The 140,089-nt window shown below is 36.5% G+C and overlaps 19 protein-coding genes and 1 pseudogene across 26 annotated transcripts in view; 12 read left to right on the forward strand and 8 right to left on the reverse strand.

The window, feature by feature from the left end:
* LOC124635046 (gamma-glutamyl hydrolase A-like) overlaps positions 1-2,291 on the reverse strand; it is a 4,636-nt gene extending 2,345 nt beyond the window's left edge. The window contains exons 1-4 of one of the 2 annotated variants that reach the window (XM_047170823.1): positions 2,269-2,291; positions 1,582-1,854; positions 1,236-1,286; positions 225-457 (exon numbers count right to left, since the gene is read on the reverse strand). In XM_047170823.1, coding sequence (XP_047026779.1) covers positions 225-457; positions 1,236-1,286; positions 1,582-1,854; positions 2,269-2,276 — 565 coding nt within the window. In that variant the 5' untranslated portion in view covers positions 2,277-2,291. Of the gene's footprint in view, positions 1-224; positions 458-1,235; positions 1,287-1,581; positions 1,855-2,065; positions 2,155-2,268 lie in introns of those variants that run through there. The other variant, XM_047170822.1, reaches the window with a different exon arrangement.
* A 4,026-nt stretch (positions 2,292-6,317) lies between these two features.
* Positions 6,318-8,659, forward strand: LOC124635045 (COP9 signalosome complex subunit 1). 2 transcript variants are annotated; one of them, XM_047170819.1, is made up of 4 exons: positions 6,318-6,460; positions 6,542-6,619; positions 6,708-8,054; positions 8,138-8,659. In XM_047170819.1, the coding sequence occupies exons 2-4, from the start codon at positions 6,608-6,610 to the stop codon at positions 8,228-8,230; spliced, it is 1,452 nt and encodes a 483-aa protein (XP_047026775.1). In that variant the 5' UTR covers positions 6,318-6,460; positions 6,542-6,607; the 3' UTR covers positions 8,231-8,659. The 2 variants fall into 2 exon arrangements, with proteins under 2 accessions (XP_047026775.1, XP_047026777.1); XM_047170821.1 differs by having other exon boundaries at positions 6,320-6,405.
* Positions 8,660-9,535: 876 nt separating this feature from the next.
* LOC124635385 (E3 ubiquitin-protein ligase FANCL) lies at positions 9,536-11,524 on the reverse strand. 2 transcript variants are annotated; one of them, XM_047171265.1, is made up of 4 exons: positions 10,809-11,511; positions 10,467-10,625; positions 10,197-10,384; positions 9,536-9,666 (listed from the first exon to the last, which is right to left on the reverse strand). In XM_047171265.1, the coding sequence occupies exons 1-4, from the start codon at positions 11,296-11,298 to the stop codon at positions 9,562-9,564; spliced, it is 942 nt and encodes a 313-aa protein (XP_047027221.1). In that variant the 5' UTR covers positions 11,299-11,511; the 3' UTR covers positions 9,536-9,561. The 2 variants fall into 2 exon arrangements, with proteins under 2 accessions (XP_047027221.1, XP_047027222.1); XM_047171266.1 differs by lacking the exon at positions 10,467-10,625 and having other exon boundaries at positions 10,809-11,524.
* A 4,739-nt stretch (positions 11,525-16,263) lies between these two features.
* LOC124635233 (DIS3-like exonuclease 2) lies at positions 16,264-20,071 on the reverse strand. Its single transcript, XM_047171088.1, has 3 exons — positions 17,403-20,071; positions 17,032-17,290; positions 16,264-16,917 (listed from the first exon to the last, which is right to left on the reverse strand). Exons 1-3 carry the CDS (start codon positions 19,922-19,924, stop codon positions 16,708-16,710), a joined length of 2,991 nt encoding a protein of 996 aa, XP_047027044.1. The 5' UTR covers positions 19,925-20,071; the 3' UTR covers positions 16,264-16,707.
* Positions 20,072-20,420: 349 nt separating this feature from the next.
* Positions 20,421-21,100, forward strand: LOC124635235 (multifunctional methyltransferase subunit TRM112-like protein). The gene has a single exon (XM_047171090.1). It carries the CDS (start codon positions 20,573-20,575, stop codon positions 20,948-20,950), a length of 378 nt encoding a protein of 125 aa, XP_047027046.1. The 5' UTR covers positions 20,421-20,572; the 3' UTR covers positions 20,951-21,100.
* Positions 21,101-22,554: 1,454 nt separating this feature from the next.
* LOC124635234 (cytochrome b-c1 complex subunit 2, mitochondrial-like) lies at positions 22,555-27,070 on the reverse strand. Its single transcript, XM_047171089.1, has 10 exons — positions 26,911-27,070; positions 26,609-26,742; positions 26,257-26,431; positions 25,660-25,791; positions 25,181-25,351; positions 24,846-24,937; positions 24,360-24,457; positions 23,584-23,747; positions 23,139-23,360; positions 22,555-22,786 (listed from the first exon to the last, which is right to left on the reverse strand). Exons 1-10 carry the CDS (start codon positions 27,007-27,009, stop codon positions 22,703-22,705), a joined length of 1,371 nt encoding a protein of 456 aa, XP_047027045.1. The 5' UTR covers positions 27,010-27,070; the 3' UTR covers positions 22,555-22,702.
* Positions 27,071-27,646: 576 nt separating this feature from the next.
* LOC124635232 (ATPase family AAA domain-containing protein 5) lies at positions 27,647-34,224 on the forward strand. 2 transcript variants are annotated; one of them, XM_047171083.1, is made up of 3 exons: positions 27,647-27,699; positions 27,921-31,565; positions 32,248-34,224. In XM_047171083.1, exons 2-3 carry the CDS (start codon positions 27,928-27,930, stop codon positions 32,531-32,533), a joined length of 3,924 nt encoding a protein of 1,307 aa, XP_047027039.1. In that variant the 5' UTR covers positions 27,647-27,699; positions 27,921-27,927; the 3' UTR covers positions 32,534-34,224. The 2 variants fall into 2 exon arrangements, with proteins under 2 accessions (XP_047027039.1, XP_047027040.1); XM_047171084.1 differs by having other exon boundaries at positions 27,686-27,811.
* Positions 34,225-47,534: 13,310 nt separating this feature from the next.
* Positions 47,535-53,777, reverse strand: LOC124634922 (equilibrative nucleoside transporter 4). The gene is made up of 10 exons (XM_047170607.1): positions 52,919-53,777; positions 51,968-52,122; positions 51,345-51,548; positions 50,709-50,947; positions 50,549-50,624; positions 50,121-50,333; positions 49,537-49,724; positions 49,024-49,152; positions 48,475-48,586; positions 47,535-48,007 (listed from the first exon to the last, which is right to left on the reverse strand). The coding sequence occupies exons 1-10, from the start codon at positions 53,086-53,088 to the stop codon at positions 47,823-47,825; spliced, it is 1,671 nt and encodes a 556-aa protein (XP_047026563.1). The 5' UTR covers positions 53,089-53,777; the 3' UTR covers positions 47,535-47,822.
* Positions 53,778-53,870: 93 nt separating this feature from the next.
* On the reverse strand, positions 53,871-67,674 carry LOC124634923 (farnesoate epoxidase-like). Of its 2 annotated transcripts, none has more exons than XM_047170609.1 (9): positions 67,398-67,674; positions 58,464-58,715; positions 58,107-58,332; positions 57,723-57,903; positions 56,796-56,895; positions 55,562-55,748; positions 55,081-55,198; positions 54,333-54,471; positions 53,871-54,158 (listed from the first exon to the last, which is right to left on the reverse strand). In XM_047170609.1, the coding sequence occupies exons 1-9, from the start codon at positions 67,399-67,401 to the stop codon at positions 53,977-53,979; spliced, it is 1,389 nt and encodes a 462-aa protein (XP_047026565.1). In that variant the 5' UTR covers positions 67,402-67,674; the 3' UTR covers positions 53,871-53,976. The 2 variants fall into 2 exon arrangements, with proteins under 2 accessions (XP_047026565.1, XP_047026564.1); XM_047170608.1 differs by lacking the exon at positions 67,398-67,674 and adding an exon at positions 58,781-58,894.
* LOC124634924 (purine nucleoside phosphorylase-like) lies at positions 63,527-71,655 on the forward strand. Of its 2 annotated transcripts, none has more exons than XM_047170610.1 (6): positions 63,527-63,743; positions 66,204-66,316; positions 66,820-66,998; positions 68,785-69,027; positions 70,432-70,575; positions 70,854-71,655. In XM_047170610.1, exons 1-6 carry the CDS (start codon positions 63,622-63,624, stop codon positions 71,052-71,054), a joined length of 1,002 nt encoding a protein of 333 aa, XP_047026566.1. In that variant the 5' UTR covers positions 63,527-63,621; the 3' UTR covers positions 71,055-71,655. The 2 variants fall into 2 exon arrangements, with proteins under 2 accessions (XP_047026566.1, XP_047026567.1); XM_047170611.1 differs by having other exon boundaries at positions 66,204-66,298.
* Positions 71,656-71,866: 211 nt separating this feature from the next.
* On the reverse strand, positions 71,867-74,262 carry LOC124634925 (epimerase family protein SDR39U1). The gene is made up of 5 exons (XM_047170612.1): positions 73,970-74,262; positions 73,381-73,582; positions 72,908-73,142; positions 72,498-72,731; positions 71,867-72,228 (listed from the first exon to the last, which is right to left on the reverse strand). Exons 1-5 carry the CDS (start codon positions 73,992-73,994, stop codon positions 72,007-72,009), a joined length of 918 nt encoding a protein of 305 aa, XP_047026568.1. The 5' UTR covers positions 73,995-74,262; the 3' UTR covers positions 71,867-72,006.
* A 201-nt stretch (positions 74,263-74,463) lies between these two features.
* On the forward strand, positions 74,464-76,222 carry LOC124634926 (tRNA-splicing endonuclease subunit Sen34). 2 transcript variants are annotated; one of them, XM_047170613.1, is made up of 7 exons: positions 74,472-74,803; positions 74,882-74,968; positions 75,046-75,181; positions 75,265-75,380; positions 75,455-75,565; positions 75,656-75,805; positions 76,006-76,222. In XM_047170613.1, the coding sequence occupies exons 1-7, from the start codon at positions 74,752-74,754 to the stop codon at positions 76,197-76,199; spliced, it is 846 nt and encodes a 281-aa protein (XP_047026569.1). In that variant the 5' UTR covers positions 74,472-74,751; the 3' UTR covers positions 76,200-76,222. The 2 variants fall into 2 exon arrangements, with proteins under 2 accessions (XP_047026570.1, XP_047026569.1); XM_047170614.1 differs by lacking the exon at positions 74,882-74,968 and having other exon boundaries at positions 74,464-74,803.
* Positions 76,223-76,607: 385 nt separating this feature from the next.
* On the forward strand, positions 76,608-77,439 carry LOC124634927 (programmed cell death protein 5). The gene is made up of 3 exons (XM_047170615.1): positions 76,608-76,781; positions 76,947-77,058; positions 77,143-77,439. Exons 1-3 carry the CDS (start codon positions 76,716-76,718, stop codon positions 77,355-77,357), a joined length of 393 nt encoding a protein of 130 aa, XP_047026571.1. The 5' UTR covers positions 76,608-76,715; the 3' UTR covers positions 77,358-77,439.
* Positions 77,440-78,338: 899 nt separating this feature from the next.
* Positions 78,339-80,556, forward strand: LOC124635368 (lipase 1-like). The gene is made up of 5 exons (XM_047171246.1): positions 78,339-78,529; positions 78,673-78,877; positions 79,039-79,409; positions 79,621-79,779; positions 80,085-80,556. Exons 1-5 carry the CDS (start codon positions 78,377-78,379, stop codon positions 80,520-80,522), a joined length of 1,326 nt encoding a protein of 441 aa, XP_047027202.1. The 5' UTR covers positions 78,339-78,376; the 3' UTR covers positions 80,523-80,556.
* A 1,322-nt stretch (positions 80,557-81,878) lies between these two features.
* On the forward strand, positions 81,879-84,299 carry LOC124635231 (annotated as a pseudogene).
* Positions 84,300-86,803: 2,504 nt separating this feature from the next.
* LOC124635113 (lipase 3-like) lies at positions 86,804-88,866 on the forward strand. The gene is made up of 5 exons (XM_047170906.1): positions 86,804-87,120; positions 87,197-87,401; positions 87,498-87,862; positions 87,939-88,097; positions 88,374-88,866. The coding sequence occupies exons 1-5, from the start codon at positions 86,968-86,970 to the stop codon at positions 88,776-88,778; spliced, it is 1,287 nt and encodes a 428-aa protein (XP_047026862.1). The 5' UTR covers positions 86,804-86,967; the 3' UTR covers positions 88,779-88,866.
* A 2,843-nt stretch (positions 88,867-91,709) lies between these two features.
* Positions 91,710-93,625, forward strand: LOC124635249 (lipase 3-like). The gene is made up of 5 exons (XM_047171107.1): positions 91,710-91,905; positions 91,986-92,190; positions 92,302-92,672; positions 92,752-92,910; positions 93,161-93,625. Exons 1-5 carry the CDS (start codon positions 91,753-91,755, stop codon positions 93,563-93,565), a joined length of 1,293 nt encoding a protein of 430 aa, XP_047027063.1. The 5' UTR covers positions 91,710-91,752; the 3' UTR covers positions 93,566-93,625.
* Positions 93,626-95,866: 2,241 nt separating this feature from the next.
* On the forward strand, positions 95,867-97,986 carry LOC124635061 (lipase 3-like). The gene is made up of 5 exons (XM_047170841.1): positions 95,867-96,054; positions 96,348-96,552; positions 96,769-97,139; positions 97,222-97,380; positions 97,520-97,986. The coding sequence occupies exons 1-5, from the start codon at positions 95,899-95,901 to the stop codon at positions 97,922-97,924; spliced, it is 1,296 nt and encodes a 431-aa protein (XP_047026797.1). The 5' UTR covers positions 95,867-95,898; the 3' UTR covers positions 97,925-97,986.
* A 4,001-nt stretch (positions 97,987-101,987) lies between these two features.
* LOC124635348 (ommochrome-binding protein-like) lies at positions 101,988-103,818 on the forward strand. The gene is made up of 2 exons (XM_047171227.1): positions 101,988-102,192; positions 103,187-103,818. Exons 1-2 carry the CDS (start codon positions 101,988-101,990, stop codon positions 103,816-103,818), a joined length of 837 nt encoding a protein of 278 aa, XP_047027183.1.
* Positions 103,819-111,552: 7,734 nt separating this feature from the next.
* LOC124635349 (BAI1-associated protein 3) overlaps positions 111,553-140,089 on the reverse strand; it is a 48,127-nt gene continuing 19,590 nt past the window's right edge. The window contains exons 7-23 of the mRNA XM_047171228.1: positions 133,160-133,323; positions 131,206-131,492; positions 130,683-130,895; positions 128,009-128,173; positions 127,284-127,335; positions 126,455-126,551; positions 124,642-124,789; positions 123,203-123,285; positions 121,712-121,775; positions 120,310-120,470; positions 119,977-120,067; positions 118,634-118,796; positions 118,067-118,292; positions 117,700-117,865; positions 116,393-116,552; positions 115,352-115,586; positions 111,553-114,109 (exon numbers count right to left, since the gene is read on the reverse strand). Of these exons, the coding sequence (XP_047027184.1) occupies positions 114,015-114,109; positions 115,352-115,586; positions 116,393-116,552; positions 117,700-117,865; positions 118,067-118,292; positions 118,634-118,796; positions 119,977-120,067; positions 120,310-120,470; positions 121,712-121,775; positions 123,203-123,285; positions 124,642-124,789; positions 126,455-126,551; positions 127,284-127,335; positions 128,009-128,173; positions 130,683-130,895; positions 131,206-131,492; positions 133,160-133,323 (2,570 nt within the window). The 3' untranslated portion in view covers positions 111,553-114,014. The remainder of the gene's footprint in view (positions 114,110-115,351; positions 115,587-116,392; positions 116,553-117,699; positions 117,866-118,066; positions 118,293-118,633; positions 118,797-119,976; positions 120,068-120,309; positions 120,471-121,711; positions 121,776-123,202; positions 123,286-124,641; positions 124,790-126,454; positions 126,552-127,283; positions 127,336-128,008; positions 128,174-130,682; positions 130,896-131,205; positions 131,493-133,159; positions 133,324-140,089) is intronic.

The raw sequence follows: 140,089 nt of genomic DNA on the forward strand, positions 1-140,089 counted from the left end.
GATTACTGAAGAGTTTTTTTTTTATTCATAGAATGATGGAAAATCTGTCAGAAATCGGATTAATATTAATGTAGTATTTTAATTACGCGTAAAAATATTGCTGACCACAAAACCACAGTGAATTCTATCCCGACCTTACTGGTCAGTTGTTACAAGATAAAAATCCTAATACTAATCTTGGTAATTATTTAGGTCATGCAAAAAAAATGAAGACCTTTACTCACCATCAGTAAAATCAAGAGGAATATTGCCATAAGAATAGCACCTGATCCTGTTCTCTGGGTATCCTCGGCCTGAAGCCAAGATGATGAGCAATTCGAAACCGAGACAGGTGCCAAATATGGGGAAATAGTCGCCAGCGTCGTTCATTTCTTGAGCAATTTCGTATATATGCTGACCAGCGTCGGCGTAGCCATCCGATTGGTTGAAGTACGTAGCTCCGCCGGGAATCAGAACGCTGCAATAATAAACGGCGGAATGTATGATAAATAAATTATACTCCTTTTCTAACAGGTTCAAACATAACTATTATACGATGTTCCATCATTAAATTCTTTCTAGTTCAAATCTACCGGCTCCATTATCATGTGATCATAGTTAGTTCGACAGTATCTTATATAGCTGCCAATTTTCATAACGCTACGATCCTTGGAAGATGGTTAAATTATAGAGTTACCTACCTTAGATGCCCCTACATGCCTAGTTACGTACTGGTCGACGTAGGTAATATAGGCGTGTGAAAAATGTATTATTAATTAAATTAATGTAATATGAAACAATCAAAAATAGGATACCTAATGTTTTTTGTATAAATTATTTGCACTTAGTAAATCTGTACCTATTTATTAATATCATCGTAATTGTATTTTCTGTATAATTCTTGTCGGACAGTCGGATAATTTCCTTGTCAACCGTACGTGACATAAATAATAATATCCGTTAGCGATAGACCATGTATTGTTTCCCGTTATGCTATCTAACCAACAATTACTCATACCTAGTTACATGACTAACTTCAGTAACAATATTCGGGATAGTTAGCAACAAGTTAATAAAACATGTGTTAATAAACTATAGAACTAACATGAGAACCAATTTAGAAAAAATATCTAGCGCTCGATTGTGATGAAACTATGGTACCACCTGTATTATTCTTCTTATCAATACTATATCTAAGTCCATGAAGGTTGATCTGGCTAAAATGTGTGTTTAGATAGGTTTATCGACGAACTTACCCGTTCAATTTGCCCATCAGTTCCTCATAGTAAGCACGATCTTTTCCAATTCTGTAACATTATTTCACATCAAATAAATGAAACGTATAAACAATTGAAAAATTCTTTTTCCGAATATTTATAACTAGCGACCCGCCCAGGCTTCGCACGGGTGCAATGCTGATACTAAACATTCTACACTATTTCATGGTTGTAATTATGCATATAAACCTTCCTCTTTAATCACTTAATCTATTTTAAAAACCGCATGAAAATCGGTTGCGTAGTTTTAAAGATTAAAGCTTACAAAGGGACAGAAAAAGCGACTTTGTTTTTTTGTATGCTATGTAGTGATTACGTTACTCACAGAATAGGAACAACTCTAGCTCCCGAAGCTTCCACGTCCTTGACATACGATGCGGCGATATAGCTGGTGTAATTCTCCTCCGGGTACTTGGTGTGCAGGTACATGGACTGTTCCTGCGACAACACGCCGATGATCGGACGGTCGTTCACCACGGGGAAGTCATCAGTCCTCACCACCGTGGCACCTTCGCAGTGCAACAAATACACGACCGTCAACAGCACAGCCCCCTTCATGATCAGCGTCACGCTCAAACTGTCTACTGCACTCATCCACCTAAAATTTATTTGAATTCACACATATCTGTTATCAGCCAAATCGCTGTTATAGTTTAGTGGTTCGTTCAATACGTAATATCAGATAAGAAATACTCAATCAAAGAAATCTTTGTAGTTGCCGACTTAATTTAAAGCAGCTTTCATTTTGCATTAATAAGTATACAAAAAACACTATGTTGATTTGTGTATAGTCTCAAATAATAACTAACCTCAACAACATAATATTGACACCATCGTTAACTAAGCAAACTATGATGTTTTGAAGCACTGTGCGCGCGCGCATCTGATTTATAATAAACTTGTGGTCTAAAAATAATGCTCTCCTACAATGTGTCTAATACACGTGATTGAGAGACAAAGATAAATATGTATATTGTTTCAAATTCTTCGCTAAAAAACAAATTTTAATTACCTATACATTTAATTGCCTCAAACAAATCCTGGTTAAGAAACAAATAACTAAACTGATAGCAACCGATTATTATCAGAATATAATTAACAAATTGGCTAAGTGCTCATTATCTTAACTACTTGTTAGTGTTCATATCGAACTCCTTAAAATGATAAATCAATATCGATCACCGGCTGTTAAAATGCAAGAAATAGTGTGCATTGTTTATCGATGCGGGGATCTTAGTATGTCATAAAAAAATATCTCGGTTGGTACTCCGTCCATCGAAAAAAAAAGCCCTTTGAGCCGTTTGTTACGACTGTCATTGCACCGTATATTTACGTTAGGCAGTCGTTAAGGTAATCAGAATAAAGAAAACGTTACAGGTGTTACAACCAGTCTTATGAAGTGTTTGTTACAGCCTTTTTATCGTCCCACTGCTGGGCACAGGCCTCTTCTCACACGGAGAAGGATTGAGCATTAATCACCACGCTTGCTCGATGCGGGTTGGTGATTTCAGACTAATAGTCCAGGTTTCCTCGAGATGTTTTCCTTCACCTTTTTATCAGCCATTGGTGTCTAAGATATACTTAGAAAGTACATACAAACTTAGAAAAGTTGCATTGGTACTTGCCTGACCTGGATTCGAACCCGCGCCCTCATACTCGGAGGTTGGTTCTTTGCCCACTAGGCCACCACGACCTTATGAAGTGTAGCTTTTTCGAATTTAACGCTAACAAAGGCGGAACGTGTAAGCAAAAAGAATCCTTTTCGGTTTGAAGTTCCAAGGATCCAGCGTTCCAAAATCAATGATAAGGGCTTGCGAACGGCGAGCAAGGGGTGACTCGTCGTAAAAATATAGGACTACTAGCATAACTGCGCCAGTTAAATAACGTCTAAGATTAATCTGGTAGATTAATTCATATTGGAACGTTTTCTGGATTCCGAAGAGGATGGGAAATAATGTGGTTAAGATAGAAACAAGCCATTTAGATCATTAACACCTTAATGACCTTATTTTATTTGGATTCGGCGCAGCATACCTGCTTCCGTAGTTCTCCAACCGACGAAATCTCATAGTTATAACATACCTTGCATTCTTTCAGTATTTTCGTTTTTTGGTTCTCCTGAGATCACGATCTCTGGTCGTCCTTCCCTTTACTCACCTATATATATCTACGCACTTATACAAAAAGATGAATTGCAATAACCTAAGTAAGTAGGTGCACTGCGTTTCTGGGTTTTGTTCACATTTATTACTTCATCCGTTAATGTTGTTCCAATAATGTTAACAGAGGACGAGCAGATGACCAATAGAAATACCAAGACATGACTGGCACTCACCTTTAATCGCTAAACGTATTGTTCTCTTTATGGATAAATAACGGGAAAACAATTTACATAACATCTCAGTGAACATGCTTGTAATTTTTGAAAAGATTAGACTAAAGTAGTACATTTCATACAATTTCTTAATTTTAAACCAAAGAATCTTGTGTTGTTTTGTGAGTTTGACAGGAATGTAACGCAGCCCTTTGGCAGCCCTCGACATTTTCCAATGGGTAGCGCATGCGTGGTCTCGCACTCTTTAATGAGCTCAGCAAAAAAGGTCTACAAAGGGTGAATTCGGTTCGCATAGTCATTTCATGATAAATAGGTATTATCAATTTGTGTCAAAACTCACAATATCACATCCAATATCATGATAATATTATGCAATACTTACCTAAACTGCGAAATTACGATAATATCGATGAAAAGTTACCTAAGTTTCTTTCGAAGCAATTATGAATATCATAATTAATTTCAAAATGAATACGGTGTGCAAATGTTTCTTCGGCTATAGATACCTAGATATTCGACTACGCTACCTATTCATACTAAGGCAAAATATTGGTTGGTATATAACCGACAGAAATCAGTCTTATCCAATACTAAGCAATCACGCAAATTAATCACTTTTATAAAATGCTTATGGTAGGTAGATCCTTCATATTTTTTTATGTAGATGACAAAAGATAAACGAACGGCTTGTACAATGATCATAGCTTACTTAAAAATTAAAATATTTTCGAAGAAGGTACGAATGCAGGGAACTTTATCCTAAACCTTTTCCTGTTTGACTAGGTAGGTACCTATGTCGCAATTTCCAACAAACATAAACGCATAGACGTCTGCGTTATCGGTGACCATATAAAAAAGACGAATAAAAATTTGCTTCTTTTTGAAGTTGGTTAAGTTCATTTTCCCAAACATATCACATTCAGTTTAATGTTTCGAAACGAAAACAATCATCATCCATTTCCCAAAAATGTTAGGGTCTTCCAGTCCCACGGAATGAAGGATGAAGCATTGCAGATTGATCGAGATCAATCGATCAAAAGGTTAAGCAAAGTTTGGCGCGGTCGGTCTGTGGTGAAAGTAGGTGACCATCTTGACAAAAAAAACGTCAGAACTAACGCCTATTGTTTGGAAGCCTAACTCGAAAATATTAATTTTGAAAATTATTTCGATACAACTATTTAGGTACTTTTCATCAGTAATATCACAAATAATATACTCATTTTGTGAATATTTCAAGCGCAATTATTAGTTTATGGTATGGGAGCCCCCTCAAATATTTATAATACCTATATGTTTTGTTATAGCGGTTAAAATAGTCAGAAGCCAGTAAATCTGACACCAGTCTAACCAAGGAGTATTGGGTCGCCCGGGTAACTGGGTTGAGGGGGTCAGATAGGAGGGCAAGCCACCATCGTGGCGGTAAGTCCCCTCTTTGAGGAGTGGCTCGGGAGGAGTCACGGCGCCCTCACGTACCGCATGACACAGGTCCTCACCGGACACGGTTGTTTCGGGAGGTACCTGCACCGAATCGGTCGTGAGGAGGCGCCCGGGTGTCACCATTGTGCGGACAGCCCCGAGGACACGGTGGACCACACAGTCCAGGTGTGCCCCGCATGGGAAGGGCACCGCCGGGTCCTCGTCGAGGCTTTGGGCGGCGGCGACCTCTCGCGTCCGGCCCTGGTTCAGGCCATGGTCCGGGGCGAGAGGGAATGGGATGCCGTCGCCTCCTTCTGCGAAGCGGTCATGCTCGAGAAGGAGGAGGCGGAACGCCAGAGAGTACGCACCTCTCATCCCGGCCGCCGCGCTGGACCAGTTAGACACCATGGGCGCCGGGTGTCGCGTGATGACTCCCGGCCACCGTAGGCGTGGGTCTGTGGGCGGTGAGTTCGGGTGGCTCATCGTCCCTCTGTCTGCTTAGACGACAGACCCGTGTCGACGGCGCGCGTTGTTCCACGCGCTCCTCAAAGAGATGTCAGCAACCCCAGCGGGGCCCAGCAGGGCCAAGGCCTGCCGGGGCTGCGGGTTGTTCGAAAGAAATACCGCGGCCCTGGTACATAAAAGGCCTATGACGGAACACGACGGTTTTTAGTCAGTAAGAGTCTGACACTCCCTCACCGCTGCTAACCCACAGCGGGAGGGGTCATTTGATGATTGTTGACGTCGTTAAAAAAAAAAAAAAGAGGGTCAGATAGGACGGTCGCTCCTTGTAAAGCACTGGTACTCAGCTACATCCAGTTAGACTGGAAGCCGACCTCAACATATGTAGTTGGGCTCGGAGGATGATGATATAGCGGCAAAATAAAATTTGGTACATACATACATCATATTTGAACCACTTACTATCACGGTTTTTATGATACAGCTTGGTGACCGAAAACGAAGTCTAAACCAATATGCAAACTAATTCTAGGTATGAATGAACATATGTACATGTATGGAGAATGTACATGAGCACGCTCAGGCACGGACGTTAGTTTCGAAAAGAGTTCGAAAATCTAGTTTTACGAAAACTGTAATGGAGTCTCGGGTTTCTCTTTGGGTTTAGCTAAAAATCATAATAGGTACCTATGTCACGAAACTTCGAGATGGCACAGTCGACTGAAGCGCCACTGCACTCACTTAAGTTTCCTCCATGAAACTCACTATGTTGATCCGCAAATAATCCATCTGACCACAACACAACCAACTAAATTACTTACAAAATGTATGGCAACATAGTATGAAAATAAAACATACTAAATGATAATTGGCAACACTAAAATATACCTCGTCAAAAGAAAAATGCCGCTGCCAAGAAGAAACGTAATGATAAAGGTATTTTGATAATAATTATTACTGTTACAATCATCATCTTGTGTACATATACTGAGTGAGTGTTTAATTTTGGTATTAACTTTTGTCCGTTTCAAATATTTTGAACAACTAATTTGTTGAAAACACTTTGTTTTAGGTTGGTTTTCTGCGTTGACAGTGGAATTCGCGTATTTTCTTTTACAAGTCAAGTACACAATAGAAAATGTTCGAAATGGTAAGTATATTTGCAATTATGAGTCCTTTGTAGACAGTGATTACATTAATACAGGTAACAAACATAACGATAATGTCTTTATTTTCAGAACACAGCTGAACCTATGCAGGTGGATGTTCCACCTGAAGATAACGAAAACAATGAAACCGAATGTTATGTGGTTGACAATCCTACTCTGGATCTGGAAACATACGCCGCTTCTTATACTGGATTTGCTAAACTGTATAGACTGATGTTTGTAGCCGACCATTGTCCTTCCCTCAGATTGGAAGCTCTGAAAATGGCTATTTCCTACGTCATGACAACATATAACGTAAGCCTTTACCAAACCCTTCACAAAAAACTGGCTGAGGCAGTTGCATCTGCAGGCTTGCCTGATGTTGCCGTACAAATGGGTTCACAAGATATCCCAGTCCTGGACACTATATGGATTGAATCAAAAACCAAGAAGGCTGCTATAAAGTTGGAAAAATTAGATACAGACCTCAAGAATTACAAAACAAATTCAATAAAAGAGAGTATTCGAAGAGGTCATGATGATCTTGGTGACCATTATCTTGATTGTGGTGACCTCACAAGTGCCCTCAAGTGTTACTCAAGAGCCAGAGATTACTGTACAAGTGGCAAACACATTATAATGATGTGCCTAAATGTTGTGAAAGTTTCAGTGTATCTGCAGAACTGGGCTCACGTTCTTAACTACGTATCTAAAGCAGAAGGCACTCCAGATTTCAATGAAGTCCCCGGTAAAGACTCTAACCAGTCAATACTGACCCGTTTAAAATGTGCTGCTGGTCTAGCGGAATTAGCCACCAAGAAGTACAAGTCTGCTGCTAAACACTTCCTAGCAGCCAGCATTGATCATTGTGACTACCCTGAACTTCTTAGCAGCAATAATGTTGCCATTTATGGTGGATTGTGTGCACTTGCTACATTTGATCGTTCTGAATTACAAAAGCAAGTCATAGTTAGCAGTTCTTTTAAATTATTTTTAGAGTTAGAACCGCAGTTACGTGACATAATTTTTAAATTCTATGAATCTAAGTATGCTTCCTGCTTAAGGCTATTGGATGAAATAAGAGATAATCTACTGTTAGACATGTATTTAGCTCCCCATCTAAACTCACTGTACATGCAAATAAGGAACAGAGCATTGATTCAATACTTCAGTCCATACCTGTCGGCTGACATGCGCTTGATGGCTGCAGCCTTCAATCGCACTGTTAATGCTCTGGAGGATGAGTTAATGCTTTTAATACTAGATGGCCAGATCCAAGCTCGTATTGATTCCCACAACAAAATATTGTATGCTAAAGATGTGGATCAAAGGAGTACTACTTTTGAAAGGAGCCTGGCCATGGGAAAAGAATACCAGCGAAGAACTTCTATGCTTATTTTACGTGCTGCAATGCTCAAAAATCAAATTCATGTGAAGGTGAGATTTGAAACTTAAAGTTGTTTTATGATTTGAAATAAAAATAGCTATGTGAAATTAAAAATAATAAAACATGTTTTCAGAATGTTGGCAGAGACACAGGCCCACAAAGTGGTGAAGCACCAGGATCCAGCACCAGCCTCACTCCACGTACATTTGACACAGTGCCGTTGTGATGAATTTACTCATAGTCTACTTAAAGTTTTGTCGTGACAATTTAAATGCCACTATCAACCAATTTAGAGCAAGCATTTCATACAGATGAACATTGTTGGACTTTTTTGTTACTGCTCCTCTCTAATTGGATTTATATTGTCACATGAAATCAGATCTTATTTTTAAAAAGAACTCTTTTTGTGTACTGAGTATCTGCTTATGATTTTTTGTTTAATGAGACTGCAGGAGTAGGTCCGCAAAGTTTCAACAGTTTTGCCATTGCAAACTACTGATAATTATTGTTTTAAGGAAAATGTTTTATCAGCAATCACAGAAACATGAACAGCTGGTGCAAGCATTCTTTCTCAACATTGTTTATACTGAATTATTCTATGTAACCACAAAATATTATGTCTACGTAATTTTTAATTAAAAAGTAAAAGCATCAATTGTTTCACTTATTCAATACTAGCCGTTTCTCTTGCTTTCACTTGCGTTCCGTGTAACCTGCTTTAGCGTACCTGGATTAAATATCGCCTATATCATCTGGGAATAATGTAACTACCCAACTAAAATATTTTTTTAATTTCAATTTCATTGTACTACAGTACTTTCAGAGCCTTTTTCGGATCCGGTGCAAACGAATGCGTTTTTCAAGTATAAGTGCTACACCTACCCACATTTCTATACAATGGGTCTTAAAGTAGTTAGGTACCTATAAAACGCTATTCGATTTCTTGTGTCAGGGGTATTTATGGCGTAGTTGTTTAAGGGTTACGGGGGCGATTATTTTTCGTTTCACACTAAGATTTTCCGCTATATCGTGCGTGCATAGGTACAGCATTCGGACCCCGAAAAAATTTGTGTCTCGTGCGAGAATAGAGTCCGGAGCACAGCATTTCTACCTATTCACAATAAATGTAACGGGTTGCAACCCAACATTTAACATGGCAACTTTTGAAGGACCATCTTAGGAAGTCAGTTTAGGTGTTTATTAAAACCAAAACTTCCGGTGTTGGGATAAAATATAGACTGTCGGCCGAGGATACAGACTACCAACATCAATACCTAATTTAAAGTCGCTTCAGTAGTTACGGTGCAAACATAAAACACGTGTCCTCTTTATGATAAAGTATAAACCAGCTTCGCCTGTGGTTTCACCCGCGCCCCGTGGGAACTAATTCGTTGATAACAAAAATAAATTCATCCAGTAGTTTTAGAAACAGTTATAATAGAGCCTCATTATTTGCACCTTTATGCCTACATTATTATTTAGATAGGTATGTAAACAACCACAGCATTGGGCATCAAATAAACATTAGACATTCAGGTACCATTTTAATTTATTTTATTAACTATCTTTTTCACTGCACGTAATTGGCTGAAGACAAGTTGGACAACTTCCATTCGCGACGCCAAAGGCAGGGGGCCGGCTACCAGCACATGCCACTAACCACTGAAAAAAAAAGATAAATAAATTTACAGGCTTTTAACAGCGCCCTAGACTCATTTCTCATATCAGGAAATGAGCATGCCACTTATGGGACGGACACGACTGGAGAGACCGATATTAGCATGCTCTTCGGTGCAGGGGTTATCAATCATTAACGTCCAGGCTGCCTTGTGAAAGTTTCGAAAACCCACAGTGATAACGGCACAAACTGGGAATCAAACCCGGGACCTCGTGACAGTGTGCTATGTGACAACTAGACCAACGGGATAAATATGATGTTACAAGACTTTAAATTGTCACAAAGATTTTGGAAAGAAAGAAATAAACCAAAAATTTTGGAATAAGAATATAATTATTAAATTGTGGAATCAGGCTGAAATCCATGACATCAAATGTTAAGAAAAATATTTTTAGTGTTAATTCTGTGAGACAAACCTTGGTACTTCAGAATTAACACTAAATATATTTTCCTAACATTTAAAGTACCTAAGTATATGATTATTGTGGGTAGGTACAGGTAATAGGTATTATACCTGATACAAACAGGTCCTATGGTAATAAACCCCACACAATGAATTTTGACAGAGGGGTAGTGGCAATCCAGGAACATCAGGTAGACTTGTGGATAAACATATTCCACATGCTGCAGAGTTATCATCTTCACTATCCATTTTTGGAACCTCAGATGTACTTGACGTGGGATGTGGAAATTGACTGAAATCTAAAAACAACATTTTTTTTAAACTAACTTATGTAGCAAATGTTTAACTAAGCGCTAAGTATCATAGTAAATTGGAAATTACCAAATATGGCCATAATATTATCGACAATATTTTTATCATGATCCCAATGGAGAAGCCCTGCCTGTAGCTTATTGTGCCAACACTCTGACTGACCAACAAGGTGAATATTAGTGGCAAAGCCTTCAGGAGTCACCTCCACATGCAGCCATGTCCTATCATCTGAAAGATATCTTATTTTTAATTCAAGCTTCTATCTAGCTTGTAACGTTTTAAGCCTCTCTGTAACTTTCACATTAGCTTAACAGGCTGTACAGTCAGCAGTATTAATACAATCATCAATTCTCTCTTAATAATAATAAAAATGAATGTTATATTCTTGTTACAATAGCACTCCAAACTGACCAAGGAATATTCTTCTGTAAGTATCCTTGAATGACTTTACAATTGGTTCCATAACAGTACAAAACTCATCAATATTTTCTAATTCATAAAAATATCTAGCCAGGTCTTTCACATTCTGATTGAATAACTCAGTAATCTCTGTGATACATCCAAATTCATGTTCATGTGTTGATGAGTTGGGCAAATTTATGTCTGATATAATCAAATGTTTAGGGCCTTTGTACTGCACTTTTATTTCGTGTTCTCTATCATCATCCTCTATTACAATTTTCAAGTCTCTCATAGTTTTACCAAAGTACAAGCGAAGTGTTCCAAGACTGACTATAGTTTTTATTTCATTTAAAATGTTTTCATCAAGCAGGTTCGATTTTACCAGTTGTATAAGTTGTGTATTCTGCTGCAAAGAATCGTCTAAACTTTCTAAAACTGATAGTAAATCCAGGTCTTCTTTAGTTTTAGTAGTAGAGCTATTCAGCCCCAGTTTATCCATTTTCTTTGGCAAAAATTATAAGTGATCTTAGTTCAAATCTTGATTTTCTGCTTCGAACAACGGCAATACCAGAACACCTTATCCTTACTGACTTACGACTTTTGAACCAATAATAGATTTGTTTGTTATTGTAGTGATTGACGTTGACGAGACAAGATGATTGCTTGCGCATTGCGCATGGCCATTGGCCGTTTGACAATTTGACATTGTCAAATTTATGCTGACAGATAATTAAAGAAAGTTATAAGCATAGACATAATATAGTAAACAGGACTGCGCGTTTTTACCCAAAAAACGAGCCGAGTGAAACAGTTAGTACGGAGGCCGTCTGTCCCTTTCTAATAGGGTGACTATGAGATTAAGCTATGTGAGACAAATCCGAAATTGCTAAGATTATTAAACACAGATTGGTATTGAAATTTTAACTTACGCAGTTTGTGACCTTAAAATACTAATATAGGCTTTTAATAATTAGCGGGAATTAGCAGTATAAAAGCAGGAAGATTCGAAGTGAAGACTGTTTTTTTTCTATTTTTGCTTCATATATAGACTGCTCAGCCGTTTATGTCGCCTTTCTTCATTTTTTGGGAAGCTATAACAATAGTACAACAGTTTTAAAATCCATCACCTATATTTTGACTCATCACAAGAATTCATGGGCACCCTAGTTGTTTGATTTACGAAAATGTTATTATTAGCTAACCTGTGGAACGATATATTGCAACCACAATAGGGTTCACTTTTACAAGTATAAACGAAACACTTTTTCACCATTTTAATAGTTTAAATTGATTTAATACAAAAAATATAAACAAAATTTTAAATGCTGATTACGCGCCAAGAATGTTCAGGGTTACCGCTAGAAAATAAAAAAAAGCTAAATCAAAATTTATGTTATTTATGTTTTAAGAATAAATACGAATAAATTAATGCGATTGTTATTAATTTGTTGACTTACAATTGTTAAAATAAGATAAAAATATAAGTGATTCAATTGTTTTTTTGGGAAGACAAAACTGTTCATCACAACATTTTTTTATGCTGGCAAGGTGTTAGAAAGAGACAAACGGCCTCCGTTCTAACTATCCCTCTCGGCTCGGATTTGCCTCTGTGTATTATGCAACCAATTTAGTACCTTATTGCGTTGGAATAGAGTTCATTTTCGTAAATATATATTTTGAGCGTGCGCAATCTAGTTTAGTATATTACATCTATGGTTATAAGTCATTGTAAAGCCCCCAGTACACGTTGGCCTGTGTTGGCCCAATCTTTGCAATGCACAAATGTTGGCCACAATCAAATGGTGTTTACACATTGGCGCATGGCTCATTGCTGCCTGGCAAACCACTTGCGATGGACGTCGAGGTAGTTACGGCTGCGGCTGTTTATTTGTATACTACACTACTATATTTATACTATACTGTACTACTATATTTATATTATACTACACTACTATATTTACTACTTTATTTATAGTAGTTATACGCAACACAAAAGTGTACTATCCTCAGCGGCCGGTGACGAACTAAACATTGGCCGAATGTGTATACACCACACGCCAAGCTGGGCCACGATTCCTTTGATGTGTGCCCAAAAAACCGACAACTCGCCGAATGCGCGCCAACCTTGACAAATGTCCGCCAACCTGCACCAATACCCCGTGTACACATTGGTGATGGCGTGTATTGGCCGCACTTGGGCCAACGTGTACTGGGGCCTTAACAACCCGAACACCCCACCCGAACGCAGTTTCCTTTTCTCCCCAAGTTTCTCAGTAAAAAAATAAACAATAATAATTAAAAAATCGTGCCAAGGTAAGGTTGATTGAAAGATATTAATGGAATTTCATTCTGGGTCGAACAAATAAAACTTTTTTATTTATTATGATGGTAGCTCCAGTCGTTCGTCGATCTCCCCAACGAGCGAAGGGACCGCCTATCTGACCTCCTCAACCCGGGCAATCCGATATCCCTTTTTTATGGGAAATCATTAAAACCCATCATTTTAATTCGTAGGCCTTTTATTTTACGATTCCTTTGATGTGTGCCCAAAAAACCGACAACTCGCCGAATGCGCGCCAACCTTGACAAATGTCCGCCAACCTGCACCAATACCCCGTGTACACATTGGTGATGGCGTGTATTGGCCGCACTTGGGCCAACGTGTACTGGGGCCTTAACAACCCGAACACCCCACCCGAACGCAGTTTCCTTTTCTCCCCAAGTTTCTCAGTAAAAAAATAAACAATAATAATTAAAAAATCGTGCCAAGGTAAGGTTGATTGAAAGATATTAATGGAATTTCATTCTGGGTCGAACAAATAAAACTTTTTTATTTATTATGATGGTAGCTCCAGTCGTTCGTCGATCTCCCCAACGAGCGAAGGGACCGCCTATCTGACCTCCTCAACCCGGGCAATCCGATATCCCTTTTTTATGGGAAATCATTAAAACCCATCATTTTAATTCGTAGGCCTTTTAGGTACGAGGGCCGCGCTAACTCTTTCGAACAATCCCGCAGCCCCCATCCGATATCCCTAGGTAGGAATGGTTGCCAGACTTTCTAGCTTTTGACTACCCATAACGACCAAGACCAAGTATCAAAGATGTTCAAATGATGGCTGGGAACCACCAATTTAACTTGCTTTCCGAAACTCGGCAGAACTCTTCATGACAAAATAGTGTCACCCATCCTGGGGCCCGATTCTCCTAATTTTACTTAAGTGACATACGATTCACGTTCGACTGAGATCCAATCCCGACTCAATTCTCATTGAAGCGTATGTGGCATTCCGCAATTTTTTCTTTGAAATAAACGTTTTTATCCTTTTCTGTCATTCAATACCTAATGAATCATTTTGTCTGCAAATGATTTACGATTGCAATATGTGCAGGGTATGCGAATAACCCGGGCGCCGCGGGCTCAGAGGCGCCGCAAGCGCCCATGCCAACGCCATACAGGCTTAGGGCTGGCAGATTTCAGAGGACGATCACTCGATTTGAGAGGATAAGAAGTCAAACAGGTTTTTCAATAACAATCGTTAAATCCACCAACCAAGCCAATTCCTAGCCTGCCTCGCCTTCATCAACTACGAGTTGAAAACATAAATGAGATTGCTTGCCTTGTATGGAAGTTTACCTTGTAGAATTACAAATAGACAAGCATTTCCTGCAGAAGTCGAAGTGTCCCAAAACTCAAAAATTTTCGCACTCGCCGCCGCCGAAAAGAAGCCGCTTTTTACGGTTAGCTACTTCATTATCCCAACGGCAACTTCACTTTACAGGGGCCCGATTCTCCTATGTTAATAATGTCAAAATCGAATCGCAATATGATCGCAAATTCGCAATAGCAGTTTTAACCATATCGGGCATTCTGCTACTAATAAAAGACCAATCGTATTCGATTGACATTTGATTGGTGTGCGATTGGTCTGCTATTTTGGTGATTTAGGTCCATACGGTAGTTTGCTGGGGCCCGATTCTCCTAATTTTACTTAAGCGTCATACGATTCACGTTCGACTCGATTCGACTGATATCCAATCCCAACTCGATTACGATTGAAGCGTATGTGGCATTCCGCTATTTTTTCTTTGAAATAAACGTTTTTATCCTTTTCTGTCATTCAAAATTAATCATTTTGTCTGCAAATGATTTACGATTGCAAAATGATTGTACAGCAAACTACCGTATAGACCAAAATCACCAAAATAGCAGACCAATCGCACACCAATCAAATGTCAATCGAATACGATTGGTCTTTTATTAGTAGCAGAATGCCCGATATGGTTAAAACTGCTATTACGATCATATTGCGATTCGATTTCTATTCGATTTTGACATTATTAAATTAGGAGAATCGGGCCCCTGTACAATCATTTTGCAATCGTAAATCATTTGCAGACAAAATGATTCATTATTGAATGACAGAAAAGGATAAAAACGTTTATTTCAAAGAAAAAATAGCGGAATGCCGCATACGCTTCAATCGTAATCGAGTCGGGATCGGATCTCAGTCGAATCGAGTCGAACGTGAATCGTATGACGCTTAAGTAAACTTAGGAGAATCGGGGCCCAGTTGTTTGTATTTTCTAACATTTTTTTGTCAACTATCAAAAAGGTAGCGCCGTTTTAAAGTCCTATTACTAACAAGAAGGTAACTCCTAGTTTCCATATGAGCTTTCTTATTTATGACCTTCGAAATACCTTAAGTCACAATCTTTCAATACTAGGTACTACATGAGCTAGAGACGGCCCTGATTTTTCATGTAAGGAAGCACCTCATTGAATTTAAGTAGCTATATGGTGACAGCCTTTTTATCGTCCCACTGCTGGGCACAGGCCTCCTCTCACACGGAGAAGGATTAAGCATTAATCACCACGCTTGCTCGATGCGGGTTGGTGATTTCAGACTAATAGTCCAGGTTTCCTCGAGATGTTTTCCTTCACCTTTTTATCAGCCATTGGTGTCTAAGATATACTTAGAAAGTACATACAAACTTAGAAAAGTTGCATTGGTACTTGCCTGACCTGGATTCGAACCCGCGCCCTCATACTCGGAGGTTGGTTCTTTGCCCACTAGGCCACCACGACTGTCCTATATCTATACTAATATTATAAAGCTGAAGAGTTTGTTTGTTTGTTTGAAAGCGCTAATCTCAGGAACTACTGGTCCGATTTGAACAATTCTTTCGGTGTTAGATAGCCCATTTATCGAGGAAGGCTATAGGCTACTTTTTATCCGGGTTCGTGCAGAGGTTCCCACGGGATGCGGGTGAAACCGCTGGCAGAAGCTAGTGTAGCTATATGGTAATATTAAAAATTAAGTCTTGTTTCATTTTTGTTTCCGGGTTTTTTAATGTTCGTCCGGGTTTGGCGAAATTCGAAATGGCAGCCCTACTTGGAAAGAGTTTAGCTTTCCAACAGTGAAAGAAATTTTCAATTAAAAACAAAAGAAAAAAAAGGCAATTTCTTACTAATATAGATTATTTAATTAGGGAAAATATAAACAATACATTATGTACAAATTTTATTAATTCCGCGATTAGCGGGTTTCAAATGTTGATTGAGCTTGTTGCCCTAAAACTAAAAAATATTTAACTATTTACTTGTACTAAGTAAAACGTCTACAGTAAACATGCAAGCTAAAACACACGTAAGAATATAAATACCTACTGACCACTGTAAATAAAATCACACATTATTTCATTATTCAAAAAGTTAAAAATTAACACAAATACCTACACAACAATCTTTAAAATGACTATTACAATTAAGAATTTCATATTTTATTATGAGTAGCTAATAATGATAAAATAGTATTATTTTGGTGTCATTTGATTTCATTTTTGTAAAATACTATCACATTAAGACACTATGTAGGTACATTTCGTTTTAGTATAAAAGTACTTATTACAGAGATGGCTCCTGAGTTGGCCTAACAAGTTTGGTTTCAACCTTCACCATGTCATCACCTCTATATAATTCAACTTGTAAAATAGAAAATACTTGAATAACTTGTTTGATTTCTGGTAAATCATTTGTAGCATTCCATGTTAATTCCATTTTAGAGAGCCTTGAGCATCCTTCCGTTTTAATACATTGGTATTTCCCTGGAAAATCCTGAAAATTTCAAGGTTTAACTTATTATATTGCTATCATATTAACAGCAGGATTACTTATTAGTTACAGTCAGCAGGATAATTATATTGAGTGAAAAAGGTATTAACAACTTACATTATTGAAAAATATTCTTCTATTTAAACCCATGGCTATTATAATAACATCAATATATTTTTCTCTCACTTCTACAACAGCAGCTTCAGTCAGTAATGGTGACTTCATTTCAATGTACTTCAGTGTATACATTTCTGTTGACAATTCACCAGCTTTTTTTGCATTGTATTTTTGCTTGTTACATTGGGCTGCGATCATACGAACTTTGTCTACATCCCATTTTGGGGTCTCTCTATATTTCAAACTTGCTGCCAGCAACCTGAAATTAGTATCACAAGGTATTGAAAAACTAGAAATTGGAGTTGGTTATTTATTGGATTCAAACCATAGTCATACTAACATTACTCATTAGTTTAAAAATATTTTCTCACCTGTGCACCATAATATCTGCATATCTTCGTATAGGGCTGGTGAAATGTGTATAGAGTGGAACATTTAAAGCATAGTGATGAAAGTCATCATCATGACACCCATCAGCACAGAAATATTTAGCCCTTGTCATAGGCTTTGCACACAGCATGTTTAAAACCATCACTTTGCCTTTGTCTGTACAGTCTGGACCAACATGTTCCAAAAGGGAACGATGCAACTCACCAGCAGAGTTGATATTTAATTCAATACCCATTGGTTTCAAGGATTTAGCAAGTTGTTTCAACATGTACCCACTGGGTTTTGGGTGACATCTCAGAAATGCTAATGATGGGTGATCCTCTCGAATTCTTTCAGCTACAGTCATATTAGCAAGTAACATAAATTCTTCAATAAGTTGATGGCTTTCTTTACTCTCGTATATCCAAAATGAGTCTGGCAAGCCATTAGCAGCATTCAAATGAAAGGAAACTTTGGCTTGATCAATTCTTAAAGCCCCACTTTCAAAACGATCCTTGCGGAATTTTGCAGCAACACTCCCAAGAATTTTTATTACTTTTGATATATCAGCATATTCAAAATTATTATATGTTTCAGGAAAGCTTGTTTCAGAATCCTCTTTATCTTCCAGTACTGATTGAGCATGTTCATATGCTAATTGACAACAAGAGTTAATTACTGTTTTTGCAAATCTATGACTTAGAACTTTTCCATCTTTAGTTATCTCCCAAAAAACTGAAAAGGCTAATTTGTCAACCCCGGGAAAAAGAGAACAGAGCATACAGAGATCATCAGGCAACATATGATAAGCTTTTTCCACCAAATAAATAGTTGTTGCTTTGTCTGCCACTTTTTCATCCAATATAGTGTCTTCTGTTAAGAAGTGAGCAACATCAGCTATGTGAACTCCAATTTCGTAATTCCCATTTTCCAGTTCTCTACAAGAGACAGCATCATCTATATCACGACAGTTAAATGGATCAATACTGAACACACACAATTTCCGACAGTCCTCTCTTAGTGATATCTCCTCTTCAGGAATTTTGTAATCTAATCTTGGATACAAATGTCTGACTTCGGGACCAAATGGCTTGACATCTAAATCGGTTTGAGCTAATATTGCTTTTGTTTCTGTTACCATATCTCCAGATTGGCCTATGTTACAAACGATTTTCCCCATAGCAAATCTGGTATCTGTCCATTCCAATATTTTGGCTAAAAACAATGTATTCTCATAAGTTTTGGCATCATTATAAAAGTTGTCAGGCCAACTTGTGAATGGTATGTTAAGCCTTGGAATTCTGAGATCACGTGGAATGAACAAGGCTCTCTGTCTATTTTTATCAGGCATCAACTTCAGAGAGCCTATGCAGGTTCTGTTGTGAACTACTTCCTTGATATAAACTACTTTTCCTTTTTTCTGTTTGTTGTCATCATTGCTGTCTTCATTATCACTGTCTGTAAACTGTACAACTACAACATCGCCTTCTAAAGCACGGTTACGATTTTTTATTCCATCAATAAGAATATCTTGTTCACTTCTGTCACTGCTAGAAACATATGCATGTTGGAATTGTTTAGGATTTATCCTCAATACTCCTTCAATAAAGACATTATCTTTTAGCCCAGCTTCCATTCTCTCTGCTGAGATGTAAGGGTCAAACTTAATATCACCATTTTCTTTAGCTTTCTTTTTGTTTTTCCTTTTATGTTTAGGGGTTGTGTTGACATCACTGTTATCTGCATTTTCTCCTGTTAAAAATTTGAAAGGTTCCGTACTTCTGACACTAAAAGATTTGCTAAGTAATGGATGTTGTAGAAAATTTTGTATGCATTTAGGAGTCATAGAGTCAACTAAAACTACTGGTGAGCTTGGTATACTAGCTGATGTAGGTCTTTGTGTTGCCTGAAAATTTGGAGTGTTGGGTAAACTTGCAGCATGTTGAGCATTAGTCAAATACTCTCTTGAGTCCTGCATATTTTGCGAAAGCTGAAACTGAGGATGATGACGAAGGTTTTCAAGGTACCGAGAATTAGTAGATGCATACAATGGACTTATTTGGTGTGCAAAAAACTCGTGCAATGATGCCTCATCGTTTTGGGCGCGATGCGACTCGGATGTCTGTGGTATATTCATAGCTTCTCTTGAAGGAATTTTTAAATTCTTTATTCTTTCTTTTTTCTTTGAATGTTTTCGTTTTGGATAGGCTGGGCTGTCTCCTTGGTCTACTTCATCGTTTTCACTGTTTATATTTATGTTTTGGCACTGAGTGGATATATCACTTATCGTCGAATTAGTATACGTCTGGGAATTTATTCCTGCAGCCTCACCTTGTGATTGTTTATGCCGTGAAAGCGAGGCATGCTTTTGAGCTTTTTTCGCTGGACAGTGATTCTGATGTTCTTGAATCCTATTGTTGACTGAACTTTTAGAACGAAAAGGTTGCGACGTGGAAAGTTGGGCACCCGATGGCCTGTTTACGTCAAAATTTCTTTCAGATACACAATCACACAGATGAGACATCGTTAAGAAATTATTAAAAAACTTGAACTTAATTTGATGAAACAACAAATTTCCATAAAAACAAATATAACGTGCAATTAAAATTTTATGGACTTTTTTATATCTACCAAAATTTAAGGTTGACAAATTAGACCAAGGTTACCAACCTAAAATTTAATATTACAATTTGTTATGAAACATTATGAAATTAATTGAAATAAGTTTAGTGTTGTACCTAAATGCGTAAAAGGTGTGCGTAATGCGGATAAAATAATGCCACCTCATGTGGCCCAAGGATCGCGAATATTATTGAAATAAAATTTTATTAAACTATAAACTGACATCGACTTGTTTTTTTGCGAATGTGGCCATGCGAGAGGGGAACTAATGCAACTATGATGCATCCATATGCCATAATTTAAATTAGTAACTTTCGGTTTACCTCTATATTGACATTTTAACGAGAGTCACTGTTACTGTCAAATTTAAATCCTTTGTCAATGTCTAGTCTTTTGTCTATCTTCGGTCTGTCTGTCAGTCAACCAAACCCAAACACAAACAGGAGCTAAGATAACCTATAATTTGGATGTGGTTTCAAAGTTAACAGAATACAAGGTTAAAAATTAAAACAATAATTACTAGCAGAGTTTTAAATCCAGTGATTTCAAAATGAAGCTTATTACGCATAACATGTTAACATCGAAGTGTTTAAAAGGTGTCATGACTGGATATCCTCTGGCTATAAATGCTACAGATGTAAAAGTAACAGAAATTGACTTTAATCCAGAATTTATAACGCGTGTTATTCCGAAATTGGATTGGGAAGTTCTCTGGGCAGCTGCCAATAGTATTGGCCATGGTGATGGTCTACCCAAAACTTTGGAACCAAAATACGAAGAAAATGAAGAGTTTTTGAAGAAAGTACACAAAGTCTTACTAGAAGTAGAGGTTGAAGAAGGAAATCTCACTTGCCCGGAATCCGGCAGACAGTTTCCCATATCCAAGGGAATTCCAAATATGTTGTTGACAGAAGCAGAAGTACAATAAACCTATTTATAATTTACGCTTTTAAGTTTTCTTTTAAATTACTAAGTAATTATTTTTTAACGTTAGCATTATAACTGTACAGAGAAATGAGTGTACATAATATTTAACTTTGATTGCAACAATAAATATTTTGTTCCAAACAGGAATTTATTTATTGTTTTTTATTTATATATTTTCCTATAATGTAATTATATTATTAACCATCATCAATTGCTTAGCCTGTTTCCCAACTATGTTGGGGTCGGCTTCCAGTCTAACCAGATGAAGCTGAGAAGAATTAGAGTATTCCGTCATTAGACTAATATTCCAGTCAATAAACCAAATAACACTGCTAAAGGATTTCTTTACAAGATCCCAAAAAATAAATACTTTAAGGTCTTATTTATGCTGTTTTTTTAAATAATTTCTAACTTTATGTCTATAAAGGCTGTTTTCCACAGTTTTACCTGTATCTTGGGGGAACTCCCTTAAAGTTCATATATAAATAAAACGTAGCTTCAAGCAGTGAATGAATTTTTAAAATTGATTTAGTAGTTCTGGAGCCTTATAAAAGGAATTTTATAAAAACCCCAGAAAATTACTTTGATTTTTTTTTTAATAAAAAAAAAATCGCTATTATTTCTACTAATATTATAATATAATAAAGCTGAAGAGTTTGTTGGTTTGTTTGAACGTCTTAATCTTCAGAAGGAACATGTTTGGATTTGGTCAGTAAGAGTCAGACACTCCCTCACGCTTTTAATCCACAGCGGGAGGAGTCACATTTGATGACTTCACATAAAAAAAAATTGTGTATAGGTAGTAGTTCATTTTTTACTAATCCTTGTGGTATAGTAGAATATTTTTGGTACAAATAAACAATTTATTTTTAGGTTTTTGGTCTTGCTCAACATGGAGTATGCTCCTATGTTGTTTGAACAGTTACGGCTGTCCTGGTACACAAGATGCTCCAGAAGCATAAATACTGTGACACATGAGTGTCACAGTATTTAACTACTACTACTACCTATGAAGGTATTTGTATTTAAAAGATTTACCTACCTCAGTATTTAAAAAAAAGTTGACAAAACTACTCCTGGATAAGTGTTACTACTCAATTAAAGATTTTTTTAGTGACAAAGATTTATTGTAATAATATAATATAATGTTTAAATTTTGCAATACTTATATATTTTCTTTTTGTTTGTAGTAATAGAATTCTTAATATGTATAATCTTGTTGACATTCGTATAGGATTTAATTTGTTTGATTTGTTGAAATATGTACCTATAGTCTAATTTTTGTTTTAATTATTTATTTATTTTTGTATTGTTTGAGCAATTTTGTGTATAGAATTGTACCTACTATGTAAACAAATTTGCACGCCGTAAGGCAAAATGTATCGGGACTGTTGTAAAATATTATTTCCAGCTAATTTGTATACCTACATTTGGCAAATAAATGATTCTTATTCTTATTCTTAGGTAGTAGTAGAATATCACTGACATCTCATCTAAAGACGACATGCTGAACTAGTATCACTAAATGAGATTATGTTGTTTCGGAAATATTTCTCTTTACCAGTTGGATGCATCTGCATTGGAAGGGTAAATAAAATAACCATAAATAAGTAATGATTTATTTATTTTGGTTGAACAATAAATTATAATCAATATAGTGACACATGACTCACATTATACTATACCGGTAATTTCTCACATCATGTTTCATACTATAAAATAAGTGATTTTAACAACTATTACAAGGTTTGATTTATAATTCATCTACGTAAGGTACAAATGCTAGATTTCCCGCAGCACCCATGGCGACTTTGTTTCCGGCAGCAGCTGACAAAACCTGTAAAAATCAAATACGATTTAGTTTCAGTTTTGAGACTGGTTTATGAGGACTTGTCAGTAAACCTTCTATTTAAGCATAAGTACATATTTACTTGGAGATGTGTTGATGTGGTGACATATCGTGATTGGCATGTATGATTTTATAGTACTATTATTAAAAGGTAGGTACTTAATATGCCTGTAGATGCTAGAATGTATCAAGCATATAAATAAGTTAGCTGCTATAATTAACTGCCTAATGAACCTAACTTATAAGGAACAAGTAAATTTAAGAATGGTGAATGGCGCAATACTCTCAAATGACCTTGATTTTGTATATGTATACTATTGTTTTGGTGAGACTAAGTTACCTTAGACACATCACTTGGCGAAACTGCATCAACTTCCTTGGCAAGGTCAGCAGGAGTCTTGATGGAGCCTGTGTACAGACCCTGTGCTGCAAGACACTCAGCAAGAGAAGTGCCAGCATCAGCTTCATTCAGGATCTCCAGTTTCAGTTGGTTCTTGCCAGCTTTAATGGCTGCGTCATTCAGTGTTGGCTTCTTCAAAAGACCACCAACTGCCTTCACAGCCTGTAAAATTAAAAATAACTTAAGAAATGTTTGTCACTGAAAATATACTCCTACATAAGTTTAACAATCTTGTAAGTCTGACAACATAACAACGCTTCAATTATGCGGTTTCACATTGTCTTAGAGAATTTTGTGTAGGAGGATTACATGTATAGAAGATGCTACATTTACACGTATAGATTACATGTATAGAAAAATAAAATAATAAAAAATGTATTCTCACAGCACTGGCTTCATCCTTTGGCACAGACAGGACAACACCAAAGAGACCGCTATCAGAGTAGGACACGCTGAATCCAGCCGCAGCGAATGGACCAACATTGCCAATGGCCTTGGCCAAGGGTGAGTTGTCCGTACCCCACTTGGTGACTGGACCATTGCCAAGAGCTGTAATCAAGGATCATTTTGTTATTGTTTCTGTTAAACAGGCTGGCAGCATATCTTACTTATATCTTACTTATATTATAAATGTGAAAGTTTGTGAGAATGTATGGATGTATGTTTGTTATTCAATCACGCAAAAACGGCTGGACCGATTTGATTGAAATTCGGTATGTAGATAGGTGATACCCTGGATTAACACATAGGCTACTTTTAATCAACAGACCACGCGGGCGAAGCCGCTGGCGGACGCTAGTAGGTTATAATTTTAGACTCGAAAAGACAACAGAAAATATTATAAATGTGAAAGTTTGTGAGAATGTATAGATGTATGTTTGTTATTCAATCACGCAAAAACGGCTGGACCGATTTGATTGAAATTCGGTATGTAGATAGGTGATACCCTGGATTAACACATAGGCTACTTTTTATCAACAGACCACGCGGGCGAAGCCGCTGGCGGACGCTAGTAGGTTATAATTTTAGACTCGAAAAGACAACAGAAAATAATTGAGATAGATTGGCACAATTTTGGGAGTTATCAGATAGAACAGCACTTGGAGTTTGGATGGGAATCAATAATAATTAAAGATATATGGAGTATTATTTGTGAATTACCTTTAGCAGCAACAGCCAGGGCCAGTGCTTGCGTAGAGCCAGCGGGTGCTCCGGGCACAGCCAGCGCGACGTGCGCCAAATCACCTCCCATTTCCTTCCTGATTACAAAACATGAGACAAATTAATAACTCATTAGATTCGTAAAATTCGATGTTGTTCCGAAACTAAATTCCGAGCAAAAGTCTGTGCATATGTCCATACTTCTTGCTGATACCTAAAATTGTTTTCTGGGAAAAGTTTGGCGCGAACTATACCATGTCTCAATAATTATGGTGCCTGAGTAGTGCATAATGTAAGATTATAATAATGATGATAAAATGCTTAACAACTAGGTATTCACAGCTTTCTAAAAACCATGGTCATAAAAAAAAATCTGCACCTTATTTGATTCCATTATATGTATAAGATCAAGTTCATGTATGAAAATATTGAATAAAATTTGTGTAATGTTTTTTTTTTATATCAATATGCACAAGAAGACCTTACCTCAGCTCCCCACCATGGAATTTGGAGGCCTCTCCCGTTTGGGTGTCACCAGCAGTCAGATTGAGGTTCTGGGCAATCATGTTGGCTCTCTCCTGTAAATTCAACACAAAATTAAAGAATTATGGAAAAGTTATTTTTTACAGCAATAATGAATAGTAGGAAGAGACACTAAGTAGGACTTAGTCTAAGTTGCTAGCTTACAAAGTTTGGTTTTTAATTCACTGAGACAAAGTATGATCCATCAAAATTGTTCTCTGTTTTGTTCCCTGTTTGTCTATTTTGTAGACATCATAGTTTAGCACCTATAGGCCATGTTTTTTTCAAATTTATCATACCTGAGAGTCTCCAACTACGGCAACAGCGCAACGGGGAGCAGCCAGTAAGTTGCATGAGTAGTGCTGCAAAGACTCAGATGAAATCTTGCCAATCCTCTTGGGAGAGATGAAAAGCGAGTTGCCCAGACCTCTGCGGTAGGCAGCCTTGTGCAGCAAGTCCACAGCACGGATCTATGAGTACATAGATAAAGTAGATACATAATACAGTTGTAAAATGTGTTCCAAGGTCATTATTACAGTAGAAAATGATAGCATCACCTTATTAGCAGTATAAACATTTGTTTCAGTTATTTTTACATATCAAAATCATGAATTATTATTGGCTATAGTTCTCAATTGGATTTCCATTCTTTATCCTGACCATAAATCATATTTTAAAGTCTGCAGCAGTAAGCCACTGCGAAACAAGTTGATTTTTTTATCTTTAATATGTCAGAACGTGTATATTTTCACTAAAAATCTAAAACTAATGTAAATACCTGAGGTGGAAGAGCAGCAATGTCAAACTTGAGGCGGGCGTTATTGTCCGAGAGCTCCCAAGGTCTGAACTCCTGGCAGCAGACCATGTTGGTGAGGATTTCCACTGCCTCATCAACATTGTCTTGGGTGGTCTGAAATGTATGTTTAGTTATGTAGTCTTCTATTGTTAATTGGGCTCATAAGAATAATTAAAAAAAAAAAATGGTTTTTGTGTAGAGCAATTAAAAGTTTTTTAAGTATGTACATAATATTTATATACTTATGTGTGGGACCACATCTTGCATAAATGTCTAATAAATGCGTATACTGTGGGTATCTTAAAATTATCTTTTAGATTACACAGTAAGCCAACAAATGTATTCTCTATCCTGTATAATAATGCGTCTTGCTGATATTTGTCTATTGAAAGTTACATGCACTAGGTGAACCAGTCATATATGTTGGTTTCATGTCACTTATTAAGCTTTGTTATGAAAATGTTTGGTTCATATTTCAATAACATATCTTTAGGCAACCTTATCACTGCACAAAAAAACTTAGTAATATGATTAAAATGTTATGGAGTGAACATAGAACAGCTAAGTAGCTAAGCTTACCTCAAGAGTGTAGTAAACAAACTCCCTGTCACCAGAGGCAGTAACAGATGCTCCAATCTGTGCCAGTTTACGTGCCATTATGAAGCTGTTGGCATTCCTGGTGCTGAGCCCGGCAGCAGACCGGAGAACATGGGCAATACCCAGCTCGGTTTGAGGCTCATATCGAGTCCCAGCCCTGGAAATTACAGCAGTCAGTGTATTAGTAAATTAGCTAGAGACAAACATCACCAGTACCTACTAAAAAAAAAAATTTGAAAATGTATGCTGGGAAGGGGTACGGTTTTACAATAAAGTGTAATAAGAAAGGCTGGCACACCTTACTCATTTGGACTGCTAAAATATAAGTACTTACTTGAAGGCTACGGTAACGCGAGTGACTGGGGACCCATTGTCCAATGCGGCTACAAAAGTTTTGTTCGGCAGGACCGCACAAGAGACCTTGGGCTCTCTCTTGACACCAGGCGCAGCCTGAGCGTAACCCCTGGTCTGTAAGCCAAGAAAAGGGCATGTTTCCGACTGATTTAACCAAGGAAAATGTCAAAAGGGTTTACATAACAGGGGTTTGACAGATCAGAACTTAATTTATTTTAAAATACCACTAATTTTGCTGTCCGATATTAAGTAAAGTTACTGAATGTTATTGACTATATTTACCGTAACATGACGAATAAGAGGGGTTACGAAAGTTTTCGATTTCGATGCCATTTCAAGGAAAAATCTGATTTTAGGCTGCACTGCAATCAGTAGCACCATAGAGTAGCACGTCGTTTTAGGGATGAGCTACAGAACTTCAGAATCGATATGACAGATTGTAAAAAGACAGTGACAGAGTGACAGATACTAAAATCGATCCACATTGGTTTCCCTGTTGAGTAGTTTGCAGTGAATACAAAATAAACTACGTGATAATGAACACTTCATTTTCTTTCTCCTATCAATTTTATGTGATAATGAACACGTAAATGGGAATATCGTAAATATAGTAGTAGCGCTTCTTCTCATAAATATGGTATTTGTATATTACTTAACAGAAGTTAATTTCATCTCTCTTTAATGGCTAATAAATGAAGTGAAAAGAAACTTACACTAAACAAAACGAATTAAATAATCAATATAACATCATATCGTTTAGCAATCATTTTGACGACCAATTTATTCTCGTAATGTTGCGCAATTATATTGACCGTCTAGGAGAGCGCTGAAATTGCGCTAACTTCAATATTATGTAAACACTACACATACGTTCAATTACGGTGCACATTTAATAACTTCGTCTAAGAAGCGCCTTATTTTTTTATTAATTTTAGTAGCATTTAAAAAAATAATTAATCTGTATTTTATGTGTCAACCTTTCTTGCCTGACAAATGCCTGACAACGACAACTGTACTTGAAATGTCAAAGTGACGTTCGTCGCTTACAATAATGCCGCCAAATTGATTTCGGTATGTATTCATAACATATTTAGTCATATTCCGTGAAATACTTTCAGTGTTTTGAAATATATACTCGTACAATAAAGTTATTGGTGGTATTTTATCCGTCAGAAGAAAAATAGTCAGTATATGTAACTCTGTTTGTTGTGGAAAAGCATGACCAATTTTTTCACTTTAAATGCTCATTACAATAAAAATATACAAATTAAGATGATTCCTTTATATTTCAGGGAAGGAATGACAACTTTGTTAGCGACTGAGCTCTTCACAGTGGACGACGAAACCAATCCTTTAATTTGTAGCAAGAATCGTAGACGTCGACATATTCTTAAGTCCAAGGAAAATACATACAATCACAAATGCACCAAAGTACTCAAAAGGAAGTTAAGGAAGTATAAACTTAGACAGGATGGAGAGGAGGATCAAGATGTGCTAGATGTCTCTAAAATCCTCATTTCATCGCTTGTTATTAAGTCTCCAAACAGTGGGAAGGAGCCTTTTATAATCGAAGGCGAATTTGAAGAATTGAAACCAAAAAACTATCTCTTTAAAATGGTAAGAAAAAAGGAAGCTGTTAAAATAAGTGACAACATTAAGAATTCCAATACAGAAGTGGATATTCAAGATGTGACTGTTAGTATTCCTTCAGCTGTCACAGGCCAAGAAAAAAAACAGACTAATGCATTCAAGCTGTTAATGGACTCTAGAAATAAAAGTCTTGGGACCAATTCTCCTGGTAAAGAAAAAAGCAGTGAAAATTCAGATAATGAAGAAGCACTTGAAAGAAAAAATATTAAAGCTAAAAGAAACTTGTTATTGCAAAAAATGGCTGAAGCCAAAGGGTCCATACGAAACAAAGAAATAGAAGAATATCAAGACAATATAATAAGAAAGCAATTGGAGAAGAGAGCAGAGAAATTGAAAAGTATGATTTTAAAGGACAATAAAGAAAAAGAAACTGAAAAGTCAAAGGCAACTGTTTCGAAGGATAGTATTGACCCAAAGAAACATAAAGACAAGGTAGAATTTACCAACAATAATAATAGAAAAAAACAAGCTAAGACATTAACAAATGTGGATATCTTTAACACAATTGAAGACCCTATTCATGTAAGTCCAGTAAAAAAGTTCATATCTAAAGAAGATCAAGAATTTCTGAAGAAATTGTCCCCATCTTTAAAGAAAAAGGAAAGTATGCTTTGTTATTTTAAAAAAGTGGACAGGGATTCTGATGTATCACCTACAAGTACTGAAAATGAAAATATTATAAAGGTAAAGTTACAAACAAGAAACAAAAAGAGAGGAAAGAAGAAAAAGCTGAGTTTGATAAAAGAGCCTTTGGATTCTGGTGATACAGTCAACATTATAGAAGAAAATAGTCCAGATAAAGCGAGCACCATAGTTCAGGAAGAGGAAATGAGCAAAGCAAATGGGCTTAGCTATGAAAATGAAGAGGTGGATGTAGAGAATATTCATATTCCCGAAGCAGTATTGGTTGAAGAGGTCACAACGTGTGATGATGTTCTGGTTGAAGCTAATTTGGGCAAGAAAGACCGACAAAAGCGGAAAAGAACTGTTAAACTTGATGCTAAACAAATGAATGAATCTGAAGATACTATACTTAATAATGACAGCAGACCCAAGAGGTCTGTGAAAAGACCAATAAAATATGTAGATGACATGTGTCTATCAAGTTCTGATGAAGATTTACATATTTTCACACCCAAAAAGAAGAAACACATTAATGGTACAATCAATGACAAAAAACCTCTGAATACAAAATCTAATCAAACTTCTGATGAACCTGTGAAAAGTAAGAGCCAGAAAAAAGAAGAGAAGGTTGTCAAGGAAACAGTTATATCTAAGAAACCTGCAAAACTAGCTCCCATATTTACACCTAAACAAACTGATCCTGCTGCTCTAGAAGCTAAGCAAAAATTCTTGCAAAGTGGAGTGCCAGAAAAATTAAAGAAAATCATTCAACAACAAAAAATTAACTCTATTCCAGATACAAGCTTTCCAGTAGTTGTTCATGTCCGCCAATACAACAATTTAGAAGAAAACAAAATTCCTGTCAATATTCCTTTAATAAATGTAACTGATGAAACCTGTTCATTGTCTTATGAAGAAAATGCTTTTCGAAAATTGTTATGTCTCAATCAGCCAGTTCATTCTTATTGCTTAGATGCTAATCAGAAGAGAAGTACACAAAAAACTTTACAGATAATAAAACAATTGCATCCAAAGTTTCCAGTTTACAGAACATATCGTTATTTGAGAGGAAAAGCAAGGGGAGAAATTAAAGACTGTATTCAGAATTTTGTAGATGTAGATAACAGTATTGAAATAATAGGTGATGTGGTTGACGTTACCAATGATAGCCCAGACAGACTAAACTGGACTGACAAATACAAGGCTATGTCAACAAGTCAAATCATAGGTAATTTTGAAACTGTAAAGGAATTAAGGAAATGGTTGATATTGTGGACTGAGAATAATGTTAAATTCAAGGCAAAATCAAAACCTGGGTCAGATTCTTCTGACTATTATCAATCTGACACCGACAGTCGAGAAAGTATGAAGTCAATGAACAACCTCCTAATATTGACTGGTCCTACAGGTTGTGGTAAAACTGCTAGTATCTATGCGGTTGCATCAGATTTATCTATGAAAGTCATTGAAGTTAATTCAAGTAGTAAAAGAACAGGCAAAATAATGTTGCAAGACTTGCAAGAAGCTACACAGTCACACAAAGTAAATAGAGGAACTGGAAACATGGAAAACAGTCAGAAGTCACAAGAAAAAAGTCAACCTGATTTTAAAATAAAAATTAAAAAAAGAGGAAGACCAAAAAAGTCCATAGAGGAGAAAACTAAAAAAGAATTAGGAAAAACCGAAGTCTTAAGCAGTACATCAAGTGGACAGTCATACAGCCAAGAGAGTAGTAGAACAGACTCATCTCTTATTCTGATTGATGACGCAGACATTGTGTTTGATCAGGATGATGGATTTTCCTCTGCTATTGTGCAGTTGGTCCAGTGTTCTAAACGGCCAGTCATATTAATCACATCATCTTTAGTGTGTCCTCATTTACAGAGATTTTTGCAAAATGGAAAAATATTGAAGATGTATCCACTTCTACCTCGGATGCTTGGTACTTGGCTGGATATAATGTGTCTGGCAGATAGTGGGACATGCTGGCCAGGTGCTGGAGCCAAATTCCTTAATTACTTTAAAGGAGACATTAGAAAAACTATTAATTATTTACAGTTCTATATTACTAGTTATTTAAACGGTGCAGCATCAGAAGACGAAACAGCATCCCAAAATGTAGATTTATACAAGGCCAATATAGATGAGGAAAATTCTTGCATGTCATGGGCAGATAATGATGATTCAGAAAGAAGAACTGGTACATTAGTAGACCCAACTGTGAATTTGGAAACAAATACAATTTGGAATGATTTTACAGAAAAACATACAAACTTTACTTATCCTGCACAGATATTTAGTATTTGGTGGAGTATGCCTCATCTTTTGGCTACAGAAAATAAATCTGAGGACTCTCCACCAAGTAGGAAGAATGTTAGTCTGGAACTTGAAGCAATGGCTAATGCAGCAGATGCTTTTTCTTTAGCAGATTACATCAGTCACATCAATCCAGATTCCGATACGAATATTGCATCAGATCCTTGGTGTTTCCCTGAAGGGCATAGTGTTTCAGAGAGAGAGAACTTAGACTCTTATCATAATGAATATGAAGTAACTAATGAGATTTGTCAAACAATGGTCACCAGTTCCATTGTGGCAGCTCAAGATGTTTTGGGGTGTGATAGGAACACAAACATACATTTCCCAGGAATGAATTTACACAGGTACTTATTATATTTTTCTATAATTTTCTTCGAATTCTGCTTTATCTTTTGAATATTGAAGGCTCGGCGCAACCGGGCGACGATTTAACATTTAATGACGCTCCCAAATCATTGTTCAAATTTTTAAGCTGCTGAGCCGGCGCATCTAGAGAAACTTTGTGCTTTACTATGTCACAAAGGTCTCACAGATGCGGCGCTGAGGTTTTCTTTTACACATGCAGCGGCAGCGATACATATACAACCTCCGCATGCGGCACGGCTACAGTAGTTCTAAATGGATTTTCTATGGGGCCTTACACATTATGAATGGACAGCGGCAGCAGCGCCGCAATTTCCAATAAAAAGGAAAAACGGTGTCATTGCGGCGAAATGTGTAAACGCCCTAATATTTATGCCATTGTCTCGTCACTGCTTATAGAAAAGTAATATCACAATTTACTACTTCTTTGTTACCTTCAAATTAAAAAATAATAATTTTTAAATGTATCTCTTAATTAGGTACATAGTTTTCAAGTTTTTTGAGTGATAAATCGCTTGTTACAAAATGATTCGAGTAAAATGGATTGGAGTTAGGTACGAAACAAAGGGTCAAGTTTTAATGTCATCTTGGGATTCTACGTATTAATGATATCTTGTAACATTGTTATGTAATTAGTTTAATTGTGTTTGTAATTTGTTTCAGACAACGAGACAGGGTCGTATCTCGGCACAGCAGTGTGACTATGTATTTGAATGCGTCAGCAGTGCTGGACAGGAGGGCTCTCGCGTTGGACTACTGGCCCTCTTGCCGAACTATATGTAGGCTAGAAAAGAACAAAAATGATACCAACATGAAGAGGAACAATCGCTTCTGCCACTATCTCAAATCGCTCAGTATTCTTTGTAAAAGTGATACTTTCGATAACCTCTGTGACAGTTTGTGTTCTAATGAGGGAACTAAATTGAACATTAATAATTTTAATGAATGATAGATGAATGATTTTATAATGTTTCTTGTACTGTAGGTAAATTGTATTTTAGAAAATATTTAATTTAAATGTTATTTTAAATATGGAAATAGTACGTAAATGGTATAGTTACATATTTTTTTAAATGTAAATAACTATGGCGAAATATGTCCTGTTGGTTACTTTCCAAAGTGTTAACTCTTTGTGGTATACTGTTGTTTTAGATACATACGTTTTTAGGGCCTTCAGATATGCTAGAAAGTTTTTTTTCAAAGTCCGCGAACTCTGACCATGGATCATTATTACCCGAGAACTCATAAACATGTAGATAATTACGCAACATTTGATAAAACAGTTATTTTTGATCATGTTGCTAAAATTAAAGTTATTTTTCAAAGAACACCAACTTGATACAATTTATCTGTTGGCAACTGGTACTTATTCCTGTTTAGTCTGTCTGTAAACAAAATGATTGTTTAATCACGTAAGTGTGAAGATAACAATATCTGTAAAATAACAAATTTGTCTTAAGTTTAATGTTTTTCAATGTAATTAATTACTTGGTAACAGGCAGTTTATATAAACACAATCTTTTGAATTCCTATTACAGTTCTTGACTTTGTAAATTTAGACTTGGCGCCATCTGCCGCTGTGACCCGACTGCGAAAATTTAGAACTATTGATAAGTCCATATCTTACATGTTAGATATATTTTAAGTTTCTTCCAAAACTTTCTGTGACAATAAAATAATTATTTGTGAACAGATTGTTCTTAACGTGTGTACACTCCGGGGTTCGACCAGTGAGTGCCAGCGTAAAAGTAAAATCATGTTGAAGATACAGTTATCTGCCATCAGCCGAAGTAGTAATGCTTGGAGTGAGAATTGGCATATCAATAGGCAATTGTTTTTTGTAAACCGTTTTTGCGTTTGATGGTTTTGTAGACAAATATGCATAATACATATTTAAACAGATCTCATTAAGGTTTTTACTATTGTTCAATTAAATTACAACGTGCCTTTAAGGGGAATTTAATTCTCTAAACTTTTCTCGCGCCTTCTATGCCGAAATACACTTTTTCATCATAGTTTTCCTTTCTATACAGTAAGCTATCAGGCGCCTGTGTTTTTCATTTTTGATTCAATATGCGATAACTTACCTAAGTTTATTTATTTCTTATAGCTAATTATATTTAAGTATTTGACATTTCCTATCTAATAGAACTTTAAAAACACACCACTGTTGCCTTCACGAATCGCGTCTTTATACGCACAGTATAAAAATTGTAGTCAATGACCTCTTATCATTACACATATTTTTTCTTAATTACACCTAATGAGGACTCAACGGAGACTTCTGTATCTGAAGATCCATCATCTTCAATTTAAAAGATAATCTTAATATAAATATGTAAATAGTTATTTTTTCAGTGTTTTTTTTTTCAAAGGAAAAACACTCGCTCTTAATGAAGAATATGATAATTCAGAAACATTTTGTAAAAGGAGATAAGATATGTCCGTGGCTACGCGGTCATCCAGATCGTGCTAATTAGTAATTACAGTAAGACAATAACAACAGAAAAATGCCTAATAATGATTCTTAAAAAATCTTTAATCAATAACTGAGTTTATCTTTAAGACATCACGTTTACATCAATCATAATTATTGTGTTGTTGATATTTAAATAAATAAAACAGGAGTTTACAAATGAATTCATGTGTTTAAATTAATCTAACTGTGTACAGACATGAAATTGCGTCATCAATAAAATAGTGCTTGCAATTTGGCCGACATAGTGCAAGAATTTTATCACTTTACTCAGGCAACCCCGAGCGTTGATTAGTGAATGAGAATAATCCGGCCGTAATAAGACACGACAGTTTCATCATCTCGAAGGGCGTGCTACCAATCAATGATTCAATTATTAGCTTTTTGTGCTCATTGTTTTAAACAAAAGTGTGTCCTGTTTATGTTTTTGCAATGTAGGTATTGGAGTTATTGTAAGCTCTCTCAGAAACTTCATTAAAATGTGATTAGAAAAAATTCACTGTAAGATAACCCATTTACTAGGGACTTATTTTTAGCCGGATGTGCAGAGTAGCTACTTCGAGACATTAGTAGCGTGAAGCTATTTTATAATAGGTTTCTGTTATTTAAGTAACCGGAAGATCCGTAAAGGATTGTATGACAGGTACCTACAGGGGCCCGATTCTCCTAATTATACTTAAGCGCCATACGATTCACGTTCGACTCGATTCGACTGAGATCCCAATCCCGACTCGATTACGATTGAAGCGTATGTGGCATTCCGCTATTTTTTCTTTGAAATAAACATTTTTATCCTTTTCTGTCATTCAATAATGAATCGTTTTGTCTGCAAATGATTTACGATTGCAAAATGATTGTACAGCAAACTACCGTATAGACCAAAATCACCAATATAGCAGACCAATCGCACACCAATCAAATGTCAATCGAATACGATTGGTCTTTTATTAGTAGCAGAATGCCCGATATGGTTAAAACTGCTATTGCGATCATATTGCGATTCGTTTTCTATTCAATTTTGACATTATTAACTTAGGAGAATCGGGCCCCAGGGCCGAACCTATTGTGAATTGGGCTGCGGGATATTACCGCGGCCCTGGTACATAAAAGCCCTATAAGAAGAAACACGACGGATTTTTAGTCAGAAAGGCTGACACTCCCTCATCGCTGCTAAACCACAGCGGCCATTTGATAATTTTTAACTTTGGAAAAAAAAGAAAGCCGTACCGACTCCCGACACAACACATATCCAGATCCTAGTCTCTAAAGTCCCGCTCTCGGTCTCTGAAAAATGACATTAAACATGGTTTCCACTGATCATAATCAATCATTTGGTGCAGTCTTCTGCACCCTTATGTATCTTAATTATCTTGAACTTTAAGAATACATAGGTACATTATGATGACTAGGTACTCTACCCTGGAAAAAGAGATTGGTACCCACCTACTAGCAACAAGAGAAGAAAATAAAAATATTTAAAACAAATAGGTAAAGGTTATCTTGCCTAGTTATTAATAGATATTGTAGTAACTTCTATCAATCAGCTTAGTTTAACGTTACTATCAATGTTGGTTGTGAATCATTGTGGGTGGCCCCACCGACCTCGAGTGAAGGCTTTGAAAAGTCCCGATACGATCGGTCACAAAGTGGTCAAGTTATTTGCAGGACTTTATAAATAGTCCACTTGTTTACACCGTGTTGCCGATAGATAACAGCCACAGCTACGTCCAGATTCCAGATGTTTCCAGAATGCATTTCTTCGGCTATTTGCATAGACGTCAAACAAAATTCAAAGTCGTTGTTCATATTTATAAAATGACTATTTTTTTTTACTCATAGGTATACACAACATTAAAATATGTACTTAATGAATATGTCCTGTTTGGCTTTAAATTCAAATAAGTATGATACGTCGCTTCGGCGTCGTCTAATTTATTTATTTGTTTGTAGAGATAAGTTATTTACATATCGCATCAATGCATTACGATCACTAACGAGTATCATTGACTGGTAATAACCGGTAGAGATGTGGAGCAACTAAGCTGCCTTTATCTAGAATATGCTATAACAATCGCACCTAATATTCTAGTCTAGTTGATTTGATTCAGCTCATTACACGCGAATGTCTTGTTTTTGCCATTCCAACTACTGAACATCTGTTCAAATACGTATACAGTTTTTTGAGGCCGAATAGGGTAAAAAAAACGTATTTTCACTTAATATTTTTCTTCAAGATACCTCTTTCCTAAAACGAGCATTGAAAACGTAACTCTTCTTTTAGTGCAGTCGGGTAATCCTAGTCAACAAACTACCGACCTAGGGCTTTTCGCAGTAGTAGCAGTGTAGGTACAAATGACGATTGAGCCTTTTTAGAAGCTTCGTGTCGTGTGCCTTCGAGAAAGTAGGACTGTAACTGTATTTATAAGGATTTATTCTGCATCTTGGATCCTTACTTTTCTTTTAATTGAGATAGCTAGTATTATCTTCAGTGTTTTACGACTTCGGCTTGTGATAGACACCGGAGCTCGGTGTTATCAAGGCGATTGTAACCATGTGCAGCAGTAAATCGTAAAATATTACTTACTACTACGACATTACTTGAAATATGATTGTGTATCTACTACTACTAGGTACTTATAAGTATTCGTGTAGGTACTATAAGATAATTTACTGCTAGTGTCACACACGCACAGTCGTACACGCGCGCTGTATCTACTCACCAGGGCAGCCTCGTGTACAATTCTTTTCAATTAACTTTGCCCATCTGAAATTACCATGTATTGTTATCTAAGTACTTTATATACTTATTACACCTTATTTGACGAGAATCGTCGCAATACCAAGTCACTTCAACTCGAAATTCCTGACTATATTCGTTTTGCTTAAGTAACTAGGTGCCTATTACACATGGAAACCTCCTTTCATAGAGATCTTCATCTCTGATTGATTAAAGCTTAGATTTGCTTAGATCCTGAAAAAAACTTTCAAACACAAGCATTTTACATCTGAGTACGTACGTAAATAAGATAGTAGTCTACATGTGAGCATTTCATGCAAATTCAGTCATCTTACAGAGGTCAGTTAAAAGTTTATTTACGAACAAACATCCAAAAACGCACGTTTATTACTCATACTATTTGGATATAACATAAGTAGTAGAGATACATGATAACTTGGCGATCATTAAAGTGGTTGATTAGGTTGATATAATAATAAATTATTAGGATTTTTTCTGGCACTGGCTCAGTTGGTGTTGCGCGGTCGGTAACACTGGCGCCGGAGCCGGGGTTATCGGCGAGGCGCGTGCGCGACGCCCGGCGTGCGCATAAATATCATCGCTCTCTGACAACCGGCTTCAGTCCTCAAAGTGCGTCACCATATTCACACATTACTCAAAATGGTTCGAAGTGCTCTTCGCGAAGACCGTTGTGGTTATTGCACAGCTTGCGTGCGTGCCCGTTTGTGTGCAGCCAGGGGCCGGAGTCCCGAACCTTTGGAGTGCGCCTACAAGCATATTCTGGAGTCGTACAGTCCTAATGCGAAACCAGGAAAAATACCAGAGATCCCGAAATCAGCGTGTGACTCGTGCCGGTGGACGTCGCACGCTCAGTTCCCGGAGACGCCGCCCTCGTCGAGTGATCTGAGCCTCGAGTGGAGCTCGCGCTCCTCGCAGCGCTCCCGGACGCGCCGCCGCAAGAGATAGGCCAGTGTGAAAGTGTTGAACACACCACTCGAGTTTTCATCTAGGGATACCATCCCTCAATAGCGTCGGTAGATGACACCAACGCTTGACGACCGACCACCCGGTGGCACTCCAGCCGCTCCTTCCAATTGTGATATCATAATGTATACTTGCTATTGTTAACGATATTAATTAAATTATTATTTACAATCGAATCTGTCTTTCATTAACCTTAGATCCAGATATTTTATGTGATTGCAATAATGTCTATGGTTGAGACTTTGAGTAGCTTGATGTAAGGTTTAGGTAGGTAGGTACTCATTAGGTAATGTAATATGATAGCTTTAGAGGTTGTTCTCACGAATAGAACATTTACAATGCTAGTATTAGTAAATCTTATCCTCTCTGTACCATTAGTAGGACCTCCATTTAATCTAAATTGTCATAAATGTTCATTTGAACAGGAAGCTGGGAATAATAAATTATGTGAGGTAGATACATAATGTATTATAGTTCGGCCATTCAGAGAATGCGTTCCTGACACGTCGCGATTGAACTGACGACGTAATAACATTCATTGATTATTGATATAATAATGTTGTTTTAATGCTCCTCAATTGTTAAAACGGTAAACAACCAGCAAAAATATTTTTATCGTAACTGCAACGCCATTGCAAAGTTACGTCGTCAGTTCAATCGCGACGTGTCAGGAACGCATTCTCTGAATGGCCGAACTATACTAACTGATACAATTAATGTGCTCATAAATCACAAACATCCAGAACGGATGCAAAACATTTGAAGTTCAGGTACAAAGGTCAATGTATGACCCTTCATATTGTATTAAACAAGGTCGAAATGATAGCGTGGAACTACATTGAATTGGAAGGGACGGGTTGCCCGCTGCCAAGGGATGGAACATAGGTAGTAATTTTGCCAGACCCTTTTAATTTGGTAAGTTACATTGTGGTTACATCATCAGTTTAGAAACAAAAGGAAAATTATATTATTGATACATATATGAATAACTAGTTAATTTAATTTATTCAGTAATCATTTTTCGAATAAGTTGTTGATAAAATTATGCGCCATGAAATAGATCCTGCTAGGTCACTTATAGGTATTATTAATGCGAAAGTTTGTGGGAATGTTCGTATGTATGGAGAGGATGTATGTTTGTTACTAAGGACTGTATATTAGCTAGGCCGTGCGGCTTCACCCGTTTTTAGAATCCCTCCATGTAAAACGTTTCGTTTTAGATACCTATTCATTCTTTGGTTACGTTCTAAGAGTTGTATCATGCACTGGGTAATCGAATACATTGTTGCGGAAATAATAGCAAATTACATAAGTAGTTTTTTAGGGGTTTTCAGAGGCTTTTCGGAGTCGTAAATGTGGCATGTGAACCTAGAGTAAGATGCTCAAAGCCACGATGCATTGAGGATGTATGAAAGTCGGTAGATGCCTAAAGAGAAATAGATTATGTTAAGGCTGGTCACGTCACATCCTCTCTCCTTAAACTTTGGACCATATACAGGCTAATGAAGATACCTACAGATTAACTAATGAATCTTACAACCTCTTTAACACTTTAACACTGATATAACACCAAAGTCATCTTAATTAACGCTATATTTTTACTAATTATCTTCTAGTCTAATCTTTAAGTCTTGTACAATGGTATTGTAATGAAGCACCGAGCGTGTACCTAAACGAGACCGATACTAACAGGTCATAAGTTCAATTAAATCTGGTGCTAATAAGTTGCGAACGTCACTACTTTTACGTCTTTACGTAAACGTGATTGGTGGCAGAGGTTGCCTGCTTTGGGTAGGGCTGCCATCTCGAATTTCGCCAAACCCGGACAAACATATAAAAAACCCGGACATTTGGCGTAAATCGCATTTTTTCTCCGAACGAGTACGATTTTTTTTAAACAAAATAATACCTAATTTGTAATCCATTTACTATTAACATATACTTAAATTCAATGAGGTGCTTCCTCACATGAAAAGTGTCCAGGTTTTCCCCGGACACTTCTTGAAACCCCGCCCGGACGCCCCCCGGACGGTCTCCAAACGAGGACAAATCCGGGGAAACCCGGACGGATGGCAGCCCTAGCTTTGGGTCTCGTGTTTCATCTTGAAAACATTATACTTACAGATTAACAAAAGTACCTACCTACTGTATTAAAAGTTACCTGCGCATTTCAGATCTAACGTTTGCATTTGAATCTTGGTAAATAAGTCAGGACGCTGTGACCGTTGCAAGGGTTGAAGGGATCTATTTTACAATATTAAAGCATTTTAATCGGTCTCTCAATTTTTTTTACCGTGGAGGAGTGACAAATAAATGAAGTCACATTCGCATACCTTTGGTTAGGATATTGTTATTTGCATATATATACTTATTTGGTTAAGAAGCGTTGACGAATGGACATTAAGTAACGAAAGAAATAGTACCTACGAGCGCGAGTCAGTGCAATAAAAAAAAACTGCTATGAAAAGCTGCCGAACTTATCACAATAATATGTAGTGCGTATTCACTACTGCGTAGTTAAGTTCACCTGAGTAGATAATTTGACAGATGCATTTTTGGGAAACACCCATTCAAAGACTACCTTATTATGCTCCCAATTAAGCTGGTGAAGCCGCAGTGAAACTACTCGTCTTGTATTTTTAGGAGTGTTAGACCCAAACTCACCGACAAATAAACGTCAGCTTTTCTTAAAACAAGCTTATTATAAAAAATATATATATATATGTTTAATTTTCAAAGAAAACAGTTGTTGTAAGAAGATTGAATGACGTAAATGTTGTTGGTGAACCAGGTGCGGATCCAGCCTTTAAAAAGGTTGTGGGCATACCATCACAAACATATGATGAAAACTCTTATGCATTTACATACAGAGACATGAAGAAGTCCGTAGGGGTAGTAGATACCTATATAGGGGAGTATATTCGGGGAGTACCTACATACATAAAAGAGCTAATAAAAGAGTAAGACGGTAGCACATACGGGGTTTTATAGGGGAACTAGTATGGGTATAGCACATAAGAGAGTACATAGGTCCCCTTATAGGTAGGTAAATGAGGGGTTACAAAAGGGAGTATATATGTACCTATATAAGGTGGGGAACGTAGGCTAGTACTTATACAGGGAAAATACCTATAAAATACTCCCTGAACGTAAGACAGAGTATAAGGATAAGAAATGTGAAAATTGCCCATAGTGTCCACTACGGTAGATCCGTCACTGCAGTGTACTTGAGCCTTAATATTTAGGTACTGTTGTTTAACAATATTTTGAAGCAACCAATGGATGAATTATTATGTCATGTTCAGACGAGACAAACTTCGGAAGGCACGGTCTATTGATAGAGCACAATACATAGAACTGAACGCTAGTCACTTATCTATATGCCTACTACTATTCTATAAAAATATAATTAATTGATAAACTACTTAGCAGCGAAACTATTCACTTACATTCATGAATGACAAAGAACATTATTCTAAAATGACATATATCGTGTGTAGGGACATTGCCCTCGGATCAAATGAACACTATTGATAAGCGTTCTGAAATAAGTCAGTAATGTGAAGTTGTGCAGAAAATTGCTCATAGATCATAGATCATAGTCTAATAATGCGCTCATTAAAATAAAGTAGTTACTAGAAACCGCCAGTAACAAGTTCTTTTGTCTGGCAGACCTCTTTAAAAATAGGACGACCTTTGCCATGATTTATCAATCGACTTTACGTTAATTAAACTTTTGACTTTATCATTAAGTCGAAGCAGATTTTGTTTACTCGTTGAAAGAAATGTTGCTTTTTTCAACGTCACATTCGTGTTTTTACTGATTTATAGTTACTTGAGTAGAGGAAAAAAAAGTCGTGGTGGCCTAGTGGGTAAAGGACCAACCTCTCGAGTATGAGGGCGAGGGTTCGATCCCAGGTCAGGCAAGTACCAATGCAACTTTTCTAAGTTTGTATGTACTTTCTAAGTATATCTTAGATTGGCTGTGTTTCGGATGGCACGTTAAACTGTAGGTCCCGGCTGTCCTTGAACATCCTTGGCAGTCGTTACGGGTAGTCAGAAGCCAGTAAGTCATGAGTAAGTCTGACACCAGTCTAACCAAGGGGTATCGGGTTGCTCGGGTAACTGGGTTGAGGAGGTTAGATAGGCAGTCGCTTCTTGTGTTAGACTGAAAGCCGACCCCAACATGATTGGGAAAAGGCTCGGAGGATGGATGGAGTAGAGGAAAACCCAAAGAAATGTTAATAATAAGGCAAAGATTTCTGGGGAAATAACCTCAGTATAGCGGGAGCCTAGGAACCGCGATATTCATATGTGCGTTTTCGTAAATTTATTAATGTCAATAAGACAGCATCGCCCACATAGCCTCATCTTGATTATTTCAGCATCTATTACTCCGAAGTCAATGGAAAAACCATAGGAAGTTAGGGAGATCCTTACTGCTGAACCTTTTTTTTACACCATTACGTCTAAAAATATTTTCCTAAATACTTACCTACTTGATTAGTAACTGATGTAAACTAAAACATAATGGATAAATAATTAATAATGTATACTTTTGTATAAAGAACAATATACTAGGTATGCTGCGATAAGTTCGACTAATATTACCCTCCTTCGTAAAGAGGCGACGCCAGGCGCCCCGGGTGGCGTCGCGCGTCGGCAACACGCATGCGTCCTATGTGTGATGTGCTCGTGTAAACAAATATTATTTTAGAAAAAATAACCAGGCTTGACGCTTTTGACACGTTTCTGAATTGGCTAAATCACCATATTATGTACTAAAATAATATATTTTAAAACATCATAAGTAAGAACAGGTAAGCTCCAGGTGTCACGTAGCTGGGAAGTAGTGGAAAGTCAGAATAGATAAATGTATCAGCCGCAGTAAGAGTGTCTGAGAGAACTTTAATTAAGATTTCTTTTCCTGTCCTCAAAACTTTGGTAAGTTAATAATTAATGACACAAAAAATATCCAGATATGTTTCTATTTAATTGATAATTATTTACACAGGTGCTATGTACAATCAAATATCTACATTGTAGAACAAATACATTTCGTAGAAAAGCAAGAGGTAGCCATTTCATTATTTTGATATTTTAGAATAATACATACAAGTCATAATACGTCACTTATCCATTCACAATAACATTTTGTGTTCAGTCTCACAAGGGTTCTTTAACATGTACAACCATTCCGTTTTACGCAAAACTGCAAAATATAGATTAACTAATGACAGCGATCGTCGTTATTTTTCTTGTACGGGTAATTAAATAATAACTATCATTAAAAAAATATCATTTTACTATCTATTTAACTACTATCGTAACAATCAAAGTGCCTATGTAAGTTTAATAGCAAAAAGTCGCTGTCACGAAATATTTTATCATACTTAATTGTAACGGCGGAATGTTTACTGATTAGTTGTATATTTTAGTGAGTATAGGCTGTACATTTTCAGCTCAATTACAATATAATATGGACCTACTTAAAATATTATATCTACTTATTTTGATAGGTGTCATATCTAACCTTTGCCAGTAAGAAATCCACTCGCTTCGTATTTAACCGACTTATTATCGAGTTAACTTATATTAGGGATAAAGGAATAAGGATCAACTGTTATTATTTTGACAGGTTACAAATTACAAAGTTATTTGTACACGCAACTTATGAATGAATAGCCTAGCCTATTCCTGATATCGTTATTTTAATCTACTCCATTTAAAATAACATTAGAAATTTAAGTAAACCTTTTTTACTGTTTGTTCAACCGATTTTGACTTCTATTGCGTTAGTAGTATGATTAATGGCGGCTGCAGTAAATACTTGGTATTGTAACCACTATTTTGCTTTCAATTCCGTTCTTTTGTCTACGGAATAGAAGTCAAAATCGGTTGAACAAACAGTAAAAAAGGTTTCCTTAAATTTCTAATGTTATTTTAAATGGAGTTATATGTATGTATCTGTTACGGGTAATGCTAGAAGGTGGAGTAAAGCTAGGTTTACCCGGGTTGACTTAGTATTACCCAAGCTTCTTGGGTAAAGTCCGAATAATAAGTAAAATAAATTTTAATTCGGGGTTTACCCATGCTCACCTAGGTCTACCCAACTCTGACTGGGTAATGTTAGTTGTTGCGTAATTTTCGAGCCCGTGGCGTAATTCTAGGATGAATGTGGTACTGTTGAGGAAATGTTCTCAAGGAATCAGTTTTCTGTGTGTCATGATAAACTGATTGATATTGAAAATATATAACCAGAAAAAAAAGCTAACGAGAGGTTGCAAATAAACAGTCGTTTTCAGGAGGCCAGGGTTATAAAAGGTGTAATTGCAAAACAAAATGTGCCACAAAGAAGTGTTCATGCAAAGCTGCAGGAAAATTATGAAATTCTAAATGTCACAGCTGTTTATCTTGCTCAAATAAATAATTTCAATTTGAACAACAACGACCGTTATTAGTTTTTTTTCTATTAAATCTATTAAGTTTATGCTCTTCAAGCGATTACGATCGCCTTTGTATGTTTTTTTAAATAATATATGTGTAAAATGACCTTGGATTTTCATTTCACTAATTAATTAGACAATTTTTTTACATTACCCAGTCAGAGTTGGGTAGACCTAGGTGAGCATGGGTACATCCCGAATTAATATTTATTTTACCTACTTATTATTCGGACTTTACCCAAGAAGCTTGGGTAATACTAAGTCAACCCGGGTAAACCTAGGTTTACTCCACCTTCTAGCATTACCCGTAACATATCTATCGTTAATGTTGACTTAGAATATATTAACATAGGTAAATATCTGCAAAAAAAATAAAACTCATTTCCCTTTTATAGTTTCACAAATAAAACTGTCCTATTTGTTAGTGTGTTTAGATACAAAAATGAAAAGTCGTTTCAGCTTTAAAATATTTCGTTCACATTTATTGATAAGTAATGTGACAGAAACAAGTTAAGGAGCTTTGAAAAAATAAAGATATTTTTTCAAAATATATCTACTGAACGAAAATAATACAAATCAGGTAACTTATTACTTTCATCAGGTAGGTAATGTGACAAAACATGATACATAATATATATTAAGTTCCTAAGGCTTATTGTTCAGTAAATCACAGGTCATGCGCACATTATGAGCTATGAAGATTGCTTGCATCTTGTGTTGAAATATAGAATAACGACAGGTGTACATGAGAACAGCGTGGACACAGGTTTGTTTCTTCACTAGATACGATCAATCGTCATAGGACGATAGCGTGCTCAGGACTAGCGGTACGTAAGTATTCAGATCTCACATATAGGGCCATGGAGAACCAAATGACTAGAAGAGATGTCATAACGCAAAATTTCCTAAAAAAGTAGCGTGTCAAATGCGGGTGTTCGGAGATCGAGGAAAGTTACTCGCTCCGCCCTCATACGAACTCAGAGACATTTAATGGTTACTAAAGCCATTCCTTAGTGAAGGATTTCCTTGACAATGCCACAGATTATATAATATTTACTACGTAACAGATAAATCACTCCATACAAAAAAGTCCATACCTACTGTTATAAGCACCTACAAGTTCCCCAACTACCTACAAATTCCTAGCTGCGTTATAAAATGCTCGAGCTTAAAAGCTCGAGCGCTTGATTGTTATTCCAATGCGATAGCGCACAGTTCAGTGACCGCAACCGTGCCGTGGCCGTGCTTAGGGTTGCTTCTTACAATTTATTAATATTTAAGTAGGAAAACAAAGTTACATTTATTTTAAGATAGCCTTTTTTAAAACTGAGTTTTTAAATAAAAAGTAATATCAAGAATATTTTTCTTTAGTTAACTATTGTATTGCCTACTAAAATGGAGTATGGGTACATACTACTAAATATTGCCTAATACGTAAGCATAGGTAAGTACTTAAGTAAAGCTTTCGTCAAAATCAAAGGCGGTTTCCAACTATTTTTCGAGCACAAGTGCCATAGCCCATATGGTACAACTCCGTCGAGTGTTGATACAAACCTAAAATTGACTTCTGCGTAGCGACACGCGTAATGTTCCGAGTCGTCATTAAGTTGGACCAGAACTATACCTACTTACACTCGAGATGTGTTTTGAGCTCCAAAACTCACAATACAGTTCATATAACTAAGTAGGTATCTAAAGTAAAATAAGTACCTAATGATCTCTGTCGTTAAAATCATAAAGTAGATTAGCATTAATTTATTTAAAAAAAAATTGAATTACTAGATAAGGTCATAAATATAAAATGTTTCTAAATCTTACAATAGTCGCATATAAACCAACACAACTCAAAATAATCCATCAGGGGCCTGATTCTCCTAATTTTACTTAAGCGCCATACGATTCACGTTCGACTCGATTCGACTGATATCCAATCCCGACTCGATTACGATTGAAGCGTTTGTGGCATTCCGCTATTTTTTCTTTGAAATAAACGTTTTTATCCTTTTCTGTCATTCAATAATGAATCGTTTTGTCTGCAAATGATTTACGATTGCAAAATGATTGTACAGCAAACTACCGTATAGACCAAAATCACCAAAATAGCAGACCAATCGCATACCAATCAAATGTCAATCGAATACGATTGGTCTTTTATTAGTAGCAGAATGCCCGATATGGTTAAAACTGCTATTGCGATCATATTGCGATTCGTTTTCTATTCGATTTTGACATTATTAACTTAGGAGAATCGGGCCCCAGTTTGTTAGGTAGTAAAAAACCAACAGCATAACATGCCACGAAATAAAAATAATAATATTGGAAATTGGAACGCGCGCGGCGCGTGTGACTATTGAAAGCCCTGAGCCGCGTGGGGTTACCGGTAACCCAGCGAGCGGTAGGCATTTATCGCGCGCAAGTACGTCGAGTGACAGAGGCCCATAGACATAATATAGTAAACAGGACTGCGCATATTTAACCAAAAAACGAGCCGAGTGAAACAGTTAGTACGGAGGCCGTCTGTCCCTTTCTAATAGGGTGACTATGAGATTAAGCTATGTGAGACCAATCCGAGTTTGCTAAGATTATTAAACACAGATTGGTATTGAAGTTTTAACTTACGCAGTTTGTGACCTTAAAATACTAATATAGGCTTTTAATAATTAGCGGGAATTAGCAGTAATAAAACGGGATGATTCGAAGTGCAGACTGATTTTTTTGTATTTTTGCTTCACACATAGACTGCTGAGCCATTTATATCGCCTTTCTACATTTTTTTGGGAAGCTATAACAATAGTACAACAGTTTTAAAATCCATCACCCATATTTTGACTCATTACAAGAATTCATGGACACCCTAGTTGTTTGATTTACGAAAATGTTATTATTAGCTTACCTGTGGAACGATATATTGCAACCACCATAGGAGTTACTTTCACAAGTATAAAAGCAACACTTTTTCACCATTTTAATAGTTTAAATTGATTTAATACAAAAAAATATAAACAAAATTTTAAATGCTGATTACGCGCCAAGAATGTTCAGGGTTACCACTAGAAAATAAAAAAAAGCGAAATAAAAATTTATGTTGTTTATGTTTTAAGAATAAATACGAATAAATTAATGCGATTGTTATTAATTTGTTGACTTACAATTGTTAAAATAAGATAAAAATATAAGTGATTCAATTGTTTTTTTGGGCAAAAAAAACTTGATCACAACATTTTTTTTTATGCTGGCAAGGTGTTAGAAAGAGACAAACGGCCTCCGTTCTAACTATCCCTCTCGGCTCGGATTTGCCTCTGTGTATTATGCAACCAATTTAGTACCTTATTGCGTTGGAATAGAGTTCATTTTCGTAAATATATATTTTGAGAGTGCGCAATCTTGTTTATAGTATATTACATCTATGCAGAGGCCTGACAATGCTTCACAAGGAGTTGCTCAAGTAATCATTAAATGTCTCTGAGTGCGGGGGTTGATTGTAGTAAATGATTTTGGTCACACCTACCATACTTTACTTTACCTACAAGAAGGCGCCTGACCTACCTGCCTTATGGCATCTCCATCATCATCTCGGTCATCTTTCCTTCTTAGTCTAGTGCGATGCGGTGACGGCATACGTGACGTTGGGTGGCGTGGCTGGCGGCAGCGTGGGCAGCGGCGGCGTGGGGTACACGCGGCACGGCGCGCCCGCCGGGGCTCCCAGCATGCCCAGTAATAAGTACGATACCAGCGAGCCCGATAGCAGCCCGCCGTTGTATGAAAGTGTCATCATGTTACCTGACAACGAGATACTTTTAGGTCAACATCGTCTCCCGAGCCTTTTCCCAACTACGTTGAAATCGGCTTCCAGTCTCACCAGATGCAGCTAAGTACCAGTGCTTTACAAGGAGCGATTGCCTATCTGACCTCCTCAATCCAGTTACCGGGCAACCCAGTGCGCCTTGTTAGGACTGGTAAACTTTTAGGTTTAGGAGGAAAATTTTATGACTTGGGTGTTTTAAAAACTTTGCCTGCTTCACTTACAGGTTTGTTCTACAATCTCATATGATCTATGAGCTGTGCACCAAATACAATCGATGAGTTTCTATTTATTGCACAGCTTTTTCTTTTTGGATGACTTATTTTATTTGTGCCACAAAGATAGTGCATTTATTTCAAACTTCATAAAGTAGGTAGGTAATGAAATATGTATATAGAGTAGATAGATTACTGAAAAAATATTTAAATAGGAACGGTATGCTTACCCGCGATCTCACGATGTTCCCGTCCAACGCGAGATGGCGCTAGTATCATAGGTACCGAGCCAAACAGGCCATTTGAGAAGCCAAGCACCACGGAAAATAATATAGGGTACACCTGAAATGAATTTTATTTACATTATTTACACGTGGACAAATACATCGCTCTAGAGGTCCGGGTTAGCTGTCTGTAGCTATTTCTGTATATTTCATTGACTCTCTTGGGTAGAACTCAAATGTAAGCTGAGATTATTTAGAAAACTAGCACAGTGCATTACATTCCTGCAAAATTCCCTTATTAAATTAGGGAAAGTTACTTCCGAGTGTTATAGATTGTTTTCACACGGTTTCACCAGCGTCCCGGGGGAACTTTTTCAAATACCCGGATAAAAATAGCCTATATTACTCGTGGATAGTGCAGCTTTCCAACAGTGAAAGTATTTATAAATCGGTTTGGTAGGTACTTAGTCGCGGAGCCTTTTTAGGACACACAAAAAATTTATCCTCCTTATTAGATTACCTAGGTACTATAGAAGACAATATATAGGTACGTACGTCTCCAACGATGTGAGGCGAATGTCTGGGCGCGGCGCACAGCAGCATGAGCGGCACTAACAGCAATCGCAGACCGCTCGCCATCAGCAGCTGACTGCGACTCCATTCATACGGCCATGCTGCCGCTATCTGATCAAGATATATAACTTTTTACTAAGAATTTTTGGATTTTCAGTGTTTTGGAGGGCAAAAATTATAATCCTGAGCAATAACGAGGAAATCAAAAGAGCACAAGGTGAAAATTCTTTGCACTCGAGTGCAACACGTAACTTTTTCTGCCACCTCATCGAGGAAATTACTAAATGCAAAAAAAAATATATATCCGTCCATTGTGCTATTGTTGTTAAATTAAATTATTAACATGATACTTATCCTTAAACCATAATATATTCTATGCCACCAAAGGGACCAAAATCTCGCCCTGTACAGTGAAAATCAGCACTCAAGGTCCGAGCCTGCATCTGTACCATATTAAAATTCTTAACCATGGCCAAAAGGCATTAAAAGACTTACTTTTCCAATAAAATCGAAAAGATTAAAGGCAGACATGAGTATGATCGGCATCCAGGTGCCGAGCCGGCAGGAGGGCACCTCGGAGGCGATGCCAGGATATAGACTCAACGTGGTGAAGTACACCAGTCCGATTGACACCATGTACGGGTAGATCGCTCGGGCCACTGCCCACCGAGCCAATACTCCTCCTGGAAGCACACGTAATAACATTGATGATAGTAAACAGTGCAATCAGATATGTATGTCACGCTATGTAGAACACTGGTACTCAGCTGCATTCGGTCACTTGGGAAAAGGCAGACAGATGATGATGATACAGCGCAATTGCTGCCCTAGAGACGAGCTGGATTTCGATCTATTCAGTTTCTTCCTAAGCCATAATCCTTAAACTAAGATGGACAAGGTTACAAAATGTTACCATCGACATCCGTCTTTAAAGAAAGTACTGTAGGTATTCGGTATTCCTGTTTGCTTGTTATATTCCATTAACCGATATTTTATAATTTCATCTTTCTAATAACAGCCTATGTAGAAGGTTGGTTATCATTTGTGATTCGATAAAAATAATCAAAATGGTTAGTTACGTTTGAAGGCTCTCCAGGAGGTGGGTCTTTCAGGCGACTCAAAGACCACGTCTTCTACTTTGTACGAAGGTCGTGGAGTGCGCAGAGTGGAGGAGGTCTCTGACGCCACGCTTTCAGGGAACTGCTCCACAGCGCCCTCTGCTGGCACTGGCGCGACAGCTGTCGGCGAGTACACCGGGTTGGCGAAGCTGAAGGCGTTGCTCTCGATTTCTCCTGAAAAAATAATAATCTATATAAATCAAAATGAATTGTTGTTCGTTAGTCTGATTAAAACTCGAGAACGGCTGAGCCAATTGAGCTGATTTTGGTTTTAAAATGTTTGTAGAGGTCCAGGGAAGGTTTGAACGATACGAAGTTCGCGGGAACAGCTAGTTATAAATACTTTTCATAGGTAATTATTATGTTTGTAAATCAAATATGATACATACCTTGTCCAGTTGTCGAGAGAACGGGACTTTGAAGTTTTAAAACGCCGTAACTAGCTTCACCAGCTTCACTCTCCATCTGAAATAAAATTTTAACCACTATGGTTTACTGCTCCCCGTTATTTATTTATTTCGATGTACGTAATTTCTCTATTAGTCTTACCAAGGTAGCATCTTCGTTAGGATTTAAGTGAAGCTGAATACGCCTCCTGTGGCGCGATTCATTAGTGAGGCGCAAGTAATGCTGCACGAGAGGATGCCGCATCATCACGTGATGCAACATGGAATGTCCCAGCAAGATCAGTATGGAGAACACGAAGAACATGAACGTGCTTCGCTGCGGCTGACGGAAACCGTACTTGGTGACGATTCGGTCTAAGGACACCCAAAATCCAGCAGCACCTAAAGAAATAAGAGCCTAAATACGATTTCCTTTTTTATGTTAAATTCTGCTTCTTATATCCTAAAGCTTTCCAAACATTATTACGTTGTTCAATAACAAACACAGAAAACCGAGAGGTACATTAAATGACAAAACAATAAGGTGTTTTAAGACTATTAATAGTAACTAAGTTTTAAAGTAATCTGTGCTATTACGGCCGACAGTTTGCCCGATAAGGGGGAAAAAAGGAAAATCTTGAATTCAATCAAACTATTAAGTCGGTCTGAACCGGCTAAATACCAGATCTTGCAATGTGTGTTCCACTCATTTTCGTATTATGAGCCCAAACAAACTATCGGCCGACTAAAAGTTAGTAGTGTCGATTTCCTCCTTGAGAAGATTTTTTTGTGGACTTACTCTCGCCCGCCATCACAGCCTGGGTGTACCTCGGCGGCAGGCAACCAGTGAAGCCGTAGTACGAGGCTTGCTGAACGGTACACCCGAAAGCAACCACTCCAATGGCGACCAGGTTGATGGTGTAGGACACCCGCGTCGAGAACCCGTCCCAGCCAATGTTGCACACAGCTACGAATAACATCGTCGCTAGGGAGACTAGGATGCCTGAAAGATTGAAACTTATTGGAGTATAAAGTTCTTTCAAAGACTAAAACGTAATCAGGACTGCAGTACAAAAGTAAAGATTTTGAACAGAGCGGAAAAAGATAGTAAACTCAAAACATCTTATTTCAAAAAACCTTTGCAGGCTATTATGAATTTAGATTAGATACAGATACATAGTTGCGCGATTCCAAATAGTAGATATCAGGGAAAAGATCCGACAAGAAACTCCACGGAAAACCACAATGGAAGAAATGTATGTTTCATGGCCAATTTCGAAGCTTGTGTTTTACAATGCGTTTCCGCGACAATTTAGAGGAACCGAAAAAAAGAAGATTCTCAATTCGGATGTTTGTTTCAATATTTACGCGCGTATTCAGACAAAGAGTTTTTGTAAATAAGTCTATTAATAAGTAACTAACCGAAAGTGATCCTAGTGTTGTACGTAAACAGATCGAGCAGGAGGTTGTTGAGACAGACGGCGACGCACGCCGACGCTATGTACACAGTCGACATGTCGAACATTATCGTCGTGTTCGGGTAGTGCATTTGGAAGTAGTCTACTGCCATGATGAAACTGAAATATGGAAACAAAGGTATTAACCTAATCATCACTACATAGTATAAAACAAAGTCGCTTTTTCTGTCCCTATGTCCCTTTGTACGCTTAAATCTTCAAAACTACACAACCAATTTTCATGTGGTTTTTCTAATAGATTGAGTGATTTAAGAGGAAGGCTAATATGTATAATATCATACACAAAATTGTGGGGAAATAGTGATATCCCGTGCGAAGTCGGAGCAGGTCGCTAGTATCCCATATACTTAGATTGACGTAGGCAGGTACATAAGTACCTCCTTGATGTGTACCTTAAAGTTTTCGACTTTTGACCTTAATGATTTTTTAATATAAAGACATAAATAAAGAAAGAAGCTATATTAATAGACATATTTAAAATGATTAAACCTTTTATAAGATTGAACTAAGTTTCACTGGCTAAAGCAATTTATCTTGACCAGATCACATTGTGCATGTTCAGAGGAAAAAGCTCATAGCAATTTGTTGCTTCACTTGGTTTCCCGGAAGAATTTCCGGCGCTAGGAGCAAACGGATATAAAACTATCGAAGGCATTCCATAGGTTTAAATATCCGGTGTCCGCAGGTAAAGAAACATGGATAAAAATTAATCAAGGGAAACAGTCCCTCCAGCCATCTAAACAACCCAAGTTCATAAACAGCGTAAACGTCCCTATTTCTCAAAACAATTGTTCTATTTTGAAGATCGTGAAAATATATAGCGTACAGTTATACCTACTTACTTCTATCTGTTGGTGGACTTGGGCCGTATATGTATTGCATGTTGAATAGTTACCTATTGAATGGCAGTAAGAATGCAGCTCCTGCCACGAACAGCGTGAGATACACAGAGTTGTACCGGTCCGGCGGCGGCGCCCCCGGGTCCGGCATCGATGACAAGGGCTCGCCGCGCGCCGCACGGATCGCCTCGATGCGGGCGTACCCCCGGCCTAGCGTCTCATTCATTTTGCCAAATGTATCACCACTCTCGCATTTACCTACATCCTTTATTTCTTCACAATCACACCTGTTATTTGTTTACAGTAAAAATCCTAAATCACAATTGATTTAATAAGTTCAAAACAAAATGTGCGCATGTTAGTTATTTTTAATTGATGATAGCTTTTGTTTTAAAATCTATAAGAGTCAATTTTTAATCACACCTACGTATATCCGTATTTTCTTTGTGCTTCTAAGTTTTACTTAATACTATATTCACATTTGATTAAGTTACTAATTTTGTATTAGTATAATTAAATTTGTGGTTTATTTTGAATGGTTTTGTTTGCAGAGTATTTAATATTCACTGTGTTATAAACAATATTCTTCGCCGGCGGTCTTGACAGGCAGCGAAAGAAAATCTTTTACGCATGCGCGATACACATTGATTTTCAGTGAGGGGGACAAGTTTGGGTGCGAGTCGCTACCCTTAGGCATCCCAAAGACTAAGAGCCAACAGGTTCCTTAGTAACATTTGTGGTAACTACTTACTTACAGGTAATAGTTACGAAATACTTAATACTTACCTATTAAAATAATTAGGTACAGCTAGCATTATGCATGAACATTTTATAGAGATCTAGGCTACACAGTTAAGACCACGTTAGTCGAATTCATAACTTTTCAAAGACGTTGTGTTGTGCCTGCCTACTAATTTACATTAGCTTTGAGAATCTGAATTTTTAAATCATGACGAGGAAGTCTTATTTCACAACAATTCTACTAGTGTCATCAATAAAACAAGTTGAGCAAGAACTAACGATATTTAATTATAAAACCGTCTTTCCATTCACAAGAACCAAATCAGTGTTATTCCATTCATCAAGTATAGGCCGTTAGAACAAATGACAAGAGCTAATTTCTTTTTTCAAAAATGACTCGGAATGGTTTGGCGGATAGCGAGAGTCCGTCGTTAGGTTCAATAGATGGCATCGTATCCCCTTCTGGTATCTTGATATGAAACGTTTGCAGAATATGCGTAAGGAACATAAACAGTTCCGATCTAGCTAACCCTTCCCCTATGCAACGTCTCTTTCCTGGAAAAAATATCAAAAGTCAGTCAGTCAACAGAAATAAGAACCTAACTTTAGTTTGTGAACGAGTTACGTACATACCATTTTTTATAACATATCGAGTTAAAATTAGAATGCCTGTTTGGTTTTTAGCAAAGGTAACATAAAACAGGTTTTAAAAGAGTAAAAAGAACTAACCTGTTCCAAAAGGCATAAGCGACTCGTCTTGAATAAGATTTCCTTCTTTAGTGATGAACCTCTCTGGTCGGAATGTGTCGGGGTCCTTCCAATGCGTACCATTATGCAGATCATACATAGACAACAGAATGAATGTCCCCTAGTGAACACAGAGTAATTAGGAAATCAAGGAACAAGCAATTAATTTTAACGCAATTTCTAAATAATACTTACTTATATTTTTAAATAGATACTAAGGTTAGGCAATACAAAATGGTTTGTTAAACCATTTGTAAAATTGATCAGACTATGATTGATGCTATTTACGTACCTAATGGTACGTAAATAGCTGTCTAAATGCTGGTTAAATATTATTATTTATTTATTTAGCACCGTAATCATCAACGTCATAAAAATAAATTAATGGGAAGCCACCTAAGAATATTGTAAAAATCGTAGATTTACCTCTAAATGCAAAGCCTTGATGAAAACAGAGAGACTCAGTATTGTGCTATTTAATTCTTAAAGGAGACCTATCCGCCGCTATCCGCATCTAGTCAGCCCCAAGTCCCCAACGTCTAGGCCGTTGAAAGGCACTGATCATTTCCTTATTAATTATGATTGTCTTTGAGTTTATCAGTATTCTCAATCTAACTTTGTTGTGGCCAATTAATCAATAGAAAACTCTAGTTACCCATGATTAAAATCAAATTAGAAGCAATTACAATTATAGGAACGAAACGGTAAAGGTTTCCAATAAGTGCAGTACCTTGGGTATAATGTAATTGCCGAGCCGCGCGTCTTCAAGGGCCATATGCGGGATGCCCATGGCTGCGACACTTGATATTCGTAAGGACTCCAGTAATACTGCTTCGGTGTACACCATCCTTTACAAATTACAGACATCGATTACATGAGTATTTTTTTTTCAGCACATGTGTATTTGCATCAAAATCTGGGGGTCTTTAAAAACAGGTAGAGACATTCTCCCTAAATTGACTGCAATCAGGGCAATCAGCAACGCTACCAACATTCAGCCAGATAAACACTCAAAAAGTGCACCTACAGTGCCTAGCCTCTATTGAATGCAAGGTTAAAAAAATGTATAATTAGATAGGTATTGAAAGATGTATTTTCTGTATTAATTAAATTCTATTTTACAAGCCAAAAACTATCTACTGGCCAGTTTACGGTTTCAGACGAAGCCCAAAGCGGCCTATTTATATTAAATTACACAGAAAATACAAAACCTGGCTCTATCGCTGAGTGCAGGTGGTCTGAGAGGACCGATGACGTCATCAATTTCGTCATGCAGCCGCCGCTGTACATCATCGTTCAAGACTATATGCAGCAGCATGAATACCGCGGTGTTGGAAACTGTCTCCATGCCAGCTTCTAGGAGATCTAGGCAGACAACTTGAAGTTCTTCGTCTGTAACTAAACGTGATGATGGATGAGGAAAGAGGACAATATCAAAATAGTTTTCATGTTGATTAATGATAGGTATATGAAAGTTTGTGAACTCTTTGCCATATTGTATGCGTACTAGTAAGTACAGAACAGATAGACAGAAGATAACGGTATTGATGTAAACCTTTAGTAAGATGACGAGCGGTCTTTCTATGAATCAATCATTTTCGTCATCAAATTATTAAGTAATTTAATAAGTAATTGCTTTGCGCATTAAAGTTTGTTTTTCTGCGGTCTTTGAAGGTGTTAGATTGTAATACAGTGGGAGTTTCTATGTACGTGGATTTTTAGTGTTGGTTTAGTTTTATCTGGGTTAATGGTATACAGCTAGTCCTATTCCTAGGTCAAGAAGTACCCACCGAGGCTTTTAAGTTTTTCATCAATGATGTTTGGGTGGATTTTGAACTGAAAACTTACTTTAACAAAACTGATAAAAAGTAGCACATTGGCCCTATGATATGAGTTCGAATAAAAACAAGTGAACTCATTATGACCGAACGAACTGTACCTAAATAAATTATTAAAACAAAAAACGGTACACGATTATGACGGTACACAATCCTAACAAATGAGTGTCTTTTCCATGTAATTAAGAAAACATCATGTTTGTTATTTGACAAGCTTTTTACGTCAGCGAAAAATAAGTTATTTTTCATTAACGAATGTAAGATAAGTTAATTACATTTTTACATTATCTTGCAAAAGTAAAGATATATTCATAAATTTACTTGTTCCACTATAGCACTGTATTATTTTAACCTGATTTTTTTGTCATACTTATACTCTTTCTTCTAACTCTACACTTAATCTTATTCATCACTCAATTTCCAACTCTCATGTTAGTTAATAAACTATTTATTTGTACGTGACTTTTACTAAAAGACTAAAACTACAGAACAGAGAAAACCGTATTATAACAAGCTTTCATGTTAAAAGTAGTTTTAGTACTTAGAAGGAAGTATGTTAGATACAGACAATAGACACAGATATAGAATAGTCTATATAGGTACGTACAGAATTGATCTTTGCATTCCATTTTTTCAATGAGAAAGGCGTCAATGACGTCACGAGGGTTGTTGACGTCGATGCTTTGTTCATGTTGTTGTATGGTTTCCTGTTGATTACGCATTAGAACAAAATTGCATTTAATTATGTAAGCACAATTATAGCAAATAGGAAGTGTGGGAGACCTCGAACTAGTGATAGCAATACATAGAGCAGTCTTAGGTATGTGTTTAGCCGTTCGGACAGGCTTGTTCTGACTAAATGTAATGTATATTATTATCAGTCGGTAGTCTGATATAATTCATGGTAATCATACGTAGATTTAAATTTATTCTGCACACAAATATGTACTTGAAAACACTAAACCAATTTAAATAAAGCTCCGCGATACGCAATGTCAAAGCATTGCAAGTTATTACCAGTCAACCGAGCTAATTGTCGCCTTTATTGAAAGCAGAAATAATTGGTTCAGAATAAAAACACTTGTTGAAAAGATAATAATAAAGCTGTCAACAGTATTCAGAGTTTCTTACGCACAACTCCAGTCCCTGAACTGAATAATAACTTTATCGTTGCTGAGATACTTATGTTGTTATTGTAAACTTGACCTCACCATATTATATTTTTTACGTGTTTCTGTCCCTCCATCACTTTAAGTCGAAATATATGTGGAAAATTCTGTTTTTGACGTTGTCTGTCTCAAACATTTAACTTCGTGTCCAATTTCACTTAAAATACATAATCAATATATTAAAAAAAATATACCCAAGCTCCGCAAACAGATAATGGTTAACATACAATTTTAAACGTACCCAACTGCAACGACTCACGTAGAAATAATGTTCGATTAAACTTTATAAAACACTTCTGCCAACTTCATCTAACCATGCAAATATCATACCTACCGATTATTTATCCATTAATACGTCACCTCACCTTCAAGAATTCATGAAGAGCTTTATGTATGCCGCTTAATTCTTTGTATCCCGATAGGCCTGGGAACACATGCCTCATAAACGGCATGAAGTTCAGAATGCCCCCACTCATGTCTACGGCACGAAACAGCCTCATTATCAGGTCACATAGAAATTTCAACTTTTTGTCTTCTAAATCGTATCTGGAATTCGTTGATTAATTTATTTATGCACTCAAAACAGCAAAAACTATAGGTACCTATGTCTTTTTTGCTCTTGTTTATTCTGGTCTGAAGATTCTAAATCGGTAAGACTTATTTTCTTGACTTTAGGTGTAGGTACGGCTATAAATAAGATTAAAGTTTTTATGATATGCAAGTATGTAAATAACAAACTCAGTACTGACCTTTTCCCAGCGACGAGCCTCCACAGTATATTGACAATCGTAATATTAAACATGTTATTCACTAGTATCGGCCTCCCGGCGTCGTTTGTTCTCAACTTGACAAGTTCTCTACACTCCTCACTTATGTAGTTTTCCATGAAACGTGTGTTGTAACCAAAGCTTTTTAAATATTTTAGAACAATGCGCCTTGTCTTGCTCCAAGAGGTTCCATCGTTGAAAACGATTCCTAAAATGTTTGTGGGTGCATTGATAAGCAAAGTGAGGGACTTTATACGATAATATGTTACAGTGATTAAAACTGCATTTCCTACCAAAGATTTGATTATTAACGTTATAAAAAAAATGGAAATCGCTTACCGAGCTTTTTACCGAACGATCTCATCATGAAGAAAAATCCATCGGGTCTCCCGTCAAAAACTTCACGAGTTGACACCTCCTTTATCAAATCCTTCCCCGAAACAATGACAACATTGATGAGACCCAGTCTCAAACCCAGCAGGTTCCCATACAGGTTTGCCCAGCGGCGCCATAGAGTATGATGTGGTATCTTTGACCTCAAGTTAAAAGCAACGGATAGCAAGTTTCCCAAAATCGGCAAAGGTGTCGGTCCTAAAAGTTTACAACTGATATAATATATTTCGCAACGAATATAAACGAAAACTCAAAAACGCAACCTGGAGGATATAGGCGTGGTCTTTTGAATTTATTTTTGAGGAAATAGAACGCTAAAAATACTGAGAATGCTATAAGGGGCCACATCGTTCTTACTAACTGCTTACAGGGAACTGAATGTGATGTCCTGATTACGTCCCTACTTATTGTATGCGCCGATGGGTCTTTCAAAGATCAAATCTATGTTTGAATAAGTTATTAGTTTCCTCATACTTGTTCGGGGTATTTATGTCCTTAGCTCAGTTAAACCTTATCCTTTTCTGTCAACGTCAGATAGTTTATTAGATAGTTAATTCACCATTTTCAGGCGTGAATTATACTTAAGTCTTTACGGCGATTTTTGCCATTAAATAGGTAACTTGAAAAACTTTTTGTGTTATGTAACTGACGCGATCGCTCTTTTCGCATGTTCATAATGAGAATACGTCATCAAGAATCAAGACAAAGTCCAATAGTAGATTGAGGCATATAATATACACACCCACATAATATTGACATTTAACGCATTTGACGCAATCCTGTCGACTATATTCCTATTTTAGACCTATTCCTAAAACTTTATTACATTTTCCGAGTTTCGTAATGGATGTAAAATAATTTACAAAAATACAGCAATTGAGCCTCTCAGTTTCAAAATCAGGGTGCGGCTGAGTACTGGTGTTTTACAAGGGGCGACTGCCTATTCGCCCTCTTAAACCCAATACCTCCAGGTAAGACTAGTCAGTCTTACTGGCTTCCGGCTACCCGTTACGACCGCTTCCCTATCAATATCTGAAACCCCTCAGATTCAGAAATTGATCCATAATTCAAAAACTAGTCATACAAAAAGTCAAAGTTAAGGAATACACTTAAAAACTACAAGCCTGGTGGCCGAAGAAGAAAACCATTTCAATATATGTAGATACATTGTAATTAAGTAGATTATGAAAGTCATTAAAACAGCATATATTTTTTAAATAAAAACTGTTGGTGATAATGATTATCGTAAATATAGCTGGAGTAATCTAAACGTGTAGCTGCATCCCCACCCAACAGTAATGATTGTCTTGGTGTCAATAGTTACATCATTTAAACAACAAATAAAACAAATAAGTTACTTAACACTGATATAGCGTCATCAAAATGATATGACGTGTTGTTAATTGACATTTAGTTTTAACGGTACGGAATAAATGTTTGTGACCTGGAGACATTCATGAAGCGATAATAGACAACATCGCTTCCGTGCCAGTGAAGTATGTCCAGAAGATTCTTTATTTATTACAGTTTGTCTTACGACCGATAACATGACCGACAAACTGCTGGCACTGACATCGGACATCGGACATCGGACATCGGACGAAAACATAATAGGTATCATATATTATCATGAAACTATTCTTTTTATACTCAGACTAGAAGAGAGTGAAGAAAAGCGTCAATAGTTATAAGGCAAACTTGTCGTTTGCTCGAATTTGGATAAGCTTATTTTGAACGCTTGACTTAGTCTAATCGCTGGTATCTGCAATGTCAATTCTTTTTGAAAAATCATGATGTGAAATAATTTATATCGTAACTAAAATATCTTGCTTCAATTCATTTTCACGACACAAACAATTTTTACCACATTTTTATTTTATATCTTAACAATGTTTTGGTAAGCTAATTCTATATCAATCAGTTTCTCGAATAAGAGCGCATAAAAATTTTACGCAGGAGCTTAGATAAAATTAAATACTGGGAAATGCTTGGAAGTAGAATGTATCATAAAACATGTTATCAATCAACATGCCTGACCGGGGGGCGTGGTATCGTCATAAATTCATGACACATCATTACTATTTTACTTATCATGAAGATTTATTTTTGTTTTTCAAATGTCACTAAGATTACAATCACATTCTTCGATTCGACGGTTTTTTGATAAAGTGCATTATGAATGATAACAATCCTTTTATTATAACATTTCAGACCAGCTATTCCGGATCTCACGATAATATCTCAGATTCTTGCCTGATTGGAATATTTTTATTAAATACGATCAAACCACGCGACATTTTGAAGAAAAGGTCAATTTTTACACTCGTGTTTTAAAATAGACCGCATATCTTTAGTAATAAAACAGGTCATTACTAAATTATTCATTAATTCTCTTATTTTACATAATCATTGTTATGGGTTTTAACGGAAGTGAATTTTTAAATTTATATAAACTGTGCAATATAAAATATTTCATACTAACTTCTGCCAGCTTTTTCACTTGCGGCCTTTCTCGCCACTAAACTATTTTTTTAAATCGGACACGTAGTTCATGAGATTAGCGCGTTCAAGCAAACAAACAAACTTTTCAGCTTTACAACATTCGTATACCTAGATATTAATACAATTTCTACGTATAGGATAAATAACAGCGTAAATAATTATATCATTTTCCTACTAAAGTATATCCTATTTACTTAATGGTTGTTCCGTATTTTCTACGTCAAGATAGTAAACTCACCCCGATAGTAAAGTTGACCATGGGGCATAGATATGAAGATACTCAGCTTACCTGAACTCGGTGCTATACGTAATTAGTGTTAATTAAGCTCTTTTTAACGAGATTCTTCCTTGGTAATGGTTTCATCACTGTAATCTCAAATGTGTTAATCTGTAGTAACAGCTTAGCATTGCTTTTGTTGATAATAGCCCCTAAGCTTTCCTGATCAATATCGAACATTCCTTCTAACCTGTCAGGAGTTGCTCAACAGTCTGCTCAACTGTGTTCAGTGCTAATTTTACTAGGAACTTCTATCACAGGTTGGTACCTAAGTATTTCTCTGTAAATTGTAGGGAATGTATAAGTAATACCGACCTGTAAGCGCATATATTATCAATTCTTCAAAAAGGGACCATCAGAGCTTTGGCTTCACTAAAGATACCTAATATAACTCTTATTTGAATAAATAATAAACTGGACACTGACGATCACTCAAGATCAACTGACTTGAACCACGTGTTTTTTAACAAAGTTCACAGTCTAATTTGCATTACCCCACAATAAATTCAAACGAGTTCATGTTGAACCAGTTTCCTTAACTTTTTTGACGTTCAAATTTGAACGCGTTTAAGAGAAGTCGGTGTCTTAGTCATGCTTAGTATCATATTTCTTACTTAGCGTGTTTCAGTCAAAGTAAGGTCCTCACTAATAATGCAAATTCGTAAATACTAAGTACCTGCTACGTTGACACTGCCCGTGATACAGGAAAACAACAAAAATATAAATTAATTTATCATCGGTAATGTTAGCTACATTTTAATATACTTAATTGATTGGCGAAATCAAGCTAAAACAGCTGATTTGTTTTTTTGGAAAATCCATCATTGAAGGCAGAATTAAAAGTTTTGTAAAATGATAACGATAACAAAGTGTCATAAAAGACAAAATATTAGCGTGCAGTCTAGAGCCTGAAAGGTTTTCACAGGATGCGGGTGAAGCCGTGGAGAACAGCTAGTTAAGGCTGTATGTAAGGGAAAGTTAAAGTGTTCCTAATACATGTCAGTTGTCAGTCAACGTGCCTACACGGCCATGATATTTGCAGGCCTACATCCTTGAACTAAGTTTAAAGTTTCTGTAGGAATTTGTGTCTAAACTAATAAGTACTGAACCTGTATCTAGTTAGCAAATTATTTTGCAACTTTATTGTATTCGGTACAGTAGTTAGGAGGCAATGCATATCAATTTACAACCATTCCACATATTAGGTTCCTATTCTACTGTTGCCTTATATTGCTTTTGAATCCAACAGCAGTAAACAGTATCGTATATTTGTAAATGTCCATAAAAATATGCTCCACGAATTGCTAGACTGTGAACAATCATTGCCTGTTGGTCATACTAAGATGAATTGTTTTGCGCTTTAATGGGACCCATGACCCGTGACGCAAATACTCAAGCATTCAATGACCACTAAGAGTGTTTGTCTCGAAATGTATTTGCATTTTTTTTTTTCAATAAATTGTATTCAAGTTTCTAATTACAGATCATTTCTGCAATTGCTAAAAGAAACTCAAAACTTTCGTGCAGGTTGCTCGCAGTTTCGCGTGCATAAGCAAAATGTTTACTTGGAAAAGTCGGTAAAGAGCAAATCCCACCGAGGGTTAATCTGTTCTTCGTAAAGAAATATTGATGATTACTTCGAAACCTACGAAGATGCATTGTTGTGTTTTTCCTATAATTTTTAGATCAATATTAATCAATCATGTTTTCTCTTGCTTTGCGACTTCGATTCAATCTTTCATAAACAACAAAGATAAGGTTGGAATGATAAGTATTTTTTACGCCTTTTCATCATAATGTGTAATGTATTTAATCTGATGATCATGAAAAAGACAAATCTTGTGACAATTACGCTATAACAAACTAAAAAGTTACTTTTATCATTCCAGTATTTTAAAATTACTGTCGTTAACGTATGTATGATGTACATTACTGGATTACTTAAGACAATATAAAAAACCAAAATTTTGAGTCTGGAAAATTTTGATAAGCACTGAGTCAAGCAGCTAAAATGATGCAACCTACCGCATGATTGTGCACTGATCTCAAAAACTCTACTTACACAATTTTCTTACGTGAACATAAAAACATAGATAAAATATTTATTTTTTATCAATAACCGAGGACGTACCCTTCCACTGATCACTGGCTGAAACTCCTACACCCAATGAACTTGTATCACGATAACTGTATCAATGCGAGAACTGACTCAATGTATAAAACTGACGAAGGCTATCGTCCGCCGCATTTCATTCTCGGACATCGACCAATAGAGACCTACGCTAACAATTTATTTATTAATTTACCAATTAATCAAGTGCAGTGATGGCACCTATTAACGCGAATGACTTAAATGACGCCAAGGCTTTCGTGCCGGCGAAGAAAGTTCTGCCTGAAGTTGAAACGGATGTTGCCAATGGAAACGGAAATGGGAACTCACCTAAAGGGTATGTATCGACGCTAAGATTATCGTGTTTACAAATACTCAATTGTCGTGTTAGAATAGCTGGTATATTATCTTCTAGTATTTATCAAAAGGCATATTGAATGATTCATCTATCTACTATTTTTGTTAAATATTTAATAATATATTTGCTTATTGGAGTGTGTACGTACATACCTACCTACGTGTACACCCATATCTACAAAAAAAAACTTTCACTTAATTTCATATTTCTAGTGTACCTGTCCAACATCAATCTTGCGAAACCGTTATAATAATTTACAAAGCAATTGCTAGCCAATTAATTTAATTAAATAATTATATTTATGCTCCTTTCACTATCTTCAAATCGAACTCTAACCGTCTTCTATTCAGTGAAAAAATAAATCTAGATAGATCTATTGTTTGTTATGCTTTTACGTTTCATGATCCAATAGACTTTAACGAAGGTTAAACGATAAATTAAAGAATCATAACAATCAATGGAAAACAATAATTGTACAGAAACTTCTTCATCCTTGAAAATTATATTCGTGCAATCAATTACTTACGAACAGGGGCCCGATTCTCCTAATTTTACTTAAGCAACATACGATTCACGTTCGACTCGATTCGACTGATATCCGATCCCGACTCGATTACGATTGAAGCGTATGTGGCATTCCGCTATTTTTTCTTTGAAATAAACGTTTTTATCCTTTTTTGTCATTCAATAATGAATTATATTGTCTGCAAATGATTTACGATTGCAAAATGATTGTACCGCAAACTGCCGTATAGACCAAAATGACCAAAATAGCAGACCAATCAAATGTCAATCGAATACGATTGGTCTTTTATTAGTAGCAGAATGCCCGATATGGTTAAAACTGCTATTGCGATCATATTGCGATTCGATTTCTATTCGATTTTGACATTATTAACTTAGGAGAATCGGGCCCAGACGGCTCATTGAACGTGTAGGCAGTAGGCACATATACTTACAAGTTTAACTATAATTCTACGACAATTACCTTAGTATTGTTGTGAACATATTTTTCATGAAATTGGGCTTTAGTCACACACCTGAAGGAAAATAATGGGGGAATTAACCCGAGTAATGACCTACTATGAGTCAATATTTTATTGACTAACCATTAGCCAAAAAGTACTTAGTGGAAAAGTACCTGTGGTCTGTCTTTGATAAACTAAATTTAATAAACGTTATACGTACCTCTACTTACGCATAAAGGCCCACACCGACTTCGCAAAAATGTGGTCTTGTAAAAATAGTATGAATTGTAATTAACCGGCTTTTTTCCTCAACGAAATAGCCCGGTAATGACTACAATCATGTATGATCGCCGACACGAAGCCGGGAGAGATGCAGATTGCAATTACATGCAATTGGACAAGCGTGCGGAAACTCTAACACACTGGTGATGAGAGTTCTTGTTACACATTCTTGAGGCAAAACTGGATTGTCCATCTCGTAAAATTCCATACAACCTTCTGACGTGATAATATATTCAAAGACTAAATATACAACATAATTTACAAACGGATTCCAAAAGTATTTTTATTGAAGGGGGCGTGTCAAGTAATCTTGAAATAATCTTGACTGATAGTGGTTTAGATAAAGCGACGAGTAAACATATCCAGGAGTTTGATAACAGTTTTAAAACTAAACGCAAAATTAAAAATATTTCGTAAGATATATAATATTCATTGATCCTTTAAAGAAGAGTTCTTAAATATATAATTTAACGTGGGTACATAATAACCCATAACTAAGACATAGAGGTAGTGTTATCAAGTCGATATCCTTTTTAAGGAAATTCCACTGTAAGAAACAGATGCCAGAGGTTGTACAAGCGACGACGTGGATACGATTTAGGAATGTGTATGACGCAGATTCATTGCCCTTAGAAGTGAATAAATAACATTCATGATAATTATATGGAGGACGTTCAGATTAAAATCACCCGAAGAAAAAATGGTACATTTTTTATTAAGTGTTTTCGGTATTGAAGTTATAAATAAAATTCTATAAATAAAAGACCGAGACTGGCATTATTGCTGATGCATTATGACGTAAAAGTTAATCTCATCTTATTAGGGAGTAAAGTTCCTTTCGTTTATGAATTCTAAGCCAAGTGCATCAATTTATGTGGCGTATCAGTATGGGAGACGATTGTCGCCGCATCGAGTTCATATAAATTAGGCCGTGTCACAATGCAACTGACCAACGCTTGCAACGAAGCTGCCATGATCAGCAATTGATTTTCATAAAGCTCTGACGATGTAGGAAGCTTCTGATTTACGTTATGAGTATGGCATTGATGCTCTATTGAAGGATAGGATTACTGCTATTGGATCTCTTCCAGATTGAGCGGGAGGCAGTACTTATGTACATGCTAGGTATTTTGGTCAGTAAAGGTTGTCTTTTTTACACAAACTTGATGTTATTTTTTTGTTGTTTCAGATACTCCTACGAAACTCTACTAGAAATAGCAAACTTCTTGCTGTCGCGTATCTCTGTGAAGCCGCACATCGGCATTATTTGCGGCTCTGGGATGGGTTCGTATTGGAAAGAGGGTATATATTAATTCACGCTAATTTTTCTTACGAAGTTATGCAAAGAGAAACTTATCGACCATAAAGACTGGGTTCGACATGGTTCTAAGACATAGTTATTTACTAGAATGGTTGGGAAAAGGGAGATGATGATGCACAGTTACGATCATTTGACTTGGTGGTGGTTTTAAATATTACACAATAAAACATCTTCACTTTGCATAGCTTCGTCCTGCACATGTAATGAGTCAGACTGGCACATTTATCTTAGCAATAATGCACCTCAACCGAATATTTACGCTATTTTTGTTACCCTAGTAACACCTCAGTGTTATCTGCTTTTATCGACACCTGTATATACCTGTAGTTGACAATTGTGTTCGATAAGCTAAGCTATTCATGTCAGACATAACAGATCTGTGTAATCAAAAAGTGAGCAGACTAACTCATTGCACAATAGAAAAATTCTGATGATTGTACTGAATAGACACACAATTACAATGTATGTTGTATTTTTTCTACAGGTTCCTTGGCTGAAACTATCACAGATGCTGAATCTATCTCATACGAGGATATTCCTAACTTTCCTGTGAGCACAGTCGAGGGTCACCGTGGACAACTGGTCTTCGGAAAGATCAGCGGCATCCCCGTCGTTGCCATGCAGGGACGCTTCCACTACTATGAAGGATACCCACTATGGAAGGTAGATGACACTATAAATTATATATGCCATGATTTCCCTTATAATAGGCATATCAAGTATGACTTGACTTGACTTTAAAGCACAAATAGCACATTTCGTTTCCACCCTTTATAATTATAACAATTTGTAAAAGTACCTAACATAACCTTCTGAAGTATTGGAATGTATACGGAAATAGATCATAGTTTGTCTTCAGTAGTATTAATTAGAATTGTCTAGGATAAATAGGCTCGACATGAGCTTACAATGTAACAGAATCAACAACATTGTTTTTCCCTATTAGATTAAGCAGATAACAATGATGTAACCGCCTAATGTCTTACGATCTTTACGTTCCTAACTACGCGTATATAAATAAACATTCCTGTAATCTACGGAAAATTCTCGTCGTCGACTTACCCATATCTGGATGTGGCTGATGCAAAGCGCTCGCGACCCCCAGCGGGGGGGTTATCTCTTGTTATGAGCATTACAATGGAGAGTAACGGACACGGCGAGATAATATACTTCCAATATCAGACGCTCTCGTTCTTTTAGTGATCGTTTTATAAATATGTCACATGACTTAAAATACAGTTAAGAAAACGAAAATAATGATGATACGTAGTAGGAGTGTAAGCCTAGATAGACGCACAAGATTGCAAAGTAAAACTAGATTTTTTGCATACGTAACCACCAGTAATGATGATAACAACACAATAACACATCGTTAGTCACGGACGATATCTAGTTATTACCTAAATTAACGTTCATGGACATCCATAATATTTTTTTTATGGGTCTTGCTTGCGTTCCTATCTTGAATTAGAGGCCAGCTCTGAAACAATAAGTATTAATGAAAAGTATTTAAGATAATAGGTGATAGAGGTTCTCTTCTACATCTAAAAGCAGTAGGCATCTAGTTGTCTATTATTTTAATGAATGTTTTCAAATCGACTTTACTAATTAAAGAGCCATTCTAGTTAATATATAGGTACCTAAACCTAAATTTTTGATGCTCCAGCAAGCGTGCAAAAAATACAATGGATTTGGTAAATCCCGCTGACACTTTTCGCAAGAAGTATAATTCGACTACTTAAAAATTAATAAACAAATGACTAAACAAATACCCGTCACGTGTGCTACACACTAATTTCAGATTAGGTAGGTACGTAAAACTGATAACTAATGTTTTTGGGAATTCTGCTTTCAGGTCGTTGCTTGACGGCTAAAATGTTATCAATTGAATTCAAGACGATTTTGAAATATGATTTATACGCTAAAACACAGTATTCTTTACAAAAGGATACTAACGGCCAGTTTCTGCATCAAAAGTTAAAGTTAAAGTAATGTCTAAAGTAAAAGTAACGGTCAAATACGTTTTTTCAAGGCTAAAGTGACAGCAAAACTAATAGAAAAATTGAATTTGACCGTTACTTTTACTTTAGACATTACTTTGACTTTTACTTTGGCTTTAACTTTTGATGAAGAAACTGGCTGTTAGGCGATTTCGACTAGTAGACTCAGAAAAGCACAGAACAAGCTTCACAATTAAGTTCTTCACGCACAATTATATTTCTTTTTTATAGGTAATAATTAAGAATAATCACTTACATAATTGACATTAAACCATTATTTATTTACCACGTTTACACTTAATTTTTTACGGATAGGTACATAACATAGTACGGTGCCTATTTATTTAATTCTAGAACTTGCTGAATCTCTATGCCTTAGGTCTATAATTACTTACTTACAAAATTAAAAAGACTAAAACCTACTTACGATATCCTTTGTCGAATTTCAGTGTTGTCTGCCAGTACGTGTGATGAAGCTCATTGGTATCAAAGCGCTGATTGCCACCAATGCGGCTGGAGGGCTAAATCCTTCATACAAGATTGGTGACATCATGATCGTGAAGGACCACATCAACATGATGGGCTTCGCCGGTAACAATCCTCTGCACGGGCCCAATGACGAGAGGTTCGGCCCTCGCTTCCCACCCATGAGCAAAGCTTACAACTACGAATACAGAAAAGTAGCAAAAGAGGTAAGTCTTATGGCTATTCTTTAGATTTAGGTACATATTCATCAGAGTGCCAATCACGGGCAACCATTAGAGGTCTGCAAAAAATGAAACAATGAAAGGCAATACAAGACAATTTGTAATGCAATTTAGGTCACAAACTGTATTGTTTTTTTATAGGTAATTTAATTACAAAACTAGAAGTAGCTATTTAAGTTAAAGATTTATCCTATTAAATAATATTTATTTATGTATATCTAGAGGGTGTTATCTCTCTATAGGATATATCACTGTCACGGGGGGTCTTAGTGTCAGATAACACGAGTTACACATTCTCTTGCACGTGAGTTTTAATCTTTAGCTTTTGACCTATGTATGAAGTGCGTCTTAAAGGCAAAATGCAAGTTAAGATCTGAGATTATATTTATTACGACTTCCTTTGTTACCCTTAAAATGTATTGTGAATGCGCACTGTGGTTTCATTAACATAACTAGAGCCAAGGTTATCAGGGGTCACCAGTACGATTTACAACTTGACGCACGACAAAATATCAGCTGCGTAGTGTTTTGCTTGATGCCTACCTTAATAATTGCTTCCGTAGTACAAATAAAGCCCTCTTCTTAATTATAAATACCACATACAAGTACTAAATCAAGTAGCAGTTTGATTTACTACCAATTTCTACGGATAAGATTAAATAGCACGTGAGGACAGAAAAATAAGTTTATGACATTTTAGTCATTGTAAGATTACAGTACCTTAGTAAATAAATACTAAATTTACTAGACGATAACAAAAAGCCATTACCAGATAACACGCAGTTTCAGTGTCACGAAACTAAAAACGTGGTATCTTAGATTAGGTACTTTGGATATTTATACGTAGGTATATACTTGCCTAGATTAAAACTGGTTATGGATTATCCAACTTGATAATAGCAGGTATTGAAATCCCTTCTATTAAATAACAAGTCTATTTGTTTTCGATGAAGGGTTTTGTTTCATTTGTAGGTAGGCTTCAATCAAGAATACTGTTATTGAACTAATTAAGTAGGTCTTTTGTGATATCTTAGTAGCAGAAATATAAAGAAATCTGTATAAATGGTTAAAACTGAACTGAAGTTGATTTGTAGTTAGGCGGCCTTCTATAAAAACGTCTGGGACTGTAGACTAAGACTAAGAGCCAGAGACAGACCTCCCAATTTACTTCAGCCTACCCCCTGAAGGATGGGTGCATGAACAAAGTTTCAAACTTATGTACTTAAATTTAGAATTATTAGAAGTCGCTGGCTATTGATCTAGTCCAGTCATTTCCTATTTTCCGTCACTCTAGAGCTGATTCCAAGGAGTTAAGATTCACAGCTGTAAACTTCTTGTGTCACCTACCAACTCTATGGGCCTAAATTGACTTTGGAATCTTATTTACAGATCGCGAAAGAGTTGAACATCGACAACATAGTGAGAGAGGGTGTGTACACCTGCCTCGGAGGACCCAACTTCGAAACCGTTGCTGAACTGAACATGTTGAAGATGGTCGGAGTCGACGCTGTTGGCATGTCCACCGTTCACGAGGTACAAAGCACATTCATATGAATCTCAGAAGTATTTTTCGTTCAAAATTTCTTCAGTTTTTCCAAAAAGAACACAAATTTTACATTTTTAGTTCATCTCCATGAAGAAATCAATTGGTCACAGTTTACACAGAGCTTTTGCGATCACGTTTCCATGCACATCTCATCTATGTTATAATTCCTATTTGATTTTGGAAATCCACACAACATTAAATTGATGCAAAAGTAGAGAGTAGACAAAATTGGATACCAGTCACTTACAAACACACTTCTTTCCAGGTTATCACAGCAAGGCATTGCGACTTGAACGTGTTCGCGCTATCCCTCATCACCAACGAATGTGTGACGAGTTACGACAATGATGACGAAGCGAACCACGAAGAGGTCCTAGACGTAGGTCGCATGCGGCAGGACATCTTGCGTCAATTCGTCAGCAAGCTCGTCGAAAGGTTTGCACAGATCGAGGCCAAGAACCCTTGAACATCAACAGCATACCCACTGAACTTCATAGATACTCTACACTCATGATGCGAACTCAGGTCTTTGATGAACTTACCCTCAGGAGTTGTTATTGTGAATAATTGATGTAGAGTAAAAATTTTCATTATTAGGTTATAGGTATTTGCGAGGTTCTCACGAATGTTTGTCATTTGATTTATTCGACTATTCGATTTTGCTAACATGCAACAATGTGCGTAACGCACCATGCAACGTTACAATGTTGCCTGTCGCGTGCGCCGCTTTGCATACATCATACCACTGTGCATTTTTAGATCTTTTTATTTTCAATTATAATGTAGTCGTCCTAAATTTTTACTTTTATATTTATAAATGTAGACGTTAAATTACGTTTAGATAGGCCAATTTATAAATATTCACGTATAACTATTAAGATGTTAAAATTGTTTGTAAGTTTTATATGATTGTTGTGTACCTAGATATAAATTACTCATAAGTAATAATTAAGAAATTATAATTCTAAGTAATTTTGAGCATAGACAAACTGAAAATTGGTCAAAGTTGTGTTGAAAAAGAAAGAAGTGAAAATGATTCTGTAATAAATAATCGAAAAGAAATAAAAGCTTATTTTAATATTTTAAATGGAACCCCACTTCCCAAATTCCATACCTACTTATAGCTACCACAACCATGGATCAGCTACCTACATAAAATTTCTTCGATGTATTTTTTATTCTAGTCGTTCCAGCCTTCAGCTCAAAAATATTTATAGTTACTGTAGCTACTCATTGGAACCATCATGTAGGCATGTAGAATAATGTAAAAACTTTAGATAAATGTCATTATTATTTAATAACACTTTAACAATCACTAGTATTTAATTACAGTTACAGAAACAACATAAGCAAAGATTGCTTTAAAAATGCATAAATAACGTCATTCGATTACAATTTGCGACTACTTACTTACGTATCTATTTAAGCGGTTGTTTCTTAGGAGGACACAGGTGCGCGAATTCTTTGCAGGCTTCGTCGATATCTGCGTATTTATATTCGAAGCCATATTCTAAGACTCGCTTCGGCACGACGTGTTGGCCCTTCGTCATTATCATAGCTCTCTCTTCATGCAACACCATGTTTAGAATAACTTCCGGGACTGGGAAAAAAGCGGGTCGCCGCAAAGCTCTAGCAAACGACTGAAAAATAAATGATCAAATTAAAATTTCACACAATGTATTTCCTACACAATAATTTTGGACTGTCAGGCATTGAAAATGCGTTAGTTATACATGTAGGGCTTGTTGATGTCATGTCGTATAATAATTTTGTACATCATATTATTTTACGAGATTCTGAGAACAAAGTCTGGGATTAGGGATTCTAAACTGATGATATGATTTTTCCATCCTAAGAAACTACTAAGTACCTACCTAAGCGCTTTAGATTGGACTAGATTTTTACTTACTTTAGTGAAATCATCGTTGGTTATAACTTGCGGCGCCACACCGTTCAGTACACCTTTAACATTTTCATTTTCGATTGAAAATAGTATCAGTCGAGCGAGGTCGTCTATGTGGATCCATGGTAAGTACTGCGTGCCACTGCCAATGCGGCCGCCGAGCCCGAGGTAAAAAGGAAGAAACATATTTTTGATCATACCACCCCAACGGCCTAGGACAGCGCCACAACGAACTATTACCTAAAAAAAGTATCATGTTGTAATGTATGGATAATAATGTAATCGTGTGGTAAGTACGAGTTGTCTCATATGAGTTTACAAGTTTGAGCGAATCGTTTAAATATCTATCTTTAATACTATGCGATGGGTCTTTTGGAGCTGGAAATGACTTAAAATCAAAATATGTGAACACTTACAAGCCTAACAGGTTCATCCACTTGAGCAGCCTTCTCCCACTCAACTGTGAGTCGAGAAAAGAAATCGTGGCCAGTGGTGGGACTGCACTCATCATAAATGTTTGATGTTGAAGGTTCATAAGCACCAACACCAGTGAGGACAACATAAACCTTAGGCTTGTCTTTGCTCTCGTTAATTGCTTTAGCTAATGCTTTAGTTGTGTAAACTCTGGAGTTCTTGACATTTTGTTTAAATCTGTAAATGGTAAAGATCATGTGTTATTTTGTATTTAATTTGGAGAATATGCAGTTACAAAAAAAGAAATCCATAAATAATATTTTTTTTAGAGATCTATAAAAAATATTCTACAATTTTTTTTTATAGAGAAATTAAAAATATAAAGGGGTCTTGTTAGTATAAAAAAATAAGTAGCTAACAGTCATATACATAGGTAATAAATATATTTATATTTAAAAGAAATAAAATGTCTCACCCAGGTGTCCAGGATTTTGTGAAATCCATAAATTGTTGTCCAGCACAGTTGACAACTGCACAAGCTTTGGGCAATCCCGATTGCTCTAAGACTGACCATGAGATATTGTTTGTGGCTGGCTTCCGGGCCACATTGAGAACAGCATAGCCTTTTGAGGTCAAAAGTTCTCCTAAATGGCTTCCAATAAAGCCTGTACCACCACCTGAAAAATTATTTTATAATATATACAATTACAATTTTATAACAAACTATGTAATGTATGTGTGCTGTTTCATGTATCTGCTATTTACTTTTACTAAAATTTACCATAAAAAATAATATATTCTGCAATTAAAACCCTATTACTAACTTCACCATTTTCACATCAGCAGAACGTATATTGTATACAGTGAAGTTAGAATTTGGTAAAGAATCGGTCAGTGGGTCGTCTTAGGATACAGTAGCAAATATGCAAAATATGAAGTATTTAAGTTTCCCGGTGTTTTTTAGGAGTTCGTAAAATACGTTTATGTGTCTGTTTGTGGTGTGTTGTATATATGTGCTCTTTATAAATAATCTTTATTTAATAAAGAAGTTCTCAAAAACGTACCAATTATGATTTTTCTACCTGCCATTATTGATAATAGACAAATTATATAATCACTGAAGAATTTGTTCTCTCACTACAATATCATTTGTCATCAACAAGAGTTATAACGAATATAATTATCATAGCATAACAATCATCTCTAAATTTATCAGTAAGTAATGTAATAATATTATTCTTCAGATATTGCTGTAGATTTGTTATTCCATATTTTTGGAAGGTTATCTTTCTTTCATTTATTTTTAAACAGAAGTCACAGCTGATTATGTCAATTTGACATGATTGAACGTCAGACAGAAACTGAGAAGGTATTGCAGATAATTAATTCTGTGGTTGGTTACTTTACAATGTGGTTGACTGATAAATGAACGTATATATTATTATTTTCATTAAGAGTATTTAAGAGACTATTAGCAAATCGAATGAATAAAACACCAAGTAATTAATTTAACGTTTATTTTTGCCTACAGAGTATTATATAGAGGAGTACGTTTGATTTGTTAAATTACTCTACATTCTCAACTTGTCAATGTCATCGTCAGTCAGCATTGTAAATAAATATTTTTGGCTGCTGAATAAGTGTATTTCCATTATTTTACAAACAGCGTGCAATGAGAAAATTGATGTTTTAACCTCGTGTTAAAAGTCTTAACGCTTTCAAGACAGCCATGTAATGATTAGCATGAAAAATATCTCCTCTGAAATATCTATTTTGTTTGATTCCCATCATACCCACATAGAGAAAAGTTTAGAAGACTAAAAACCAATATTTAAATAAGCTAAATATGATATCCTTATATGTGGAAAATGGAATTGCATATGTGTGGAACTCTGAAGGTAATTAATAAATAATTTATTTCAATCAATGTTTGTCCAAAATTTTAGTTTAGTACTAATACAAGGTGTTTAATTTAGATTGGTTTACCTTACGAGCTAATCATCGCATATGTGGTTCACTCATCGGTTCTATACCATCATTCCCGAGGCAAAATGATTTCTTAGGTATGCATAACAAGAAATTTTTAAAAGATGTTTAAACTAGACAGAATCAAACTAACTACATTCTTTTATATTTGAAGGACTACCTATGGCTTTAACTTCTGAGGAAGCTGCATTATTAGTAGAAAAAGGAGTTTGTGAGTTATTTGAATTACCTAACTTGACAACAAAACCAACTGAAGAAGAAAAGCAGACAGTAAGGGAATTGGAACAAAAGTATAGTGTCGTTGTAATATAAATAAATAATATAATGAATGTAGACTAAAATATGTTCTTAAATTATTTTCTATATATTGTAGTGTTTTAGCAGAACAAACTGAAGCCTTGAAGAAACGCAAAATAGAACAGTTGTCACAGAAGATAGACATTATAATTGCAGGGAAGAGACAAAAACTACTGTCCAAAGGAGTTACTGGTATATAAAGCTATGATTTGTAAATTAATGCTTAATTTGTAGTATTTCTTTAATTCAATATGTTCAATTCACAGATATTCAGTTGGATAAACAGACCCTATTGCAAGAGGAAATTAGTAAATTGCCAAAGTTAGCTCCAGGTCATGTTCTAACACACTTGCCAACAGAACATTACATTGCCACAGGTAATTATAAAAAAAAATAGAGAATAGAAATAAAAATACATCACAAAATTTAAATAAATGTTCTAGAAATACATAATTTAATTTTTACAGAAAAGAAAAAAGTTAATATTGATGTGTTACATCCCAGTGTTGTGGAAGGAAAAGGTGCAATAAAATATAAAATCTTCAAGAATTTATGGGAAAAACACTATCATATAACTAATGGATCAAAGTTTGGTTGTGACTATCTTCTATATCCAGGTAATTGAAGGTGTAATGATGAGGTTTAATTTTGTGGGAATATGTAAACCTTTGAATAACTTAGTATTTATATAGCAACAAAATGAACTGTGGGTGAATTGGAATTGGCAAGTAATTCTGTCAAAATGTATCAAAATCAATTCCATTCCAAATATTTTAATTTTATTGGTTAAAAGAGGCAATAATTTTTAATGTTTCAGGAGACCCAGTGAGATTCCATGCAACCTACATGGTGCGATGTATCTATGACCACACAGCTACTATCAGTCCCGCACAGGTTGTGGCATTTGGAAGATTATCAGTAGCAGTAAACAAACTAGCTGTCTTAGCCTTTTATAATTGTCATGGGAAGTTAGAATATCAAACCCTCCAATGGCATGATAATGTTATTTAAATATACAGGTTTATGAACCCTTATTATTTTCTTCATTGATCTCCTAAGAACCCAAGATAATAGAAGTTGTTCTATAGCATTTTTGGTAAGTTATAGGCGTTCGAATACGCGAGAACCCCCGCGAAAACCGTCGTTCACCTCGTTCACGCCTATTGACGGGGATTCTCGGCAAAAAGAAAACCCCCATTAGATTCAATAGATGGCGCTGCAGTCCGTGTAGTCTGAGGCGAAAAGTTTGCCAGTTGGACCGCTAGTTTTTTTATAATTAATGCTTTTAAAATTAATTAATTCATCATTAATTAATCAAAAGAACTTATGTAAAAGAATTAATTTTTTATTTGCTCTTAAAAATAGAGACAGAAATCTATACCTTCCCTATGCTCATGTGATGTTAAGAAACGGAACGCGATACCGCCTTAAATGTCAAAAATCTAAAGCAATACATACGATACATACACACTGAATTGAAAATCTTTCTGTTTCTGTGAAGTTATAATCAAATAAGAAAAAATAATTATGGATGACCCGGAGTTAGACAAGATTAGACAACAGCGATTGGCTCAACTTCAGGCTCAACACGGGGTGAGTGCGAATGAATCATTAATGGAGGTTATCTCCGGGTCAATCTGTTTTTATATTTTTGGAATGCACTAGAAATCTGTATAATTTTCACTACTAAAATTCTTTTAAGGGACGTCTTTAATCAAATATTTATGTTGTTGTTATAAAATTGACTGGTACTTTCAGGGGACAGGTGATCCGAATCATGCTAAACAACAGGAAGAAAGGATGCAGGCAATGGAAGAAGCCAAACACACAATACTTGCACAAGCACTTAGTCAAGACGCCAGAGCCAGACGTAATAAAATATTATTTGTAATAATCTATCTAGGACACAATGACAAGATAGGCTTCTTTTAATGAATCAATATTTTTGTTACAGTGAACACAATTAAGCTGAGTAGACCAGAAAAGGGTGCCATGGTTGAAAATATGATCTGTAGAATGGCCCAAATGGGTCAAGTTCGCAATAAAATTACAGAACCAGAACTAATACAACTCCTAGAGTCGCTGAACCAACAAATGCCTAAATCTTCAAGCACTGTGAAGTTTGACAGAAGGAGGGCCGCTCTTGACTCAGATGATGATGATTTCTAGCACTGCTTAATTAAGTTTTCTCATGTCATAACACTTATACTGCAAAGTCTTAACAAGATATTAAATGCTTATTTATATGTAATACCTCTTTTTTTTCTGAAACTTAAAGGTACTTTTTAACTTTAGTTGGTACTTATTTGTATAATAATAAACTTTCATGATTTTTAATGGATTATGGAGATTTTGTTTTGTTATTTTTCCTCATTGTTGTATGTACCTAACTGCAGACAGTTTGGTGAATGATAATCTTGTGTTGTATTTTATTATGGATGTATAATTAATGAATTGACAGCTGATCAATGCACTAAGTATTAGTAGATATGAGGATTATACGATTATCTACCCAAAGCCACCTTCACACATAAGTTCCATTTTGTAAAAAAATAAAATCCTTGGAAATTGGACAGAATAGGGCAACTATATACTAACACTTACCTAAATGCTGTGCATATTAACTTCTGCAATTCTCTGATGTTCAGGCCAGGGATCTGAAGTTGTGGTAGTTACAAGATATTTTAGTGGCTGAATAAGTGAACACTATTTCGTAATTTTTATTGTAGTAATAATCTTTTGCCGCTGACCGTACGTAGGTACCGTTTTTCGTACGTATGCTTGTTTCTACGGTGATCTTGATAATCTTGAAGTAGCTACCATACCACGTGTGGCGAGTTTCGGAGAACCAGTAGGTATGCTATGCTATGCCTAGGTGATACCTATGGGTTATCTCGTGATGCAGCATTGCTCCCCGACAAACGCTTGTCGTAATCTGGCGCTTGAACCGCGTAGTGTAGCCTAATGAATTTTGTATGAATAGACCTTTATTGAAATAAAAAAAAATACTACCTACTTATCATTATGTATTATACCAATTATTACCAAGGCACCGGTTGTAAGGATTGTTTGATAGCGTTATCGAAGCTTAGAAAATTAAATACTTATATTAATTAATCGGTAAGAAGTTATAAAAGTCTGAAAAATTTATCTAATTTTCACAATGAAAAGTGACCCGGCCGTGTGCAATGTTACGCAGAGAGCTGTCAGTGGTGTTGGCCACATGTTTCGCCTTGGCCGCGGCCAGGGGATCTCCTCACGGTGACGACATTAAGGAATTGTTAAAAAGTATCGATTCACGATATTCCGATAATGTGTTTGAAGACGCAAATTTAGATGTGGTGAGTTGGGTTTCTATTGTTGCTATTTTTCTTTCATTAATAAACTAAAGCTGTAAGCACCTATTATGTAGGTGTAGTGGTAGATCCCTCTTTCAACTCATTATGATCTACATTTCATATTTCGCACTTTATAATAATTCCAGCCTGGCCTTATCAGAAAATATCGCTATCCACTAGAAGTTCACAATGTGACGACAGAAGATGGCTATATATTGGAAATGCATCGCATTCCTCACGGCCGAGACGCTAACAACGATCCGAATAAAAGAAGACCAGTTGTGTTTGTGATGCATGGACTGCTATGCTCATCTGCTGATTTCGTTCTTATGGGTCCGGGATCAGGCTTAGGTAAGAATCATACTCAGACATCATATCATAGATATTCCTCGAGTTTGATCTACCTATTTACCATAGGTTACCACCGTTTTAACGCAAATGAACACTAATTTATATTTTTGCCTAAGTACCTAAGATTCGAGAAGATTTCGCAATAATTTAAAAATTTGCAGGCTATATCCTCGCAGAGGAGGGCTTTGACGTGTGGATGGGTAACGCTCGCGGTAACTACTACTCCCGCAGACACGTTAGGCTGAATCCTGATGCAATCTTGAGCACCGCATTCTGGAAGTTCTCTTGGGATGAAATGGGAATCAGAGATTTGCCGGCTATGATTGATTACGTGTTGGAGGCCACAGGAGAGCAAAGACTACATTATGTTGGACACTCACAGGGCACCACAGCTTTCTTCGTGTTGGGCTCAATGTTGCCTGCATACAATGCCAAAATTATTTCAATGCAAGCATTGGCCCCAGTGGCATATATGGCTCACAACAAAAACCTTCTTCTGAAAATGTTGGCACCCTATTCCAATAATATTGAAGTAAGTTCATAAACTGCTAAAGAAAAATAATCATTTCATTTAAGGAAACTTAGGAATAATTAAATCGTTGTTACAATTCCGAGTCAGAGGCCGTCAGGTGGATTTCAGACAGCTGGGTTTGTCAGATGATAAAACCGGCAGCTCACTCGATAAGAAGATAAGGAAACTCGCATTACATAGGTATGCCTAATGTTTGTTTTGCATCTTGCAGAGTATTGCTTCTTTGATGGGAATCGGCGAGTTTTTGCCTCACAGCATTATCTTCACATGGGCCGGGGAGGCACTGTGCCGCGATGAAGTGGTCTTCCAACCGATATGTAGCAATATTCTCTTTTTGATTGGTGGATGGAACGAAAACCAACATAACGCGGCAAGTACCTACATGAAACATTTATATTAATTTTAAATTAATATCTAAGCATAATGATAGTTAGGCAGGAAAACCCATTAGGTACCTAGCAATCTTATGCACTTAGTGATGAAGTCTGATCTAAGTCTAACAAATTAGTAGGTACGTAAGTAGGTAGATGTTAGTTGTAGCTACCTACCCAAAGCAGGACAAAGAAGAATGTGGTCAGGTTAGAAGAAGCTCTGGGAAAAATATGGGAAAGAAAGCATGGAGTTATTTACTCTCCTAGAAATGAGTATAACCTGTGAAACACGTTCTGATTTCAGACCATGATGCCGGTCATCTTAGGGCACACTCCGGCCGGGTCGTCGGTGAGACAGCTCGCTCACTACGGACAAGGAATCTCCGGCAAACAATTTCGTCGCTATGATCATGGGTCTGCACTATCTAATTATAGGGCATACGGGTCAATCAAACCACCACGTTACGACTTGTCTAAAATTACCACTCCAGTGTTTCTTCATTACTCCGACACCGACCCATTGGCTCATGTCGAGGACGTCGAAACATTGTTCAGGGAATTAGGTAGACCAATTGGCAAATTCCGAGTTCCACAGGCTACCTTTAGTCACATTGATTTCATGTATGGTATAAACGCAAAAGAATTGGTCTACAATAGAGCCATCAACCTTATCAAAGCTATGGACGCTAATGCATTCGACGATGAACTATTACGAAACCAAATTGATTTTTCATCAAATTAAAGAGTTTAATGAATAAAAAGTCTGATAAAAGTGACGATTTCTCGCCTTTATTGCCCACGTAAGTTGAGTTTTATATTCATTTCCTCAGAAATATGCAGTTAAACTGAGTCAGGAATGTCTTCTGGAATCATAGAATCTTCTTGAACCAACCCGTCGAGAATGGGGCATGTTGTAGGATAAGCACACATTTCACTTGCATGTTTAAAGTAGGTAGCAGGTATTCAATTCTTATTTTTAAGACTGATTTCATGAGTCCAGTGGCCAACCATACCGATTACTGAAAAACAGTGGAGAGGTAGGCACATAAATAATTAAGTTATCAAATTGGTTACGCTTTCATTGTGATTGTGTGAAAGAAATACGATACGGATGAAAATAATATAACTTGTAAAATGCTTCCAGAATTCAGATAGAGAAGTCATCATAAGGGCAGGAGGATGACGATCATATTGATTAGACTTGGCTATCTAAGTCTAAGTAGGCCACATTTTTTTTGTCATGAAGGCAAAATTTAAAAGTGCAAAACGATTTAATTGCATTTAGGCATTGTGTCTCGTGTTTGCGAGATTATAAGCAAAAGAGAACCAGATTGGTCGACGAGATCATTAGCAATAGAGAGAGGGTTTGTGGTAGGTACTATCCAATAAAAACGTAATTAAACAGACAGCTGATAACATGGATTAGCAGCGGTAATGAGTTGCAATAAGTGGACATTCAATCAAATATTGATAGGAAGGTAGATAAGTACTTACTACCTATTCTGCGAGAAATCAGAAAATTAATTGGCCAGCAACAAAAAAGCCTGACCTAATGGAATTTTTGTTTGCAATTTCTGCTTAATATACAGGAACTTTTGATTTGTTTACTGATATTTTGACGAATTACCTTCATTATCTTACCTAATAGATAACATAGGAAAATGTGATATCCTCGGCATTACGGAAATTATTAGGAAGGTATACCTAACGCTGAACATTATCGTCGGTATCAACTACATACATTGAATGCCAGTTGTTATCTTAGATCAATATTATTTTAATTCATTAACTTGTTAAACTAGGTATCCGATAGTCACAAAAAGTGATTCTTGATTAGTAAGTATACAACACACCTAGAATAACAAATTAAATTGGAAGCAGTAACTGTATTGAAGCCATCGTCACCTATGGAACTTGAAATACGTAGTAGGTGTACCTACCTACGTACTAACAGCAGTTTTATCGTTTTTACATCACATTAAAAACATATTCTTATCGAAGTCCACGAAAATAAAACATAATATTAATTACTTTTACCGAAGTTATAAAAGGCGGAAATATCTAATTGCCACAATGAGAAGTGGCCTGGCTGGGTGCAATGTTACGCAGAGAGCTGTTCGTAGTGTTGACCACTTGTCTTGCCTTGGCCGCGGCCAGGAGATCTCCTCACTATGAAGACATTGACGAAATAATGAGAACTTTTAATTCACGCTGTTCAGATAGCGTACTTGAAGACGCAAACTTAGATGTGGTGAGTTGTGGTTGCGTTCTGTTACTGTTACAGCCTTTTTATCGTCCCACTGCTGTGCACATTCAGACCTCCTCTCACGCGGAGAAGGATTGAGCATTAATCACCACGCTTGCTCAATGCGGGTTGGTGATTTCAGACTTTACCTATAGTCCAGGTTTCCTCAAGATGTTTTCCTTCACCTTTTATCAGCCATTGGTGTCAAAGATATACTTAGAACGTACTTACATACAAACTTAGAAAAGTTGCATAGGTACTTGCCTGACCTGGAATCGAACCCACACCCTCATACTCTTGTGGTTGGTTCTTTACCCACTAGGTCACCACGTCTATTGATCTTATTTTTCTTTTATGACTGAAATAAAACGTATACGATTATGATTGCATGGGAGGGAATGGGGTTTTCATACAACTTGTAATTATCTACCTTATAGGTATTTTACACGTATAAATAATTCTAGCCTGGCCTTATTAGAAAATATCGATATCCAGTGGAATCCACAGTGTGACGACAGAGGATGGCTATATATTGGAAATGCATCGCATTCCTTACGGAAGAGACGCTAACAATGATCCGAATCAAAGAAGAACAGTTGTGTTTGTAATGCATGGACTGCTGTCTTCATCTGCTGATTTCGTTATTATGGGTCCAGGATATGGTTTGGGTAAGTAGGTTAGAATAGACTTATCTTTATCGGTGGACAAACGGGGATAACATATAAAGGGCTATAATTCAAAAGAGTCCAGTAGGAGGTTAAATAATTTCTTACAAACATGCATAATTATTCAATGTATTCTGAAATCAAGCAAAGGGTTAGTATTAAGTTATCTAAGTATCGATTTAATTTTAGCATAAAACTTGGTCCTGACACGAATAATTAATTACCTCATTTTTTGCGAGGAAACGTGATGATAACATAAACTTTAAGTCATCACGAAGTCAAATAAATACTTATAATAAAAACATTATAATTTAAACGTGGTTTTATGTGGTATTGGTGTTCATTGATTCAGTCGAATTTTCCAAAAACCTACTTATAATATTTGTTTTCTGTTCAATAATTCACAATTTCGCAGCTTATATCCTCGCCGAGGAAGGTTTTGACGTATGGATGGGTAACGGTCGCGGTAACTACTACTCTCGCAGACACGTCACTCTGAACCCTGACGCTCATAAGAGCAATGTATTCTGGAAGTTCTCTTGGGATGAAATAGGAAACAAAGACTTGCCCGCTATGATTGACTACGTATTAGATGAGACCGGAGAGCAAAGACTACATTATATTGGTCACTCCCAGGGCACTACGGCCTTCTTCGTGTTGTGCTCAATGTTGCCTGCTTACAATGCCAAAATTATTTCAAGGCATGCATTGGCTCCGGTAGCATACATGGCTCATAACAGAAATCCTCTTTTTAAGATGTTGGCACCATATTCTAATAAAATTGAAGTAAGTTCTTTATTATAGGTAAGCAGGTGTAAGTAATGTTTCAAAGTGCTTGCATGTAATGATTTATTTTGCAGCGTATTGCCTCTTGGCTCGGATTGGGTGAGTTTCTACCTCACAGGATCATCTACACATGGGCCGGAGAGGCATTATGCCGTGATGAAGTGGTATTCCAACCGCTGTGCAGCAACATTCTATTTTTAGTTGGTGGATGGAACGAAAATGAACAAAATACGGCAAGTACTTCTATTCAATAATAATGTTTTTATTATTCACTGTGTGTATTGTACCTAAACTTAATTTTTGATATTCATATACTCATGATTGCAGACCATGCTGCCCGCTATTTTCGGCCATGTTCCGGCTGGCGCGTCTGTGAGGCAACTCGCTCACTATGGCCAAGGAATCTCCGGGAAAGAGTTCCGTCGTTACAAATATGCGTCTCCACTGGAAAATTTTATAGTATACAGGTCATTCAAACCACCACGTTATGAATTATCTGAAATTACAGCTCCAGTGTTCCTTCATTACTCTGACGCCGATCCGTTGGCTCATGTTAAAGATGTTGATATATTGTTCAAGGAATTAGGAAAACCAGTTGGTAAGTTCTGGGTTCCTGAGTCTGGTTTCAGTCATATTGATTTCGTATACGGTATAAATGCTAAAGAGTTAGTTTACAATAGAGTCATACGTTTTATTAAAGCTATGGACGCTAATGAATTTGACGTTGATGGTGACTATAGAAACACCGATTACGGATTACAAAACTAAATTATACTTATTGGTCAGATACAAGTTGTATTATTTTTAGGTCTTACCGTACGCTGTGAACCAATAATACACCTTTTAGCCCCAGCTCGACGATGCCGATCGGTACAGACAATAATGACAAACCGCACCACACCGTACCTACCTACCTACATGAATTAATTACTTACACGTTTTAGATAAGAAAGTTAATCAGGAATTAAAGTGAGTTGACCCTTTGGGAATCTTGAGTAAAATAGGTACCTAAATTATATACTTAAATAGAACCAACGTCTAATGTGACTAGGTTAGATTCTTTTGTTCTTTATAAACTTGACTATATTTTTGTACATACACATTTGTGAACTGTTTGTTAAAAGTATAAACAAAATGGATTTGTGAGACAAGTCAAGCTGGCGACTAAATTAATTCAAGAAACGAGTCTTCTACTTCACGCACGTGCCGTTTAGGTAAAATTCTCATAACTCTCTGTTTTTTGTAATTGATCGATTTGATGATTAATTATTAATGATATAAACGTACCTATTAAATCTATATTTGCATAAACATGTACGTGATTCGCTGATTATATCAAAGACATTACCAGAGCTCATTTATCTGAAATACCTAATAAAAGAAACAGCCAAGTGTGAGTAGGAGTCGGGAACTAAGGGCTCCGTACCATTATCATAAAACTTATGTTGTCCGTACTTATGTTGTGTGAGAGTCGTCTAAAACTATTTTATATTCTAGATTTCAGTATTTCTTGTTATAGCGGCAAGAAACTCATCTTCTGTGAAAATTACAAGTGTCGTACTATCACGGTCCATGAAAAACGGCCTGGTGTCTGACAGGAATACGGAATAGTAAAAGTCCGTGGATGGATAGCAAAATGTAGGTTAGAGAAGCTAAAAATGATCCTATTCAGAGAAGACTCAATGTAGTCTGGATGCACTATGTACTACTTACGAAGATAATGTGTCATCCAGACCATCAATTGTTACGATTTAGCTACAATTACTGCTCCAGTGTTTCGTCATTACTCGGAAAGTGATCCAGCTAGAGTCGCATGCTAATGATGTTGATAGATTGTCAGGAAACTGGGTAAAAAAAATATATATTTTTATTTGCCTTCACCGACGATAGCCGACCCCAGCATAGTTGAGAAAATGGCTCGGAGGATGATGATGATGATTTGCCATCACTGCAAAGGAATTATTTTTCATGTGTAATCTACGGTTGGAATAAATATGAATAAGCGGGTAAAACATTTTCATTACTGCTCAAATATGGTAATATTGCAAGAACCTACATAATTTTACACCAACCTACTCACTTGACTTCCAATCTTAACCCAAGGGGTTTCGAGGCCACTCCACTTATTTGTCACAAAGAACAGTCGAAAGTAAACATAGTTTCTTGTCTTCTAAAGTATAAGTCTTACAGATATGCCGGCGGCTGAGGTTCAAGTTATAACAAACAGCCGCAACTTGTATGACATCATAAACTTTTTATTACAGTCGATTTGAAGTTCTCGGCTTGTTTATGTAGGCGCGCAACTTTGCCGTCCTGTTAGTGTTGTTCAACGAGATCTAAACAAAATTATTTTGCTGATAACTCTGCCTCTGAATCTGTGATTGTCTGGCTTTTTTATGTAGGCGATGGAAATATGTCTGGATTTTTATGTAGACAATGGAATACGATGGTAGTTTTGTTTGATGAATCGAAATAGTTGTAATGGTAATGCTACTGAATATTGTACCTACAAGAGTTTTTGACATTAGTCTTCTTACTTCTGATCGACTGTGTTATTTTTCAGTAGAGGTTATGATAAAATACAAGAAAATCTTATGTCTTCGCGAGGTTCATTCAATTTTATCTGACAAACAATTAGTAAAAACACCATTAGTAATAAGTACCAGTAAAAAAACCTCAAATTGATAGAATTCATAGAATTTATTTTCTTTCATTATATTCATTAAATCTTTAATTATACCATTTGTTACTAGCTATTTCTAATTTATTTCGGCACAGTCTTGCGGTTTACATAAAAGCTTAGTGGGCATCGAGCGATGGGGTCTACGGCGTAGCAGCACGTAGTCACGTAGCGTAACGCTTTGAGATATTGCATAGACTGAGTGCACCGTGGGAACTAATATTTTTTACACTTTCTGTATAGTAAATAAAACAACTGACTACTTTGCCCAAAAAGTATTTCATATAAAAAAAATAATCTTAAAAATTCTATAGTTTCTAGTAAAATGGGATTATCAATACTCCGCTGTCCGTCAATTCGTACACCAGGCTATATCTCATGAAACATGATAGTTAGACAGTTTGAATATTCACAAATTATTTATTTCTTAAGCTGCTACTTATTCCAAAAAATACTTGAAACTGGAATAACATCATTTTTCAGGGGGTGCTTACCCAACGAACGTGATTTCTCGCGTTATTGATTTTGGTAAGTATGTACTCGAGTCCGACTCACACTTGGCTGTAATTAATTCTGGTGTTTATGCCTACACCAGGTCTGGATAAAAAGACTTAAAATCTATGTTTATATGATAATAGCTTCATTATTTATGATATCCATGTAATTAAAAGCAGATTCTGCCTAAAGTTTTGGCAAATCATAGATCTTAACTTCGATTGTTGATATTATCGGAGCTAAATCCTTTATCTCGGTTAATATAAGTCGGATATTTGGCCATTTCGAATGAGTAGTTATCTGCTGCAAGAGAACAATGTTACACGGGGGGTTGTTCGTGGTGTTGGCCACATGTGTCGCCCTGGCAGCAACCAGGGAGTCTCCGCATGCTGACACCGTAAGACAGTTGTTCCAAAGCATTGACATGCGACATTCAGACAACGTGTTTGAAGACGGACTTTTAGATGTGGTGGGTTACTTGACTCTATATAACAGTACTTATTTAATTTTAGTTGTTAATTATATTGATTTCTGTTCATTTCCAGCCCGACCTTATTAGAAAATATCGTTATCCAGTAGAAGTTCACACAGTGACGACAAAGGATGGCTATATATTGGAAATGCATCGCATTCCTCACGGCCGAGACGTTAACAACGACCCGAATCAAAAAAGACCAGTTGTATTCTTGATGCACGGAATGGTTTCTTCATCTGCTGATTTAGTTATAATGGGCCCTGGCTCCGCTCTAGGTAAGTGCCTTTTGTTTGCCAAGTCATACAACCTTTGGATATTAATGATGCCAGTTTGATTGTATGTAAAGTTATAATCTTAAATTATGTTCGCAGGCTATATCCTCGCAGAGGAAGGTTTTGACGTGTGGATGGGTAACGCTCGCGGTAATTACTACTCACGCAGACACGTCAGTCTAAACCCTGACGTGGGTAGCACATTCTGGAAGTTCTCTTGGGATGAAATAGGCAACATAGACCTCCCGACTATGATCGACTACGCATTAGAGGTGTCAGGACAAGAGCGACTGCACTACATAGGACACTCGCAAGGCACCACATCGTTCTTCGTTCTAGGATCTCTGCAACCAGCTTACAATGACAAATTTATTTCTATGCACGCTATGGCTCCATCAGCTTATTTTGAACATATCGAAAACCCCTTTTTAAGATTAGTGGCGCGCTACGTTAATAATATTGAGGTAAGCAGAATATGTCCATTATTGATATTATTTTACTGTCATTTACCCATACCTACTATCTATATATTTTTTTTAGAGGCTTGCATATTTGCTCGGTACCGGCGAGTATCTGCCCAATAGTGAAGCTCTGACATGGGCTGGACAGAACTTGTGTCATGATGAAGCAGTATTCCAACCGATGTGCAGTAACATCGTGTTCTTAATTGGAGGATGGAACGAAGATCAACACAATGCGGTGAGTGAGTTCAGGATTGTCATCATGATTTTATACTTCTGCTAGCAGATTTATTCGTTTCCCGAGGGTATTAATTCCCGCACCCGGATAAAAAGATTGCCTATATGATATTTTAATATATAAGCTGTTACTGCCAAGATTCATCAAAATCCATTAAGGTCCTTTTTCGTGAAAGAGGAACAAACATCCGTACATACGTACTAGAATTTTTTCATTTATAATATTAGTAGGATATCTAAATTTAAGTAAGGAAATAAACTCATTATATGATTGCAGACTATGATACCCGCCATACTCGGCCACAGTCCGGCTGGTGCGGCCGCGAGGCAGTTCGTTCACTACGGCCAAGGTATCGCAAGCGGAGAGTTCCGTCGGTACGACCATGGAAATGTACTGTCAAATATAAGAGCTTATGGGACATCCCGACCACCAAATTATGAGTTATCTAAAATAACTGCTCCAGTGTTCCTTCATTATTCCGAAAGCGATCCATTGGCGCATGTTGAAGATGTCGATAGACTGTTCAGGGAACTAGGTAATCCAATGGGTAAGCTTCTCGTGCCGATGAGCAAATTCACTCACCTTGATTTTATATACGCCATTGATGGAAGGGAATTACTCTATGACAGAATTATTGATATAATGAAAACCATGGACGCCAGTAATTTTTATAATGTTTAATGACTTGAGAAATCGATGTAATATCAAAATTATCTGAATTTTTAATAGGCATGGTTTGGTCAATGTACAAATAAATGCTCAAATAAAATATAGATTTTCTTTTGGTTAATTTTTAGTTATGATAACCATTGACACATTTAGGTAGGCAATGGCTGGATCCACTGATAGGTAAGAACTTTCAGGCCGTGTTGAAAGTACCTAGTGGTTTGTTATCCCTCAAAAGTATTTTCTGACTTACTCCGATGCCCGTAGATTTAAAAAGAGTTTGAAAACACTTTGTACCTACTACACTAAAAAATAAAGCAATAGTTTAATTCAAAACGCCTAAAAAATAATTATTTATAAGACTACCTACTACTAGGTATTAGGTGCCTATTACTCTTAGTTAGCAAAACTTAAACAAGTGTTAATTGCTTATTAGCGTCAACACCAAGCGCCTACCCTTGTGATCGTAGTCTCATATTGCATTCCGTCAAAACCAAGCGCCTACCCTTGTAATCATAGTTTCTTATGGCATTGCGTATTATGGCTTCAATACCGAAGTACCGAAAGGGCTTGCGTGTACTATCACGAGGAAGTACTCCTCTTAAGTACTGAACCGAAACTGATTTGTTCTGGACCATGCACTGATTAGTTCTGGTTCAATGATGTTAGGAAGCGGAACGGCAGACATCTTCATTGATGAGGAGTTTAGGTACATTTTCTTATAACAGTAGGTAATTGTGATGGCATCACGAACGTTCACAATCGTTAAGCAATGTTTTGATTTCTTTTATCTTCACTCGACGCAGTGCTGCCGAGCAGCTTCCTCGAGAAGTAAAATGAAGTTATTTTACTAACCGACTTCCCAAAAAGGAGGAGGTTCTCAATTCGTCGGGATCTTTTTTTTTTTATTTTTTTTTTTATTTTTTATGTATGTTCACCGATTACTCAGAGACGCCTCGACCGATTTGCAAAATTTTTTTTTTGTTTGATAGGGTTTACCTCCCAGGTGGTCCCATAGTCACCAGGTCAGGATCTGATGATGGAAACCCTGAGAAATCGAGGGCAACTTTCGAAAATCGTAGGCAAACGTAGGGTAAAAACTTGACACTAAGGCGCATGTCTGATAACACTATGCAATGGTGAAGGCTTGGAGCTGACCTGATGATGAAGACTAGAGAAGGTCGAGGGAACTTGAACAATGAATGTGTAAAAAACTACCTCGTGTTTGGGCTTATTTTGTTCGTATTGACGAGACCTTTGCAACAGTGAAGGTTTGAAGCTGACCTGATGATGGAGACCAGCGAAGGTCGAGGGAACTCGACAATTGAATATGTAAACTACCTCGTGCTTGGGCTTATATTGTTCGTATTGATGAGAACTTTCCACTGCGGATATGACATGCGGATAGTGACAACTATGCTTGTCACTGAAAAGCTAAAAATAAAAAACTTTTTACAAGCGTTACAAGCGTTATAAACTTAGTTACATCCATTAGACACCGACTTCTAGGCCGATGCACCTAAGAATAGTTTTTTTTTGCTTTTCAGTGTTTTTGGGAGTCGGTTTTATTTTAATAACTTCAGCCAAGGGTAATCCCTGGCCCGTATTCGACTGAATTGTTTCCCTTACTATTCCCACACAATATGGTATTCTGATGCTGAGCTGTTACACCTTTCATCAAAATTTATTCAGAAGTTTTTGCGTGAGAGAATATTTAACGTAGGTACCTACCTACAACCATATCAGTAGGAGAGTTGTCCATCTGTAGAGGTGATATATAATACCGGCCGCATAACAATTTATATAGCTTTTTAAATAATAAGATTAGGTTTTTAACACAAAAGATGTCCGTTCCGATGAGTTTAAAGATATTGAAGTTTTTTATTTGAATATATTGAAGATCCCAGTTCCTGTAGTGTGCTATTCGCTACGTTACTACATACATCAATACAGCTTACCCCAGCGTAGGACGTCCACCAGCAAGGTGGACAGACGACCTTGTGAAGGTCGCCGGAAGACGCTGGATGCAGGTCGCCTCCAACAGCTATCTGTGGAGATCTAAGGGGGAGGCCTATGTTCAGCAGTGGACGTGCTATGGCTGAGATGATGATGATGAAGAATGATAACACTTTTGTTGTTAGGATGACCGTTGTGTAAATACAAAGTTTTGATTGTGATGATTAAAAGAACACAAGTAAGTATAGAAACGTATAAGCATGGCAACTGGTATTTAAAATGTTATAAATAAATATAGGTATCTGAGAATGTTCCCTGCCAACAAAAAGAATTTGTGATAAGTATACAGTAGCCATATATTTACACAATCAAATTATCAAAATGTGTTGACAATGGTTTGAATATGATATCAGAGATAAAGAACCTTTTGCGCCCCTGAAAATTATGAGGACATGAAATCGTAGGTATATCGACATGGGAAGTCACTAGGCTTAATAACAGTAGCAAATTATTATCATCAACATGTGTTCATGTGGTGGTTATCACAATTAATGTAATTGGTTTGATAATAATACCAATAAGCTATCATAGTCGGTATTTAATCTTATATAATAAAAGCGCGCTGTAGTTAGTATTCAGTATAAGACCTATCTGAATACCTGGAATATTCTAGTTTTGATTTGTTTTTTTTTTTAATAGTTTTACTTGCATTTTAAGAGGCTGGCCATATTAGTTGTCTATCCATGGGGGTTAAGATTTCATGAATACCACAGATGTGAATCTATGATAAGATAAAGTATTAATTGACGTAATTAGGTATTCCGCAGTGGCTATTGAAATACGCACGTAGGGTTATACACATACATGAGTAGGTATCTTGTGATAATTTGTTTATTATTGTAACCATTTTGTCAGATTTTAGCTGTGATTGCTAAAATTATCAAAGCTTAATTCTTTATCTTCATTCTACAGAAGTTATAAATGCCACGACTAGGATTTTAAACAATGAGACGGTGTTTGTTTGATGTGAAATATGTTACACGGAGGGTTGTATGTGGTGTTTGCCACATGTGTCGCCCTGGCAGCGGCCAGGGGGTCACTTGAAGGTGACCGAATCCTGGAGACTTTGAACAGCATCGACTCGCGTTACTCTACTGATGTATTTGAAGATGCACGCTTGGATGTTGTAAGTTGTAAATCTGTAATTTGTTGATTGGTCATTAATTAGAATTGTGCGTAATTTTCATTTGTTCCGCATTTTTTCAGCCGGATCTTATCAGAAAGTACCGTTATCCCGTGGAAGTTCACAATGTGACGACACAGGATGGCTACATTCTGCAAATGCATCGTATTCCTCATGGACGTGACGCCAATAATGTTCCCAACCGAAAGAAGCCAGTTGTGTTCATCATGCATGGACTGCTGTCTTCATCTGCCGATTTTGTTATTATGGGCCCTGGCTCCGCTTTGGGTAAGAATCTCTTTCGTTGTAATCAATCCACGGCTACAACTCACTGTATAATGGGTAATGTTGGTAAATTGATTGTTATTTTCATTAGGTACGTGAAATGTTTTTTTGCAGCTTACATTCTTGCCGAAGAAGGTTTTGACGTATGGATGGGTAATGCTCGCGGTAACTACTACTCTCGCAGACACACCAGCCTGAACCCTGACGCTCTCCTGAGCACCAGATACTGGCGGTTCTCTTGGGATGAAATAGGAAACATAGACCTCCCGACTATGATCGATTATGCTCTAGACGTCTCTGGAGAAGAAAGGTTGCACTATGTTGGTCACTCGCAAGGCACTACAGCCTTCTTCGTGATGGGATCCATGCAACCTGCTTACAACCAAAAAGTTATTTCCATGCACGCTCTGGCCCCAGTAGCTTACATGGCGAACAACAGAAACCTTCTTTTGAGGGTTTTGGCTTCATATTCGAATAATATTGAAGTAAGTGAACTATGATTTTGAATAACTATTCCTATGAAAGGGTTAATTTTGTTACTGACCTGTACTTTTTGTCTTTTAGAGCATTGCTTCATTGATCGGTATCGGCGAGTTCATGCCCAACAGCGTTGTCTTCACTTGGGCCGGTCAGGCGTTGTGCCGCGATGAAGTAATATTCCAACCAATTTGCAGTAACATCTTGTTTTTAATTGGTGGATGGAATGAAGATCAGCATAACTCGGTAAGTCTAGCACCAGCGAAGGAACTTTTGATAGACATGAGAACCTAGGAATATTTTCGCTACCCACTTTCCTAGTTTTTTACAATCCTGACTAGGCGAGTTTTGCCCTTTCTCTGAAGGTGATGATGTCTGTTTATCTTTTGTAAGATAGTTAATTACAATTGAATTGTATAAAGTTTAATGCAGAATTATTAGTCATTACAATACGTGTAGTAAAAAAAAATGAACGTGTTATATTTCGTGATTGCAGACCATGATGCCCGCTATATTCGGCCACACTCCAGCTGGTGCGTCCGTGAGGCAGTTAGCTCACTACGGTCAAGGAATCAACGACAGAGGTTTCCGTCGTTACGACCAGGGATCTCGTCTATCCAACTACAGAACATACGGATCATTCAGGCCTCCGAGCTACGACTTATCTAAAGTTACCACCCCAGTATTCCTGCATTATTCTGACAGCGATCCGTTGGCCCATGTTAACGACGTAGACAGGTTGTTCAGGGAACTAGGTAGACCCATCGGCAAATTCCGAATTCCACTGAGGTCATTCAGTCATCTTGATTTCATATACGCTATTAATGCCAAAGAATTACTGTACGACAGAGTTATCAATCTTATTAAGGCTATGGACGCCAACGCATTCGACGAGGCTTAATCAACAATTAAAAATATATTATAAATACTGTTTGCACATGACAGCGAGCAGGCAACCTTATTGTTGTTTATTTTACCTTTTTCCAAAACACACTCAACCTTCTGCTCCTTTGAAACTCAAATAAGGCCCCAAAATGACGCACAGAATAAACGCAAGAATATTCACGAAATAATTAGAACTTTTTAAATATGGCAACCGGCTTAGCTTGTAAGCATATTTGTAGGTTTCTAATATACTTTAAAGAGAAGACTGAATTGTTCAGACCGGAGCTATCTTCGGCCGCATAGTCACTTTACTGCCAGGACAAACGGTAGCCATATGTCATGTTAAAAAAGTAATTAATAAAGATATCTTTATTTACCTGTATCAATATCAATTCATCCTTACTCCACCAGCAATTTTTTGCATGTACTTTCTCGAGTAACTAAATACAGTATTAGTAAAACTTTTGCTAAGAAAATAGATGTAAAGTATAGTATCTATGGTAAAGTATATAGTATACTAGCTGGTGCCCGCGACTTCATCTGCGCAGGTTTAGTATATCGAACAATATGTTTACAAATTGTAGCCTATGTGTTATTCTGATGTATAAGCTATATTATTGTAAAGTTTCATTAAAATCCATTCAGTAGTTTTTGCGTGAAAGAGTAACAAACATCCATACATACAAACTTTCGCGTTTATAATATTAGTAGGATAGTAAAGTATATATACCTACCTATGTGACGATGATGGCTGTTAAGTTTTGACTTATCTAATAAATTTTACACGACTCCACACAATTTAAATACCTTGTTTCTAATATTTCCTGATTTAGAAGGATAATCATGCTACGTTAAATACTTTAGCAATAGCAAAACACTGATAAAAATATTTCTACTACCAATTCATCATATCGATAAGACATAATGCTACTATCATAATATCATGATATTACTCCATACGGATTCATTATTTCAATAAATAATTTATTATTAACTCATCATGAACTGTGAGATGATCGTGTGAATTCTTTTTTTAAATATCAAAACAAATGTAAATGGTGACAAGCCGTTTTGTTGATAATTAAACAAATACATCACTATCTAAAAGAAAATATTTTGATTTTTTATATTTTTGGTACCTTACTGATAACTTACCATTTCTTGTGCTTTGATTGCCGTAATGACTGATGCAAGATTGTTTTATGCCCAGTGTCAATGACCTCCACTGAAGAATATTAATATTTAGAAAGATTCCTATTTAACCACTGGAATAGCTGCAAGAACTTGCTTTAATAATTGTGTTTGGATATTCCATTTTTTTTCATAATAGTGTACTATAAGATGATTGGTTTAAGGAAAACCTGTTGATGACAAATCTATTGTCCTACAAACCTGCGTAAATAACGCAATTACAATATGCGCGTTAGTGTCGCCGATTAATTGACCTAAGAATACGTATACCTACTTACAATGTTATAGGGTTAAATAACAAGTTCAATATAAAAATCAGAAATCACAATAAAATAATTTACCAAGGCAATTATTACAATACGTACTTAAGTACCTTCATATAATTTCAGAACCTATTTTAGTCTCTACAAAGCTTCCCAAAATATTGTTTGTACGCCAATACAATATTCAGAACCAAGAATAAACTTGTTTGAAGTCCCCTGGTGGCTTGATAAGTACCCTAACTATGTACCTACTCGTTACGCTACGATAAGATTGGACCTTAATGACGTGCGAGCTGAAAGTCTATCAGTCTATCAACTGATAGATCTCAGCTTCAGATACTTAATTACTCATAATACGTATTGTTGTTCGGAAAATACATTTATCTGTAGTTACCTACATCTCGTGTATATCCTTTAGATTTCCATGATTAAGTCGTTGACCATTTTCAAAGATGCCTCTTAAAGAGACAAAGACAAAGAGAGAAAGATGGCAAACGACCGTTTCCAATATTTTATCTATCTGTATGCGGCTTATGTGAAAATTTTATCTGTAGTAGGTAAGCTAATCAACTGGTATATTGGGAACGTGCCTATGGGAACGTCCCTATGGACTTTTGTACCCTGGTGTAGGCGCATTTATAGGGAACATGAGATACATTAATTTGTATGCGAGTGCAACCGCATGCAAATGCTAGTATCGTGTACTATAATTATTTATTAAAAACATGTCTCTATCTCTGTGGTATGATTCTGTTGTGAAAAATGCAAGATTTTAGCATTGATTGCTTTCGTTATCAAAGCTTAATTTTGATATCAATTATACAGAAGTTATAAAAGGCGTATTTTTTTGATTATTTGCGATATGTAGTTTATTCTGTATGTGAACTGTATCTATATGATGTTACGCGGAGGGTTGTTAGTGGTGTTAACCACGTGTGTGGCCCTGGTCTCGGCCAGGAGATCTCCTCACGCTGATGAAATTGACGAGTTGATCAAAAGCACTGGTGCGCGCTATTCCGATAACATTTTGGAAGATGCGCGTTTAGATGTGGTGAGTTCTTGTGTTCTGTGCTATTGTGCTATATTAGGTACATCGTAAGTGCTTAGAGAGACCGGCATCTAAGTATGTAAAGGTCTAGTGAAACGAGGCAAGCAATGCTTTTCTTAAGATAGTGTTCCAGTCTCATCGTATCGTCCTTGAATTCTTTGCAAGAAGAATGAATATAGATTAGATAGATTGTTTGTTATTGCAGTATTCTTGTGATCGGTAGTCTAAAAATTCCGAATGACATAGGATTTACATTCGAATAAACACAATTATAATTGTGTCTGATATTTTTTCAGCCTGACCTTATCAGAAAATACCGTTATCCAGTAGAAGTTCACAGTGTGACTACAGAAGATGGCTATATATTGGAGATGCACCGTATCCCTCACGGTCGTGATGCTAACAACATCCCGAATCAGAAGAAGCCAGTTGTGCTCATCATGCATGGAATGTTAACTTCATCCGCTGACTATGTTCTGATGGGCCCCGGCTCTGCTCTTGGTAAGGAACCAGCTTATGTTTTTAAGTTGTGTAATGTACTCCCAAGCTAACTAAATGACTGCCCACAGACGAAACTGAGCTAGGATTTGAATACACGTGAACATACAAATATTATGATTTTTGCTGCATTCATTCTTGCCGAGGACGTTTATTGCAAATTAAACATTTAATACAAATTATATCCCTCCATAATGTTGTCTTAAATTATTTTCGCAGGATACCTCCTCGCAGAGGAAGGCTTTGACGTGTGGCTGGGTAACGCTCGCGGAAACTACTACTCTCGCAAACACGTGAGACTGAACCCTGACGCTCTCCTGAGCACCGCTTTCTGGCGGTTCTCTTGGGATGAAATAGGGAACAAAGACTTGCCTGCCATGATCGACTATGCGTTAGAGGTCACAGGTCAAGAGAAGCTGCACTACATCGGCCACTCTCAGGGAACTACATCCTTTTTCGTGTTCGGTTCCATGCGACCCAATTATAACGACAAGATTATTTCAATGCACGCGTTGGCGCCTGTTGCTTATATGGCTAACAACCGTAACCCAGTTTTTCGATTTTTGGCTCCTCACTCTAATAGGATCGAAGTAAGTTTATTGAAGCATTCCTGTATCTACAATTAAGGACTTATTTATTATTTTGTATCTAACCAACCACAATTTTTTTCAGAGCATCGCTTCCTTGATCGGTATTGGCGAGTTCATGCCCAGTAACTCGTTCACTAAATGGATTGGAGAGACTTACTGCAGTGATGAAGCTGTAACCCAACGTATTTGCAGCACATTCTTACTTCTGGTTGGTGGCTGGAACGTTCCACAACATAACGCAGTAAGTTCATACATAACAGAATAATTATTTCGATTCTAGCTTCACTTGTTTATTCTATTTTTAGAACTAATTAATGGGACTCAGTTAATGATACGGTATTTGAAGTAGCAAAAATATCTAAGTTACGTACTCATTTCAGACTATAATGCCGCTGATCATGGGTCACGCTCCAGCCGGCATATCAGTGAGGCAGCTAGCGCACTATGGCCAGAGCATCGACGCCGGCCATTTCCGACGCTATGATATGGGATCCCGAATCTCCAACTACAGAGCCTACGGATCCTTCACCCCACCCAAATACGACCTCTCCAAAATCACCGCTCCAGTGTTCCTACATTACTCCGAAAAGGACCCCTTTGCACCTGTCAAAGATGTTGATAGACTGTACAGTGAACTGGGCAGGCCGATAAAGTATAGAGTACCAATGAAGAGGTTCAGTCACGTTGATTTTGTTTATGGTATTAACGCTAAGGAGTATGTCTATGACTCAGTAATCCGTATAATGAAAGATATAGAAGCTAATTTAGTGGAGAATGAAGTATAACCAGAAAATTATATTTGATTTACGTAATATGATACTGATAAATAAATGTTGATTTATCAAAATACGTCTTAATTATTTATAAATTACCTTTAGCGTACCGCACACTGCAGAAGTTTTAGTCTGCTTCATAAATATGGAAATGAATGGTAGAAAGGCTTTGTCAGAAAAACTACTTTTTCTTTCTTAAATTTTTATTAGGACAAAAAAAAAAAAAACAAAAACCTGCAATATATTTTTGTGCGTAAATACTAATAACGATCAATCACTTAGGCTTTTAAAAAGGTTGAATAATATAGTTGTTAAAGATAGGCATAAATATGCAATAAGGAAAGAAGTGCAAAAAATTGTACCTACCACTTGTTACAGAATCTAAACCAGCACTCGGGTAAACCCTGACTAACACTATAGGAGCGAAAGAAACTGTCTGTCTGTTTTGCATAGAAAAATAATTGTCAACAGATTTAGCTATTTGCATAGAATTTTGTACGGACATAAATTTAAACTTAATGACGAGCATGGGGTACATTCTTTATTTCAGTTGACAAAGCGATCTTCCCTAAAAAAGCTATAGGAAAACCAGCGCAAAATCGGTTGTAAAGATTTACCGTAGGTACCCTTAAGAAGTACCAGGCATTAGTCATCAAAACCACGGAAATCGTATTGCGTAGTAAATAAGAACAGTGTTGACATACAAATAACATTACTTTAAATTGTTAGTATATATTTTGATAAAATCATTACGACTTCTGGTCATCAAAAACCATAAAATACTAGTTTAGAATAAGCGTTATATTATCTAATGCGACATAAGTTAAGGAAAATGAAACTTCCCACATTATATGGGAAATACCCGTTCAAATTAGTACCCGTGTCTGCAATGGACCCGATTTACATGTTTTGTAAAACAAGTAGCTTCACTTGTTTTCGCTCGTTAAATAAACTCGGTGTAGGTAATTTACAAAAAACAGGAATTAACTGCGTACAAACATGTCAATAAAATAAATTGGCATATTATTTGCGCCTAGTCATAATTCACTGTAACTATTTACCATTTGTATAAACGACACCATTTAGCAAGTCGTGGTGGCGTAGTGCTTAAACACCTGCCTCTTAAGTACAAGTTGGCGGGTTTTACTTTCTAAGGGTGCGTCCACATCTGGCGAATGTGCCGCGAATGTGCAGCTCGCGAGCCGTTTGCGACAATTGCGACCTGCCCGCGAGCTGCGCGCGTGCATTTTTGTTCGTGCGCCGCTTCTGCGCCGCCCGCGCGCAGTTCGCGCGCGACCTAAGCGCCGTACACGGTCAGCGCGCAGGCGGCGCGCGACGCGCTCTTTATTAAATAATAAACGGAACTGTAAGGGCGAGAACTGAGTGCGCGCAGATCGCGCGCCGCTCGCGCGCTCTATACGAGCCTTGCATGAGTTGCGCTAAAGAGGCGCACCAAGCTATTGCAGTGACTGCTCGCGCGCAGCTCGCGGGCAGGTCGCAAACGGCTCGCGAGCTGTGCATTCGCGGCACATTCGCCAGATGTGGACGCACCCTAAGAGTATCTTGATTTTGACAGCAAAAGACTGAGTAAAGATGAGGAGAACATCTTGAGGAAATCTGGACTTCACGGAGTGATCGTGGTGATTTACCCTCATTACAATCTATGCATGAGAAGAGACATGTACAGCGGGACAGTAGAACAAATTCTGATGATGATGATGACTATATAATTAGCGCCACGGTTCAGTGGTCAATTTGCAAATGCTCTGTTCTTAGAATATGCAAATGCGCTATTCCTAGAATATGCGAATGGCTGTCACAATGCTCAAAATTACAACAAATAGGAACGAACATTTTTCTTGTTAATATTTTGCTCATGTATAAGTGTAACAGTCTTGGCACATACCCTACAGGAAAACAATGGTTTTAAATATAACGATATACTTAGTACCTACTTAGGGAGTCGTAGGTAGGAGTAGGGAAGGTAGGCAGATTACCTAAGAACAATGGGTGTGATACAAATTATATCAATGCATAGCTGATGACTTAAACGAAATGATTAATATCGATTTAAAATGCGTGCTAGTCATTAAAATGCAATTGCTTTATTAATGGGGTTTCTTTAATCTAATATTGTAGGTAATTGATTCATTAATCGCTCGAGATAAAGGCATATTAAGTATTATTAATAATAAATCAACTTTAGTGCTAATTGAACTTGTTCTATAGGTACCTATAGAACATACAGTTTTTTGTATTTATGTAGAGATCACATTTGAGTCTTTCGGAAATTTCGGAATTCGGAAAGATTATTTTTTTAATTCGACAATGTGTTTTTCTGCAAAATTTTATTTTTATGATACTAGGAATTTTGGAAAAATGCGTTTTAGGCATGCGTGCAAAATAAGGAAAATATTTAACAAAACTCAAAAAAGAAGAAACCACGACACATGATAAATGTTTTCAAATACTTACGGAGGATGTTCGAAGATGAGGATCGTTATTTATAAGGTAGGTAATGTCAACAGGTCATTGATGATTGATAGTCACTAGGTATACAATATGGTATTTTTTATTATTTTCTACTTTACTTACTATAAAGATAGAAAGGAAGACAACCCATGTATTCATGGAGATCATTACATACTCAGTCTCTAAATGATTTGATAAATACTTATTGTTAAATTAGATTATCATCTGCCTAGCCTTTTCCCGGCTACGTTGAAGTAGGCTTCCAGACTTATCGGCGATGCAACTAAGTACAGAGTACCAGTGTTTTATATATGTAGAGCGACTGCCTATTTGACCTTCACAGCCCTGGGCTGTCCCTTGGTAAGACTGATTGTCAGACTTTATGGCTTCTGACTAACCGTAAACTACCAAGTATGTTCAAATGACAGCCGGAACATGGAATAACTCCTCATTACAAGATGGTCCCATCTACGGACCGAACGCAGCAAGCGCTGATTTTGATCGATCGATCCGAGCGGTTCTGCCTTAGCCACGAGCGCTTTCCATTGCTAAATGAAATAGTTTATTTGGTTGAAATACTTATTTTTCCCTTATGCAAACATATAAAACCCAAATCTAAAATTGTGGATATTAGTTTAGACCACTAGAAACTCCGTTTTGACGTTGGTACTACTTAAGCCTTATGTGGCGAGCCCTTTTAACGCGTTGCGGAAAAAACAATCTGTATACCACCTACGTGAGGAACAAGAAAGTTGAAATAATACTCAATAAAATTTGAAAACTTTAGACCTTATATTAACTTCGGTAACTTCGGAAAATTCAGTTTTTATCAATAATTTCATAAGGTTCGTACCGGTGTCTCCTAAATTATATTATTTTCACAAAAAATTGTAGGTTATACTCTTGATTTTGTTTCAAGTAACAGCCTATAAAGCACTTCGATGTTTTATAAATTGTCGCTTCTTCATTCTGTGATTACTAAAATGCAAATGAATCATAATAAAAAAATAACAAGCTTGCAAGTTTGACCGTCTTTTCTTTTGTTTACAAAAAATATTTTCAACGTTATATGATACTAGCTTCCGGCAGCGGCTTCGCCCGCGTGGTGTGTTGATAAAAAGTAGCCTATGTGTTAATCCAGGGTATCACCTATCTACACACCAAATTTCAATCAAATCGGTCCAGCCGTTTTTGCGTGATTGAATAACAAACATACATCCATACATTCTCACAAACTTTCACGTCCATGTAGGATGTAGGATGTAGGATGTAGATTGACATTTTATGCAGTTTTGTGCAATTAATAATTACGTAGTTTATTAAGTACTCGCAAACTAAAAGACCCTTTTGAAAACCCTTTAGAAATGTATGAGAAGAATTTTAACAAGGAAAAAAAAACATCCACTTAGTCATGGTCAAGATCAACTGCGCATACCGCTTTTAATAATCGAGGCCCAGTTTTCCTTATTTTTTACTTACTTACACTCCCGCCGGCAAATATAAATACGGGGTGCGTGGAGGCATCATTAACAGTTGAAGCTTGACTCTCTAAGCTGAAGCATCAGTTAGTATCTTACTACAAGAACAAAGTAAAGACGTAAAAATGGTGAAGAGCTACCGTTCCGTATTTCTGCTGGTGTGCGTCACATTCCTGGTGATCGTGTCGTCGCCGAAGAACACCGCCGTGGCTGACAAGCTCATCGGTAGCTGCGTGTGGGGTGCCGTCAACTACACCTCCGACTGCAACGGCGAGTGCAAGAGACGTGGCTACAAGGGCGGCCATTGTGGAAGCTTCGCCAATGTCAACTGTTGGTGTGAAACATAACATGGTAACGAATACGAGATCACCCACAACTATTACCAATTAACATCTTTGGCAGATTAGTTACAGGTGAAATAATATTTTTTTAATATGAACAACCAAAGTAATTGGTATTTTTTTTAACGATTTTGGCAGTGTTTGATGTAAAACGAAAAGTACCCTTATTGTAAATTGTACGATGAGTCTTCAATAAACTTGTCCTTTAAAATTTCAGTTTTTGTATTTTTTATTTCTTTACGATAACAATTAGGCATGTAACTGTTTTAAAAGTGTATTAATTGGGTTCTCTTTTAAAATGTTTTTATGGGTCCTATAGACGGGAAATCTCCTAGCAAAATTATTGATAGATTAAAATCCTTAGCTTAGGTTTATGAGCTTTAGTACGGAAAGCTCATTAGTAGGTAACTGACATAACTGTTATTTATAATGATAGTCATGTGCAATCATTATCTTTAGGATCAATTAATCATCAGGGTGAGGTATCTCTCAAAGGGCTCCAACTACATATAGTATTTGGTTCCATTTTCCTTCAAGAGGTTGTAGATATTATATAAGAATCATAAATTAAATTCCATAAGTACTTAAGTACGGAGGAAAACTCTTGTGATGAATACAAAGCTGTACCTCTCAAGTCAGAGGTCAATACACCCAGTATGTAGGTAGTAGTAGGTACGCAGTATTTATGCAAAATTGTAAGTCAGTCTATGGGCAAGTCTTTACTCTTTACAAAGTGTTATCAATGTCATTGAGTTATGTCATTTAAAAAATCGTAGTGGTATTATAAACGAACTTTTTCTTAAATTATTTGTTGTGTTTGTTTCGTAATGTTTTTATAAAAATGATAACAAATACAAAAGACTTAGAATACTTAGTATGTGGTGTACCACATAAGAAGGATGTGATACTTGCGGACGTGAACATCCCATATAAATTTTCAATAGATAGAAAGAAGAATTCTTTGTTTTTCTGTATAAACGCAGATGAGTTTTCGGACCAAAGTTTTCAGTCGGTGGTGTTGAACCTTGACACTGGGCTGGCCTCCATTATTCCTGGAATTCGTAATGGATTTGCGAGTGCTGTGGATCAGGCGACCGGTGACGTCTACCTAGGAGGGAGCGACGGTATATACAAATACAATTATTGTAGTAACGACATCGAAAAGCCGGCGCTAGTTCACAGAACCGACATCTTCGACATGTATTTCGATGACAAATTGTACTTTGTAGATACAGGCAAACAGAATCTGTATACTTTAAAAGACAATAATAAGTGTTTGGTCGCAGAGGTAAAGGAAAATCTAATTCAGCACTTTGTAATAGATGTCAACAGTGATTTATATTTTGTTAATCCCAGCGGGTTGTTTGTGTTGGAGAAGGGCAGTAAATCACCTGTGTTCGTTTATGGTAATGACATAAGTATTCGAGGGGCCACCACTGATGCAAACGGAACACCATTTTTTGTAGCACATAATGGAATTTATTCTATTGATAAAGAGAGTAAACAGTTGGTGTTGGTAGTGACGGTGAATAACGGCTACGGGTTAGCTTTCGATAGAAGTAATAACATCGTCTATAGCGAAGAGCGTTCCGTGAACATCCTGACTCCTTATTAAATGGGAACAAAAGTTTCAAAGAAATAATATAAGATCAACAAATTAGAGAATTTCAATTGAAATTGTGATCTATTGTATTTTGGAGTTGAGTGTGTATTACATGTTATCGTCATCCTATGTGAATATTTTGTACTAAATGTTTACAGCACCTTTATTGATAAAAACCGTCCTTATGGTTAGACTAATAAAATGTAGTGGTATTTTCTATCAAAACGTTACCTAATGAGAGAATGGAATTGAATTATAATATATTCTGAAGGTTTGAATAATTTCAAAGGGCATTACTTACGCGCATACTGTAAGTGTTAAAATGAAATGTAATTTATATTCGTGGAGAGTCCAGCTGCGAGCCCGGGGGGACGGCTACGCTCCGCCAGAAAATGTGGTATGACACAAATGGAAATAAATGAATCTTGGTTTCGGTAATTTCGATATTAACAGTCCTTTTTACCCTGTCTGGTAGCTACATGGCGCCTAATGATGTTCTTGTATTAAATTATTTTTTAGGAATAAACGAATTTTATAAATATACTTAGGTAACAAAGTCAAAAATAAACACCACGTTTTTGGTATCACCGTTACCATATTTTGATTAAGTACAATCATATTTTTATTAATCAAAATTAAATCGTCGCACATCTTTTATCAAAATGTAAAGAGCATAAGTAATTATAATGATAGGAAGTATCTAGAATACGAGGACGAAAATAACATTAATTAGTGTAATTTCGTTGATATGGTGATATCATAATATTTGCGTAAATAATGACGTGCATCATTAAAGTATAACATTATCAAGCTATCCCACACAGGTTGTCAGAGCACATCACACTCGAGTTGCAGTTAGGGTACCCAGACCAAAAACTAAAAATGCAGGAAAAATTATGAAATTTTCTTATTTTCTTGTAAACATTTACGTTACGAAAAGCATTTAAATAAACAAAGGAAAAATATATTTTCCTTCGAACTTCAGGCAGTTCGGACAAAGACCTATATTCCCAGACATATAGCCACCCTAGTCGTCGCGGGAAGACTCACAACATGGTCCTTGAAACTTAGTTGCGTAACTTAACTAGTTTACCTACAGTTAATTAATACGTAGGTGTTATTATTTTAATCAAAGTATTGACCATGAATCATCGTCAGTGACATGTCATGTAATTGATGTAAACAGATTAGATATTTGAACTACATGCTAAATTACTGGCAATGTAATTAATTCGCGATAGATAACTGTTGCAAACAATATTGAGTGCTTATGTGTTGTTTAAGTTCAGAGGCGACCAGCGACGACTCATCACGCGACTCACTCGTTAACGTCTCGCGTTGATAGATTGATCCGACTTCGTGATTGATGGATAGTTCACTTTATTTAAATTAAAATGCTTTCTTAACATCCAATTTTAGCTTCGGATATTCAAATTAAATTCGAAGAACTGGGTGAAAATATGTTAATTGAAGGGAGTAGGTATCTATTGGAGTATTATGATTAAATTCTTTAAAGAGTCGGTACAGATTTCAATCGAGTCGATCAGAACTATTTATATAGGAAGGATAATGAAGGCACGGCAAAGAATCTCCAAAATATTTACGTAACGTAATTTTAAGCTTTTTATCCTCGCTGTACCTACTTATATTCGTACGTATCTTTATCGGGGATGTTAAGGTACTTTATGTAGGTCGTTTTATAAAAAATTGCTCCTCAAAGACTACTCAAAAAGCATCTAAAGGTAAGTAATGTGTAATCCCAATATAATGTAAGTATTTTGGAGTGGCACATGTGTCCCAAGACGGTTTAGGTAAGGGTCGGTAGCCCGGGGCAGAGGCAATATGTTCGGGTCGCACTATTGTTGTCGTTCACTTGTTTCTTCGCATTGACAATACCAGATAATGTAGATGATACAAGCAAACGTCTTAGTTTAGAAGCATTACACGGGGCATATGTATTTCCTCCCTAGGTTCGTATTACTCTAGTTTAAAAAGTATTAGATCTGGCTGCGGTTCCTTGACCACAATATTGTCAGTACCTGCGATAGGTACCGCAAAGGAAACATCAGTCGGAGATTCTCAGAAACGAAGATTTCTAAATCGAGGAAAAGGTAGCGAGAAATAGCTTTAAATTGTTTGTAACGCGTCCACCTTTGAGTTAAACTGCCTAATCGTGTGGGTGTAGGATTGTTGTAGGCTTTGTTTGTGGTTTACTTGTAGTGGAATATTTTTGCTGATATATTTATTCCAGTATTTATTAGATATTTGATACTTATATGTCCAAAATACTATCTTAATTACGTTCAAAGGCCACGAAAAGAAGTACCTACTACTCATAATTCGAAAGTTATGTAAGCAGTTTTTTTGTGTCTTTGCAATTCTTACAATAACAACTATTATAAGTGAGACTGAGTTGTACTTACTACGTACATACATGTCTTTCACTGTTAGCGGGGATGTCATAAACTAGGAACATAAATCCCCTCGGAAAAGTATCGCGACAAAAGCTACAGAATTTCATAAAACTTTTATTCAATGGAATTGTAGGGCGTTTGCTGAAAGAATCCCACGTCGGTTCGCTACTGAGATTGAATACATGGGGCCACCGAGCTTACAGAACAAGTATTACTTATTTACAAAAGCAAATTACATTAATGCCACACTGAAGCCTCTTAATACCCAGCTATTTTCACTACGCTTAGTTAAGCTCACGACAAATATACTCTTTGAAACATTTTCTTTTCAAATTAATATACCCGTTAGTTAGGTTTCGTTTTCAAGTAGGTAAGTACCTACTACGAACTCGTGAAATTAATATTCATATGACAAGTTTTACGAGTATTTAATTTAATCACCAAACAAATTAAACAAAACCGGAATAGGCAGTAGGTAATTTAAAAAATCGTCGTAAATAAGTGGTGCGTCGCAGAACCGTTGTCCTGTGACTATTCCGCGGTCGTTTCCTGTACCTAATCGTGCGTAGAACAACAAGCGGCTCTCATCTCAGAGACCTGAGGATATCGATAAAATCACGTCAGCAATTTAAATAAATTATCGTAGAAGACATGCTTTCAATTGTATGTTCAAAACAGAACATTTGTTTATTGTCCCAACCACTTCCCACCATTCATAGGGTTTAAAAAAAGATAGAAAGCAAGTACTTAGTGGCCTTAGTACGTATTTCCGCAGTATAAAAGTCTACGTCCTTTTTACCTTAGGGAACCTTAAAAGCTTAGGTAATTGCAAACTGATTTCGAATGTAACAATCCTTTAGCGGCAGAAGTAGATTTCTGTGGAAAGTTAGTCGATATCAGGCTTATTATAATTCAGAGGGCGCCGCGGTCAGCCACGAGGCGAGGCGAGAATAAGGTTTTATATAGTTCCATTCCCATTTTCGAGATTCCCGGGCGACTTCACATTCCCGTTACTTTTGTTGTTCCGTTACTAGAAAAACCGTATCAGGAATATCTATTAAGATTGAAAATATTTATCAAAAAAATGTTGCAGTTTATTGAAAGAAAATATATAGGTAGAAAGTATATCGGCGTAAAACTAAGTACCCATAGTACAGACAACATCGGGTTCGAAAATGATTCCTATTACTGAAAAACCATAAACAATATGTAATACTTATTCCACAAGTCAAGTAAACAAGCAACTTTTTAACCCCGAACGTAATGTTTTACTCGATCTAAATTTTGTGCTCGTGTCCCGGGATTGGAAAGCCCCCGGGAACGGTTGCGGCGGCCCGCGGCGTCCTTCCCCGAACAAAATAGCTGGCACGTGCCGGCTGACGTGATCATGTGCATACTGTGAAATATTTCCTCTGCATGACCTGATATGTTTACTTACCACACCCTTTCTGTCAAGCCTTTGTCTATATTCTTATTACGTCATAAGCTATGTAGATGGGTTACTGATAGGTATATTGATATATTATCGAAATATTTTGATGTCGATAAAGATCTCGCGATACTTAATGACGATGCCACTATCATTATTGTGCTAAGTAGGTATAAAATTTAATTTGTAAGTTACAAGAGACTGCCCCTAGACCAGAGATGGCGGGATGTAATGGAGAAAGACATGAATTAGTGCCAGGTGTGGAGAAGAAAAATTAGGAAAGTTGACCCCACCACCATGTGGGATACATAGCAGGAAAGAGAGAGTTACCACTACATGCGTATTATGTATGGTTTAGTTTCCGCTATTTATTTTTGTCAAAGTACGTAAAATGGTAAAATCTCAAATGGTCTTTCAGAATATTTTAATATGTAATGAAATAGAATAGGTACCTACCTACTTTTAACATAAATTAAATATTTATTGCACAAATTGCAAATTAGTGAATTGTAAAAACACGATAATATGTGCTCGTAGTAGAATGAGTACCGTTATGAAACTTTATGTGTGTGTACATAATATAAACTTTCATCTACCTGTTTTTATAGTAACTGTCTTCAAATGAAAAACTACCTAGGTGTAGAATAATGTGTGCCATTCAACATCGTGTAAAATAGGATTCAAACAATGTCGAGGACTGAAAAGATGATTTTCCAAAAGAGCAGTTTAACATTTTTAGTAAGATCATATTATTCCTTTCCAGTTGCGAGTTATCAAACTATTTTTTATGATAAATAACCATAAATCATAGCTATGACGCAGTCCTATTAGCTGATATCTAAAACAATCATGTTATTTGTGGTCGTCAGTAGATATCTAAGTTTATAAGAACTAGATGAATTCGAAACTAAGTTTTCGTCTCCTTGGCCTTGAGAGAATTACATATAGGTATTATTCGAAGCCTTAAGTGAAGAGAAGGAATAAACATTACGCGGGAAATACCCGTTCAACAACAATAAACATTGTATCTACTACACAATGTACCTACTTATCTCATTAACATTTTTACATAAACAAATAAGACAACTGACATGTCAGCAGACAGACATGAAGAATTACTTTTGCATCAATAATTAAGGCTGCAATGTGGGTACAGATTTTTATTCACACCGACAGCCGACTATTGATTGATCGAAACCCATTATTTTTCGTTAGCCTTTTTCGCTGATTTACCTTCAGCCAATGCAGTGGAAACAGCGAAAACAGCCTGTAAATGATTTAGTCGGAATGTTTTGAAAACATTTCATTTAAACCTACGCTCATTATATAGCGTCGAGATAAACATTTAAACGAGATATTTGATCTGCAGTAACCATTCCTCTTGTTTTGTTTATTTTTGAAGGTGCACACTCTTTCTGCTAATTAATCAGTTAAGTAACAATTAACATCCTCCTATTTACCTACAACCTGGGGTATCTAGATCATATCCATGTTTTAGTACCTACGTTAAGTGTTTTCGATTCTCATTATAAGCAAACTTGGTATTTCATAGACCAGGGGCCCGATTCTCCTAAGTTAATAATGTCAAAATTGAATAGAAATCGAATCGCAGTACGATCGCAATAGCAGTTTTAACCACATCGGGCATTCTGCTACTAATATAAGACCAATCGTATTCCAACGAAATGCGACTGGTTTGCGATTGGTCTGCTATTTTGGTGATTTTGGTATATACGGTAGTTTGCTCTATAATCATATTGCAATCGTAAATCAATTGCAGACAAAATGATTCATTATTGAATGACAGAAAAGGATAAAAACGTTTATTTCAAAGAAAAATAGCGGAATGCCACATACGCTTCAATCGTAATAGAGTCGTGATTGGATCGCAGTTGAATGTGAATCGTATGTCGCTTAAGTAAAATTAGGAGAATCGGTTGATCCTGGTCTATGGTATATGCAATAGGTGCTATACAAGATCTAATCCAAGAAAAACTCGAAAAATTGCCGCCTAGAAACTAGAGAATTTGTAAAGAATAAGAAAAAGTTTATAATTTTGATTTCTATTTGGATACAAATCTTTTAATAAGTTTTTAGGCATATGTAACCATATCAAATGATAAGATGAATATCAAAGATTTGTAAGTAGGTATATAATGAATATCAAAGGTTGGTAATTAATTATGTGTACATCAATGTACAATTTATTTATCAATGTAATAAGAATGTCGCATTAGTCACTGAGACTAATTATTACGTGTACTTATTGTAACAATGAGATAGTCCTGCTTCAATGGTATTCTGTAAATTATAAAAGCAGACCGCTAAAGTTACCATTACCTACCTGAAAAAACAATGTGTGAATATTTAATGCTGTCCTTTTCAGGCATCATGAAATTCAAAATATCTACCCTTACATTATTAGGTACAGACTCTTTCAGCATTGGTATAGAACTAAGTAATAAACCAAAACCTTCCCCATAAATAATTCTATAATAATACTGTGATATTTACATATTATTTTATTTTTATTTATTGGGGACAAAAAACAGTTACATGTTAAAATGTAAACTTTAAGTTCCTAACATTAACATTATACTAGTATTATTCCACGATTATGTTATTTTCTCAACCAAAAACCGGGTGGTTTCTTGTCCCTCCTCTTACCATGTTCTCGACAACTCACCACTTACTCGGTGTAACTGAATTATAAACCTTGAACATGGACTCTAATTACATTCGGAATGCATAATGTAGTGTAGTATGACATACTACATTGTACGGCACATCCCGTCAGCCAAGATCTAATTATTTAGTTAGTTGGAGACATGAGTTAACACGATAAACTGCTGCAGTTCGCCGTGACCGCAAACAAGCCCACTTCATAACGATCACGGAACCACGACCTAACTAATAATCTAATTTATTATCTTGTTACCTCCTCACCTTTGCTCTGCCGGATGATAGAATGTCTCTACAATAGAAATCTATTTGTGAACTTCCTGAGCTTTCTATGAAATAAAAGATACCTAAATACAGGTTATTCTGTAAGTTTCCCGTTTTTCGTGCCGCCTACGTGGTTGCGTGTCTGAAATACAGTTGAGTCCATATTGCTATGAGAATACCTAACGCTCAGCGAACCACAAGTTTCTGGGAAAAGGGATAACTAAGACATACGCTGATGTCAACAGCTTCTCAAAGATATAGCGCTTTGTCTATTGTGTGTTACGATAGTTATTAATACTCAACTTTCAGAACGGATTATTATGTATAGACTTTAAGTTTGCAATATATATTGACCTGTAGCTTCATCAAAAGGTTCTGGAACCCATTGAATAAGAAAACTAGAGCAATAAACTTCCGGGTGCAATATCATTCTCATTTAAACTAGTCATTTACCGTCGACTTGAAAAGGATTCTTCAATTTATCGCGAGTCTGTGAACGCAGATAGATCGTTTGCGAGTCGTGCCTTTTGTGATAGGTTTCATAAAGTTTGTTAACGAGGGATCTACACTCGACCGCTTCGTTACGAGGAGTTATTGATTGAAGTGTCATATAACTATAGGACCATTAAAAGCTCGTGACTATAATCCCATTTACGGGTCGAAGTTGCTTCATTAGTCAATTATCCAAAATATCTCGTATCCTGTTCGCTCTTCATCTCTATAATACTTACTTTGTAGACAATAATGTTAATGTGTACTGAGTTTTTAAATTCTTTTGTTCTTGTAAGTTAATCCCGACAACTTTAAAGGGTAAATAGGTACGCATTTTGCAAAAACGAGTTTTAACATCAACCTTAAACCATGAGTGCCAATTAAAAGAAGGTTGACATTTTGAGTTTTTATCGACTACAAATAAAAATAGGAGTGGTTTGTATTTTTTGAAATAAAACGTAAAAATATTTATTTTAAGAGTTTATTAAAGCCAGGAACACAAGTGTCAATAGTACATACAACTTCAAGTCATGCTTTTGAATGAATCAGTCACATAATGCAGTGGTTTTAGATTTCACAGAGTTCTATAAATTACACAAATAGATATGTGGTATGGGTACATCAATATCAATACTAACGGTTTCTTATATTTCTATAGATTGGCATAACGTTGATAACATACATCAAACGATAAAGTCGAAGGGTAAATCAGAGAAGCAGTAGTTTTATAGCGAGCTGTAATACGTTCATTGCAATTTTAACTTCAAATAGGATGCATTGTTGCTTCATATTAGAAATACGCATAATATTTTTTACTTTTCTACTTATTGGGTCGGTGAGCAGTAGAATTTTATAAAAAGTTTTTGTATAATAATGATTTATATAAAAAAGTCGATCGCTGGCACATGACTCTTTCTCATTAGCAATACTTTCCAAAATATATAGATTTTGAATGTATAATATGTTGTCTTTGTAGCCTATTTTAAATAATTGACTTTTGGAATGGTCTTGTTCAGCCAAAGGATCATAAATTTTGATTTCATTATGCTTATAAGATATATAATAATATGAAGGTTTCACCAACGTATCAAAAACAGCACGGCATATAAGCGGTAGTGCATCGATTACTTAGATTGGCATCTCGACGCGGGCCCGCTGCGCAGGTATAAACTTTAAAATACATATATCTTAGGTAGACGTTAAAAGCTCAGCGATATGGTTAGGGTAGCTCTGGATATGACTTCGAGGTTGCTATTTGGTGCGGAGTAGGTATCCATCAATCACAATTTATACTACAGTGTGTTCGTAAGTACACAGGAGCGCAGAAAGTTTACAACATCATCATATACGAATGGTTTTCTTATATATTATTTGATTATTTAACTGTCACACATTAATTTAAAATTAAGATTTTGAATTATATCTACTATGGCTAACCGGATTCCCAAGTTGCTTCTTTAGTATTCCGTTTCAGTTTCTTCAATCTATAAGAAAGTCTGTACGAGTATATCGCACCGCCGAGTGGTTGCTACTACTCTATAACTTGGTTCTCTTCTCGTACGTTCATGAAACATAATAAATCTGGCGCGTCCTTCCGTTACATACGATTTCTCGTGTTCGTTAGATACAAATCCACCTCAATATCTTTAACATTCGATTTACACTAATTGTTACATGTATAAAGTAGGTATATAATATTCATTTGCTAATTTAAAACATCAATACATCATCTATTACAATAATATACTTGTATACACAGTGTACATACGCCACGTATAGTTATAAAATATATCTCATACAATTAAATCTAACGATGAAAATCAGTCGTCGAAGACAATGCATTCCATATATATTACAGTATAATATAATTTAAATTATATATCTTTAATAAGTAGTAGATGTGACGGTTGGTAATAAAAAGCTCGTTTTATAAATATATGCATAAAGTTTTATAAAATTTTTGTACACAATATTTTTTATAAATAATAAAATTTTCCCCAATGATCGAGCTGTGAAATACGCACCATACCAAATGGTTAATATTTAATTGTATAAATAATTTTGAAATCATTCGGATGTCACTTCGGGATATAATAATTTCAAATATAACGTTATATAAAACTCATGTAACTTCTTAACTAATGTTTGAATTGAATGAAAGTTTTAATACTCTTTGTAAGTCCGACATCAATAGATCATCGTAAGATCCCAATCCGGAGAGAAAAGCCACAAAACATTGAAATAACAACTTTGAGGGTTGAACATAAATAATAACGGATCGCAAATATTTACCAAGCACGGATTTAAATAGGTACAAAACATAAATCTGAGGGTTAAAATGCTAATCGAGCAATATGGTATTATGTAATGTACATTGCATTTAAGTTTATTTATATACATATACCGTCGACAAAGTTACGGTGTACGATATCTAACACCATGATAATTATGTTTGGTGGAGAAAGTGCTCAACAGTAATAAGTCCATGTAGAAGATGAAGGCAGGTGTAGAACAGCAGCACGTATATGAAATTGTAAACAACGAGCCTTAAAGTACTTGGTCGGGAATTTCTAATAGAGACTAACGACTAGGGACATAAGCTCCGAGGGTGCGTACTAACTCTATACACATATAAAATGCATTGAAATTTACACATACACAATACCTTTATACATTCATATTCTCTCGTGAGTAGAAGAATTACACAGTCTTTGTAGTATTTCATACGTTAATACTGATGACGCTTTTTACATCTTAACAATAATAAATATGTATGTAATCAATAACTAAAAAGTTTAAAAAATATTGAATTCATTTTTGTATTCTTTTTAAGTATATATTGTCAACATTTTAATGGACGTTGTGCGTAAATAGAAATAACGAAATACATGTAGTAAGAAACAGATGCTTGAAACTTGTCAGACAACTTACTGTTCAGCGAATCTTAACTTTTGTTTCTTGACGAAGTCAATGGCCAGTTTATCCGTAGTACGTGACTCCAAAATTTGTATGATGGGATGATCTGAAAACGAACTTCTCATAAATAAATTATTTAGGTAAAAAGTATTTAAAGGCTCATTATATTTTTGTCTTTTGAATTGAATAAACATTTCAATGGGAGTTCAAAGCAATCAAAGAGATTGTATCTATAGCACGTTCTTGTTTAATTTTGTACAACTTATCATCAAAGACAGACTTGATAAAGGGCCGTTTAAAGGCTCGGTAAAACCGTAGCAGTTAATGAGAACGCTAATACAAAATTGACTTTGCAATCAATACACAGTTTTATGAAAATGTTTAATGTTTCACAAATTAAACTTATATGGCTTCGTTTGTGAACTGAAAGGAATCGTTCGAACTGTACCTGCAAATTGACAATTTGTAAACAAAATACATCATAGAGACGTGCCCATGTCCTGTCTGTGTTGTACCTAAGTAATTATTAAATAAAGTCCTTGATTGAATGTTTTTTCAGTTGGGATACCGCAGTTTCCTTTTCTGCTAATATTCCTTCTAAGGTGCTTATAAAAGAGATGCCAATATAAAGGGAGGGTCCCAAGTTCAAAGACGCTTGAGCTATGAGATTGTTTGAAAAAGTGAAAATGGAAAGGAAATGAAGAAAAGAGGTGAGTTTTATTTTGTTAGTCTAAAATCGACTCTAATGTGTCATAGGAATATTTTTAATCAGCGTGTCATTGTTTTCGTGGTTCAAAATCAACAATTGAATACACAAATAACTTCGAAAGAAGTAAAACATGGACAGAAAGATCCCTTAAGATAACACAAGTCGTCGCAAAGAGCCACAGGCAGAACTGGTCAGCGAATTTGTAGATTAATTAGTGTATTGTGTTATTTTTTAATGTTATTTGTAGATGAATTAAATATGTGTTGGAATATACGCATGATGTACGTATAATACCTCCTTTACAAATATCCAAAATTATATAAAGCATACCTACTTCAATCATTCGTCAAACATTCAATCATTCAATGTTCACTTCAATCGTACATTCTTTTATTCGAAATATAACAGTCGTCCAGGATACATGTGTTCAATATGTAACGTAAACATTATTTGAAAAAAAAAAGAATATAATGTAGTATGTAAACACGTGGTTTTAAAAAGCACCGGGTTTAGAGCTTCAACTTGTTCGAAAGCATGGTTTATACCTAGGGCTAAAGCCGGCGCTTTCTTAGTTGCACGTTTTGTTGTGTTGTTTTACATGCACTGTATAAAAAAAAACATGTATAATAAGAGACTGACTGCGGTCATGTAGCTGCATGAGCGGCAACTCGATGGGGCGCAGCGGGTCGGGCGGCGCGTGGCTGTTGACGCCGGGCACGCGCGCCAGCGACACGAACGCCTCGCCCGCGAAGTCGTCCGCCGTCAGCACGTCGCGGTCCCACACGGATAGTGCCAGCGCCGCGCCCGGGAATCGGCATGCGTCCAGTGATACGGCGAACTCGAAGCACTCGTCCCATATAGGGTTCAGCGTTTTCTAAAGTCGTGTAATTATGATACATGACAACCTTGGAAAAAAGTAACGAGCGGAGGTGGTATAGTGGAAAATCTCCTAAGAACGCGGGTGTGGTCATCTTTGTACTCCTTTGGAAACTGCCCATTTTTGTAATTCCCTAAATCGTTGACAGATGTCACAAAGAACCAGAACACCTCATTAGTCCACTATGACCTATAAGAAGGCGCCTGATCTACCTGCCTTATGGCATCTCCGCTCATCTTTCCTTCCTTTGTGATGACATAAGTTTGGATCACTCTTAATTTTAGCAGCGCAATAAATAAACATTGCTCTTGGTTGAAATTTAATATAAGATAAACGTCAATGACTAATATCTGGCCGCCAAGAATCCACTTTTAAAAGACGATGATAAGTGCTAATAGAATTAAGTACCCTGCAGTCCGTGTCAGGTACACTTCAACTAAGTACTCCCAAAATCGAATCGTGAAGTTTCAGATTGAAAATATGGAGCATATTTTCTTTGTCGTTTCGCTCGAATCGAATTTTTCGAGCACGAAATTCGGCGTTCAACTATGAAGTGCTGTCAAGAAGCTTTATAGTTATAATAAGAAGCATATCTTTTAGAACTAACTTGTGAAATATAAACTTCCAAAATTGAAATGTATCATCACTGAAATCAGTTTAGTAACTAAACACATACAATGGTTGTGTGTTAGCTGAAAATTCTTGATTAGCTTTTGGGACACAATGAATAGGCAACAAAAAATGTTTTGAGGGCAAGTCTTACAATAACAATGATATCACATAAGTAGATATGAAAATGTCACCTTCTGCACATTAGTTGTTTGTTCATGCGCCTTGGGGAACAGTCGCTTGGGCACCAGTTCTAGCACCACAAAGGGATCGCTCAAGCCGTTGGGGTCGAGCGGGATCACGTCGCGAGCAGACAGCACCTCCACGCACAGCGAGTCGTGGTTGAAGTACACTCTACGTCAAACAATCAATCAATCTGAGATATTTCTTTTATTTTGCTAATTATTTGAGCAATTGGAAATTAGGTATGTAAGGAAATCATCTTATCTTTAGTTCATGATAATATGAAAGAACAAATAATTTGCAGTGTTTATCTACCAATCACAATTATTATCAATAACAAAATAAGGTTCATCCTTTCACTCTCCATTTCTTCGAATTCAATATCTTCAATATCTGCTGAAGAGTAATTTGAAGACGGTAGGAAGTCTTAAGAAAGTTGAAACTAAATACGAATAAAAAACTAGTCGACTGCAAATTGGTTCAAAAGTCGAGGACTTTATCTCCGTGAGATCTAGTTCAAATGATTTATAAAAGAGATAAACATGCACGTCTAGCAGGGAATGCGGCAATTTATTTTCTACTCAGATTTATTTTTAAAATGAAAATTGCAAATTGCGGACTTGGCTTTATAGTTGGGGCGAAGGAATTTGATCTATTAAATATTTCGTTTATTTGATCCAAATTGTGGCGAAGAAAATCATAGATCATCCAAGGGCCTCTTCCTTACTATACCGTCTTATATTGCTCGTAAAAATGTCATCTTATTTATCTGTTTGTATGGGAAAACGGCTCAACAGTTATGTAATTTTGCAAGAAGATGGGGTGCTCATACAAACGCTTTTTAATTCGGGCGCTTTAAATACCATCAGGTGAACAGCTTACGTGATCCATAAATGCTTACTTTTTTAAACATTTGAAACAATAACTTAAATATTGTTTGCAAAACACGAGAACAATGTTTGTCCTATCGAACAGACTTACATAAAGCCTTTGTGAAAACGAAAAAAAAACTTGTTATGTAACAAACCCAAAAGTAATAAAGGAAAACTTGAAGCACTTCTTGTTGCCATGGCTCAGTGGCTCGTCAAACTTGTTTATTCTGCGAAAATGTACTCGATCCAAATAATTCACATGACAGCCAAACACAGGGACAAAGGCGGCCGAGCAATTTCGACATGTAATGTTTATCGCAGATACCAAGTTTTATAGGTAAAATACTCCAACAAGTAAGATGACATATATTTAAAAATATTATAGAAGTCATAACAATGAAAAACTGGGACTGCATTCATAGCTATGTTAGTAGTAGAGTGCTTACCGTACAAGAATGGAGCCGTATCGTGAGGGCAGCGGAGTGCGGGCTTGTTCAGCGAGCCTGTCCGCTAGCCACAGCTCCAATAGTTTCTCGGTGGGCGCCTGGTGATATTCCATCCTTTGTTCCACACGGAACCACTCAGCATTGTGCACCTCCGACATCGGGAGACCTAAATAGATATCGATTAACCATTGTTTACCAACTAAGCCTCTTACGACCTCCGCCGGAGAGTTCCTAACTCCTCGTTCTAACTTTGTGATAATTTCCACTAGATGAAGTTTGAATTTAGTAGGTACGGCGATATTTTGTTTAAAAGTTTTGTTACAAAACGAAAGTAATAAATTATCTGGTGTCTTTATACATCATTTACCTTTTCCTTCAGCGTGGAAAAATTCGGCTAACAAGTCGAGTGCCTCTCTGAGTCTATGATGATATACGCGCGGTCGCTCGGCTCCGCCCGCGTCAGCTTGCGCGGACACTTCTTTGAGCACGCCGCTCCAGCAGCCAGCCAACGCGCGTATAAACGCACGAGGCAGCAGCCACGTGTTCAACGAAGACAGGTGTTGATCCAGAAACTCCAGTAGAGGAGTTATTGCCTAGGGTGAGTGAAGAAATTGAAACAGTCTGCTTGGTCGCCTCACAACTTTTACGGTCGGTACGTGGACGGGTGATCTATATCATAATAGGTCCATTATGTTTCAGAAGGTAAATAGGTAGGTACTCCAAATATTCTCTGCCTTAGCCTTAGCCTTATTTGAACATGTCTGCAAGTCCAAAACGTATTACTTAGGTCACCAAGTTGAACAGGTAGGGTACACAGTAGGAAACTCGATGTAAAACGCTGTTAGACTGGAAACTACCATATTTAGGAATGCAGATGACGATGTTGATTTTCAGTTGCCTTCCTTAACTTTATGCATAATTTGGTACAAGTTACCTGTGTGGTAGGTAGCGTGTCCGGGGACCACGCTAGATGGAACACTGCCTTCCGTAGCGGCGGCCGTGCGCGCGCGGCGAGAGGCGCGGCGGCGCGGGCGGCTCGCGCCTCTAGAGTTCCGATGGCGCCTCGCACCAGCTGACGTGCGTTGTCGTCATTCACGCTATAATAACTTTTTGATCATTGTCCTCGAAAGATAACGTTTGTATGTGTCATACACCATCAACTTAATTTAAGGCTAAGGTAATACAGATTTCTGGTGCTTTTTATATTCCAGTTCCAGAAATCGGTCTAAGTACCTAACACTTCAACTGAAAAGTATGAAAATTGCAACCGTGATCTGAAAAGTTTGTGTAGGTAAAATTTAACAAATAAGTTCATCAACCTAATTGCGCATGAATTTATACTGCTAAACGCAAATTGAATCCGCGTAATTGAAATTGGAAGTGTTCATTAGCACGTATCATCAATTATGTCATGCATCTGAAAACTGTAATCGAGATGTCAGTGCACTAATTGAAATGCAAACGTCCAAGTATAAACACGCGTGTTAACACAAAACAGTGTACATTTCAACTGATAAATTGTCAGGTGGCTATTGATTTACATTGATCGTAATGTACCAACTTTTGATTGAGTTTGAAACCGAGATAGTTTTCAAGTCGTTTTAGTTTTAATTAAGATTTATAGGCAATTGGCGCGGTAAGTATTTATGTTACAACTTGTAAGTACTTGCTGAGGTACTACGTCGTAAAATGTGAAAAGATTTTCTTCAACAGTTCATTCGGGACAAGTTCGGCCATTATCATGAGATGGCTATATCCCAGGGCGATTTGTTCTTAAGAACCACTAAAACTTCGGAATGGCCATGTGGCGCGTGTAACTGAATGCTTTGCGTGCAAACAAATGTTCAGAAGCTAATACGAAGCAATTCAGTTACAAAAACAGCATTGGAAAACAAGTTATAGTTTAGCTCTAGATATATTATACCCTCTCCCTGAGACGCTTGTTTGTTCATCCGTAATATAAAATATACATAATGTTAGTTTAACGTCTCAACATCTAAGGGTGAAATAACATGTACGACAGATTACACTGTTATTATTTTCAGCTTGGCTGAAGGCGATGTGCAGCTAAGCGTTTTATGTTCTATCAATCGCTGCATGACAATTTCTGTAACTTACACAAGTAACGCCAAGTTTATGCTGAGATGAGCTTTAAGCCGGTGCTCTTAAGCGTTATATTTGTTTGTGCGGAATTTATGAAGTTTGCGCTTCACAGCGCGTCGTGTCGTGAGTGTAGAACGCGCAATATTCACGGTCCAGAGATTAGCTCGCACTTACATGTGTTCGTCGTCGTACTCCGCTAGAGAGCGTCGCACATATTCCAAGTTGTTCACGATCGTGCATATTTCTTCAGTAGTTTTGTTTTGACCTGTCATAAAGTTTTATTGTATAAATAAGTTTTTCCTTGCATTATGTAGATAATTGGTATAAATGTAAATAAGAGAAGCAAAACCAATAATGTCCTCTTTCATCCTCTGTCTGCACATTACTTAGCATAAGTTTTTCACCACCTGTTTCGCTATTGTGAATTCTCAAAGCTTTATTCGCATTCAATCAGACTACGTGAAACCAATTATTTTCAATTCAAAGGGCTCAGACAACGGTACCTACCATAGTTCTCGTAGTATCCCTGGTCTGCCAGAGCACCATGGACGAGGTCGGCATAGTGCAGTGCCGTGGCACAGGCTGCTTCTAGCAGACGCACGCTGCCGCCCGCGGTGCACTCCTCCGCTCCGCCCACCGACCGCCACACCAGCCGCATGTGGTATAAGCTACGACCACGTTATAAGAAAGCCGTTGCCTAAATTATATTTCAACAACAATGTCCTAACAACGTAAATAACCCCTTTCTAAACCCCCACGTTGCTACCTTTAGAAGGCTGCAAAAACTCTTTGTAAGAATCCCGAATCCCGGTTAGGATGAAACCCAGCATTCTTAAAATAAATACCATCGTACCGCAGAATCAAGGGGTTCGCATGAAAACCCATCATACTGGCTGCCAAAATATTTAGGTATTCATTTTGAAAAGTGCCTGAGATATTTTAAAAGCAAAGAACATTGAAGTACTAAATGCTCACTTTTTAATCTAAGAAATATGTAGATAGATGGTATAATAAAGCTTTTGCGATCAGAAAGTATATAGGATGGCCATAAAGCTCTTTATGAGCATATTAAGTTCGCAAGCCAGCCACAATACAGCCATTCTATTACCTTTAGTGCATTAGTCCTTCAAAGGTAGCGTTCATGACTTTAAATACGTAGGTACTCTACGCTTTACCTATGCGTAGTGGTCGTGTATTTTTACAGCGACTGTTGAATAAAATAAAACATGAAAGTGAAAAGTTACGAAAGTCCGGCACAGGGTTCGCCTCATGCACAAAAAGCTTGTTTAAACAAGGGCACGGGCCGCCTTGTTCATTTTTAGCCAGATAACAGTGACAAAGTTAAATATGTGCCGAGCTGGACTTTAGTCGGTATCAACCCCACACTCGCGGCCTTTTCAGTACAGATAGTAAATTCTACTTTGTCTGTTATACGGATAATTTTCCCAGAATTAGGTTGTTTACCTGTTGAGAGCACTAAACTGTAAAGCAATGAGCTTCATAGCGGGTATTAAACATTTCCGTGAACACTGTTTATGCTCTTGTTCACGTAAGTCGGTTTAATTATTTTCAGGTATTGTTTGTTATAATGACTTACCCATTCTAGAATATTTAAGTGGGTATGTAACAAGGACTGTCATAGGTACTAACCCTGATAATGTACACAGGTACATAGGTACAATAAGTCGCAGGTGGTTACTAAGTTTCGAAAAGAAGTAGGTCAGATAATAGGTAGGTACGTATTGAATGCCTAACCTTTAAAAGGGTGTGTGACCTGAAAATCTCAATAGGTTGAAGTCGTTTACAGAAATTTCAGGAAAAATATGACAAATAGTGATATGGGCATGGGCACGTAGAATATGCTATGAAAGCTAAAAGGATAAATCTAAAGCTAAAAGTGTTAACTTACCAGGCTGCAGTGTCGACCGACGACGTACTGTGTTTTACAAGATGCTCTCCCTCTACGGGTCTGTCTGTAAATTATAAACTGTGTTACTGAAAGAGTACAATAAGTTATATTTTTAAGTAAGCATGTAAATTATGTATTAAGTATTTTACAAGATTTTCTAAAAATAACAAGAAATTTGTTTTATTAACGTCGATGAACTTTTAAATCTCCCAAAAACGCCTTTTCAGTAAAGTAAAAGCGAATCTTATGAATTCGGTATAACTGCCAGTCAAAGATTAATTAGGGATAAAACCTTTTACCGTTGTAATTTAATATGGCATTTATTAATTGGTAATTAACTGTGATATCGGATTTCTGTTTTGACGATGAGTTCTATTGTTTCGAAGGCAATTTAAATAACATCTCACAAATATACATTTAGCAGTATTTTTTGAGGAAAGGACAGTTAATGGAAGCAAATACATATACAGTTATTTGCAAAACTTGAAAATGTAACGCCTAGTTTAGGGAGACATGGTAACTTCTGAATAAGTATGTCATCTATACGCGTATTAACAATTTACAAGCAGTTGTGTATTTGTCTCGGTCCAATAAAAGGTTTCGTGCTAGGGTACAGTTAGAAGCCGATGTTTATCTAAATGGCGGCCGCCTAACGCGGGGTGTGAACCTTCGCCTTTCGCCTACACAACAATCACACTGCCTCTTTTGAAAAACAGTTTTTACACCTCCCCGCGTAATTGTATCTATCGATATCGTAGATAAGCTTTGGCCACGGGAATTTCAATTATTAAATGTTACAAGAATTTTAGATTTTTTGTTAACAACAGTTAACTGCTAGGTGTAGGTACCTACCCAGCACTAAGAAAAACAAATGTGATTATAACTTTCACTTACTTGGATATATACTTAAACTTAATCGTAATTTTCTATAGGCCTACCTACCTACGTAATATTTATGATAGGTAGGTATGGTAGGTTTATGGTAGGTAGGGTTCACACCGAACATAAAGTTTGAATTTCTAACCTTACGAAGTTTATCCCATCAACAAATTCATAATGCATAGATAATTAATTCTTGGTTTCCTATAAAGCTTTTGTAAGAAAATTTAATAAGTTATTTCGAGGATTTGGAAAGGTTTTTACGTAGGTAGATTATAATTAGCTAAGCAAAGAATGGCTGTTTTCATATTTTGATGGTACCAACTTTTCATATTACTTACATACACACATTTTATATTACGTAGGTATATATAATATTCACAAAATAACAAAAGGAACTTAGGCAAAATAACATTTCCGTGTACGTACACGCTTTGTTTTAAATTCCATAGTCTTACCGGTCACGAAATGTCAGAAAGTCAGTTAATATTTCATTACTTTGAAGCCTTTTCCTATTTCGATTCTCATACCAATAATATCAAGTCCTTTTTGAAACGGAACGTAGCAAATATAAACTGCAAATAACAAATAAGAGATGAGGTCACAACTTACCAAGTTCGACGGCAGCTCGAACTCTTTGCAGCGCCATAGTTTTGGTGACGGCGAGCCATCGATCGATCAGCGGCTCAAACCACCTGCGACCAAAACAATATACGTAGCAATAGTTTAGACAAGTCGCCGAGTATCCCTATCATCAACCGCGTTTACGCTTTCCTGCTAATTACCACTAATTACCAAGTTGCGCAACATGAACAGTGCGAGTACCAACTCCTTTACTTAATCCGCTCAGCTTTGATAAGACTTGTTAATTAACAAGACTTATAAGACTCAGAGTTTAGACAAAAACTTATAGTTTGAGTTTGGGTTTTGAATTCTAGAGGGGAATTTAATATTAAGTCATTAAAGGCTCGAGTAAAACATGAACGAGCAATGAAACATGATACATGATTCTGCAACTTTAATTTGGTTATCATTGGCTGGTAAATAACTAGCTTTTGGTTATTTTGTTTTGCGTTCGTTTTCTAGGAACAAAATAAAACTCATTGACTTGCAATTTATGGGGTGACTACGTTAAGGACATTGACAGACGAGGGACGACCTACAAAAATAGAATCATATTCAACTCGAGGATGTTTAATATTTCACCAAAATCTGTTTATGAAATCAAAAATTCCAATTCCGTTTGAAAATGGCTGCCTGTTCGGATTTTAATCAATCATTTGTCAGGGACAATCCGTGTGCCGGCAAACTAGCCGGAAAACGGATTATCGTTGACGGTCCATTCATACAGCGTGACAGACCAGCGGAGATCCTGTTACCGTGAATCTATTACCTACTGCTAGATATTCCAGAGCTTAACATAGTTTGCCAGCAGTAGATGGAAAGTTAGGAAACTATTGTGTGGCCTGAGCGTGACTGTTCAGTTTTATTTGTAGTTGAACAAAACACACAGTGCTCGAATAAGTCTTACTATAGAAAATGTGTGTCAATCTTTTCCTGCGCTGAAAGCCCGTTAAGATTTTTGTGTTATTTTCATCAAGATCGTTAAAATTATTTCAATATAATAACCAACTCGTTCTTAGTTTCTCTGGGGTGTATTTGTTCCTCAAACATTTACAGATATGCAAGCTCGGACATGCATGCAGCTACAGTTCGCGTGACGGGAAGCTCACCTTGTTATCTAGCTTCGTCGTACATACTTCTAGAAATAGTTGCTTGATTGCAAAACCATTGTTTAACTAGAATTAGAGTTGGTCTCTAAAATACTTATAACACCTAACCATATTTATTTAAGTATTAGTTAATACCTGTATACAAGTCAAAGATCGTAGTGATATATGTTGTACTGCGTTTAAATCAGTGAAATCTAGACCAGCAGCGCTCTTACGTATACGCCATTATTTACAATGTTCATGTGTAGCTCTGTGTGTCTAGTAGAAGTTACACAGTAGGTACTTATGATAGTAGTGGATAAAGCAGCCGATACTCACAGGTATGCATCAAGCAGCTGTGGTGGCGGATCGTGCGGTGCGTGGGGATGCGTCTGCGGCTGCGGCGCGACGGATGCGGCCGCGCATAGTTCGCGCACCGCTGATAACACTTCAAACGGCAGCGTCTTCGCTATCGTCACCAGGCACACTGGTGGAACACATATTACACTTAATATAAAGCCTGGCTTCTTAATACACTGTTTAAATATATCTAGATGTGTCTATTTCGATCGGTAGATGGATAAGTTGAGAGTCGTTAGAATAATTGGACTTGACAGTACTTATACTCAGGTGACCTACTATCAGGTTTTAAAATTATCCATTGGTGATTTTAGTTCAGTAATATTTGGTATATCAAGTTCAAATTATATGATTTTAAACCAGTAGGGAAATACTGTTTCATGGAACACTCGATGTATTTATTAGTCTTTCAAACCAAAGACGCCTTATTTAGGCATGACGTTGATGCAATAGAAATACATTTCATGGGCATATAAAATGTTAAACACGTATTTACACAACATATTTAGATACAAGTTAATAAACTATTATTAAATTATAACTTGTCAATCTTGCATCCCACGTTCTTTATAGGTACTCGAGTCCACTTGAAATTAAATTCTAAATATAGATAAGTGAAATAATTATAGCGCTAACATTGACCTTTTCGAAGTTTGCATCTTTGACTGACCTTTACGTATGTGTATTTATAGCCATCAATTTTATTTCAAATACGTTTTACATGGAAATATTGTACATATTCGAGCCGTTTCGGCATAGAGTAGGGCAGTCCGTGCGTGGGGAATTTGGGACTACCGTACCGTGCACCATTTGAATAGGTCAGTGAAGGGATGCGCGATATTTGTATGTAAAAAACAAATTCAACGACTTGCTGAGCGCCCGGTATCCGGCATTCGAGGTTCGTGTATTCAAAAGGCCAATCAAAAGGGTTTTTATTTTTGCATCGTATCAAGTTACTTGCATAGCTACGAGCGAAAAAAATATTCCAATTAAAAGGCTTGGCAAAGGTTATATGCGTTATACATATTTCAGCAACAGTACTGCACAGCTTGGATCTATGTAGGTAGTCAGATACCAATTTTGTAAATGTAAATACTAAAAATCAAATTCCGTAAGCCATTATTAAAATATGTGAGATGGAAAAATATTACGTATCATCTATAACTCAATAAAAGTAATTCTGAGGAAAGCCCATAAAAATACCGTTTTTTTCTGCTTTTAACTTTACAATGAAATGTTGTGCGATCGTCGCTCATTTTAAACTTCGTAGGTTTTACCCTGGAGACATGGTAAGATGCGAAAAATAGATACGTCTAGACATGTTTTTAGACCGTCTTATACTGATGGGCAAGATAGTAAAGACTGTATTCCCTGTTGAAAATATTTATAATAAGGTGTAGATAAGTAGATAATTGTAGTGAAATTATTTACACTTTAAGTAAACACACAACACACAACACAACAAGAAAAACAAGTGAGTTTCTTTTTTCATTTTAAGCGAATGAAACTAAAAGCTGTTTGAAACCTCGGACAGAAAAAAACTACGGTTTTCAGGATATGATTTAACTGATGTGTGAAATGTGAATAAATACTGAAAAAATATATTTCAAACAGACTTTGTAAATTATAGCTTAATAAACTTCAACCAAAAAGACACATTAAAAAAATACGATTTTCCGAGGTCAAGCCCTGAAAATCCACTAGTAATAGTTTTGTTATTTGTCAAAAGAATAATTATTTCCTATATATATAAATATTTGTGTAGCAAATACATAACTGTGTGTAAACTTACCACCATTCCCTTGTTCATCATACATCGGTTCTTCAACGACGCCACACCACCCTTCAATAACCCAGTGCTCTACGCACTGCCTCACATCCTCTGAGAGCTATAAAACAGTTACATACATTACAATGTACACCCATATCTATTCCGAATCTAATCCCATTTACCATGAGGTATTTTAGAAACTGATCCGGGTACCAACTGGATTTATAAGTAATCTCTTTAAACCGAAAGGGATTCCGAACTCGTTTAGCTGTACTTAGAATTTAGTCGTAATCTTTTATTCAGTTTTGAAAAATCATTGTAATATTATTTAATTTTCGACTAACATCGAGACTGATGATAATTATCATAAAAATATATCATTATATAAAAAAATGAAGGGGTTTATTGGCTGATCAATCACATCGAGTATGTATAGGAACTTAATTAGACGACTAGCCATCGATTGCATAGCAACCACATTAATCGCCTACATACAAAGTTACGGAAAAAAGGTCGCGTTTTGCAGGGGCCTTTAATGATCCGATTCGCACAGTTATTGAAATATGCACTAGTTAATGAAGTTAAATATATAGTCCGTGAGAACATAGAATGAAATGCACCACCTGCGTTGCTTATGGGTCATGGGAAGCAACAGATGTATATCTTTTAACACAAGTTTATTATGTTTGTTTAACTGATAAATCATAGTATACTAAGTATGCATAAAATCTTTTGTAGGAAAATACAGTTGAAGAACTCCAATTTCAAAATTCTGCAAGTTTGCTACTATTAATGCAATATGCTGACCCGCCTGTAAAAATGAAATGAGATTTCCTCGTAGTCCACTTACCATTTTGTCTATCTGAGTAAAAACTATGCTGAAGTACGGTACATTATTAGTCCTGCAACAAAAAGGTACATGATTTTTCTATCAACGAAAATATGACATAAATGGTTGGGCACTTCGCTTACAATTCTTTTCGCTGGCTTCATCAAAGAGAATGGGGACACGAACTACACAAAAATGCCTTTGGTGCGAACACGATAAATAAATTCCAACACATACGAACCGCCTTTACTGTAATCCACAATAAGTAGTAAATCACGATTAAATCTTGATTGCGTCAATTTACGAGGAAAATTTTGACAAATTCGGCTCGAGAGTCCTCCATGGGGAGCGATTACTTGGATCTTAGGCAAGGGGCTTTGGTTCCGGTTGTTAGCCTTTGAGCCGCAATTAGACTCGAGAATATTAGTCGGCAGGAAAGAGTGTACGAGACAGCAGAATTCAAGCCGTGACTCAAACTTAATGGAGAGATTAGTCCTGAATTGAGTTTATGTTACTTCTGTAGATGGGTATTATTATAAGGAGGCAAAATTATTCCTTAATGAATAATACACAAGGTTTATAAGGTCTTCCAATATCATAGTCAATTAAGCACTATTTTAATTAAGATGATTCAATTAACACTCATTAATTATAAGTTTTTCCATTATCAAGTTCGGGAAAATCCCCAGAAAACTTTAACGTAAATAATATAAGTGGGCGTTTAACAAGACTGTAAGTAGACTTACGTTTCAAACAGCGGGTGATAGTAGGTGAGTCCCTGCTGCAGGTCGATTTGTATGAGCGTGATGAGATTGACGAGGTCTTCTCCTCGTTCAGAATGTGTGTCCTGGCCGCATAGAGCCTCGTACCACTCGGATGTGCCTTTGCGGAGAGCGCTCACTATCTCGCTCCTATTGTCAATAGTTATTGTCGGGTTATTGGTCAAGTGACGGCCTTTGTGGTCTGGATTCAATATTTGTGGCACACGTGCCTACAGAATTCTAGTAGGACAATAGATGCGTATTGCTGCTGTATATTGCGAGAGGATATTTTGATGGATTAAATGTACCTAAAGGTTTGTTTTAAACAAGAACAAAACAACACAAATAAAAATTAACTATAAATAGTTAACTAAGTCGGGACCCTCAAATCTCAATCTTGAACACCACATACAGAAAACCTTCTTAAAAAGTGTAATCTGGCTGCCGCTCCACCACAGTTTCATTTTCACAGCTACTTAAAGTCCCCATTTGCAAAGGCAATTATTTAGAAAATGCTGTGCTAGATCCTTTCCCCCCAACTCATTTGGCGAGGGCGAAAAGCTGACTTTAATCTCGCGAAAAATACTCGCAGAACTATGAAACCGCGCTGTCTCTTCCGAATAATTTACGCTTGTCTGACGTGTCCAAAGTTTTTCCTGGCTTATAATTGCTTGATTATTACATTTATATTCTGACGTTCATTTCTGTAATTATGGTTGAATTTCAACTTCAATAGCAATTTTCTTTTACACGCATTGTGAAAATATTTTTTAAGTAAGTAATACATGAAAAGCTAAAACTTACCTTATTTCTTTGTTAAAGGGGCAGCATCGCCAGAAAGCTTTCATTTGTGACAGCTGACTCAAGCATCGCAGTAGATATTCCAACCTGGAGATAATTAGTCTATTTAAAGTTGCCAACTTACATTTCAATATTGTTATCATGCTACAAAAACGTAGGCGTCACAAATAACTTATTTGTAAATACTAGGACTCTGTGCTGTGACATTGATCGAGTACAACTATCCAAATCTCTATTCCAACCAGATTTATACATGATTTTCAGATTCAGAATGATTTATCTTGTAGCCCTAAAAATAAATCTAAAGGGGACCCACTTGTTTGCAACAATATTAAATAGCTATTCTAAGTTTTCTTTCTGCAAAACGTTGGTTTCTAAGACTCCGCCTCTAAAGGAATATAATAAAGAGAAGAAATATTGTTTGTGCTTGAAGTAGGTAATCTTGGAAGTGCCTCCACTCAACCTAATTGGATAATTTTTTCACTTTGGATAACTTATTTTCTCTTCAGTCATGGATCAAGAAACGCTGATCACAAACAAAGGTGAAGATGGCGGAATAAATTGTTCATTTGTGACTTCTTTGCTGGGGCGACTCGTGTTTTATAGGAATATATTATACTAATCGATATTCATAGATAATTGTATATTTTATGATCACCAATACCGCTTTGTGTTTATTAGTTTCATGCTAATGTGGTTTATCATATAGGTATTGCGTTTCAGTTCAACATTAATTACATAACCACATGACTACCAATGTATTAATTCGTGTTTAATTATAACATTCGTGCTGTATAATTAAGAGGTACAATTTGGTACCAAAAATATTTCAGTAACGTATGCTTTGTTGAATATGCAGTGGATACAGGTAGGTAATATTGCGGTGTTATTAATAATCGGAATGAATCGTAAGCGACATTTAATCGTGTTTAGACTTCCATGCGGCTCGGGCGCGACCCTACTCGTCGTTGTTTACTTGTTCCAATCAATTATTATTCCAACACCCTAAAGATTACACGGGTAGATTTCATTGTAAACTTGTCAGAAACATGGACTTTATTTTGTTTGCTTACTTCTAAGGTTTGTTTTGCACGCAACACTTGACAGTTGATCAAGTCTAAGCTCTTATTGGGTAGAAAGTTTAGCTTATGATAAAATTATAAATATTTTTAAGATATAGTTTTTGATAACTGGATAGCACATACATTTAAAGTAACTGTACTTTAATATTTATGCAAACCAATATCATTTCTAAGCCTATTTTCAGCAGTAGGTATATATATAGGCACTGATAAAATCTACACTGATGCGCAAAATTGATTTGTTTTTTTTTTCTCGCAAATTTTTAAATGCACAGTAGCCTATAATTTGGTACTTGGAGCAAAAATTCAGTTGATAGTTAATAAAGTTCATAGTGTAGAATAACAAAGAATAGTGGGAATAAAAGGTTCTATCTAGACAGATGCCACGAACAAAAGTAAATCGAATCTCGTGCGTGTAAGAGCTCGCTTTGAGCGACTAAATAGGAATGGAAAGTACCTATTCAATTCCAATATAGACTTGATAAAGTTTTGTTCTACGGAGAGATGTTTTGAATATAAACCGTAGATAGTATTACACAGTAGTTTGCTGCTTTGATTACGCAGATCTATGCGATTACTTGAGCGATATACTATCTCTGTAGGTGTTCCGAGTATGTTAAATAGGAGAACCTGAATTAAATAATAATGGCAGTGTTTTCTAGGTATAGGTATTAATTTTTTTTTAGAAACAGCACAAAGTATCGTTTTTTGTTTCTGAGATTATCTCGTTCAGCTAAAGAAATAAGTTGTTCAGCTATACAGATTAGGACACTAACTTGTTGATGCTGTACTGGTGCAGCACCGGGTACAGGTCGCGATGTAGTCGGAGCTGGTGCAGTGCGCGGTCCACATACTCCCCGAAGCAGTCGGCTAGCCAGCGCTCCTCGTCGCGCGAAGCACCCGAGCCCGAGTCTCCGCTGCCGCTGCCTGATATCGCTTCACACGCGCACCACGCGCGCTCCAACTCAATCAGCAGTTTGTGCATGTACCTTTACCAAACGTTTTGCTATGATTGCGAAACATTTTAAGAGACAAGCAGCATGGGTGAAACCTAAAAGACTACGCTCAGCTTAGCAGCATCAGTTCCTGAATGAGTAACACTCAACGTCAAAGTAACCTGTTTCCTGAGTCAAAAAATACATAAGACAATGAGTGGGTACCAGACAGTTTTCCAAGAAATATCACGAAATCCAGATACCAATTGAAGCCGAAGTAGATAGTAAATTCATGTAAACCACTAGCACCAACCAAATCCTGTTAAACTCGACTTAAACCACAGGAAATACAATGATGACTTACTTGGGATCAAGAGGCGCATCAGCATTTAGTCGGCATGCTGCGGCAAATCGGGCAATAGCTGCTTGAAGCGCGCTGAGGTCGCCTTGTATGGCATGCTGGTGGAGCAAGGTCTGCGCAGCGCCACACAGGTCTCCGTCCCAAGGAGGAGTGGGGGTAGCGGCGCTGGGTTCAGGCTCGCCGGCAGCCGCGGCGGCTGCGGCGGCGGCAGCTGTAGCCGCGGCAGCAGCGCGTTGGAGCTCCACTTCATGTGCCAGTAGCACACCAAATAGGCGTTCGTGTTGCCGCACCTTTGCAAACGGATTCGGAGGAATCAAATTTCAAAATCAAAACCACAGAAGGTGAAGGTGTTAAGTTCTGAATGAGAGAGACCGTAAATCGTTGCAGAACACTAATGTGACTCTTTGTCGTTGGAAAATTACTCAATATATTGGAAGATGTAGGGAAAGGATGAAATATGAATGGAAGAAAATGTAATTAAAATACATTGGTACTACCAGACAGTTCAAACAAGTAACATGAGTTCAAAGTAAAAAGCGGAAAACCAAATCTGACGAACTTTCCTACCTTTTTATTTACTAAAGATTTTTATAACAGACATAAAACTTAAACCCTACCTAAATAATAAAATGGCAATGTTTCAATTTTTGAAGCATACAAAAGCCAGTCCCTCTGTCACACTGAAAAAAGCACCTATGAGGAATAAATTGGATTTATCGTGTAATCGCAATTTCGCTTCAGTCGCTCGCTCAGTTGATTACGCGGGGCTAAAAGAGAGATTCAGTCAATGAATACTTTGAATACGTTATCGAGATACTGGAGAAATCTTTATCGGCGTGGTGAGATTCTTAAATTGTTTTATTCTTATCGAAGTTGTTGCTTAAAGGACTGGCTAATACTCTTTCTTAATAAATAGGTACCTACTACATCTATTAGGTAAAATTGTAGTGACGCCAGTGAATAATTTTCTTTGTTTAAATTTATTATAAGTGACAATCTTCAAAAACAAGGCTAAATATAATTCTTTGCCAATAATAACCTGACATTGTAGCTGATAAATCTATATCGGTTATGGGTTGTTAAGCAAATAAAAGAGGCAATATGAGCCAAAATAACAACATGGGCGATGGAGCGTGGTCGACACGCGGCTCGGGCCTGACGATAGCGCTATATTTGCTGCTACACAAAGCCCGTCTATACACATGTACGTCAATTTCATATATCACCTAATGGTTCGGTGCAAAAGCCAATAAAAGGTTTTATGGACGGTGCAGTGGCCACGTTGATCAGCAATATTGATATGTAAGCCTTTAATCTGCGTTAAAACGATTATCTCTAGTGTTCATTTGTCAAAGCTGGTTAAGATAACATCTCCCAGCGATATTACGAAGCCACCGTTATTAATATCGGAGGCAGTGAAGTATTAAATTAGACTAAACGAAGCAAGAAGAAAATCACGTCGTTGAATTGTACTATTCCACTCGGACGGAAAAGTGCTTTGGTTTTCGATTTCACGTTTGTTTGGATCTACGCATAGAGTATAATGGTAAATAAGGTTTGTTTGTTTCATGTGATCAAACGTCCAATCAACGTTTCTTTTCATCGAAAACGGTACTTTGATTATTCACTTTGTAAACTAACGATGAGTTTGTGTTTGTGTACAAAGGACTGTGGCGATTTCAGTTTTAGCTAACTTTTATTTTAGTGGATGTTTATTTGTTTGAACACGAGCGGACAAGTCTGTGAATAAATCAATGTGCAAATGGAGCGCAGGGTAAGTAGTTGCAGATTGTGCAGAAGCTATGTCCGTATCTACTGCTGTCGAGGGAGAAATCTATTATTCCACGATGGTGCAAGGAATGTACCGAAGTGCTGCTTATTTAATTCGTATACACTAAACTTAGTAAAAATACCAAAAATGCCGTCGATACGTAGTTTATTGTTGTACTATAGTTACCTGCTGCCAGTTGTCGTCATCGTGGCGGCCTGCCTCTCTGGCTGACAGCCACAGTCTCAGGCGAATGCGGCCCTGCACTGACGAGCGCTGGGAGCGAGCCTCTAGCTTGTACCACGCCTCCACGCCAGTTGAAGGAATCTCGCGAAGTGGAATGTTCACACAGCCTGTATGTGGACAAAAAACAGCCGTCACACAGCGAATACAGAAATCGAAGTTATACCTACAAGCATCATCATAACGAAATCGAATAAAATGATGATAGACAATCTCTATTTCAGTGTTCAAAATATGTAAATAGATTATTAGAGGTAATGTACGTCATTTGTATTTCTCAGTTATATTTGCAAAAAGCGATACATTACATTACAGTCGTATGTAGTTAATAAAAAAATAAAACATCGAATAAAAAGAGTGCGAGCAAAAAAGTAATATTTTTCAATCTCATTTGTTTACGAAGTTGTGTTTCCATTTCAAAGTTGCGAATTTGAAACATTTTCATTTGGCAAAATATTTGTGTTTATATTCTAGAGAACGGACAGGTTCTCCGGTATATTTCGTTGTGAAAATTTTACAGATTTCTGCAACGTTTCATAAGCCGATTACGTTTACGAAATAAATTAAATTGATGCATCCATATTATACAGCTTTGTTTCGCTCTCTGATATTATTTTAACTGCCACTCTTTATGCCTTAATGTAAAAGCGACATTAATTTTGTAAAATCAATACCGTTCAATTATTTGAATGCTATTATATGTACGTTAACGCTAGGTCAAAATGTTTATGGAAAATGCAAAATGATCGATTCGATTCCGATTACCTGGACACGTTAGTTTATTTAAACAAGGTCGTTAAACTCCAAGGTACATAAGAAAGAAAAAACCCGTAAAAAGACAGCAATCTCTAAGAAATGAGTCATCACTCAAGTCTATCGTAAAAAATACAAATAGGTACTGAAGAATTTTAAAGTTCTATCTTATTATTGTTTAGAAAACTGGTAAAGAATATTAAAGATGCAAAATTCTTTTTTATCTTCGACCGTATCTTAAAACTGTGGCACAAAAGTAAATCCCATTATAATAAGTTCTTATAAAATGAATTGTGTCCTCATACCACGTTTTTATGTAGTAGTGAAATTTTCTGTCTGAAAAATACATTTTTCAGTCAGAATTATGTTCTATATTCCATTCGTCCAATCATCATAGTCATAAATCATCATATTCGACGAATTCACATTTCATTTCTAAGCCTTTTTGTTTTTTTTTTTTTTTTTTTTTTTTTTTTTAGCGACGTAAAATCATCAAATGACCCCTCCCGCTGTGGGTTAGCAGCGGTGAGGGAGTGTCAGACTTTTAGTGACTAAAATCGTCGTGTTCCGTCATAGGCCTTTTATGTACCAGGGCCGCGGTATCTCTTTCGAACAACCCGCAGCCCCGGCAGGCCTTGGCCCTGCTGGGCCCCGCTGTCATTTCTAAGCCTAAAAGAGATTTCAATGTGTCAACAATTGAAGACCGGGATTAAAAATGCCTATCTGTCACCATTTTATTTATCATAGCAGTGAAAGTCTATTGTTACGATTATGATGTGTTTAAATTGATTCAGTTCTTGAAAATTTTTGAATTTGGAATGTTTTTTAAATTAAATTATATAAATATTAAAACTATTTGGAGCTCTCATGTGAAAAGAGAGGGTGACACTATACGGTTCTACGTCTTTCTACTGAATGGTTTTGGGTTGGAGATACGGAAGGCTATACATATAATTGTGGTTTGGACAATATAGGTACAGTAAGGGATATTATCAACTAGAATAATAAAATAGGTTGGTACCTACAACCTAGGCACAATATGCATGTTCTCAGATAAAATCTAAAGTGGCCTTTTTGACTAAGCAAATAGGAACGAACATTGATTAACACCTCATAAACATGCTAACTTTAGGCAAAACTGTGATTAATTTTTGCACGCTAATTTGTTCATTGTTATACTTCGGCCGTTCAGAGAATGCGTTCCTGACACCTATCAGTTAGTCACGACTAGTGATGGGCACAACATAACACTGAGTTCGTTACCGTTCCTTCAAAATGAACCGCCGCATTATTTTAAGATTATTTTCGTTTTAAATTGGCGGAATCATTTGTTTTATATTTTAGTTATTTAAGTGGAAACCAAAAAAAGGTAATATTCATATAATAAAATTGTTTTATTTATTCTTTGTTACAAGTAGGTACATTGAATTGAAAGTGCGAACAGAATATTAATCAGACTCCGATTTGCTTGAGGAGGTGGTGTCTTCATCATCATCTTCGCCTACATGTATAATTATATTATTATCAATAACAGAATCAATCCTGATATCTCGGTCTAACAAAAGCCGGGTAATCAAATAAAAACAGATCGAAAACACTTGAAAAACGTGGTCTATGCGCACGAAACGACAACGGACGACTGTTTTAGCGTCACAAAATGGCGGCCCATAACGCCATTTGGGGTTACCATTTTTAATCTAAGTATAAAAATGCGGTTTGGTCATAGTTTTATTTTTATATTTCATAAAAGTAAAAAGAAAATCAAAAGGTATTATTTTATATTATAACTGTATAAGAACAGATTACGATACTTGCCTGTTATTTTTAGCACAGCACTACAAAATATAAACCGCTGACATAACCTTGTAATAGCGCAGTATAGATTTAGAAAAATATTGTTTACCAAGTTATTTGACACTCAGTTTGGCACAAAATTATAACATTCATTGATTATTGATATAATAATGTTGTTTTAATGCTCCTCAATTGTTAAAACGGTAAACAACCAGCAAAAATATTTTTATCGTAACTGCAACGCCATTGCAAAGTTACGTCGTCAGTTCAATCGCGACGTGTCAGGAACGCATTCTCTGAATGGCCGAACTATAGTCATAATTGCTCTCAAGAAATATTCAAAAATGTTTACACATGTTGTTTTTAATTAGAAGCCTATTAATATATTTAGTTAGCCCGTTTGATGAGAGCCATGGTGAGAAGCTATTTATCGATTCTCATCAACGCGCGTCCAAGACTTGACGTCAGAAGGGTGGCGATACCGCAAGAGCAATGCAATATTATCAGATTACCCTCTCAACCATAAACAGATTTATGTGAAATGCGTGCGTGAGTGGGAATAACCTTGTTCAAACATTGACATAATGGAACGTAGTGCTAGGTTTCATCTAGTACTATACCCACACCACTGCACCCCGTTCGATTTGACGTATGTCGCCCGAAATGCAAGCGCTTTTGCACCTCTCATTCCAAATATTCAGATTGTACCTACAGCCACTGTTTGTTTTATCGTGGTATTAATAGTACTGTCCAATGTTTTGCGTGTTTTCTATCCATAAAATGTGTAATTTGTCAACTTACTGTATTTTATGGTTCAATAAATACTGTAATTTGTATGATTAATGTAAAAGTCTGTGTTAAAAGCTGTAGCCCAAACCATCCCAACCAATAACCATATACAGGGTGTTTGGCGCATGGACCGACAAAAATTTTTGGGGGATTCGTGAGGCCATGTACTAGTTTTCACTCATAGACCCAATGTCCTATATGTCACTGTATTCGAGATACGATTTTTTTTGTTTGTTTTTAAAAATTACCGGAACTATCACCTTTAAAACGCTATAACTTTTCAGTCTGTTGTCGAATTTACACCAAATCACTTTCATTGCGTTCTCTGATGTATTATTATTCCAAATAAAACATAAATTCATAGCACTAGATGGAAAAAAAATACTTGTTGAGCTTCCAAACTCTTAAAAATGAAAAAACGTATGAAAAATGTCAAATTCAAAATTAATTATAAAAAAAAGTAAAAGCTTTTATGAACTTCGTTTAATAAAAAAAAATTGCCTACTTAATACCCTTTCCAACGATATGCCACATGGGTGTGAAATCATTAATAATGTCGTCAAAATCAGAGCAGGAACGAACACGCACTCTAACGTCTCTAACAACGAACCCGTTTGATAGAACAATGGTAAGCAGGTAATTGGCAGGTAAACTGCCTGTCTCTTTCTTACGCATGAAAAATATCTCTTGTCTTTGTCTATCATTGGGTTGGAGTTTGTTATGTGATCCTTGTTTAGTCGAGATTTGACTATCTCTGCTATCGGAAGTGTCCGTGTATTTCACGTTTTCCTATTTCGTTGTTTTTTGTTAAAGTTTGTTTTTGTTAAGTTTTGTTTGTTGAACTTTTCTGTTAAACTGTTGGTGTATTCACCGTGCTTGTTACAATGCCTAACTTCAGCAACGAAGAGTATGCTGACATGTTGTTGGCATATGGCAGCGCTAATTGTAACGCTCGTGAAGCGCGTAGAATTTACCAGCAGCGTTATCCTAACCGGCGTATACCACACCACGAGACGTTTGCTACAACCTATCGACGTCTGAGGGAGACTGGAAACATAAATTTCCAAGAGCCTCGCGTTAATGTGAGGCAACATAATGTTGTAATTGATGAAAGCATTTTGCAAGCTTTTGATGAGGATCCAACGACAAGTATTCGAGTTGTAGCTGAAAGACTTCACTTGTCGGTTTGGAAAGTTTGGTCAGTTCTTCGGGAAAATGGAAAGCATGCGTATCACTACACTTCTGTTCAAGGTACGTTAAGTACTTTATTTATTTTATCAGGCGAAATCGTAAAACTAAATTTTGAACCAGTTATCTTCGACCTTATTGTGCTGAAATTTTGCACCCAAAAAACTTGTATTTTAAAATGGTTTTAACCATACACTTATTTTAAACGTTTACAAATATCCTTGTAGCTTTACTGGTTCGTTTTTCAAATAAATACCTAGTAACTTTTATTTTTTCTAATTTTATCTTTTAAATTTATGTTAGTTTTTGCCATTCAAAAAGTGAATTTTTACCAGTCTTTAATGGATTGTTCTAGGTCTCATAGATGATGATCACAGGAGACGGCTCGATTTTTGCCGATTTATGATGCATACGGACGTAGATGATACAAATTTTTTAAAAAGAATTTTGTGGACTGATGAATCCAATTTTAATCACGAGGGAATTGTGAATCTCCACAACCTTCACCATTGGGCGCAAAAAAGACAAAATCCCCGCAAGAAAAGACAAAGTTCCTTTCAAACTAAGTTTAGTGTAAACGTTTGGGCGGGGGTTATTGGAAGACACCTGATCGGTCCACATTTCTTACCAGAGCGCCTGACCGGAGAAAATTATTTGAATTTTTTACTCGAAGATTTACCTGAATTGGTATTACCAGTATTAGATGGAGAACCAATTATTTTCCAAAATGATGGCTGTCCAGCACATTACCAGCGAGACGTGCGAGAACATTTGGACAACTGTTTTCCAAATTCATGGATCGGAAGAGGCGGCCCAATTCCTTGGCCTGCACGTTCACCAGACCTGACGCCCTTGGATTTTTATGTCTGGGGCCGTGCAAAAGAAATTGTGTATGCGACTGAAGTACCCACAAGAGAAATTTTAATCGAAAGAATAAATTGCGCCTTTGAAATTATGAAAGCAGAAATGCGACTGAGGACGACGACTGTAGAAATTAGAAAAAGATGCCGTGCATGCATTCGCAACAGAGGCAGTCATTTTGAACATAATTTATAACTTAAATTTAATTAAAACATTTTAAAACATTTTTGTGTTTTCATTACCCTGGCACTGGTTAATGTGTACCTTTAGGTTTGTGACGACATTATTAATGATTTCACACCCATGTGGCATATCGTTGGAAAGGGTATTAAGTAGGCATTTTTTTTTTATTAAATGAAGTTCATAAAAGCTTTTACTTTTTTTTATAATTAATTTTGAATTTGACATTTTTCATACGTTTTTTCATTTTTAAGACTTTGGAAGCTCAACAAGTATTTTTTTTCCATCTAGTGCTATGAATTTATGTTTTATTTGGAATAATAATACATCAGAGAACGCAATGAAAGTGATTTGGTGTAAATTCGACAACAGACTGAAAAGTTATAGCGTTTTAAAGGTGATAGTTCCGGTAATTTTTAAAAACAAACAAAAAAAATCGTATCTCGAATACAGTGACATATAGGACATTGGGTCTATGAGTGAAAACTAGTACATGGCCTCACGAATCCCCCAAAAAATTGTGTCGGTCCATGCGCCAAACACCCTGTATAGTTTTGATGAATGATTTTTATGATTTGAAAATAATAATTATGCACAATGCTGATTACAATATCCTAATTACTAAAATAGCTTTCATTTCATGGAAAATCCAATAATAATCAAAGAAGGTAAGTACCTACCCAAGTGTACTAAAGTTTTAATATTTATTTATCCTTGCGAAACCCAGTAGTTGTCTGGAATGATGGATAGATATAAAAATAATTAAGTGTAAAGCGTATTTAATTATGTTGGCCCAGCTGTCACATCACACATGTTCATTAGCTTTTCTATCAGTTATAATTAATCTATCAGGGATGATCCATCTCTGTTATTTCCAACGGTTTTATATAGGTTTGTATATTATTTTTATATTACAAGTAGTTATTGTATTGAAAAAAGTTTTGAGAGCATCTATATGAGTTTAAAAGTTTATGGGAACGGTTTACAATGTAGAGTATTGGAAAATTAAAGCCGGACGAAACCGTTTTTTTTTTCAATTTCGAGGACCCTCGAGTCCTTCAATTAATAAAAGACGTATTTTGTCCATTTATCGGTGTCAATATTTTGGTTTTGAACATAATTTCCAATAGAATTATTAAAGTATGTACATAAACAAATGGCAGTGAACCTTTCAATAAGAATAGACTTCATATCTACAACGTTTTAGTTCACTAGTTGACTAAAATTCCTGTCAGTGCATATATTTAACCAATTTGAGTTGCTTTTAAAACAAACCCAGATCAGGTACCTATACCTAATACTGCAGGGTAC

The sequence above is a fragment of the Helicoverpa zea genome, chromosome 12 (assembly GCF_022581195.2).
Source record: "Helicoverpa zea isolate HzStark_Cry1AcR chromosome 12, ilHelZeax1.1, whole genome shotgun sequence".
NCBI classification, from domain to species: domain Eukaryota; kingdom Metazoa; phylum Arthropoda; class Insecta; order Lepidoptera; family Noctuidae; genus Helicoverpa; species Helicoverpa zea.

Excerpts from the sequence above, each read along its gene's own strand:
- LOC124635045 (XM_047170819.1), top strand. Across the intron at positions 8,055-8,137 it reads AAAATCAAATTCATGTGAAG|AATGTTGGCAGAGACACAGG; the intron begins GTGAGATTTGAA and ends ACATGTTTTCAG.
- LOC124635385 (XM_047171265.1), bottom strand. The coding sequence starts at position 11,298 with ATGGATAAACTGGGGCTGAATAGCTCTACTACTAAAACTAAAGAAGAC. Across the intron at positions 10,385-10,466 it reads TAATATTATGGCCATATTTG|ATTTCAGTCAATTTCCACAT; the intron begins GTAATTTCCAAT and ends TGTTGTTTTTAG. Across the intron at positions 9,667-10,196 it reads ATAGGACCTGTTTGTATCAG|TGGTTAGTGGCATGTGCTGG; the intron begins GTATAATACCTA and ends TTTTTTTTTCAG.
- LOC124635233 (XM_047171088.1), bottom strand. The coding sequence starts at position 19,924 with ATGTCTCATCTGTGTGATTGTGTATCTGAAAGAAATTTTGACGTAAAC. Across the intron at positions 17,291-17,402 it reads GCAGATATTATGGTGCACAG|GTTGCTGGCAGCAAGTTTGA; the intron begins GTGAGAAAATAT and ends TACTAATTTCAG. Across the intron at positions 16,918-17,031 it reads GAAGAATATTTTTCAATAAT|GATTTTCCAGGGAAATACCA; the intron begins GTAAGTTGTTAA and ends TGAAATTTTCAG.
- LOC124635235 (XM_047171090.1), top strand. The coding sequence starts at position 20,573 with ATGAAGCTTATTACGCATAACATGTTAACATCGAAGTGTTTAAAAGGT.
- LOC124635234 (XM_047171089.1), bottom strand. The coding sequence starts at position 27,009 with ATGGTGCTACTGATTGCAGTGCAGCCTAAAATCAGATTTTTCCTTGAA. Across the intron at positions 26,743-26,910 it reads CTCTTATTCGTCATGTTACG|ACCAGGGGTTACGCTCAGGC; the intron begins GTAAATATAGTC and ends CTTGGCTTACAG. Across the intron at positions 23,748-24,359 it reads CCTGGCTGTTGCTGCTAAAG|CTCTTGGCAATGGTCCAGTC; the intron begins GTAATTCACAAA and ends CCTTGATTACAG.
- LOC124635232 (XM_047171083.1), top strand. The coding sequence starts at position 27,928 with ATGACAACTTTGTTAGCGACTGAGCTCTTCACAGTGGACGACGAAACC. Across the intron at positions 31,566-32,247 it reads CCAGGAATGAATTTACACAG|ACAACGAGACAGGGTCGTAT; the intron begins GTACTTATTATA and ends AATTTGTTTCAG.
- LOC124634922 (XM_047170607.1), bottom strand. The coding sequence starts at position 53,088 with ATGAATGAGACGCTAGGCCGGGGGTACGCCCGCATCGAGGCGATCCGT. Across the intron at positions 50,334-50,548 it reads TCTCTCGACAACTGGACAAG|GAGAAATCGAGAGCAACGCC; the intron begins GTATGTATCATA and ends TTATTTTTTCAG. Across the intron at positions 48,008-48,474 it reads GGAACATCGTGAGATCGCGG|GTAACATGATGACACTTTCA; the intron begins GTAAGCATACCG and ends TCTCGTTGTCAG.
- LOC124634923 (XM_047170608.1), bottom strand. The coding sequence starts at position 58,865 with ATGTGGCCCCTTATAGCATTCTCAGTATTTTTAGCGTTCTATTTCCTC. Across the intron at positions 58,333-58,463 it reads ATCGTTCGGTAAAAAGCTCG|GAATCGTTTTCAACGATGGA; the intron begins GTAAGCGATTTC and ends CAAACATTTTAG. Across the intron at positions 56,896-57,722 it reads CTCTTCATGAATTCTTGAAG|GAAACCATACAACAACATGA; the intron begins GTGAGGTGACGT and ends CGTAATCAACAG.
- LOC124634924 (XM_047170610.1), top strand. The coding sequence starts at position 63,622 with ATGGCACCTATTAACGCGAATGACTTAAATGACGCCAAGGCTTTCGTG. Across the intron at positions 63,744-66,203 it reads AATGGGAACTCACCTAAAGG|ATACTCCTACGAAACTCTAC; the intron begins GTATGTATCGAC and ends TTGTTGTTTCAG. Across the intron at positions 66,317-66,819 it reads GGGTTCGTATTGGAAAGAGG|GTTCCTTGGCTGAAACTATC; the intron begins GTATATATTAAT and ends TTTTTTCTACAG.
- LOC124634925 (XM_047170612.1), bottom strand. The coding sequence starts at position 73,994 with ATGGCAGGTAGAAAAATCATAATTG. Across the intron at positions 72,732-72,907 it reads TGGATGAACCTGTTAGGCTT|GTAATAGTTCGTTGTGGCGC; the intron begins GTAAGTGTTCAC and ends TACTTTTTTTAG. Across the intron at positions 72,229-72,497 it reads CCAACGATGATTTCACTAAA|TCGTTTGCTAGAGCTTTGCG; the intron begins GTAAGTAAAAAT and ends TTTATTTTTCAG.
- LOC124634926 (XM_047170613.1), top strand. The coding sequence starts at position 74,752 with ATGATATCCTTATATGTGGAAAATGGAATTGCATATGTGTGGAACTCT. Across the intron at positions 74,969-75,045 it reads GAGGCAAAATGATTTCTTAG|GACTACCTATGGCTTTAACT; the intron begins GTATGCATAACA and ends TTATATTTGAAG. Across the intron at positions 75,381-75,454 it reads ACTGTCCAAAGGAGTTACTG|ATATTCAGTTGGATAAACAG; the intron begins GTATATAAAGCT and ends TTCAATTCACAG.
- LOC124634927 (XM_047170615.1), top strand. The coding sequence starts at position 76,716 with ATGGATGACCCGGAGTTAGACAAGATTAGACAACAGCGATTGGCTCAA. Across the intron at positions 76,782-76,946 it reads AACTTCAGGCTCAACACGGG|GGGACAGGTGATCCGAATCA; the intron begins GTGAGTGCGAAT and ends TGGTACTTTCAG. Across the intron at positions 77,059-77,142 it reads TCAAGACGCCAGAGCCAGAC|TGAACACAATTAAGCTGAGT; the intron begins GTAATAAAATAT and ends TTTTTGTTACAG.
- LOC124635368 (XM_047171246.1), top strand. The coding sequence starts at position 78,377 with ATGTTACGCAGAGAGCTGTCAGTGGTGTTGGCCACATGTTTCGCCTTG. Across the intron at positions 79,410-79,620 it reads CCTATTCCAATAATATTGAA|AGTATTGCTTCTTTGATGGG; the intron begins GTAAGTTCATAA and ends TGCATCTTGCAG. Across the intron at positions 79,780-80,084 it reads ACGAAAACCAACATAACGCG|ACCATGATGCCGGTCATCTT; the intron begins GCAAGTACCTAC and ends TTCTGATTTCAG.
- LOC124635113 (XM_047170906.1), top strand. The coding sequence starts at position 86,968 with ATGTTACACGGGGGGTTGTTCGTGGTGTTGGCCACATGTGTCGCCCTG. Across the intron at positions 87,402-87,497 it reads GGGCCCTGGCTCCGCTCTAG|GCTATATCCTCGCAGAGGAA; the intron begins GTAAGTGCCTTT and ends TTATGTTCGCAG. Across the intron at positions 87,863-87,938 it reads GCTACGTTAATAATATTGAG|AGGCTTGCATATTTGCTCGG; the intron begins GTAAGCAGAATA and ends TATTTTTTTTAG.
- LOC124635249 (XM_047171107.1), top strand. The coding sequence starts at position 91,753 with ATGTTACACGGAGGGTTGTATGTGGTGTTTGCCACATGTGTCGCCCTG. Across the intron at positions 91,906-91,985 it reads AAGATGCACGCTTGGATGTT|CCGGATCTTATCAGAAAGTA; the intron begins GTAAGTTGTAAA and ends GCATTTTTTCAG. Across the intron at positions 92,673-92,751 it reads CATATTCGAATAATATTGAA|AGCATTGCTTCATTGATCGG; the intron begins GTAAGTGAACTA and ends TTTGTCTTTTAG.
- LOC124635061 (XM_047170841.1), top strand. The coding sequence starts at position 95,899 with ATGATGTTACGCGGAGGGTTGTTAGTGGTGTTAACCACGTGTGTGGCC. Across the intron at positions 96,055-96,347 it reads AAGATGCGCGTTTAGATGTG|CCTGACCTTATCAGAAAATA; the intron begins GTGAGTTCTTGT and ends ATATTTTTTCAG. Across the intron at positions 97,140-97,221 it reads CTCACTCTAATAGGATCGAA|AGCATCGCTTCCTTGATCGG; the intron begins GTAAGTTTATTG and ends AATTTTTTTCAG.
- LOC124635348 (XM_047171227.1), top strand. The coding sequence starts at position 101,988 with ATGGTGAAGAGCTACCGTTCCGTATTTCTGCTGGTGTGCGTCACATTC. Across the intron at positions 102,193-103,186 it reads AAGCTTCGCCAATGTCAACT|ATGAGTTTTCGGACCAAAGT; the intron begins GTTGGTGTGAAA and ends GTATAAACGCAG.